The 122,306-nt window shown below is 39.8% G+C and overlaps 2 protein-coding genes across 4 annotated transcripts; one reads left to right on the top strand and one right to left on the bottom strand.

Annotated features, from left to right (window-relative positions):
• Positions 1 to 2,861: 2,861 nt before the first annotated feature.
• SNX24 (sorting nexin 24) lies at positions 2,862 to 107,853 on the top strand. Of its 3 annotated transcripts, XM_068168959.1 has the most exons (8): positions 2,934 to 3,019; positions 7,553 to 7,665; positions 56,727 to 56,810; positions 62,026 to 62,130; positions 98,727 to 98,821; positions 99,847 to 99,879; positions 100,713 to 100,777; positions 106,807 to 107,853. In XM_068168959.1, exons 3-8 carry the CDS (start codon positions 56,748 to 56,750, stop codon positions 106,875 to 106,877), a joined length of 432 nt encoding a protein of 143 aa, XP_068025060.1. In that variant the 5' UTR covers positions 2,934 to 3,019; positions 7,553 to 7,665; positions 56,727 to 56,747; the 3' UTR covers positions 106,878 to 107,853. The 3 variants fall into 3 exon arrangements, with proteins under 3 accessions (XP_068025057.1, XP_068025059.1, XP_068025060.1); XM_068168956.1 differs by lacking the exon at positions 7,553 to 7,665 and having other exon boundaries at positions 2,862 to 3,019; XM_068168958.1 differs by lacking the exons at positions 7,553 to 7,665; positions 106,807 to 107,853 and adding an exon at positions 104,552 to 106,798 and having other exon boundaries at positions 2,862 to 3,019.
• Positions 107,854 to 107,892: 39 nt separating this feature from the next.
• PPIC (peptidylprolyl isomerase C) lies at positions 107,893 to 119,186 on the bottom strand. Its single transcript, XM_068168955.1, has 5 exons — positions 119,064 to 119,186; positions 114,984 to 115,097; positions 114,420 to 114,513; positions 112,639 to 112,823; positions 107,893 to 109,577 (listed from the first exon to the last, which is right to left on the bottom strand). The coding sequence occupies exons 1-5, from the start codon at positions 119,169 to 119,171 to the stop codon at positions 109,449 to 109,451; spliced, it is 630 nt and encodes a 209-aa protein (XP_068025056.1). The 5' UTR covers positions 119,172 to 119,186; the 3' UTR covers positions 107,893 to 109,448.
• Between the last annotated feature and the right edge of the window lie 3,120 nt (positions 119,187 to 122,306).

Raw genomic sequence — 122,306 nt, 5'->3', positions numbered from 1 at the left:
GGCAACAAAAGATTTGAGATAAAACATCTGTAGTTTAGAGAAAACAATCTTTGGAAAATTGGGAAACAAATGGCCAACAAAGGGAAGAGTTATTTTTTGACTGGGGGGGGGGGAGGTTGGTTGCCTTTTTTGGTTTTTTTGTTGGGGTTTTTTTTAGGTAATTTGAACATTTGATTGTGCAAATGCCACATTTTTACTCAATTTGGCATTTTCCTTGATTGGACCTGATTCTAACTGGTGATGGTTCATAGCTTCTACAATCATGGAAGGTTAAGCTGGAGTATAATGACAGGTAAGAATTAAAACTCGAGTATGTTTATTAATTTATTTTGCATTCTGCATCAAGTAATCCAGGATACTGATGACTTTAACAAAAAAACAGCACTGAAGACCAATATTTACAGTTCCTACAGGACTTTTTGGGGCCTTCTTAGCAGATGAACTTGAAAGCAGCCTATGTAATTGTTACCAGTGGAGCTCACTGCTTTTACCATTTCAAGTTTACTAAAATGATTTTAATACACTGGTGTAAATCAAGGTACATTTAAAATGTATTCTCCTTGCTTTGTTGTTTGTGGGAATCATTGTATCATTTGTGCAATTTGCTTTCAAAACCAAAAATCCTGGATCATTTCCAGCACATGTTGATAGTATTTTATGAATTAATGTTTCTTAAATTTTTGTTTTGTTTCTGTGAGACAGAAAGACAATCTCTGGCCAGTCAGCCATATGGAGAAATCCTCTTTTTTCTTTAGATGTAATTTTAAAGATTAGTCAACTAATGATGATATATTGTGCAAATTAAGTATTTAACATTCCAAAAAGTATTGATGTATTTGAATTCAGTTCACCATGTAATCTTCCTTGTTCCTCTTCACTGCTGCATAGTCAAAAGTTCCATTATGTACTATTGAATTTGAAACCAGATTAATGTCTCAAACTTTTCTTTGTTAATAAGTTATGTGTCATGAGAGAGAAAAGTAGCTTTTTGAAATAACTGGTTATTAGATTGCAACTCTTCTACTGGTTTCTCATCAGTATAAATGCCTTATGGCACAAATGGAGTCATTAGAACTGTCCATTTTGCATTAGTGAAAGAACAGAAGTTTAAAGACTGGATTTTTAACCAGAATCTAACAATAGCAGTAGTGTGGTAATTGCTCTTGAGCATGCCCATATTTACCAGACTGATTAGACTATTACTCTATGCCTTACTTGTCCTTGGGATAGGATTATAATGTATTAATCAGACTATGCTTTGAGGGAACGCAGGATTCCTTACTCAATCCCTTCAGTCATCACTGAATGGTTGCCACAGGAAGAGCAAGTAGGGACTGGAAACCTGTTTGCTCTTGCCACCACTACCACAAACCAGCACTGGGAATTCCCTGCCTTGTTGCCAGCAGTTGAGGACACTGGCACAGGGAAAGAAATGAATACACAAGGACTATCTTGCTTTTATTTCAGGTAATTATTTATTACATGTGGTTATTACTTTCCTTTAACAAAGTGAAGTACTGTTAGTTTGTTTTAGTCTTCTTGGGTTTAATGAAAAGCCATCTATTTTGTACCGAATTCTTCAGGTCACAGGTCTTTGATTAGAGCAAAGTTATAATTAGCTGGTAGTAAAACAAAGATAAATGGAGGGGGGGGAAAGAGCTTGCAATGCTTTTCACCCTGATGTCTAAAAGGAAGCAAATAACTTTCCAAAGGATGTTTCAAAAAGCTGATTTTAGAAGCACTAAGAAAGCATAACCACAGATGTTAAAGTAATCATTTCTGTCCATTTTTGAGTTATGCTTATACTGCTTATGCAAAATCAAACCCTGAATACACATGAATTTATAATGGTAGCTGTTCTTTGAAAGATGAGAGATGGTGAAGTTGTATGTCTTAAGCATTTACCCTCTGAGGTTTTCTAGCATTCATAGAACCTTTTAAAGTATTGCCATCTAATACATCTGCAGTTTGTTGTCATTTTGCACTGCTTTGAAATGGTTTGGGGTTAGCCAATTTGTGTGAGGAGCGTTAATCTGTGCAGCAGCACTGCCAGCTAGATAACATGTAGCATTCTATCTTCTGTTTCTGCCTCCATTCCTTTTTTAAGTCATCAACACAGCTGCTTGTTTTGTGGAGTAATGAAGCTTCATTGTATTTCCCCAAGGAGTAGCAGTAATCTCTGCTTCTCTGAAATGGTTTGGTCTGACAGATAACGAAGCAAGGGGTAGCTTCTCAGGAATGGGCACAATATGGGCAACTTCCCCAAGGCATGAACTTTCCGGTTTTCCTTAATTTAATGTATCTCAGTTCACAACAGGCTTTATGACAGATACTGTATTTGTACAGCTATCGGGTGTTTGTTGACAAAGCAGGAAGTGGTTAGTGTTGTACATTCACCCCGGTTGGAAGTTTTATTCCCCGTTTTTCTGTGCTCCGAAGCGCGCTGCTGCCCTGGCACAGGCAGATGCTCTCAAAATTAATTTCTGAAAATACTGCGTTTTCAGGGAAACCTGCGCTTCTTCCTATCGCACACCCAACTCTCCAGAGCTTCCGTGACGGGGCACAGGGGCTCTGCTGACCGGCGGGCAATCCCGAACGCTCCTACCCCGGGGAACGGCGGCGTGGCCCGCAGGGGTGCCAGCCACCTCGTCCTTTCGTCCCGCAGCCACCGTTTCCTCACACACACTTAGAGAACGCGCCCAGCCCGCTCCTTCCTGGCGGCTTTTGCCAGGGTAGGGTGCCAGCCCCACACCGCTCTTGCGGACGCGCGCACCGTCACGCTCGGAAGAGCACCGGCTGGGTCGCTCGCCTAGCCCAGCCCAGCCCCGCCCCGCCCGACGTCACGTGCGCGGCGTCACGTGCTGGGTGCAGATGGCTGCGGCGGCGTCGCTCGCCGGGAGGCCTCAGCCCTGAGGGGGAATCGGCGTCCCAGGCGCAGCCCGGCCGGGCCCGCCCCGCTATGGAGGTGTACATCCCCTCCTTCCGCTACGAGGAGAGCGAGCTGGAGCGGGGCTACACGGTGAGGGGCCGTGGGGCGGGAGACCCCAGTTCCTCATGGGGGCAATGTATTGGGGGTGGCGGCGCGAGCGGTGTATGCGTCAGGGGTCAGGCCGCCATGCAGGTGCCGGCCCTGAGGGGACGGCGGTCTGGGGCTGCCGTGCGCTACCATGCCCAGACCTCCTCAGCGCCGGAGGAGTGGGCTAGGCTCGTCAAGCATCTCCTGCCCCACGCCAGCTTCGCTCGCTGGAGTAGTGACGACAGCGACTAACAGAGCATGCTATGGGCATAGTGAGAGGCCCCTTGGAGCCTGGCCCTGCTGAGAGGCACAGCTAGGTTGCGGGTCTGGACTTCCCAGCGGAGAAGTTGTATTAATTGCAGTGTAGGGCCGAACGTGATGAATGGCCTGAAGCTTCATAATGTCTTGCAGAACGAAAGACAGAGTGCGGTGAGAGAACTTGGAGAAGAGAGGTCTTACGGAGTCTTATTGCTGTGTACCAATAATGGAATGGAGGGAAGAGGGAGCCAGACTCTTCTCTTTGGTGCCCAGTGACAGAACAAGTAGCGGTAGTCACACATCCAAATACAGAGGGAACACCACTTAAATAGAAAAAAAACCAAAAAACAAAACCACAAATCATTTCATTCCCATTAGGGTGATCAAGCACTGGCATAAGTTTCCCAAAGGACTGTAGTCTCTGTCCTGAGAGGGTCTCAAAACCTGACTGGACATGGTCCTGGGTAGCCTACTGTATGTGACCTTGCTTGAGTAGAGGAGTTGGTTTACAGACTTTTCAGAGGTCCATTTCTACTTCATTGTTTTTTTCATCCCATGGAGCTGTTGTGCAATAATACTTTTCCACATGCTGCTAGGTGGAGACAGGAGATGCTCTGAACCAAATTAAAAGGCATTTAACAGAATGTTGGTGTTCAAAAATAACTTATTTTTTAAAATCTATTCATCACAGAATCATAGAATATCAGCTTAGAATGGATGTCAATGTTCAATGGATTGAACTTTTCTTGGGAAAACAGTGGTCCAGAACCCTGGCCAGCTGCCCATCCACTAGTTTTGAAGTGTTAAAGAAATGCTATGAGGAAAATCTAATGTTACAGAATTGTCTGAAGATTGATCCATGGAGGCAGAGTTGCATGAAGCAAGTGCATCTACTGGATGCTAATGTGTATTACTTGATATTCAGTATTGGCAAGTATTTACAAGCCTCATAAACCACTGTATATGTGCTAATATGGGGATGTAACAGCCTTAACATCACAGGCTCTTAGTTGAACTTAAATGCAAATCACCCTCTACAGCATGTCTGGTTGTAAAATATTCTGAGTGAGTGTGGTTACGATAGCACAAACTGGTGCCAGCATGTCCCAATTTGAGTGGGTTAGTTGAAGTAACAATGATTTCTAAGATGTGTGTTTCACACAAATAGATTTATTTTTTTTAATAACACTGTACATTTTTTATAATTTTTTATTTCTTGAAAAGTAATTATGTCAATCCTGGAATTATTTAATTAGTAATGTTAAGATATGTATACTTCAGAGAAATCAGAAATTAAATTGTATCTTTCTGGAAATGTTTCAAGAAAATAATCTTGAAAGTGAAGAATGTTTGATTATTACAGTGTTACTGATGATTGCAGACCTATTTCTCTCAAGCAAGTGGGGACTGCAGAGTGCAGAAGACTTTGTGATTAAGTAGATGTTTCACCAGTTCTGTGCTACCTGAATCTGATGAATTAAAAAAGTTGAGATAAGCAGAGGAAGTGACACTGAAATATTGAGTCTCTTTGAATTGTAACCTTCAAATTAAAGGGGATGGGTTCAGTCCTGGACTAGTGCAGTGTATCTGAGTGAAGTATGTTTTTCCCTATGAAATTATACTGGCAGTTCAGTTATTTTGCGTCATTAGTCTTATGTATAGTATTTACATTCAAAACAGTACCCCTCTGATGAGCACAACTGGTAAACTGGTAACAGTGGACAAGAAGACTGAGGTACTTAACTTCTTTGCCTCAGTCTTCACTTTCAGGCTCTCTTCCTACACTTCTGAGTTGATGGACTGCAAGATGGGGACTGGAGGAATGAAGTCCTTCCCACTTTAAGAAAAGCATGGGTTTGTGACCACTTGAGGAATCTATAGGCATATAAGTGTATTGGATCTGGGAAGATGCATCCCAGAGTCCTGAGAGAATTTACTGGTCTAGGCCACTCCATTGTATCTGAAAAGGCACTGCAATCAAGTGAAGGCCTCAATGACTGGAAAAAGGACAACATCATGCCCATTTTTACAAAAGGCAGAAAAAACAATTGTCCTGTCAGCTTCACCTCTGCGCTTGGCAAGATCATGGAGCAGATCCTCCTAGAAACTATGGAGGACACAGACGTCCTGCCTGAACAACCCAGTAGTCTTCTATAATGGTGTGACTACAGCAGTGGACATGAGGAGATGTATGAACATCATCTATTTGGACTTCTGTAAGGCCTTTGATATGGTCCACTATAGCATGCTTTTCTATAAATAGGAGAGATAAAGGTTTGATGGGTTGGACTGCTCGGTGGATAAAGAATTGGTTGGATGGTCACATGTAGCGGCTAGCAGTCAACAGCTCGATGTCCAAATGGGGATCAGTTGCAAGTAGTGTCACTCAGGGGTCTGTACTGGAGCCAGTGGTGTTTAATATCTTCATCAGTGACAGTGTGATTGAGTGCACCATCATGACTGCTGCAGTTAACACACCTGAGAGAGGGGATGCCATCCACAGGGACATGGACAAGCTTGAGGAATGGTTCCATGTGAATATCATGAGGTTCAAAAAGGCCAAGTACAACGTGCTGTAGCTGGCTTAGGGCAAGCACCAGTATCAATGCAAGCTGGGGGATGAAGGGGTTGAGAACAGCCCTGTGGAGAATGACTCTGGGGGGTACTAATGAATGAAAAGCTGGACACGAGCTGGCAATGTGCACTCGCAGCCCAAAACATCATCTATATCCTTGGCTGCATCAGAAGAAGCATAGTCAAGCAGGCTAAAGGAGGTGATTCTACCCATTGAGTCTGCTCAGGTGAGACTGCATCTGGAGTACTGTGCCCAGCTCTGGTGTCTTCAGCACATGAAAGAGTTGGACCAGTTGGAATGGGTCCTGAGAAGGGCCACAAAAATTATCTGAGGGCTGGAGCACCTCTCCTGTGATGACAGACTGAGAGAGTGAGGGTTGTTTACCCTGGAGAACAGTAGGATTTGGTGAGACATTTTTGTGGCCTTTCAGTACTTACAGGGGGCCTATAAGAAAGATAGGGACAGTCTTTTCTAGCATGGCTGGTTGTGATAGGAGAAGAGGGTAATGATTTTTAAACTGTAAGAGTGTAGATTCAGACCAGATGTAAGGAAAAAAATTTTTGCAATGAGATTAGTGAGACACTGAAGCAGATTGCCCAGAAAGGTGGTAAATTTCCTGACCCTGAAAACATTGAAGGTAAAGTTAGAGGGACTCTGAGCAGCCCAGTTTAATGAAAGTGTACCTGCTCAGTGCAGAGGGTTTGGAACTAGTCCTTTAAACAACCCTTGCAACTGAAACTGTGCCATGAATCTGGGTGCTACTTTACACAGTTGATCTTTTGCTGTTCTCTTTCCCAGGAGTGATACTTGGTTGGATTTTGGTTGGTTGATTGGTTTGTGGTTTGTTGTGGTTTTTTGTTTTTTTTTCTGTTTGAGTACCTGAAACAAGGATCTATCAGAGATGATGTGATTAATAGCAGAAAAGGACCATGGGTCTTGCAACTGATAGAAGATTTGTCACATGCTAGTTCCCCAGCAGCCCAATAATGCATCAGACAGTTACAGAGGGTGTCATCTGCCCTGTGACTGTCAGGGGCCATTGCTTAAAAATAAGGTTAAAGAAGGAGTTTTTGAGAAGTGTGGTAATATACATCTTTTCTGTGCTAGAAGCAGTGATGGTGGTGACCTTCTACATGAAATGAGAAGGAGACTCCTTCCTCTTTACAGTGGCACATCATGGGTACTGAAACACATTTTCCTGACATATTTGGGTTTCTGGTTCATCTGTAGGTGAACAGAACCCAGTTGGTTTTGGATTCAGCCTACCCCTTCATATTATCACTGCCTGAGAAGGAAAGTCACAACAAGAGTGTTTGTCCTTTTCTTTAAGGAAGTTCATTACCAACTTACTGGTTTGTTTTCAGCTTACTTTCCCTGAACCCTGTTGTTACAGACTAATTTCTAGGCAGAACTGGGAAAGTGGAATGGGCAGAGACCCATCAGCCACCAGCTAGCTGTTAGAATCAGGATTCAGTTCTGTGGAGAGTGTGGCAGTGACTTGCCACAGAAACTTCTCCGTAGCTTCAAAGGGAAGACTACACAGAAATTAATATAAATTATAGGGTGTTGACCACTGAAAGATCAGTTTAGGCAAAGAAAAGATGAGCCATTAAAAATGGTGAAAAAGTCTGTAATACAACACCTGAGACAGGGCTCCGTCAACATAGTAAATGTGAAATATGCTTCTTTCGGTCTTGTTTCAGGAGCTTGGCTTTATTGAAGCACTCTCTTTCTGATATAAAACCTGCAAAGACTTTTTTTCCATCACCACAACACCTTTCCCAACTAAAAAAAAAAAAAAACCAACAAAAAAAAGGTAAACTTGCACTTGATCCATTTTTGTTTGGAGTATACATACAAAGATGAAACACAGAATAAGAAAATGTCTGTTTTCCTTGTGAACAATTAGATTTCATTGTCAGTTTAAATTGATGACACTACCTTCCAAACTATTGAGCCTGTGCTAATAAATGCAACAGTTGTTCATAATTTGGCAGTGAATGACCTTTAAATGTAGACGCTTACTAAGGATGTCCCTAGAGAGCAATTCAACTTCGAAATGACACCCATGTGTTCTTGTTATCATTTAAATATGCTCCTTTCATCAATAACAGAATAATAAATACTAGTTAAATTTCTAATGTTGATTCAGATGCTAGGAAACTTACTGAATAAATTAGTGTACATTTGATTTATATTGACCAGAAAAATTTTACAGTGGTATATTGCAGGTCAAGGTGACACACATTTAAATGTGTTGTAGAGCAGAGGGCATACTTGACTGACACATGTGCTTAGTACGTTTTTAATTAACACTTCCAATACTACTCCCCAAATTGCTCCTGGAGTTGCAAATGTTGTGAAAGTAAGATATGGCATATAATTGTAAAGATCTATGGATTTTTCGGAAGTCTAAGGAGTTTACTGCCATAGAAGCAGTTAAGTTACTAGGCTATACTCTTGTTTATGGAAGTATAAAGCTACCGGAACCTTAAAGTTTGGTATAGTTTATTTATTTCTGCATACTTTACTGTTAATGTGAGTCGAAAGGGGGAATTGTTATATAAACTTCCATTTGAAGCCTAAGTATAAGCCACAACAGCAAGTGATGGGGGAATGTATATAAGTATTGTGGTTATAAAGCATGGAAGGATTAATCATGTGAATGGGCTATGTAAAGAAACTGTGGAACATTACTATTCTAATCCTTTTCCTGAGTCTCTGGGCTGTGTTAGTTTGGATGTTGCAAAAAATCTTAACAGGCATTATGTGTCTTGAGCATGCAGTCTGCCAGTATGAAGATTTCTTGCTTACCAGTCTGGCTTGTACTAGCTCACCATATGTTGCCACGTGTTACAAGTCCTACTGAAATCAATGACAGACCAGTTAATTCAGGTTTAAGGAAGTTAGACAGAAAAATTAGGTCTGTTACATCAATTAGACTTTTTAAGTTGTCTCAGTGTCTTCATAGAGAAATTTTTAATGTCCTGATTACTCCACAAGGGAGTCAGAGGAGGTCTGTAGGGACAGTTTTCTGTCCTGCATGAAAAGATGAAGGAGGATAAAAGACAATTTGACAGATGCCAATGATTCTGTGATGTCAGGAAAATGCTATTTTAACTATTGAGGTTTTTTTTTGGTTGCAATGAGGGGGCATGTATTAGTGGAAGATATAGACTTAATAATTTAGTCCAAAGATTGCTGCTGTTGAAAATACTGGGTTGTTTTTTTTATTCTTTTTGTTAATTTGTGTGTTTTTCAGTAGTGATGATTACATTTCTTCCATTCAGTCAGTTTTCCTATCGATAGACTTTAAGAAAGTAATAGGAAACTTATCGCTTGGTATGTAACAGGACCTTGAGGAATATCAGGGAAGACATGGAGGATTTTTAGTGCACGTAAAGGCAGCTAAGGCAGAAACTTGGAAGGAGGTAAAACCAAAATGAGAGTATGACTGAATGTATACATAACATTCAGTTAAAGCCATTTCCCTTTTTGTGTATTTCATCTGCTTCAGGGTATAGACAGAGTAGAGAGAAACATAGAGCTCCAGTGATCTCTAATTGTTGCACAATTACTCAATCCCTCCCTGATTCACAGTCGTGAAATCCTAGTGGAAAGGGCCACGTAAGTTTCCTCTGAGAAAGAAATCACTTTTGATGTATTCCTGAAGGGGCAGAAGTAGGATAAGCAGCAGCATGATTGCCCATGTCAATTTACCACCTGAAAGACCAAGAGTTGACACATACTGTCAGTAAACTGTAACTGTAAAACATCTGTTGCCCAGTTTTCTCCTAAGATCTACTGATTCACCGTGTAAATGAAAAATTACATTTTCAGAAAGATAGGAGGTAGCAAAGCATTTAAAACTGCATCACAATGATATGCTTGAGTTTCATTATATCTTTGAGAGATAGTAGTGGTAAAACTTCATAATAAGTTGATACTGCTGATTAAATGATTTCATCAAACGATTCGTGCTTAACCACTTCTGGTGTTTTCTGTCTGTACAGTATCAAGTCATGATATTTATAAAATCATGTCAAGAATAGTGTTAACTATCTATCTGTCTATCTATCTGTCTTTCTGTCTTCTTAACTTCCCTGGAGTAAGAACACACCAACTTCAAAATCCAACATGAATGAAACTGTAATAGACCTCTCCCTTTTTATGTAATGTCATGCCATTTATGAAGTTATCTTAGAATCTCAGTATATGATATTATTTATGTTAGGTGACTATGGAAGTCCTGAAGAAGCTGAAGATGTGTTTTTTGCCTATAGCAGTGATAGATTAATTTAGTATTGCAGGAGCAGTTTTAGAAAGGTGACTTTTTAATAACAAATTGTGGAATTTTTTTTAGAATAATTGGAAACTTTGAATGATAATTCTTCAAACCATTACAATTTAAAATTATCCATTGGAAAATACCACCAGATACCCATCTACTTAGAAGTTTTAATTTTTGCAGGCTTTGTAAACAGTGTTGTCTGTGCTGCTAATTTATATGCTCCTTGATCTTTGATGTCTCTTTCTAAGTTTCTTTGTGAAATTTTTATATAGAGGAATTAAAAAGATAACTTGTATGGAGTCTGAGTATATGTAGCGGGTTTCGTAATGATTATCTTTGAATTCACAAGAAATAGCAAATAAATTGAGGGCGCTTCATAGTGCAGATTTGTGACCTAATTTTGTTTATTACTTAATAGGCTACTGAGGACAAAGTTCAGTGAGATTCATCCTATCCCTGCCAAGGTGAGGAAGGCTCTTCCTGGTGCCCTGGCAGTGAGGAGAACCATAGAGAAGACAGGCTTGTGTGGCAGAGCACTTGATGGTAAAATATCAGTGCTGCACTAGGGTACATTTGTAATGCACCATGGGAGTGTGCTAATGGAGACTTTCCAGCTACTGCATTTTGAATACACTTACTGTAAGGAACCACTATTTCTCCCATTTACTATTACATGAGAACTTGTGTCAGCTTTTTGTTTTCAGTTTTCTGTAAGACTGAATATTTTGTGGCTTGGGGAAAGCTGAACCAGCATTTTGTAGAGCATTCTGGAAGGGAATTTTGGTGACAAAACGGAAGTGTTGTCAATCCTTTTGAAAATTGTGTTCTAATTTTAATGGGAAATGAAAAAAGAAGTATGTGTAGTCTATTAACAAACTATTTATTCTTAGATGTCCCGATGATAAAGATCTTGTAGGCAGAACACAGATGCTCTCTTTCTGTGAACAGTTTTTAGTATTATTATTTCAACTGTATATCATGTTACAAACATTTCACATTTCATAAACCAATAAACATTGTGTAATTGGTGCTTCTTTTTTCTTTGTTTTTTAATCTTTTTTTTTCTTTTATTCTTTTTTAAATAAAGTGTTCATAACATAATTGCAGTGCTTGGATACTTTTGGGCTTTGAAATAAGATGGGACACAAAATGCAGACCATGAGAAAGGAGCACTGTCTACCTCAATTCCACTAAACAAAATTTCCTCTTATTCTTCTGCTGATGCAGTGAGAGCTCCACCTCCTGTTCAAAACAACCTTAGGTTCTTAAAATGTATAAATAGGAAGACAGAGAAGATGCTTTTGGATGTTGAAGCTGCCACCAGTGTGGCTAAGAGTAAGTAGTTTATAAGAAATGACAACCAAACCTCCAATGCATCTTCCAGTTAGTGTGTTATTTATTTGTATGTCACAGTGTTTATGGGTCCCAGTGAAGTCCAGGGTCTCTAGGTGACAGTTGAATTGTGTACATGGTACACAGTTTTGAAAATCACTCTTGAAAGGCATTGCCTACACTTGGTAGAAGTTGTTTACCTGGTGAAATGTGATGTCTATCTAAAATTGTATTATTATTGTTTGATTACTCAATTCTTCAATATAGTGGAAATGGTATAAGCAGTTTTTAAAGTCTTTTTTCTTCTAGTCTTCCTTGAAAACCATGAGATAAGTGTTACTGATCTTCATTATTTTATTATTTATTTTCTTTGTCTCTCTTGTAATTGATTCACTTTTTTAAAGCAGATTCCCTTTTTATACCAGGGCAAAAGGTATTTGTGTGCTGCAGTATCTCCAAATTGGAAATTAATGAAATTTAAAGCTTTCCTATCATCTTTTACGTAAGGACAAACACTCTTGATTATGTGGTGAAACAATCAATTGTTCTGCTGCAAGTTTGTATTGATTACAACAAACTAGTTTTATGAAAAGTGACTGTATGTACTTCAGCTAACTACTTTTACTTCTGGCTTGCACAAGTCTGTTTCTTTACACATAGATTCCCTTTCATACTCTTTAATTAGCAAGCAAGTTCTTTTCCAGGATTAGGACTCCCTGGTCTTCCTTGTGTCTTCCTTGTAGTTAAGCTGTGATGGTGATTACAGTCTAACTTCCTTGTTCTTTTGAGATGTAGAAACATACGGACTGTGTCTTCAGACTGGTAGATTTATAGTAATGCCAGGAAATGTTACAAAAATATTTACTTTGTTTTGAAGATTTGAAGAAATGAATAGTCATGAAAAAAATGCAACCAAAATTTGGAGCTGAATGCTGTGCTCTTAGAAATCAGAAAATCTATTAGCCTGTTGCTTTTCTGATTGCTTTGAAATTCTGAGAAAAATTGTATTCCATGCTGACGTATGCTGCATGAAACTCCAAAACACTCCATTCATAAAAGCAGGTTAGAGAACATTTAAAAGCCAGATTTCAATTAAAAATACATTTTCCCTGTAAAAACCTAGCTCCCATTTTGACATTGTAGTGAGGGAGCGTAAAAGTTCAGTAAAAATCTAAAACATCTATTTTTGGTGTTGAATAGAAAGAAGCCTTTCCTTTTGCAGAGTGCTTAGAATGTGGATGTATGATTGATCAGAGTACAATATTTGCACTGTTTCTTCTGTATGTTTTAAAAATTCCTGTTTGACGCAGTAGATTCTGAAGTACAGGTGTGTGCTGGTTTGGGTTGTTTTTTTTCCCCTTTCCACATTTCTCTCAAGTTCTGCCATAAATTCTTAGTGCCAGTTGCTAAGAGGGAAAGGGTATTTTTAGATGTGTTTTAAAATGACTTGTTAAGAACTTGGTGGGAGCATTACTGAGAATAGGGATTGTCTCCTCTCAAAAATGATAATCCCTGTTGGCTTGAATTAGAGACTAAGTAAGAAAATTATTAAAGACCAGCACTTGCAGCTAAGACATCCTTTAAATTTTTCCTTTTAAATTGTGGTGTCTATTTGTTAATACATATATATGGGGAAAATAAAAGGAACACATTACTGGGAATCAGAAATAGGTTTAAGGTACTTGATAGAATACTTTGTTCTCCAAATGTATTTAGGAGTTTTTACTGAAACAAATTGTTCTGTAAACTAAGAAAATGCATGGGTTTTGTTGTTGTTTTGTTGTTTGTTTTTTTTCCTTCAGAGTGTGACTGTTAGGAATATCATTGCACTTTTTAAATTCACTGGCCAGGATATTACCATTAGCACAAAACTTACCTAACTGCCTTGGTGTTTAAATAATACATGTTGTGAAATGATACAGAAAATGCAGTTATTGTAGTTTTGGTCTGGAAGAGAACTTGCAACATGCTGCACATTCAAAACTATTTTTTGCTACTCTCACAAGTAAATTGTCAAAAATTGCTGATTTGAAAGGGGGTAAAAACCTGCTTATAGTAATCACAGATATAACTGTTATCTGTTACAGGCTAAGAACTTAATGCCCCATTTCTCAAATGAGTTTTTACAATAAGGAGATAGCTGTATCACACTCTTAAGTGAAAAGCTCATGAACTTGCCTGCATGGTTATTTCCAACCTCTACTCTTCTAACAAGCTCCCAAAGTTGTTGTTGCTTATAAAAGTGGAAAATGGACCTGATAAAAATGTTTAGTCTGCAGGGCTGTGTTTTATTTATCATATCACAAAAGAACAATGTTTTGTGCATCATGGTCAAAATAGAAGCGACCTTGCTTGTTCATGAGTGCTCAAAGCCTAGAGATAAGAGGCAAAATAATAGAGTACAAAAGAAAGAGTGTAGTGTAATTATTTGTGGCTTGTCAAGCGAAGCCCTCTCAGGCCCCAAGTGATTCAAATCTGGGAACTCTGCACAATTCTGTACACTAAGCGTAGCCAGCATCAGAGAAATCTCACCCAGCTTCTCCGACAGTACTGAAATTGCATCAGTTTGTCATGCACTGAGCATGCCAGCTTCACACAATATCATTTGCTTGCAAATGGGCCTGGCCCCAAAGCCCTGAGACACATTCTTTGGTATCTGACTCTTGGCCTGTGATTTGTCATGTCTCTAGTGCTATCGGCGTAAAGTAATTTTAATAGATTCTGATGGTTTGCTTGTGGAAGGTAAAGAATGCACTACAGATTGTGTCAGGTAGCTTTCTATGGCATGTAGCGTGGTAGAGGCCCTCATGATGGTGATAGCCAAACAAAGAGTATGGAGAAATGAGAACCCTATTTTGAGTGGTATTTAACACCCTTCTCAACACTCTACTGTAGACATCCTTGCTAACTCAGCAGGTTCAAGAACTTAGCAGCTCAAAAAAGCAGTGTTTTTCATGCTTAAGAGTTGTTTACAGATAAAATATATAACTAAAAATCAGTGGCTTTGTTTCTTCATATTCAAGAAAAGCATGCAAGATGTGTGAAAATACAAATTAATTTCCACTGCTCAACCTTTTTTTTCTCTTTCCTTTGTGTTTATCTCTGTGTGAATTGTTTGTACAAGTTAGTACTAATTTCTTTAGCAAGTATGTTGTTTAATGTGGTTTTTTTAAAGAAAGTTTGTACAATTTACAATGAAATCTGTCATGTATAAAATTATATAAATATGGTATGGAATATAGATTCCAGAAGAGTATCTTCAAAGATTTTAATTGAAATAGTTACTTGAAAATGATTGGATTTCTAAGTCTTTGTTTGGAATAGTTTTCTTTCTTCAATATGAAGTAAGTATATGAGGGTGTTTTTTTTTTTTGCTTTTTCTTGACACCATTGAGATGAGATTATTTTGCCATTGACATCTCTGATCTTTACATCATTTTTTTCAGCTGACTTCCTTAATTGATTACTACTTTGGTGTTGGAGCCTGCAGCATGGCTTTCCAGAATTCTGCTGACACAAATCGATTAATGTGAAAGTGTTAATGTTACTGATTTCATCTAAGAAACATTCAAAGCCATGTCAGTAATCTGTTCTTAAAAATGGCCAGTTCATTGAATCTTGTTATTTGGACCATGTTAGTTTGGGTTAACAAGGGTTTCTCTAGAGAACCAAAAAAGTACCGTTCCAGTGAATCCTGTGGGAAGAGCAGATTTTTATTCAGTTGTTATATATTACTATAGCATACATGCACATGCCTTAATATTTAACAGACTGGTTTAAAACATGTTGTTATTAATATTTATGGTATCTCTGAGGAATTTATAAAAATGCTTGAGCACAAACTATTTCTTTTTAGTTTTGCCTCAGGAATTACTGACAGCAGTGTAACTCTGAGCACCCCGCTAGCAAGTCTGTGCACTCCTGCTACTTGCTTTCTCACTGTAGCTTCCACATTTGCTTAGCAGCTTTGCATAGCTAAGCAAAATTTTAAAATAAGCCTGCATTTTTTTCATTTCCTGTTATAAATATATCCAGAAAAATACTGTTGTGTTATGCAATTCCTCAGTTTTGGGCTGTGATCAAAACTTGCTGTTCAGTCTTGCACATGACAAGAAAAGGTGGGAAGTTTCTTTTTATGCATGATGTAGACCAATTTTTACAAGTACGTTTTGCTTGTATTTCTTGGTGGAGTTTTTTGTAGGATGATTTTTTAAAACAATACAGATTCTTGCAGTGTGCCAGCTTATGCGTGTTTGTGCATCAGTAATAAAGCTTAATCTTACATCCTACTTAAAATATGTGGTTGGTTGTGGAAAGTGCAAGTTAAATCCCGTGAGCATGCTGTTAACACAAATATTGTTTGTACTGATGGCAATCTAAGTCCATTTCCACTAACCAAACATCCAAACCGACAAACTACTGTGGTCAGTGTAATCACCTGGGATTGACCAGGCGCATGACATAGATATCATACATACTCTCTGGGTTTGTACGTGTTTGGCTGCTGATACGCAGAGCACCGGCATGTGCCAACAATGGAAGAATTTATTGGATTGTATTGCAGAGATGAATTTGTGGGTTAATGATCTGGCTGATATTATAATAAGAGTCTCCTTATTTAAATTTGCCATCAACACCATGGTGGAGTGACTGTGGAATCACTCTGGAGAATAAGAATATATTAAAACTAATTTTTGTCAGTTGGAAGGATTATTAAAGACAAACAGGGTGCTAATGCAATAGAGAGTGGAGTCAGGTGCTGTATTTGTGGAAAAAATAATCAGTAGCACAACATATTAGGTAACAGATATTCCTGAAAGGATCTGGGGCTCACAATTCATGCAAGATGGCCATCTCACTGTTGTCATGCTGATGCAGAAAAAGCGAATGCATATTGAGGTTTCAGCAGGTGAATGTAAAAAAGAGGTCAATTATAAGAAGTGTATACTAAGCATGGAGTACTGTGTACAATTTCAGGTACTGCATTCAAGGAAATGTGAATGTGTGGGAAAGAATGTCCACAGGAGAAGGCAGTGTAGAAGGAAACATGATGTGTTATTCTGGTTTCTGTATCTCTGATCGGTATGAAGAATGAAATACACCATGGTCTGTTTAGATTGAAAAGAGTACACTGAGCAGGAACTTCATAACAGTCCTCAGTAACATAAAAGCTGCTGAAAAATAGGAGGCAGTCAGTCAGTGGATTGAAGATCATGTGTTTCTATGCTGTTCAATTTCCTGTTCTATCCACTAGAAGTATGAAAAACTATGAAATGGTGCTGAGTAATAAAGATTCTGCAGCATCAGAATGCCCTTCAGGAGTAGGTAGGGTATGGAAACTCCCCCTGTGTGAGACAGGTATTTCTGCCAAGAGCAGAGGTCTTTCAGTACTGGAAATACTATGCAGGAAAAACAATGTAAGCAAATTGTGTGAATATTCTGAGGCCCAGCTGACCCTCTCTCAGCAGTCTTCCTTGAGCTTCTTTTTGTGAGCCTTCCTTGACACTTGGCAATTGTACTTTGTATTATTTCAAACGTTTTACTTGTATCCATCCCCATGTCTCTTAAAACTTAGAGGTTCTGTGGCTTTCTAGAACCCTTAAAAATTCACCCAAAGTAGCTCTGTTCTCCTGAGAACTTTCGGAGTATCTCACACAGGAACAATTGTTAAAACAATGAAGAACTTTTCAATCTGTGTTTCTGCATGCAGGAGTAGAAACATAATTTGTTATCTTAATTGAGAGCCTTTTGCAAGTTCATCCTAGGAGGCAACAATTCTTTTCTGCTTCCAGCTCTAAATTTTGAGGTGGCAGCAGTGCTTGGAGTGGACTTGTCAAATCAATTTTTTTTTGTTTTCCTTTTTTTAAACACTGCTAATATTACTCAGTAAAATGTTTATGTTCAATATTTATCTTGGTTAGTATTTCAGAATTGGACCACTTGTATCTGTTTCCATAATTGTAAATATACACAGCAATGAAGGGAGCTACAGCACATTAGGAACAACATCTTCCTCTATAAGCCACTCAAGAAACTGCAAAAAAAACAGTGCCTCTGTTACCCACAGTACACTTCTTGGTGTGTATATTATCTGCCATAAAATGAAAGCTTTCTAAATGTTTAAATTGCTGGATGGGTAGCATATTAAAGCTAGATTGTGGCTTAGCCAACCCAGTCCAGATCTTCTCCTCATGTGTTGGTTAAAAAAGGAGATGGGTGCATTTTTGCAGGAGGAGAAGCCACGTGAAAGCTGTTGCCACAGTTAACACCTGAAGAGCATTCCACCATAATCCTCTCTCATCTGAAGGGGCATGAAGGTAAACTGTATGAGTTTGGAAAATCAGTTTTAAGGATTGCTAATGACTAACAGAACAAAGAGCACAAAGCAGTTTGTGCTACTTACTCCAAAATGTTTTCAGGAGTTGGTCAAAGAATTGTATTTTTTGAAAGAGTATTGCAGGGGGATTTATAGGATGTTACTGCCAAGTTACATGCTTCCATCTACAGAACTTAGTATCACCTAGTCTTGCGGTTGGTTTATGAGTTAGTCAAGCACATTCTTTTAACTTTGTGGAATGAGTGGCTGCTTGTCAGTGTGTGCTTCAGTGTTCACAAGATCAGTGTCATCTCCTTTTACTGTTTCCTGCATGTTCACTGGTAAGGCAGACCTTGACTCTGCCCCACTGCAGGAGCTTATGATGACTCTCTGCTACTCAAGTTCTTGTGTGCTTGTTCCTGTGTGGCTTCTTGTTGAGAACTTATGTGCTTTATTGTGTCACAGACCATGTACTCTGCCAGAAGTCACAGACAGAGCAAAGCAACACAATGGTAGTCTGCCATCTGCCATTTTAGTCCTTTTAGCCAGTAACAGAGGGACCTCGACCAACTGGACAGATGGGCAGAGTCCAATGGGATGTCATTCAACAAGTCCAAGTGCCAAGTGCTGCACTTTGGTTATGGCAATCCCATGCAGAGCTACAGGCTGGAGTCGGAGTGGCTGGAGAGCTCCCAAACAGAGAGGGACCTGGGGGTGCTGATCAACAGCCGCCTGAATATGAGCCAGCAGTGTGCCCAGGTGGCCAAGAGGGCCAATGGCATTCTGGCCTGCATTAGGAATAGTGTGGCCAGCAGGAGCAGGGAAGTCATTGTGCCCCTGTACTCTGCATTGGTTAGGCCGCACCTTGAGTACTGTGTTCAGTTCTGGGCCCCTCAGTTTAAGAAGGACATTGAAACACTTGAATGTGTCCAGAGAAGGGCAACAAGGCTGGTGAGAGGCCTTGAGCGCAAGCCCTATGAGGAGAGGCTGAGGGAGCTGGGATTGTTCAGTCTGGAGAAGAGGAGGCTCAGAGGTGACCTCATTGCCCTCTACAACTACCTGATGGGTGGTTGTGGCCAGGAGGGGGTTGGTCTCTTCTCCCAGGCAACCAGCACCAGAACAAGGGGACACAGTCTCAAGCTGCACCAGGGGAGGTTTAGACTCGAGGTGAGGAGGAACTTCTTCACCAAGTGAGTTGTTCGTTGTTGGAATGGGCTGCCCAGGGAAGTGGTAGAGTCACCGTCCCTGGAGGCGTTCAGGAGGGGATTGGACGTGGCACTTGGTGCCATGGTCTAGTCATGGGGTCTGTGTTGATAGGTTGGACTCGATGATCCTCGAGGTCCTTTCCAACCTAAGTTATACTGTGATATTGTGATACTGTGAACATGTATAGGTAGGTAGATAGATTCTTTATGTATGTAATTAATTTATTGCTCATGTTTAGTTGTAGTTCTTTGCCCTTAACACCAGAAAAATCACTGAAGTATCTTCTGCAGCTCCTGCAAGAGTACTACCTGAAATCATAAGGCTTGGTGCAAAATACTGGATGTACAACAGTATGGTGATATGCATCTATTGTGAACACTAAATATAAACTCTTGTATTTCACTGCTGTCCTTGGTGTTAGCAGGTTGTTTGATGCAAAATGATTTTAAAATCCCAAATTTGCCAGAATCTTTGTCACTAACAATGAGTATGACTACAGTGAAAAATAATTTCTTCCCCAGGACTCAGGCAGACAGTATGTGTATTTATTAATGTAGTGAGGTGAGGCTATGTTGGGCAGTGTGGTAAAAAGGTGACACAAGTCAACATTTACTCAGTCCTCAGTTAAGTGTCCATTTTTACCTCAACAGTTCTTAACTTCTAGTTTGTAGGTAGTAAAATGTAATTTCATTTACAGATCATGAGCAAGCTTGCTGAAGAGCACTGGGGACTACTTTATGACTATCCAGGGAAAGCAAGTTACTAGTCTGATGGCTGACATTGCTGTCAGCCTTTAGTGGGCATCAGTGCTGGATCACCCTAGCATTAGTAACAGGAGATTTAACTTTGATTTCTGACCAGCATCTTCATGGATGATTTTAAGCTGAGAGCTCAGTGCATGTGCAAACTGCCCAGCCACTAGTGGGGGTCAGAAGAGACAAAGTGACATAAGAACACACTTTGAGAAGGAGCTGTCTCTGGAAATCCTCAACTCAGCCATGCAGTCGCAGTGTAGCTTTCCACAGTGGTACAGAGATCAGGACTGAAACTAATATAGATAAAAATCTGTAGTTTGATCAGAGCAGGCTCCTGATGTTAGTAGTATATCTGACACTGAAGCTGGCTTGAAGCTTTGGCCTTGTAATACTTTCTAGTATCACAAACAGGAAATTTGGATTTCTAATACACTTAGTGCCCTTCTCTTGGTGTACATGGGCAGGGACAACTTTAGCTCACTGACAGGATATGGACAGCTTCTCTTGGGAATAAAATTCTTCCGTATGCCCTATTTAAATATCTCCTCTTACAGTTTAAAATCATTGCCCCTTCTTTTGTCACTACAGGCCTTGCTAAAAAGTCTCTCTCTGACTTTCTTATAGCCCACTTTAATTATTGAAAGGCCACAAAAAGATCTTGGAGTATTCTTCAGGCTGAACCACTCCAGCCTGTCTTCATGGGAGAGGTGCTGTCCCAGATAATTTTTGTGACCCTCTTCTGGACGTACTCCAACGTGTCAGAGAATCACAGAATAATAGGGGTTGGAAGGGACCTCTGGATATCATCTAGTCCAACTCCTATGCCAGAGCAGGTTTATCTAGAACAGGTTGCAGAGAATGGCATCCTGGTGGGTTTTGAATGACTGCAGAGATGGAGACTCCACCACCTCTCTGGGCAGTTTGTTTCAGTGCTTTGCCACCCTCAAAGTTTCTGCTCATGTTTAGATGGAACTTTACATGTTCAAGTTTGTTACCTTGATACAGTTTTTGATCAAATTGATAAGCTAGAAATATAAAATATGAATATGGGAAATATAAAAAAATACTTTTCTGAGCCAGTTTGATTCAGGTTCATTTGCCCAGTCAATGATAGGTTGATTACACACAACAGGATGCTAATAAACAGTAGAATAACAGTCTAATAACAGTAGAATAACAGAACTTGGAATACAGAGAAACAAACTGGAAACTTCTTATACACACAAAATAAACAGCAATGCTGCCCCGGGTGGCAAGAATGGACCACCTCGTGTTCACAACAGAGCTAACCAACAGGTAACAAGCTATAAACCTTAGAAATAACCAGGTAAATTAGTGTAAGTTACTCACAAACTGCTGAGCTGTTAACTACCAAAACCTTTGCTGAATGAAGCAATGCTCTGAGTTCATATTTGTAATCCAAAGGGCAGGAATAATCCAAAAGGTAGTATCCAAAATTAGAGGAAGTGAGAGAGCACACTGCTGTGGTGGAGACCTAAACACTATGCTGCTAGGACAAATGAAGCTAATTGCCCTGAAGGCAGGGGCAAATAGATGCTTGTCACCGCCTTGAATCCCATTGATGATCAGGGTGGGGAGGGGGTGGGGGGATGGAATGGGAAGGTAAGAAAGAAAAAGAACAAAGATGTGGGCTCTGAAATCTTCCCCTATAAATTCCCTTTTTGAAAGCTGAATGGCCCAATGGCACATTAGCTATTCAAATCCCACCAATCAGTTCAAAATGTCTGGCAGGCAAAACTGCACGCGCCTACTCAAATAGCCTCTGACACGTGCAGTTGCCTCTCTGAAATGTGAGGCTCAGGGTCCAGCTTCCACCTCCTCCAGGCAGCCTCAAAAGTACCTGCCTATTGGCTCCTTGATCTCAAACCTGGATGCTGCAAACGGGGAGGGAGGAGAAAGGGCAGTGGCTCAAACAGGTTTAGCCAGCTTGTGAATGCCTCGTCCAGGACATACTTCTTGTTCTGTCACTGGGCACTGCTGAAGAAAGACTGTCCCCATCTTCCTGACATCCACCCTGTAAGTATTTATAAGCATTGATAAGATCCCCTTTCAGTCTTCTCTAAAAGCCCTGAGGCCCCTAGCCTTTCTTTATAAGAGAGATGTTCTAGTTCCCTAATCATCTTCATAGCTCTTTGATGTACCCTCTCAAGCAGTTCCCTTGAACCAAGAAGCCCAAGGCTGGACATAGTACTCCAGATGCAGCCTCACCAGGGCAGATTAGAGGAGGAGGAGGAGAACCTCTCTTGACCTGCTTGAGACACATCCTTATGCACCCCTGGATGCCATTTGCCTTGGCCACAAAGGCACATTGCTGGCTCATAGTCATCCTGTTGTCTATCAGGACTCCCAGGTCTTTTTCCATGTCTTTCATGTGCTGAGGATCTTAGAGCTGGATGTAGTACCTCAGGTGGGGTTTCACCAGAGCGGAGGAGAGGGGGAGAATCACCTCTCTTGATTTCTTGGCCATGCTAATTTTGATGCAGCCCTGGATATGATTTTTCTTCTGGGCTGTGAGTGCACATTGCCAGTTCACATCATTTTTCATCCACCAGTACACCCAAATCCTTCTCCACAGGACTGCTCTCAATCCCTTTGTTCCCCAGCCTGTATTGTTTCTGGAGTTTGCCTCAAATGCAGATGCAGAACTTTGTATTTGGCCTTGTTGAACTTCATGAGGTTCACATGGGCCCACTCCTCAAGCCTATCAAGATACCTGTGGATGGTGTCTGTTCTCTCAAGTGAATCAGATGCACCACTCATCTTGGCATTTGGTTGAAGTTGAGAGCAGCCCTGCAGAAAAGGCCTTGAGGATACTGGTGGATGAGAAGCTGGGCATGAGCCAGCAGTGCACTCTTGCAGCCCAGAATGCAAATTGCATCCTGGGCTGCATTAAATGAAGTACAGCAAATAGATGGAGAGGTGATTCTGCCCCTCCTTTCTGCTCTAGTGAGACCTTAGCTGGAGTACTGCATTTTGCTCTGAGGCCCCCAACACGGGAGACATGGACCTGCTGAAGTGGGTCCAGGGAGGGGCCATGAAGATGACCAGAGGGCTGGAGCATCTCCCCTATGAAGACAAGCTGAAAGAATTGTAGCTGTTCAGCCTGGAGAGGAAGTGGCTCTGGAGAGTTTGTAACTACATTTCAGTGTCTGCCTGGGATCTACAGGGAGGCTGGGGAAGGACATTTTGGAAAGGTTTGTGGCTATAGGGTGAGGGGCACTGGCTTTAACCTGGAGAAGGCTAGATTTGGATTAGACATATGGAGGAAGTGGTAAAATACTGGAACAGGTTGCCCAGGGGTGTGGGTGAGGCTCTGTCCCTGGAGATATTCAAGATCAGACTTGAGGTGGCCCTTGGCAGGCTGGTCTAGTTGGAAGTGTCCCTGCTTACTGCAGTGGAGTGGGACAAGATGACCTGTGAAGCTTCCATCCAAACCAATGCAATCCATGGTTCAGCTCTGTACACCAGGCCTTTGCTTCAGGCCTGGCATCAAGTGTGAGCAGGACCAGCTGCAACAATGCTGGAATGCCTACTCAGTAAGTAGTGCCAAGATCTTGAGAAATTAATTTTTAATTATCTCATGAGACATTAAGCCCTAAGGGTTTGATTAAGTTGTACATGAACAGCATTATTTCTTGAATCCTCTGACTTGGGAATTCTTGACTTTTAACCTCAGGGTTCTTTTGTTCTTTGTTTTTGTTTTGGGTTTTGGTGGGGTTTTTTTGTTGTTTTAGTTTTTTGATGTAATAATGTCTAAATACATGTTTTTACAGTAGACATATTCCAATGCAAGGAATAGCAAAGTTCACTGTGTAGTTTGGAAAAGAAAAAAGCCAAATTGCAGGATTCCTAAATGTTTTATAGCATGTTATGTGGGTTTGGGTTTTTTTCTTCTACTCTCCATTGTGTAACATTGTAAATATTTAAATATAGCTTCCAAAAATAAAATATCTGGAAAATGTTGAACTTCTGTTGAATCTAGGGATTTGGTGTGCCAAGACAGAACTGGTTAAAGGGGTTTTTAAAATAACTTTTGGCTGTAGTTGTTTGCATCAGCTTTGACTAGTCAGCTTTGACTAGTGTTCAGAAGTGAGGGACGGGATGCTGGCAGGCTTGCTGCTGACACTGGGAAGCAACATGGTCCATATTCTGCCATTGGGTTCCAGCTACTCCTGAGCCACTGGGGACAAGGGATGTGCTTTGTAAGTTCCCAGTATGAGCACATATTGAGCAACACTGGTCTGACTTAGTTTAGACACATTGGAAATTTGTATTCACCACAGAATATTGTTTTTAGTTTGCAGGGATTTTGAAACAGAGGGAGGGATTTCTATTTCTATTGCATAAGCTTTCTAAGCAGAGGTTTCCTTCAGGAGTAGAAATAAACACTGCTTTCTCTTACTAGATTCTTGGAATCAGTCTTGGCTGAAATGAAGTCAGAAATGTTTAGGCAGTTTTCTGCATACTTTATGTTATAATCATATGTGTTACTAAAATGTTGAAAAGAAATGTGCTTAAAATTCACACAGCATAAGCTCTGAAGTTTTCTAGTTGTTGTTAATCCTAGTGTGTACTGATTTCACACATAAGTATATATGTCTTAATATATATATATTAGACATATATATGTAAAAAAAAAAAAAAAGAGAACATTCATCACTTCAAGTAAAACAGCCATACTCTTATTAATCTGTAACTCATGTTATATCATGAATGATTAAGTTAATGAAATAATGTATTAGGTGATAAAGCACATTACTGATTACCTGGCTTACTAGTTAGTTGCATGTTAAAGCAAACAAATAATTAGATACTTCTGTGGGCATGCTTTTTATGTATAAAAGATGAGCAAACACAGTCTGATTCATGGAGGTTTGTTGTAATTACTATTCATGTTTTAAAATGAAAGTACAGGAACTATACGTTTTTCTGATTTGAAACCTCTGTAGACTGAAGATTGTTTCTGTTGCATGTGTTTTATGAAAATTTTTTGAAAGAAATTGAAACATTTCTCAGTAATGTGGGTTTCAGATATATAGATTGTTCTATAGGCTAAGTGTTCTTTTCAAGCCATTCAATTATTTTATTAATTGTCATTAGAAAATGAATGAATGTTTAAAAGTCCGTGGGGCGATTCTGAAAGTTGAGTAAGTGTGTATGTTCTGTATCTGAGGATTGTCTGTGTAAGTTAGCTCAGGTTCACTCCCTGGAGTGGTGGTTTAGTTGGTTTGTATCTTTGCTGAGGAGCCTGGCAGACCAGTAGGGGTCACTCTATGCATTGAATTTAGGAAATGTGTAAGTTATTTTAATTACTTTTTAAATTGTGAGTGCTAGCACATTTGAAAGTCATCAATCCTAGAGAAGAAAAGTACTAATTATTTATTATATTATTTTGCTGTCGTTGAGTTGGGAGTATCTGTACAAAACATGCATAATAGTTAACACCACAAACTAACTTCAAAGCATGGATGCATCAGAGACTGAATGTCTAGTGATGCAGTTTCGGAAGGGTCTGATGTTGAGAGTCTTCACAGCTTACTGAAAGATTTAAGTGTTCTGAGAAGAAAGTTGTCCTGGTTGGAGCTGCTTTGTTTCCATAGCCTAACACACTAAGAGGCTGGAAAGTCTGGTGAGGCAGCCCAATGGGCCACATTCCATTACACTCAAAAGCTCCAAACTCTAAGGCCATTTTAACAAGTCTAGTGGAAAGATACCAAGAATGTACACATGTGTTAAATTAAATAGATGGCTGGTAATATCCTGCTCTTCTAAGTTGAGTGGTTAGTCTTGCAATTACTTGATAATCAGTGTGGTAACCTCAAACCAATACATAAGTTACATCATTTTCCAGTTTTTCTGTAATGGCAGTGTTGTAGTATGTCCTCACATCTCTTCTCCTCCTGCCCTCTGCTAAAATCTGTGTCTTAGGATTTGAATTATTTTCCACATAAGGTTGAAGAAAGATGAAAGGACATAAGTATTTTAATCCTATATGAAATGAGTTTAAGTTAAATATAACTGAATTTAAAAAAAAAAAAAAAAGTGAGATTTGTTGTTTCTAATACTTTCATTACTGAGATTCCTTAATGAGGGGTGCATTACACATAATCAGATGGAACTAGCAATACTGTTTGTCTTGATATCCTTGATATCTCTTCCATACTAGTGCTTTCTGTACCTGTGTCACTATGTACCACGGTTGTGCCATTAGGAGCTCACGTGTGGATCTGGAGCCTTTGGATTGAGTATTTTGAAGTATTTTGAAGCCATTGAGAATCTTTAGTGTAAGTAGTCTGTGGAGAAAGCCCTGCTTTCCAGGAAAAACAAAAAACACATGTACACCCACACATAAAAACCCCAACAACAACAACAACAACAAAAACCCACACCAGGAAAAAAACCACAAACCAACAACCAAAAATAACCACAAAAAAACCCCACTCCAGTCTGGTGCCCTAAATGACCTCCAGAACCTAGGAATTCAATTTCTGGTTTCAAGCAAGTCTGGTAGTTTGCATCAGAATATCATGGGGAACTATAAGAAGTCAGGTGAAACTGAAATACAGAGTAAAAGCATGTTTGTAATTCTCACAGTCACTGCTTCAGAGGCAGCCTGTAAGAATAAAGTGGTTAATTTTTGTAATACTGATACAACAGTGGGCAGGAGCAGAAAAAGATAACAGCAAGACAGTGGACAGCAGCACTGATGTTTTTTGGGCCTGCTGAGATTCACTTATTTTGATGAGCAGAATCTGAAAACTTGTGCTGATCACTTTTGCACACATTCCACTCTCACAGCAAGACCAAAGATATGCACAAGTGTATATCTTTCTCCCTTTTTTTTCAGTGAATTGGTTGGAATTCTAGTTATTCTAATTATTGGTAATTTCTGCATTATAATAAACAATGTTTTTGTTTCTTTATTTTTTTAAACATTGTCTCTTTACTAAGAGCTATATAGCATGGGAGAGAGGAAATGAAGAAACAGATGGTTTCATATGCTTATTAAAACTATGTAAGGTTTAACTTGTATTTCCACCTCTTCTGTTGATGATCATGTAGGAAAGTTCTGCAGTGGCTCAAGTTAATGCTATGTTGCTAACATGGTAGCAGTTGAGATTACTTGTTTCAGTTAGGTAACACTGATAGTTATAAAAGAATGTACTGCTTAGGATGGCCTATGTGTGATTTATGGTGATGGTAATGATAAATGAGTAGTGACACTTTGGAGATTATAGTTGTGAGTTTTTTAAAAGAGAATATTTGGTTAAAGCAAATTAATTTTGCAGTACTTACTGGTTGATTGTATTATTTTTGCAGTTTCTTCTGAAATAAAACCACAACCAACAACCACCATTCTGTGATAGATTGAAATAGTTTTCCAGGAGGTTTCAGGGAATTGATATGAATTAGGAATACGACAAAAAGTCAGTTTAGTGAACTACACTTTCAACAGCAGCTTGATGAACAAAATATTAGAGGGAAAAAAATCCTTTTGCTTCTTCATCTATAGCAGTGTAGATCTCCCCTGGCTGTTTTTATTCTTAAATGACAGATGTAGTAGTGTACTTTTTTTTTCTCCTCAAACTCCTTTTCAGGTGTACTCCACATTAAAAAAAAATAAAAATCAAAACTTAATGAAAGTAAAAATCAGTAAAAAAAAAAAAAAGTAAAGAAAAAAAGAAAAACAGTATGTAGGACCAAACAGTAACATAAATGAGTTGGTAACAATCCAGCCATCTAGACAGGATACAAAAGAGTTGCTACATCATACAATAGTAAATGTAGTGGGTTTGGAAGTTACTACTTGTATAGTGAACTTTGTACAGAACACAAATCAGTCGTTTTTCCAAGGAACAGAGTAAGAAGACTGAATCTGGAGGAGGGAGCAAAAAGACATGGAAGTGCACTGCAGAAGTTGTTATAGATCCTCTATATGGGAGGGAACCTTTGAGTGATATGCCTTCAATACAAAGATGAGCTCCTACTTGAAGGAGCTCTCTTAAACGATGCAAGGGAAAGATCTGGTTGTTTGGTGCAGTTGTAGGGTCTCATGCTTTCAGATTAAAGATAACTGACAAGTTACTGAAAGTCAGTAAACATAGTGTTTATAACTACGTGTATTTGGGATTTTTCAGGATTTCTTTAAAATAATACTAGGTTCTTGGTTTATGGTAAACATATGAGAGAGCAGCCTGTGGCACTAAAATCTGTACTTACCCACTAGCAAAGAAAGGTGCCTCTAACACAGTGAATCCAGATACTAGTTTTTCTTTTGACTTTGACTTCAACTCCATTGAGTTTAAACAGGAAAACAGAAAAGTCACTGCTTCTGCCTAGTGTGCCTATCTAGAAAGAAGTGATGATACTGCTACAGGCATGCTTTGAGCAATGACTTGGGCATTTCCCCAGTACATATATCTCTGTCATAAAGAGTCAGTTTCTGTTCTTTTGAAGTCAGATGCAGTGATGTAGGCTTTCTGTGAATTATTCACAGAGAAGAAAAAGTCTACTGTATCTTCTAAAACAGAAAGAAATACCTCTCATATATGTTTTCCTGTAATGAAATAAAGGAATGTGTTGGGCCCCATCCTGTTCAACATTTTCATTGAAGATCTGGACAAAGGGATTGAGTCCATCATCTGTAAATTTACAGATGACACCAAGTTGGGAGCAGGTGTTGATCTGTTAAAGGGCTGGGGGGCTCTGTGGATGGACCTTGAGAGGCTGGGCAGATGGGCACAGTCCAATGGCATGAGTGTCAGGTTCTACACATTGGCCACAAGAACCCCATGCAGCACTGCAGACTGGAGACAGAGTGGCTGGAGAACAGCCAGGCAGAGAGGGACCTGGAGGTACTGGTTGACAGTAGGCTGAATATGAGCCAGCAGTGTGCCCAGGTGGCCAAGAAGGCCAATGGCATCCTGGGCTGCATCAGGAATAGTGTGGCCAGCAGGAGCTGGGAGGTCATTGTGCCCCTATACTCAGCACTGGTTAGGCCACACTTTGAGTATTGTGTCCAGTTCTGGGCCCCTCAATTTAGGAAAGATGTTGAGTTGCTGGAACATGTCCTGAGAAGGGCAACAAAGCTGGTGGGGGGTTTGGAGCACAAGCCATGTGAGGAGCAGCTGAGGGAGATGGGGTTGCTTAACCTGGAGAAGTGGAGGCTCAGATGAGACCTTACTGCTCTCTACAACTACATGAAGGGAAGTTGTAGGCAGGTGGGGGTTGTCTCTTCTCTCTGCCAACCTGTGACAGAACAAGAGGACATGGTCTCAGTCTGCACCAGGGGAGTTTTAGGCTGGATGTTAGGAAGAAGTTCTTCATGGAAAGAGTAATTGGCTGTTGGAACAGCTGCCCAGGGAGGTAGTAGAGTCACCATCACTGGAAGTGTTTAAAATAAGACTGGATGAGGCACTTAGTGCCATGGTTTAGTTGATTGGATGGTGTTGGGTGATAGGTTGGACTTGATGATCTCAAAGGTCTTTTCCAACCTGGTTAATTCTGGGTTCTGAATATTAAAATAATGCCTCAACTGTGAATAAATAATTTAGATTGTTGCATGCTGCAGTTAGGATCTGCTTTAGGAAAATACAAGCTGAATCCTAAAGGAACCAAGTAGTAATATTGTCAGATATGAAAGGAATTTTATGTTGTCTAAAGACTGGAAAACTTATGTTTATTATAACTTACCTTCAAATTTTGCATGTCATTTATACATTCATATGTCAGCAGCCTGTGAGAGCTGCTGTTCAGTTACAGTGGAAATGTACATATGCCCTCTTGTTTTTCCTGAGAAAGCTTACTCCAGTCTATGTCCAGCAAAATTTGGGAATGATAATAATGAGTAGTGTATCTGATTTTCAGGGGTGGCTCAAAACAAATTAACTTCACTGAATAAAAATATATTTCTTGTGCTTTGGATAGATACTTTGCACTTCAAATATGGCAAATAGTTCTTGATCCAGGGTTAATATAAAAATAGGTTCACTTGGCTTTTTGGGTTTTTTTTTTGGTAATTGGTTATGAATTGCTGCCATCATCAGTATCAGTGTCAAGGCTTTGAGCCCAGATATTTTTGCATATCAGACAACTGAGATGAAGAGAATTTCCTGTTTTCTATATAAGCAAAGAAGTACAAGAACCAGACTTGGAAAGGACAAAATGTAATTTGTCTGCAACTTCTTGTCTAAAGATACTCTTGTTGATAATTCTCAGTTCTTATGAATAAAAGCTTATGTAGGGAAAGATTTTACGGCAGAATGCAGAACACTTCTTTGTCTTTGTTTTCATTGATTAAAAAAAAAAAGTCAAGACTAATGTAAGTTTCTTAAGTATACATAAAATAGCATCCTATCTGTACTATGCATTGTCTGGAGTACTTCCCTTCTCACTAACTTCAATAAGATTACAGAAAGTTGGCTTCTCAGATATTTGGCATCACATACGTTGAATGTGTGACTGTTTCTTTGTCTTCCACTTTCCTCTTAGATCTGTATGTATTAAATATGAATGCTTTTGTGTATATGCAAACACATGCCAACAGCTAACCATAGTGTCTGAGATGACAGTTTCAGTTAGATGTATACTTAGCTAGCTGTGGAAAAATGTTGAAGATGTATTTGAAAACCATTTGGTAAGATTATGTCCTTGGTTTCGTTTTTCTGAGTCATTGCAAATACTGCCTTCTGGGCTGAAATATTCCATCAGAAATAATTAATATACATTGAAATTCTTCTTAAGCTCCAGAGATATCAGTTCATCTACTTCTTAGGAAAAAGATGGAAAATAAATTCAATCTTGTAGCTGTTGTATTGCAATTTTGTTTGGTTTTGTGGATTTGGTTTGGTGTTTTTTAGAGCAGAAGTTTTATTTGAGTGGGATTTTATGAGGCTGAGAAAAGTAATCACTCTGTACCTGAAACTTGATTCAAACTTACACAGATGATCTCTGAAAAACACAGCTTACCACCAGAATTTTTTTCAGCCTGAAAGCAAATTTATGCTAGGATTTTTTGTCAGCAACTGCATTACAGGAATACTAAGAAAAGAACAAGATACTTCTAACAGTTACTCTTTTTGTCTGAAAGAAGTTTCAGTGATACAGCTGCACTGAAAACAGCAAGACTGCTGTCATCTTTTTCCTTCATTGTTCATAAGTCATATGTAGGATAGTCCATGTTGTTTCTACTTAGAAATAGCAGATGTAGTACTCTGCTTGTATAAAATGTTTGCTTGCACTTCTCTGTTATTTCTGAAGCTTGGATTTCAGTAGTTATATAGGACTTGGATGTAGTCAACCCCTGGTCTTGTGCTGCTTGTCTTAAGAGATAGCAAATGTCTTCTCTGAGATGTGAAGGTTTTTATCATTCCCCTTGAAATGAAAAACAATTTTCTGAGTATCTGAGGTGACCAGTAGTTTATTTTGAATCTGAAAAATATTGTCAGTTATAAATAGTTAACCTGAATGCAAGATTTAGCTTAGAAAGACTGAGCAACAACTACCCATTTTGAAGAGTGGCTTTGGACCATTGACATAATTCTCTTTCTGTTTTTTTTTATTTGAAGCAAAGATCTACCATTCCTGTTTCCTGTAAGATATGAAATGGAAAGCAGGTTCATCTGTGGTTTCTGCTGTGACCAATATACCTCTAGAAGTTTTGTGATTTTAAGTTAGTCAGGTACTTGTAACATGCTGGCTTTTTTGAATCATTGCATTTCACTTTGTCCTGAAACTACTTTTGAGTTTTCCAGTTAAATTGCTAATACAAACATAGATTCTGTAAGGAATACTTGTGTTCTGTAATTATATCTTTACAGGTTACTCCATGTCTTTCAACTGATACGGTTTTCTATTCAAGGTAATAGTGAGAAGAATGTAATAAAAATAAGAAAATTAATATTTTAGCTGCAGGACAGTTTGTATGGAGAGCCTCTGTCCAAGAACTCTCCAACATTTAAATCAATACAGTTTGAAAGACTTCGTGCAAGTTGATATAATAACCTCTGAAACAGTAATGATCAGTTATCACATCCATTGGGAAACTGTACCAGTCCCAAGCATAAAAATGGTCATTTAAAATGTCTTTACTAAGCAGCACAGAATTCTGCAGAACTAAATCTCAAGTAGATCTGGCTCCCTAAATGGTAATTCCATCTTTTTTTAAAAGGTCAGCTCAATTAGATTTTGGCAAGATTGAGTCTTCAGTGTCTCTTAGTATATTCATCAGGACACATTGGCTGGTAGTTTGCAATTGCTCATGAGCAAAACATATTAGTAATACATTGGTACCAGTGCAAATAGATTGTCCTCATCACCACATAGACAAAACACTCATGAGAACTGTGCAATTCTTTAAGCACTAGTGGCATGATATAATGAAGTTGTATTCCATTAGGCACTTGTGTACAAGGGAGCAGAATGTCATCACCTGAGTGTGGCTGTATTTCTGTGATACAACCTCATCTGTTCCATCAACTAGTTTTGCTCTGATCAATAAGCAGTTTTCTGTGGCCTTTCAGTACTGTCAGATGTCATTGAATGATGTAAATACACGTCAGAAACTAGAAACTTGACAGCTCACCTAGACTAAAGAGAGAAGTGTGGGAGGGGGTGTACTGCTGCGATGGACAGAAATGACAGCTGATGTCTGCTGTGTGTAAATGATTTGATATTGCTAGAGACAAGATTTTTCATTTTCCATAAGCATGCAACAAAATTACTATGGCTTTTACAAGTCAAATCGTTCAAAGAGACTGAAGAGAGAGGAAAAAAAAAAGGCTTTTTATATTACAGGACACCATACAATGTTTTGAATGGCCCACTTAGAAGTCATCTCTTGTTTTATTCTTGTCTTCTTTTAAAATGAAGGAAGGTTGAATAAATATTGAAAATGTTCTCCTAGGCAGCATACAATGGGAATTGTCTATTCATGCTAGCAATCTCTTTCAAAGCATCAGTATTTCACCACAGAATCAAAACCTGAACAGAGGTTTTGGTTGGCTGGGTTTTTTCCACTTGTGAAGTAGCTTAAAACACCTTTCAATATTGACAGTAGAGGAGTGAAGAAGATAATAGCTATATTCCATAGTAGAGAATTGTAGTTTAAATGTACAGTGTTGTTCTTGTTGAGATTTGGTTGTTGGGTTTTTTTGTGTTATACTTCATGATTCCAGTGAGGATCAACTGCCATAGCAGTTAATAGAAAGAGGAGAGAGCTTAGTACTGTTGAGTCTTTCACTTTGCTGTATTACAGAATCACAGAATTGCCAGGGATCCCTCAAGGATCATCTAATTCCAACCCCTGTGCCATGGGCAGGGGTATTTTCCACTAGATCAGGTTGCCCATAGCCACATCCAGCTTGGCCTTAGAAACTTCCAGGGATGGGGTTTCCACCACCTTCCTGGGCAACCTGTTCCAGTGTCTCACCACCCTTACAGTGAAGAATTTCTTCTTGAAATCTAATCTAAATCTATCCTTCAGCTTGGATACATTGCCCCTAGTCCTATCACTACCTGACTCCCTAAAAAGTCCCTTACCAACTTTCTTGTAGGCCCCTTTCAGATATTGGAAGGCCACAATAAGGTCTCCTTGTAGCTTTCTCTTCTCCAGACTGAACAACCCTAACTCCCTAAGTCTGTCCTCATAGGAGAGGAGCTCCAGCCCTCTGATCATCCTCATGGCCCTTCTCTGGACACATTCCAGCACATCCAGATCCTTCCTGGAATAGGGGCTCTAGAACTGGATGCAGTACTCCAGGTGGGGTCTTGTGATAGCAGTGTAGAGGAGAATTGCCTCTTTCAACCTGATGGCCACACTTCTCTTGAAGCAACTCAGGATACAGTTGGCTTTCTGAGCTGCAAGTGCACACTGGTGGCTCATGTTGAGCTTCTTATCTACCAGCACCCCCAAGTTTTTTCTTAAGGGCTGCTCTCAAGCCAGTCACTGCCCAGCGTATATCAGTGTCTGAGATTGCCCCAACCCAGATGCAGGACCCTACACTTAGTCTTGTTGCACCTCACGAGGTTGTCATGGGCCCATCTCTTCAGCCTGTCAAGGTCCCTCTGGATAGCATCCTTTCCCTCCAGCATGTCAGCTGCACCACACAGCTTGCTGTTGTCAGCAAACCTGCTGAGGGTGCACTCAATGCCACTGCCCATGTCACCAACAAAGATACTAAACAAGACTGGTCCCAGTACCTATCCCTGAGGGACTCCACTTGTCACTGGCCTCCACTTGGGCATGGACCCATTGACAGACACTCTTTGGGTGCAGCCATCAAACCAGTTCTTTATCCACCAAGTGGTCCATCCATCAAACCCATACTGCACCGGGATGTGGTGCAGGACAGTGTCAAAGACTTTGCTCAGATCCAGGTAAATGGTGGTGACTGCTCTCCCCTTGTCTATTGATGTTGTGACCTTGTCATGGAAGGCCACCAGGTTTGTCAGGCAGGATTTGCCCTTGGTAAAGCCATGCTGATTGTACCCAGTCACCTTTATTATTCTTCTGCCTCAGCAGTGCCTCCAGGAGGACCTGCTTCATGATCTTACCAGGCACAGAGATGAGACTGACTGGCTTGTAGTTCATCCTTCTTTCCCTTTTTGAAAATGTGGGTTATATTTCCCCTTTTCCAGTCAGTGGGGACTTCTTAGACTGCCATGTCTTTTGGAATATTATGGAGAGCAGTTTAGTGATCTCCTCTGCCAATTCCTTCAGTACCCATCCTGCGCTGCTTGTGTTGCTCGGGGCCCTTATGCTCAACTACCCTTAAGCAAGGCATTGACAAAAACCTTGGCAGCAAAGCTTCCAGTCTCTTTTCATGTCCTTCTCCTGCTGGATTGCCACAGTCTGTGGACTGATGTTAAATTTCTATGCTATATATGCTTTAAGAACCGTACTACTGAAGAATAAATCTTTATCACAGTATCACAGTATCACTTAGGTTGGAAAGGACCTCGAGGATCATCGAGTCCAACCTGACACCGCAGACCCCATGACTAGACCATGGCACCAAGTGCCACGTCCAATCTCCCCTTGCAAAAGCCCATAAATATAAGAATAATTATCCCTGTATTCCACTGAGTAATGTGTGTGCTTTGAGTCCTGTGTCCAGTTCTGGGCCCCTCAGTTTAGGAAAGATGTTGACTTGCTGGAATGTGTCCAGAGAAGGGCAACAAAGCTGGAGAGGGGTCTGTAGCACAAACCCTATGAGGAGAGGCTGAGGGAGCTGGCGTTGCTTAGCCTGGAGGAGGCTCACAGAGACCTTATTGCACTCTACAACTACCTGAAGAGAGGTTCTAGACAGGTGGGGGTTGGTCTTTTCTCCCAGACAACCAGCACCAGAACAAGAGGGCACGGTCTCAAGCTGTGCCACGGGAGGTTTAGGCTGGATGTTAGGAAGAACTTCTTCACAGAGATTGGCCATTGGAATGTGCTGCCCAGGCAGGTGGTGGAGTCACCATCCCTGGAGGTGTTTAGGAGGAGACTGGATGTGGTGCTTGGTGCCATGGGTTAGTTGATTAGATGGTGTTGGGTGATAGGTTGGACTTGATGATCTCAAAGGTCTTTCCAACCTGGTTATTTCTATTCTATTCTAATGTATCCCATTGGATCCCATGGACTTGTACACTCTCAAGTTCTTCAGATGGTCATTAACCTGATCTTCACTTACAATGGGCAGTTTCACCTTCTGGCCCCTGCCATTATCTTCTGTGATTTTTGGAGTGTGGCTGGAGCCCTTGCCAGTAAAAACTGAGGTAAAGAAGTTGTTGAGAACCTCAGACTTCTCCACAACACTTGTCACCAGTTGTCCCGTTTCTTTTCTGAGAAGGCCCACACCTTCCTTAGTCTTCTTTTACCATTAATGTACTTACAGAAACTTTTGTGATTCCCCCTTATCTCCCAGATAGATTTTATTTTAACTGAGCTTTAGCTTTTCTAAGCAGGTCTCTTGCTGCTTGGACAGCTTCCTATGTGCCCCCTATTCTAGCTGTCCTTTCTTCCACTCCTTGTACAGGTTTTTTTTGTGCGTGTCTTAGAACTCCTTGCTCATTCAAGCAGGTCTTCTAACATTCTTTCCTGCCCTTCTCTTTGTGGGTATACTTTGCTCCTGGGCACAGAGAAGGTGATCCTTGAATATCAGATGTCCTGGGCCCCTCTTCCCTGTGGGGCTTTGTCCCACAATACTTTGGCCAGCAGATCCTGAAGAAATCAAGGTCTGCATGCCTGAAGTCCTGGGTCTCAAGCTTGGAATACATACTCCTAGATGCCCTAAGGATCTCAAATGCCAGCACATTGTGGTCACTGCAGCCTCGTATTGGTCACCAGCCCTTCCCTGTTGGTGAGAATAAGGTCGAGCATAGCACCTTGTCTTGTTAGTTCCTGCACCATTTGGAGGAGAAAATTGTCATCTTATCTATTCCAGGAACATCATGGATAGCTGGTGCCCTGCTGTATTGTCCCTCCAGCAGATGTCAGGGTGATTGAAATCACCCATGAGGACCAGGACCAGAAGACACTTTTATCTGCTTATGTAGGACCTTGTCTGCTTGGTTCTCCTGGTCAGGTGGCTTGTAGCAGACCCCTATGTAACATTACCTTCCCCTATCTTCCCTTTAATCCTCACCCATATGCTCTCAACCATCTCATCATCCTTTCCGAGGTGGAGGCCCACAGATTCCAGCTGGTCACTGATACAGAGAGCAATACCTCCTCCCATCCTGCCCTGCTTGTCCTTCCTAAAGAGCTTGTACCCATCTATCCCTACATTCCAGTCATGGGACTCATCCCACCAAGTTTCAGTAATAGCCACTATGTCATAGCATCCTGGCAGTGCAGTGGCCCTTAATTCATCCTGTTTATTGCCCAAGCTGTGTGCGTTTGCATAGAGGCACTTAGCTGTACGGGCCATGCCACCCTCTTAGGCAAATCCCCTAGATTCCCTTGGGGTGTCTTGGTGCATTGTCCCTGGATTACATGTTTTACACTGTGAAACAGACTCTTGTTCCAATTTTGTCATAAAAAGTTTACAACATGAGTTCCAGGCCACAGTTTTCTGGGGGGAGAGGAAATTTCTGTAATGGATGGCTGGTGCCAAGTAAAAGTTTAAGCTACTTGAACAGGAACATCATATTTGGCTATTTGTCTTGAGGGTCGGTTTGATCCCTCTGATTCAAGCGTAGACATTTTTACCATGTTTGCCAGCACATAATATGAAGGAAAAAGTAAAAGTTGTAATTTTGAAGAAAAAGTAAATGCATTAGTAAAATAACTGTGTTTCTTTTAAAAAATCCATGGGTTTAGTATACTAAAGTATCACCTGCATGTATTGAGAGATCTGTACTTTAGCCTACTTGTAATAGTAGTCTCCCTGCTACCATGTTGTCCCCCACTCTGTTCTCTTAGCCACTGATGAAATACTGAAAAAATGTTTGTGTTGTGATGTGTCTATGTGTTTACAGGTGTGTAATGTGTCCTATCCAGCTGAGTCTTCACTATCTTAATAATATTGTAATGCTTTATTGCTCTCATCCATTACACTGAAGTGTAATTTGCATAAAGACAAGCTCCAGGATCTTCTTGTGGCCAGTGCTGATGTACTGAAAATTTGATCCTCACTAGTCACTCAACATGCTGCCCATATGTGCTGGGATGATGTGCCAGGACATGCCAGATGGAAGGCCTCATCTCAGAGAAGAGGTTGTGATTCTCACTGTCTTCTAGAGTCCTCAGCTTGGTCTCTCAAGTTACTGTCACCTCTACATCTCTAGTGGATTTTCCACTGGACTTTCAGCCAATACTTGTCCTGAGCTGGAAAACAGACCAGGTTTCTTGAGAGTGGCATAAATCTCTGTTAAGAATAGCCAAGCAAATTACATTTATTCCCTATTATGACAGGCACCAGATTTTTACCTCCACCTTTCTTTTCTGTGGTTAATTATTTGCTGTGACTTACCTTTGTGTCATATGCAAAGAATGGCTAAATGTTTATCTGCCACTATACATTTGTCAGGAGTACCATGGAAAGTAAGGTAGGTAATGCTAAGTCATTAATTTATGCTGTGATAGCATACTCAAATTAATTTGCTGCTTATAATGAAGTACTGTTATGAGAGGCTTTCAGAGAGCTATGAATAGGTTAATGTTTATTTTAAATGAGAAAATTATTTTGAGTTGATTCCTATTTTGACTTGTGAACTCATTCAGAGCTACTATTGTTACAGACGAGACACACTGTCACTCTTTCTGATATGTAAAACAACCAACATTGTTTTACAGCAGCATTAGGGTGTGTAGAACAATGGTTGCAAAACCAGAATGGGGTCAAGGTGTAGCTGTTAAGCTGGATTTTGTTACTGATTTCATTGTAGCCAAGATACTACCCACTTTGGGGGGTTTTTGAGGGGTTGGGGGAGGGAAGGAAGATGACTGAATTATAAGGTAGAGGAAACCACTACACACCTGGAAAATATTCTATCTGCAGTCTTGTGTTTCTGGATTGAATTTATCTTAAGAATTATTACCAAAATTCTCTAGAAGCAGGCAAGAAGCCCCTTCTGCACTTTAGTGTTTTCCTGTGCTTTATTATACTTAGATTTCAAACAATCTACTTTCACTTTTTTTTTTTTTCTGTACAAATTCACCTTAATTTTACTTTAAATACTTGGTTGCTAATACTGGGAAGTGAGATTCGCTATGTTATAGAAATGGAATGGAATGGAATGGAATGGAATGGAATGGAATGGAATGGAATGGAATGGAATGGAATGGAATGGAATGGAATAGAATAGAATAGAATAGAATAGAATAGAATAGAATAGAATAGAATAGAATAGAATAGAATAGAATAGAATAGAATAGAATAGACCAGGTTGGAAGAGACCTTCAAGATCATTGCATCCAACCCATCACTGAAAGAGTTGGGGCTGTTCAGTCTGGAGAAGAGAAGGCTCCAAGGTGACCTAATTGTGGCCTTCCAGTATCTGAAGGGGGCCTACAGGAAGGCTGGGGCGGGACTTCTCAGGATCGCAGGTAGTGATTGGACTAGGGGAATGGAATGAAGCTGGAGATGGGGAGATTCAGGCTGGATGTGAGGAGGAGGTTCTTCACCATGAGAGTGGTGAAACCCTGGAATGGGTTGTCCAGGGAGGTGGTTGAGGCCCTGTCCCTGGGGGTGTTTAAGACCAGGCTGGATGATGCTCTGGCCAGCCTGATCTAGTGTGGGGTGTCCCTGCCCATGGCAGGGGGGTTGGAACTAGATGATCCTTGTGGTCCCTTCCAACCCTGACTGATACTACTACTATGATAACCCACCTAAACGACTAAACCATGGCACCAAGCAGCCCATCAGGTCTCCTCCTGAACACCTCCAATGACGGCGACTCCACCACCTCCCCAGGCAGCCCATTCCAATGGGAAATCACTCTCTCTGTATAGAACTTCTTCCTAACATCCAGCCTAAACCTCTCTTGGCACAGCCTGAGACTGTGTCCTCTTGTTCTGGCACTGGCTGCCTGGGAGAAGAGACCAACATCCACTTGTCCAGTATAATCCTCAGAACACACTGAAAATCACCAAATGAAGTTAACATTCTACTTTCCATTTTTCACAATCCCACTATTGAAATTATAATTTTAAAAATTTGTTCTAGAGCTATTTCTGCAACAGTTCTGAAATAGAATTGCAATCCTAATTCACTTCACAGTAATATAAAGATTAAAACTCATTTGTGGTAACAGGGAGTTATGTGGTTGCCCCAAATATGTACTGATCACAGCAATTTTTCATACCATTCTGTTTTTTCTCTGTGTGAACTGTATATATTAAGATAAACAGCCAAATTTATTGGGTTTTTGTTGTCGTTGGTGGTGGTTTTTATTATTATTTACAGGTTTTGCAGTGTTTCTGTCACTTCAACTTCTTGATCCTTATTAAGACTTCAGAGATACAAACCAGTAGCTCAGTAATTGCTTTCTTGAATCTGCCTTTAATAATTACATTTAGTAAAGCTGTATTGAAAATTAGGAAGGCAGAGACTAATGGAAAACTAGATTTTTCACTGAATTAGAAAGCAAGACAATCCATATATTGACAACATTTCAAGTTGAAACAGATCAGGAAAACTGTTTTGGACTGTCTGTGCAAAGAGGCAAACACAGGCCTGATGTGCAGTGGCATCTGCATTTTATACAGGCAGAGAAACTATAAGAGATTTCATGTAAATAGGTGTCTTGAGAGGGGACAGTACAAATCTGATTTGGAAGCAAGTCACTTGAGGTTTTTTTCAGTCAGAGAACCTCTTTTTCTTTGCATTATCAGAAAGTCAAGAAAGTACAGCTTTTCACTGATTAAAATACCTTGAAATGGAAGGTGAAGGAAAGAGGAAGCAGGTTTTAAGTTCTTATTTTACACTGCATCGTAATCTTTAGAAGAATGTTTGCCAAGTTTGGTATGACAACACTGTGAGCCATCTTATATGCAGGGGCTGAGGAAAGAAAGTATCAGGTCATTGTATAGATACCAATGGGACTTTTCACCAAAAAAAAATTAAGGCATTAGAATTCCCTTTTTAAGGTCAAACAAAAACATGAAAGCTATTTTTGGATTTCTATTCCTGGTATGTTGAATATTTTAAATGCCTCTTACTACAAATAGGTTAGGTATTTGGGTGGGGTTTTTTTTATTTGGTGGGGGGTTTTGTCTGTTTGGTTGAGTTTGGTTTTGTTTGTTCTTTTTTTATTCACTAAGAACAATGTGTTCATGGTACTTTAGATTTTTTTTAACCAAAGAACTTTCAAATGTATACAGATCTTGCAGTGTAAGTAGATCATCTTGCAATAATGTATTGTCAGTTGGGTAGAAAAGTTTGTGCTTACAAGATTTCCATGTTAAAGCAGTTTCATTTAGTGCACTATCTCCATGTGTTTTCCATTTTCATGCAATAACTGACTTATTTTGTGATAAATATCATTCGGATATCTTTGTGTCTTCTGTAGTCTTTTGAGATTGGGCTTTGCTTTAGTTACCAGCTAAATAGGCCTGTGCCTAACAAAGATTATAATTATCTTCAATATTTTTGGAGACCCTTACTTTTACCCAGCAGTATAGTCCCACATGCATGCTACACTTTTAATAATAGCTTGTTTTGACTGCATAATGCTTTCTTTTGCTGCTTTTTATGACATACAGAACTGGAAATGTGTCTTACCTGACTCTTTGTGAGATTTGGGTCACTGTACATCAGTAGAGAATAGATCCTGTGATTTGATGGCACTGTGGACCAATTTCACTAAATATGGAAAAAGAGAGCTTTGCTTATACAAATTTATACCCTTTATTTGATACTCATTTTACTGTAAATTGTCCATTTTCAATATGTTTCATTGAACATAGGTTGATAGCTTGGGAGTTTCTGAGCATAGAAAAGCAATGGTCTTCTCTTACAAAGACCTTCATGTTAAATACTAATCTCATACAATAGAATTTAAATAGTAACTTTTGTCGTGTTATATACATGCATTAATCAGTATGTAGTCTTTAAGTGTGTAATTAATATGTGTTGGTAATCTGATAAACTTCATTAATTCATTTATTTTCATGAGATATGGAGAGTACCAGTTGCTGGTTAGCTTTTCGACTGTTGTTGAGGTAGTTGGCTGTACTGTTTGGTGTCAACAACAAAGACAATGCTATTAAATCACAATCAATCTGAGTAATGGTAGGCTGAACATGAGCCTTCAGTGTGCCCAGGCAGCCAAGAGGGCCAATGGCGTTCTGGCCTGTATCAGGAACAGTGTGGCCAGCAGGAGCAGGGAGGTCATTCTGCCCCTGTACACTGCACTGGTTAGGCCACACCTTGAGTACTGTGTCCAATTCTGGGCCCCTCAGTTTAGGAAGGATGTTGACGTGCTGGAACATGTCCAGAGAAGGGCAACAGAGTTGGTGAGGGGTTTAGAACACAAGCCCTGTGAGGAGAGGCTGAGGGAGCTGGGGTTGCTTTGCCTGGAGAGGAGACTCAGGGGTGACCTTATTGCTCTCTACAACTACCTGAATAGAGGTTGTAGACAGGCGGAGTTTGGTCTCTTCTCCCAGGCAACCAGCACCAGAAACAAGAGGACACAACCTGGTTTATTCTATATTCTGTATATTCTATATTCTAATTCTACTTTTGTTTGTAGAACCCATAAAAGCTAGTATTATCCATGTTTGGAATGGAAATAATGAATGCCTAAGAGAGAACTGCCAGGGTAACAGGAAATAGAGAACCACAAATGTGGAGGCATACTTGAGATTCCCTCTTGGCTCTCTGAAAGTCCCCTTTGAGCAAACCAGCATTATTTGTAATTTAGGAATGATTTTGTCAATTTTGAATAAATTGCTGTCTGATTTTCAGACTCACTTTCAGACATGACTTTTTGGGGTTTTTTTCTGTACCTGGTGTGAGAGATGAAAGGCTTTTAAGAAGAGAAAGATCATTAAGCTATTCTTGGGAAACAAACCTTGTGAAGTGCAGCTGAAGGGGCTGGGGCTTATTAGTTTGGGAAAAAAAGGGAGGTTGAGGGAAGACCTCATTGCTATCTGCAGCTACGTGAAAGGGCATTGTGGAGCACTGGGATGAACTGCCTGGGGAGGTCCTTGAGTCACCAACCCTGGGTGTGTTTAAAGGTCGTTTAGATGTGCTGCTTGGGAATATGGTTTAGGGGTGAACTTTGTAGAGTAGGGTTATTGGTTGGACTTTATGATCCCAAAAGTCTTTTCCAACCTGAATGTTTCTATGATTCTGTGATTCTGTAATGGGATTATCTATCATGTCCCATCTCACCCATCTTCTTCAAAGTATTCCACCAGGATCTTCACAGAAACAATAGGTTCAGGATGTCATTTGGTAAATCAGAATAAATTTAACTTCTCAAGGTAATTAATCCAAAAATCTGAAGGGTAAACTGCTGCTCCATAACACAAAAACTGTACAAATTTATGACAGGAAGTAATGAATGTAAACCTGGATCTTCTAACTGTCTTCCAAAAAACAAGCATGGAAAATAAATTGTTTTGTCTTTTTACTTTTCCCTTCTGACTTGGAAGGAGCTTTCATAGGATCGTAAAGTCATTTAGGTTGGCAGGGGCCCATAGAGGTCCAGGCACCCCCCACCCCACCCTTGTTCAAAGCAGGGCCAACATAGATCATATTGCGCAGGGTCTTGTCCTATCATGTTTTGACATTCTACACTAACTCTCTGGGCCCCGGCACCAGTGTTTATCTAATGTAGACTTTATAATGAAACTATTAAATAGACCAGATTTGGCACTAGACCTGGTGATAGTTTTATTTTTCTACAAAAATTGAGTGAGCTTTACATGCAGTAGTTTTCCATTAGCTCTTTTGTAAAAAAAAAAAAAAAAAAAAAAAAAAACGGAGATTTGATAGAAGGTGAGGTTTTTAGTGCAAAGAAAGATCCAGGAATAGTATTACATATTTTACAGTATTTATTTCTGATGGGTAGAATTTTGCAAGCTGTTTGTTTTGCAGACTGATGTGATGACATACTAGAGGAAGACTTTGTTTGAAACGAAGCATATTGCGTAATGTGTACATAAAGCAAAAACTGCACAAAAGCATACAAGTCCTAGCATTTTTTTCTGAAATGATTTTGTAGCTGTTATCTTCTCACTGTTAACTACAGTTAATGCTTCATATGTTCCTGTAAGACCATTACAAATCCTATCAGTCTTTACTATCAGAAATATTACATATGCATGTAGGGCATTACCATTTTATGTATAATTGATGGTCACCTTGTTGCAAAACTGGTGTGTAATATAGGACTAAGAAAACATCACTCTTTTAACATTCTATCAGCTTTTTACCTACACATTTTAATGAATTATTTCGTCTATTTTCTGTGGTATTAAAGAATAATTAGAGGAGTTTGTTCTTAAAAATCCTCCACTGGTTTCATTTGCTATGTGTTAGTAATTGCAGTGATTAGGAAGTTTTGAAGAAAAAATACCTTTTTTTTGCTTCTATGTGTTTGAAGAATACCTGAAGTATGAAGAGTATTTTTGCATTTACATATTGTCAACCTATGCCAAAATGTCTGACTGGTGCAAAACTCTGCAGTAGTTCATGGTTTGCAGGTTAATGTCTTTTTTGAGGCTTCTCCCATGAAGCAGAAGAGGAAAGAGATATTTTTCACTGAGAGTCTCTTTCCTCAGGTAGAAAAATCAATACTGCATTCTGTGGAATCTCTCTCCTATTTCCTCCTCCACCTCTTTAATATACGCTGGAAGGAGGAGTTGAGAAATGTTGGTTCTATGTGTAGAACAACAGTGGTCCCTGCAGCAGTACAACTTCTCATGTTAAATCAGCTAGGTGCTAGCACTGACAGTGTATGGAGGAGCTGACTTTAGAAGATATTTGAACTTGTGTGTGCACTTGCCAGTTTTGGTTTGGGGGTGGGTTTTGTTGTTGTTGTGTGTTTTGTTGGGCTTTGGGGTTTTCCCCTTTTTTGGTGGGGGGTGTTTGGTTTGGGGTTTTGTTTGTTGGTTGGTTGATTTTCTTTTTTGTTACTGCATCATGCCCAAGAGGGATACTCAAAGTAGGTTTTTCTAAGAAAAAGCATAAAATAAGTTGTTCAGCATAGCAGAAATACTGGGATTTTAGATCTAAAGTTTTCAGAGTGATCTGATGTTACCATTTGCCTTAATCTCAAGGCCATACTTTCTGTACATATGGTCTTCCAGCCTTCTTGAAAGTTTTTTTGTTCTTATATGCAAAGAGCTGCTAAGGACATTGCTGCTTGTTGATTTGTTTCCACACCACTGTCCATATTGTATGCTAAGCTAAATGCTTAGCAGCTCTTTGTTGATTTGTTTCCACACCACTGTCCATATTGCATGCTAAGCTAAGTGTGAACTCAATGGGGAAAACACTGACCACTGCAAGTAAGTAGGTGCAGGTACTCTGGGTCACCTTGCATGAAAATCCTAAATGACACTGTAATTACTTAATGCACAATGATTGTTTCTCAGTGGTTTCTCCATTTTCTGCTTTTTACTCCTAAGCAGGCAACTAGGAATAAAAGGATAGGAATATATCATTTATATTAGATACTACCCCAGTCATATAACTGGTGGATCTAGAGCTTTCAGGTCACCAGTATAGATCTCTGCACTAAAAGGCACTAGACTTTTTGTCATCCAGCTACCCCACCTGCAGCAGAGGGAGGGAGAAGGATACTGTGCATCACCAGCGGGTTTTTGCAGTGAGCACCTGCCATGGCATACATTTCTGATTCATACACAATGAAAACAAGTGTGCCCTCCATGGTTACAGCAGCGAGTGCTTCAGATTAAAAAGCCTTTCTCCTGCTCTTCCTTAGCCTGCTTATTTTGATGATAATGCATTCTGTTTCTTTCAGGTGTTGTTTCCCTGTTCCATAATGTAGATTCCTGTCCAGCGTATCTTTCTCAGAGAAAATTTAAAATGTCCTCTAATGGTTTTGTTTGTTTGTTGTTATTGTTGTTTTTCTCCCTAACATCATAGCAGCTTCTAACTGTACCAAGGTGTTCTGTAGACCTGAAATTTACCCTGACTTTGTGGAGATGCCGTAAGACTTCAGTTGGTACAGATACACTGTTAGAATAGAGCATCAGCAGTGCTGATGCCATTAGAAAACTGCATTATGCATATACTTTGTGCAAAGTTCTGTTAGGAGTCGACCTTTTTGCCAGGAGTTTATGGGCTAGCCAAATTTGACTGCCATCTGACTTCCTGGTTTTCTTGTTCACATCTTAAGGGAATTTGTATGGTTTGGATTGGTTTGAGTTGGATTTTGGATGCTTGATTAGTTTTTTTGGCATGGGTAAAGTAAAATATATTTGTCTTCAAATGTGTGTTTGAACTGTCTGAGCTGTAACTTTCTAAAAATATTTTCTATCTGAATCACCTACCTGTTATGGAAAATCTAAGCTCAAAGATTAAAGGTTGGCAAAACTGTAAGTAACTGAGAATAGCCTTGTAATGGAAAATATTAGATTATTTTAATTACTCCCAGCACTGCCATTAACTCCTGTAATATATTTTATTAAATTAACTCCGTCTTGGGTGCTCTTCAAATGTTATTGAGATGTTAATTAAAAATAGCAGTAGTGTGTGGACGAGCTGCAGCATGAAATAGGCTGGTGAAGAATCAACTCAGTCAAAGTGGATGTCCCTCCCAATAGACCTTCAGATTTCTTACCTGTTAAAAACATATGTGGGTAAAAGAGAAAGTAAGTAGGGACAGTGGCTGTACAGAAAGATAAGGAGTTACTTGCTGAGGCAGTTGCAGGTAAGATTGCACCTTAGGATAAGGTAAGTTGCATTTTTCTTTGCCCTGTAAATAAAGAAGTGGGACTCAACTGTAAATACACTGATGAATCAATGTATGTTGCAACTAAAAACCTTAATGTAAACTAAACAAAGTTTACGTTCCTTCTACAAGGTGGCACTGGAAACTCACAACAACATAACAAAACAAAAAAAAAAACCTACTTGAAGTTATTTATGGCAGTGTTTTGAGAGAATAAATTTTTTTCTGTTCAGTACTGAAGGTGAAGAACTGGGAAAATGCCAGCATTGCATGACGTTTGCATGGGAGAGTAAAGTGTTCACTAAGTTCTTAATAAGGCAGAGAGAAAAATTCCTCAGAGCAAGGAAGGCAATCATAGATCTGACAGCACCACATTGTATCTTTTATGACTTCTTATTGTTATTTTTTTCTTCATAGTACTCTTGAATTTGATTGAATTTAGGTGATTAAGACTATATTTAAACAAGGGACTTGATTGGTATCTGTGGGTGATGAACACCTAGATTTGTTATACATCCAGGAACAGGGGCATGAAATGTAACTCATATTTCAGGTAAAAATTAGTATATCAGTATTGGTTCCTCATAATGCTGTGTTTAGAAATCTTTCACTGCTGAAGTGTTCAAGCCAAGTTAGTTCTTTAGTAGTCTGTGCTTGGCTATGTCTCTAATTTCTTTTCTTCTTTAAGGAAAAGACAGTCACGGACTTTTAGACCAGTGAATTGTACTTATTGACTATGGGCTTTTAGTTAACAGTTTAGAAGAGTGGCACATTATTATCTTCAGTTCAAGCAACACTCAGCAATTAAACATTTAGCACAAATTTCAGTCATCCATTATCTGTCACTTTGTTTGTAGTATGCATGCTTTTATTTCCACATTTCCAGCATCAGATGCAATTTATAACTTTTTTTAAATCTTACTGAAATATGTTGAATACCTCATACTTTATCTGGCTGAATACATGTGCAGGCATGTAATTACTCAATGCTTGGCTCACTATCTTACAAATGATTGAGAGGCCAGCTGCAAATTAACGTAATTCTCACTGAATCGATGCTCATTGTCTTTGAAATGATAAATATTTAATTGTGCAACTGGTGCTCTCTGATAGGTTATTCAATCTTGTATTACAAAATTGCTAATAGGATAGTCTAATTACATATGTAGTGCTGGGTATCGGTTTGTAGTAGGATTTCTACTGCCTTTGAACCATATGTTGACATAATTGCACTGGGTGTAGTCTCCATAAGCAGTTTAAATGTTGCCTTTTCTCAGAGATAGGGTTTTGAGTCAAATTCTGTGCTGTCATAGCTCTTCCACTAATGCCAGTACAGTTCTGCTTGAAGTGTCTGTGATTCAGCTGCTTGCTGTGTTTTATGTGATAATTTATCAGGAAAGCAATACTTTTCTCTCTTTCTTACATTCTCCTCTTGTGTTCAAGTCAAATCTAAACTGTGTATTGCTCTTGAACTTCATACTCACCCTTTTGTGGGACATCTACATCTCACTGACTACAGCTTCTGCAGACATATCCAGGATAGAGCTAGGCTGGCACCCTTGGCACTGAACTTTTTCCATATTTTGCCATGAGTTTTGCTGCTTGTGCTGCTCACACTGCTGCTACTGTTAAGCTGTCAGCAGTACCTGAACTAGTTTAAATCTGGTTCAGGAATATCTGTGTTCGCTGTGGCCACCGAGCCGACTACAGCATAAACACTCTGTTGGTCACAGCATTCAGTATTTTGTTGATTCAGGGCACTGTTTGTAATAGCTTCGGTTGCATTTCCTTCAGAAGTTGAGCAGAATTTGTTGCTTCCATTCTCTCTAACTTCCTTGCACATGAAGAACTGTCTGGTTTTCTGCAGTTGGATGTATCAATAATTACATCCTTCTAATACGTTTCAGGGCTTGTCTCTGTCACAGCAGGTTCAGTCCATTTCTTTTCAGTACTGAAGGTGAACAACCAGGAAAATGCCAGCATTGCATGAAGTTTGCATGGAGATTAAAGTGTTCACTAAGTTCATAATAAAGCAAAAAGAAAATTTGAAACCTCAGGGCAAGGAAGGCAGTCATAGATCTGACAGCACCACATTGTATCTGTTATGACTTCTTATTGATCTTATTTCTTCATCCCCCTTTGAATTACCATTCAAAAGAGATTAATTGGCAAGGGAAACCATTGGTGAGCAGGATGGTGTTCTGTGATAGATGGATAGGATGACTTTTCAGAAACAAGAGCTGATGTTTGAAATAATGCTGTCAGATGCATGTAAGAATAACACAGATGGCACGCAATGGTGGAGGTAATTAAGTTTCCAGTTCGGAAGGCAGACCAATGCTAATTTAGTGACAGTTTGGATGAGTTGACTCCTTTAAAGAAAGTCCCTGAAAATATTGCATATTTCCTAACTGCTCAGCTTTGTTACTATTAGCACAACATCTGAATCCTCTGTTTCATGGCTGATGACAGGCTAATCCCAGTATCTAAATGTCATGTGTGAAGAATCTTTGCTAAGATGCACAGTCATGTAGAAAAGTAACCTTGCTGGACTACTTTGACTACTTTGCTGCTCTTCAAAAAAATTATGTGGACAAACTGCTTGGGTTGACTACTAAAGAGGAACAGAACCTTCTCAGATGTGTTACGGTAGTGACCCTAGTAAGAAAAAATGCAAGGTGGATGTACAATATTTCTTTCTGCTGGTATTTACTCACCCTGAGGAATGTGGACCTGATTTTACCAGCTTGTGTATTTTGTACCTTGACTAAATACTATTGTGTTTCATGCTCATATATGTTTAGTTAGTCACTCGCAGAGGAAAAGGCTAAATTCACTTAGCATGGTAGACATACCATTGAAAATGGGACAGTACAAAGCCAGCTCCTTTCAAGTGTATTGCTTATCACCCTGCTGTATACTTTATAAGTGTGTTTTTTGACACTATTTGGCATTTTTGTTTGTAACAAATCATCTGTGCTTTGGAGTTCTCAGTTGGTCCAAGTGTTCTCCAGACAGCAAATACAAGAGCAAACAAAATCTCTGGGAAAGCCTTTGTCCTATGTCTAGCTTTTTGTAAAAAAATTATTTGTTGCAGCTAGGTGGCTGCAGTGTAGAGGCACTTTAATTGTGGTTATGAGTTGCATCCTGCCTTGGGAAGTGAGATGACTTTATAGACTTTCCAAAGGATTTTGTGACAAAATACAAGAATGTGTATATATTTTTTTTATACATGTAGATTTAGCTTTCATCAAATTTGGAATTCCTTTGTGTCACCTAAATGTACTTTTTCCATCACTTGTTTTTTGGGGTTTTTTTTCAAGTTTTTCATCCCAAAGTACTATTTCTACTGGAAAGTTTATCTTTTCTTTGAAAAGGCCTATAGCTGTTATAGTAGTAGAAAACTTCCCATATGAGACATTGAGATGATCCAGATGGACAAGTAGAGTAGAGCAAGCTAATGTTTTGTCTGTGTAATTGTTGGCATTAGCATGTGTTAGGAACTCTTTCCTTTTGCAGTAAAAAATTAACTCATTTTTCTTTGATTTTATTTCTAAGAAAGTTAGCCAAATACTTGACTACAGTGACAAAGAGACTTAAAAAGGGTATCATCTGTGTAACCAAAAGCTAGTCAGATCTTGTAGCTTCTTGGTTTGGTTACAAATTAGATTTCCATAGTCAGTGTTTTGCTGGCAAGGGAGAGGTTTTTAGCTTGAAAAGCCAAGTAAGTTATTTTTCAGGAAATGACAGAGTAGTTCCTATGGGATTTTTAGGAACCATGTGTTTGGAAAAGATTGGTTTAAAAAGAGTTGAAAAAATCAGAAAACTACTTACTCTTATATATCAGCTACTCTTTCATTCAACAGTGACAGCTCTGTGGAAGCCTCCCTCGAGCTTCCCATGTTGTAGGAATTACAAAACTGTCTAACTTGGTTTCAGTATAAATGGTTTTACTAGCTTTTCCTCTAAAATCAAAGAAATATGACATACACTGTTCAAAGGCAATTTCCTGAGAATATCTCCAAGTCCTGTGCATGCCTTTTGTATGTAATTCCTCCCCAAACTGTGTCATTTTATAAGTGGAGGAGGCCCATTCTGGGGAGAAAGAAAAAGCAACCAACCAACCAAAACAAAAACTAAAACCAAAAGAGCATAGGAAAAGGAATATCCTTAATTATTATGTAGCTTTGGGAAAGACAATCTGCTTACTGAAAGGTTCTCAAAGAGACGGTAGTCTGGTTTAGGCAGATACTGGTACCAGTAACACATGTTACTTTAGAGACAGCTTTTTCAGCAAACAAAATTAATAAGGAGGCCTTTAAATTAGAAGCCAGATTAATAAGAGCACATGCTTCTGATTGTTCCTAGGTAGACATCTCTCTCTTTTTTTTTTTTTTTAGTAGTGAAAGTCTATATTGCAGTAACATGAGGTTTAACTGAAGGAGTCAGTGAAACAACATACTTATCCCCTCAGTGGGTTTATGTCAAAGTAGAAAATCTATTTATGTAACCAAAACAGTAAGGCTGCTTCTCCAGGCCGAGAGGGGTCAGGTAACTGCTTCACAAAGGCTGGAGCTGTTGGGAATGCTCTCTGGAAATCCTGCAGTGAATGTTTCACTTCACTGACATGGCCTTTCTCCTTCACAGACTCTGGACAAAGCAATGTCATGATTTCATAAAGTCAAGCCTTGATTTCCTTCATTAGTTAAACTATGTGTTTTTTTCTTAGGTCGTAACTTAATAGTCTGCATTATAATGGGGACTAAGTGAAACAGTCTGATTCCATATAATACACATGACAGTGCTTGGGGTGAAGGAAAGGGGCTGTTTGTGGTTGCAGCCCAACTTTTGACGTAACTTTAGATAAGATAAGCACATCTCATAATGGATAATACGGTGGATCTGAATCCCTTTGGGGCCCTTCAGCACAAGTGAAACAATTGTGTTGAGTAAAGCTATACAATGATGGCACAACAAGCAGTCTCCCTGGTAAGCCCAGAGGTGGAGATAGCTGTGGGCCCATTGTCTGCCTGTGAGGACCAGTGCTCCAAACATCACTGCTGGCTGAGCTGCAGCTCCTATTTTCTGTCTGTTTTCATGACAGTCATGGTTCTGCAAGTGTGAGGACTGCTGTTAGGAAGGAGGTATGACTCTCAGCTCTGTCCCTGTTAATTTCACACAACACCTTGCCCTGCCCCCAACACTGATTATGCTCATTTTCTGATAGCTAATCTTCTGCTTCTTTTCTGTTACTGCCTGTTTTTACTGCTACTTTTCTGTTACTTCTGTTACTACATCTTACACCATTCCTTCTTAGGACCCCTGTAAAATCAAATGGAGCAAACTGAGCCCTTGAGAGCTGTTCTTTCTTTTTTGTGCTTTAACTTGTTTCTCAATTCTGCATCAGGAAAGAAACCATTTCCTTATGGGAAGACCATGCAGGAGCTTGTGCAGGAGCTGCTCCCTTGGACTTCCCTGTACCCATGGCAGAACTGAATTTTGCAGCCCCTACTTCCAAAGGATGAAGTCAGAATAAGTTCATTTGTTTTCATTTTGGGGACAGCAAGATTCAGTTTTATCAAGACTGCTCTGAAGTTTGAGTTGGCTTTGAATATTGTCTTCATCTCCACTTCCACTGTGGAGAGCATTCAAAAGTATGGAGTATTGCCATGAGGTACTTAGAACCCTGAGATACCGGATTGCCACTGCAGCTAAATGCAGCTCTGGTTACTTTCACCACCTAGGTGCTGATACTGACTTCGTTCAATACTGTTTTCACCCAGATCATTTGGATGGGAATAGGTCTGAAGTCATCTCCTGATCCTTATTATATGCTGTGGTCTTGCTCTAGTCATAGCACAACTGAAACAGAAAATGTGCTGTTGTCTGAACAATAATGAAATACTAAATACATGGAAATCCTATGAGTGTTTCATGGACCGTGGCTGTCATTTCATTTGCTCTGGAATTCCTTTCATACAGCCATGACAGTGGGTTAGGGTTGAGTTTCTTGACGCTTTGAACGCATTAGCTGTTCCTCAGACAAAAGTCTGTCAAGCATACTGAAGCAACAAACGGGTTGCATTTATTTCTGTAATAGATTAAATAGAATTAGTCTTCTTAAGCTTGGTCTTGAGTGAGAAAAGCACAATGGTAGAATTTTGTGGGGTTTCTTGCCTGGTGCGTGTTAGACAGATGTATCTGTTCTTTGTAAATTTTTTCTGCTTCTATTTGTTTATTATTTCCTCATTCTGAACAAGGCTGTATATCTCTTTCTCAACTATAATTTTTCATAAACTTATATACTTTTAAATTATTTTAATGCATAAATATATACAATATGATAGTATTAGTTCACCATAAACTGTGTAGTTAACATTATTCTCACAAGTGAATAAAAAAGTACCATCTGTGTATTTCTCATGTAACAAGAATGCAATCTGAGAAACTTCTTCTGTCATAACACTTATGATACTAGTCTGTGATTTTTGTTATACTGATAATTCGGGGGGTTTTGAGAGAAAGTTACTAGAGCTGCATATTTTCATATCTAATTATTTGATAAAGGATGTCTTTTTGTATCCACTGTAAGCATTTGACATAGGTAAGAACTGATGGAAAATAGCATCAATGTTATTTACAATGCAGTTTGTGATGTGCACTTATAACACCAGGCATGCATGGTTCTTGTAAGTCTTATTGGTTACTATTTTATTCCATTCCTGCTTTCTGTCTTGGAAACGTACAGTGATACAATAACAATTCTTTACTGATATATAATACAATTTAGTTACTGTGTAGTATTGTCCATTTTCTGCACCCAAAAAAGAAATTTAAAGTGTTCTTCATGAAAACAGAAAAAGATATTAGACATTTGCTAACAACCAGAAATGGACAAATTCCAGAACATAGCAGAATTAGGCATACTTGGTAATGATAACAAATTAAGAAAACATTTTCCAAGATCTGAATATGATCCATAACATTGGAACAAAGTGGAGCAAAGATGAGAGACAAAAAGACTGTTCTTTACTTTAAAAATAATTTTTAAAACTATTTTGTAGTCAGACATGAAAGTTTATGCTGTCTTAGTAATAAAAAACCCAGGAATTCACAGGTTTGATGGTTATTAATTGCAGTGGCAGATCTGCAGTTCTGCTAGGCAAAAGATCAACATTATTCATACTGATATCCAATCCAAATGTGTTTGTCTCATGTATCATTTATGTGGCTTAAGTTCTGTTGGAACAATGCTTTTAATGGATAGTGATCTTCTGGCTTTGTGCAAGCATCCTCGATAGCCTTTGTGGTAGTAACCTAGAAAAGTGAACCATTTCTAATTTCAGACTACTTGTAAAGAGTTTTCTAAGTGGTGCTTTCTCATCTATGGTCCCTTCTGTCCTAGGCAGGATGAACTGCAAATCTTTCACGGCAGTATAATTTCTGGTATTTCAGTGACTATGGGAAAAGCATTTTACTTGTATTATTCAGTGATTAATTGTTGCATATTTCATTTAACTAACTGTCACTTATAAAAAACATATGTCTTTTCAGAGTTATCTGTTCATATAATATGAACATTTTTACAAGAAAAGTAATTTCCTTGCAGTGTTGCCTTTGTTCCCCCATAGTTCTTCTGTCTTTATTTTGGCACTTTCATCCGTGTTCACCAGTTTCCTTACATTGTTTTTCTGTCACAGCCTGCAATTGCTCAGTTAAATTTGTGTGAGATTTGTCTATTGCTATTTTGAATCCATGAAGAGATCCTATCTCTCTCGTAAGCTAATATATCTTTCTGTCTTTCACACAAAGCCATGTCATTACATGAAATAGTAGCACAGAAACTCGCTTCTGTGCTTTTATTTTGCTCTTGTGAATTGTGATCTGGTAAACAGTGAGGAGGCAAACCTTAAATTTGTTTTATCTAAATGAGGTCATTTCATAATATGAAGCTCGTAAGCACAATATGTGTTATTTCACGTATTTGCATTTCTACTTTGTAAGTTTCTTTGTAAATCAATTTATTATTTAGGTTTGCTTTAAATAAAAGCACTTCCAGATACAGGTGCTATAGAGATTAGATTAGAAATACTATTGGCAGGGATCTGTTTTAAAACAGTAATTTTCCGTGTCATGCACAGCAGATCTCTTGTCCAGTTTTCTAAATTTTAGATGGCTGCTAAAGCTAGATCCAAGGGGTCTGGATGCTGCCCTTCAGAGGTAAAATTTAAGCATCTATACTATAAGCAGTTCAGGGTGTAGAGGCAGCAGATTTATGGTTTTTAAAATGGCATCACTATGCATAGAAAGCAATAGGACTCCTGCCAAAGTAACTAGGAAATATGTTCTTTAGTGTCATGTTGTAACCAGTAATTATGAAACTGTAATTAAAAGTTTGCTGAGATTAAAAGAGAGGGTGAATAAATGCTGCATAATTTTTGATGCTCTGAAGCCATTTTTGTAATTCCTTAACCTGTAATGAAACATAGAACATAAAATAGATATGTACTTTGAAAAAAAGGTCCACAGAAGGAGTTATATTTCCTTTCTTCCCCACTATTCCAACTATTCACTTTATGAAATGACAGATTTATAGACTTCAATGGGAAAGATGTTTCTCCAAAGTTGTGCATGTATGACTGAAAATAGAGTGGAACTGCACAGGCCAAGCTATGATTAACAAGAAAGTTACCTGTCAGAGTAGTGCTTACAGCTGAGGCAAGGGCCCCTTAGACTTCTCCAAGTTGCCTGGCTAACCCTGTACCCAACAGAAGTGCTAAACTAACTGTGGTGCAGCATCTCTTAGCTGACGGAGATAAAAGTAGATGTTATGAGCTGCGCAAAATCTGTGGAGCTTTAATATCAATAATTAAAAACTGTTGCAATACCTTAACTAGTGACTTAGGGTCACTTCTAAACTAACTAGTTTCGTATTCTATTACCCAATCTTCCCACCAAGTTATCCTTGAAACTTTTGCCTTGCAGTGGCTTTCCTGTGCAGTCCAAAGCATTTTGTTCCTTGCATAAATATTTCTGTGTAAAATATAAGAAGTAAATAAAGTTTTCTTCTCATATAATTATGATAAGTCTCAGCTTAAAAACCAAAGCCAACATTGACTTTTTGTTGCATGTCAATCTTTTTTACAACTCCAAACTTAAACCATAGCCCTAACAGTGCCTTAGAGGACTTTTTTATGTGTAGAGGTAAGTTGTTTCATAGCCAATATCTATTCTCCCAAAACAGTTTAAATAGATGGTGGGGAGAGGAGGAGATTAATGCACCCAAGTAAGGTCACCTGCTCACAGTGATTAGGACACAGTCCTTTTCAAAAGGATGGAATATATCACAAATTGTTAGAACAATCTGAAATAATACTGGAAATGTAAACATCAGTGTGAAATGACTGCAGTCCCATCTGTCCGGCATTCGAACAAAGGCAAGTGCTTTTCAGCCTGGATTAAATAAAATACTCTCTGTCTCTAATGTGGTTTGGCTAGTGAAAACCATAGCATTTTGACCTGTTTGAAAGGCAGATTGTAGTGGACAGCAGAAAGCTTATCCAGTGTGGTTTCTGTATGTTTGCTCTGATCAGTGCTAGCTGGGTTATGTTGTGACAGAACCTCCTTTTTTTCTGCATTCAGGCATAAACCCTGTTTGCAAATTTTTTTCAAAGAACTTTTTGTTTGGCCTAAATCTGGAGTCTCAATGTAATCATCTGTCCTGATCACCATCTCTAATTGTTCTGGAAATAATTATTTCCAGCATTTTCTGAGCAAAACAGAAACTGAAGAACTGCAGGATAGATCAAGCACATTTTCCGTATTGCTTTTCTGCTACTTTGTTTCCATTTAACAGACTGTGTTTTCTTGAGTACTTCAAAATATTTCTCATCACTTTCCCTTGGAACTGACCTGGTGACCTGAGAATCAAGAAAATGTCGTGTTAGTGACTGCTAATTAGTGGATCCAGGGAGCTTCTTATCCTGGCCTTTCAACCTTCCAAAGGCAGCAACAAAAGCTGTCACATGTATCATACAAAGAAAACAAGCATTTGCCATGTTTGGTGGGGTTTTTTTGTTGTGGGTTGTTTTTTGGTAGGTTTTTTTTTTTCCCTAGGGTGTAGATAGCAGCAAAAGCTCAATAGAGACTACAGATGAATTTGTGGGTTAGGAGGATATTAACCTATGATATAGTGTTTGCATTTATTTCTTCATTTCCATGCATAACATACTGCATCTGTTAGCCAGTTCTTACTGAACATGTGTGAATGTGTTAGTATGCTGTATTGTAAAAGGGAAAAATAATGATTTTTTTTTTTGGGGGGGAGTGTCTTCTTACCTTCCTTTTCTAAAATTATTTTTTAACTACTTGAATTTTTTTCTGAAAGGGAAGATTTTAATACTTAGTTTTTCATGTATAGTATACAGTCCAAGATTCAGCAAAACCTCACATTAATCACTGTTGTACTTCTGCAGCTTGTGAGTCATCAAGGGTTTTTTGAGACCATCTACTGCAATGACTGGTAAAATGTGCAGGTGCAACCATGACACAGAACCGTTTGTGCAAGTAACATTAATCTCTTTATTATTTGTAATTTTCAGGTCTTTAAAATAGAGGTGCTTATGAGTGGAAGGAAACATTTTGTGGAGAAGAGGTATAGTGAATTCCATGCACTTCATAAAAAGGTAATGATATCTGTGTTTATAATATGTAACCTCGTTTTGCCTTAGTTTTGGTGTTTTCTCCTCTCTGTTACTGTACAAAGTTTATCTTAAATAGATCTTGTGATAGATGTCTCTGGAAATTAGTTCCTAACCAACTCAAATTCTTTATTTTTTGGAAGGAGGATGATGACTCTTTCTGATGTTACTGACTCTCCATCTCTTTTTTTTGTTATTTTTTACATGCTGTATTGCTAAAATGCTGTCTGTAGTATTTTTTTTCTTCTTGAAATATGGTAAAATAAGATAAATTCCTACAGCAAACAAATACAGTTGTAGGTTTTTTTGAATTAGGCAAATAATTTGTCGACTCTAGAAATTGTCTTGTTAACCTGCTGTATGTAGCGCTGAGGAAACAGCTTTTATACACCAGGATACTATATGTGAAAAAGACTGAGCAGACCACTTCACTCTGCTGCTCTTCATACAATGAATGCGATAGAAGGTATATGCTAAGCTTGTCTGCTGAATCACTTTGCTAATGTATAGAAGGGAACTTAGTACTCTAAAGATTAGTTATCCAGTAATTGTTCTTTAAATGGTTTTGATGGCTGTTAAGTATGAATTCTCCTCTCACAGCTGAACTGGCTGCTGCTACATGGTTGTGAAGCTGAAAGACAAACTTGCCCATGACACATTCAACTTATGCATCTAGATTATTGACAAATATACTTAAGAGAACTGGCCCTCCTCTTGTGCCCTGAGTAACACCACTGGTGATGGGTCTCCAGCCAGATTTAACCCCATTGACTACAACCCTTTCAGCTCTGCCCTTAAGCCTGTGCACCATGAGCCTGCCTATCCCACAGCTGGACAGCCTGTGCAGAAGAGTGCTATGACAGACAGTGTAAAAAGCTTTACTAAACCCAGAAGAACTATCTCCACCACCTTCCCTTCATCCACTAAACAGGTGACCTCATCATAGAAGGTTTACTTAAACAGGACTCCCCTTTTGTGAATCAATGTTGACTGTGCCTAATGATGGCATTATTCTTTAAATGCTTTTCAGTAGTTCCTCATATAATCTGCTCTGTAATTTCTCAAGGAGCTAAGGTTAGCCTAACAGGTCTGTAGTTCCCTAGTTATTCCCTCATGCTCTTTATATAGGCTGTACTAACATTGACTAGTTTTCAATCAGCAACCTCTCCAGACTCCCAAGATTTTTGGTAAGAAGATCAAGAGAGGTCCTGCTGTAATATCCTAACATCCACCTGCCCCTTCAGTACTCTGGAATGAATCCCATCAGGCTCCATGAACTTGTGAACATTCAGCTAATAAAGATGGTCCCTTACAATCTCCGTGGCACCAAATGGAAAGTCAGTGGTCTTAAACTTGTGGTCCCCCAACTCAAATGACCAGGCAGTGCAGGGTCTATCAGTATTATTAAAACTGAGGGGAGGGAAAAAGGACAGTGAATGCCTCAGCTGTTCATTCTTCCCTTTGTTGTCATCTAATTTTTCTGTAATGTCCCAGACTGCAAGATTACTTCACATGGAATGCCTGCAGACTCATTCTCAGATTTGTTTTCTTCTACACTGTTGCCTCTGCAATAATTCCTTTTGCAGAGATTTCTTCTTACAACCCCAGAGAACCAGAAAGAATGGTTCCTTTCTCTCTCCAGAAACAGCAGCAATATAAACAAACATGAAAACAGGTATTCTAACCAGACATTTTTCACCACTCTTCAGTTTGATTTATCTTACTCCTCATGTGCTCGCTCTCCATTTATATTATTCTCCAAAGGTGACTGTGACTTTTCCTTATGTGTTCTCTGTACAGATGCAAAGCACACAGCATGTATTAGCAGCAGTATACCTCTTTACTTTTTGAAGTTGCAGTAATATACCAGTAAACATGGTTGAACACCTTGTGCTCTGACCCATTCTTAGTGATTTCCGTGTAATAGGAATCCTGGAGAAAGCTTTCTCTGATATTACAGTATGTGTTTTCACTCCTCTCTGTTATGTGTTACAGCAGAAAATCTCAATACTCACTAAAGTGAGGTGTGTACTTGAACAGTTTTTACTGGATTAAAATACCATGAGCTTGTATCTCAATTGTTCTTTGTGAACAATTTGTTCACATCCCATGACTCTATTCATACTCAAGTCCAGACACCAGTTTACTTTCAGCATGCCAATAGGGTGTTTATTTTTTCTTCCTTTCTTCTCTTTTAATGAGAATGTTAGTTTCCCTCTAAATTGCTGTAAGTACCTGGCAATTGGAAAGGTGTCTTTAGACTTACTGCATATTCAAGGTGCCCTTAGTGCTGGAGATGTTTGAGGTGTGCAGGAGAAACGAAGTTTCTGTGAAGAACAACTGTAGTAGAAAAAGGGAATAGAGACTGAAGGGGAGATAGTGCCTTTTGCCAGAGAAGGGCATGCTCCGCTCACTGGAGGAAGGAAGGCTTCTTTCCTTATATGGGCCATTATTCATTCATCATTCTGACTAATTCATTACCCTGCCAATTTTTTCTAGCACCAAAATGATAGAAGGTGGAAGTGTTACAACTACTGCAGTGAAAGCTGCAAAAATCTTAAGTTCTATACATCTTATTTTGCAAGTTATTTATAATGTTAGAGTAGTTACTGTACTGCTTACTATTTTTTTGACATTGTAATAATTGTTCATTGCAATATATTATTGGATTGCTGTAAGCATAAGAAAGTGATCATTCATTCTTTGTGCATTGGTATAGCATATGCAATACCTGTGCTTGCACATTCAAGCAATTGTGGCTTGTATGCTTTTTATAACAGGGCTGAAGAGCACAAAAAGATTGTTAATCATCAGCTGAGGTACCACCACAGAGTATTTATCTTGTAAGCAGCTAGGCCTTGGTGGATGCTTATATTGTTTGAGATTTGTCTTCCCTCATCTGGAGCATTCTCCTCATTTGTTACTCGTCTGCAGGTGCTGTCATAGTTCACAGCAACTATGACCGTAGCTTCTTCAATATTCTCAACCAGTTTTGAGGAAAAAATTGAGGCTTATACTCTGACTTTGAATCAGCAGTAAAAGAACATGGGTTGGGGGATTTGTTTTGGTGAGTTGTTTTTCTCACTTCACATCTAATTGTATTTTAGTATTGTTAAGAAATAAAGAAGTTTCCAGAGCAATTGCGGTTCCCTTGCTGCAGCTTTGTTACTTGTGACTGTAGAGACATTGATATGTTGGCACTGCTTTTTCCTATAGTGACATCTCAGAAAGCTCAAAGATGAAATGTAAATTCTCAGTCTCCCATGGGTATGCATGTCAAAGTCAATTTTGAATTTCTTTCTTTGCATTCCTTGCCTCACATTTACTCAGAGGCAGTATCCAACAGAAAGAATGTCTAATTTCAACTTCTATTAAAATGTAGTGGAGTCTGTTACAGTTAATATCTTTGATCTGTAGTTTTGAGGAAAACTTTAATATTTTTTGGTTTTGGAAAAAGCTCCATGAGGAGAACATTTAGTGTTGTCAGAATGTGTGATTCTGTCTCTATATCTGTAAGTACTCCTATCATCATAAAATCATGTAGTTGTTTTGGTTGGAAAAGAGCCTTAAAATCAAGGAGTCTGACTGTCAACCCTGAAGTGCCATGTCTACACATTTTTTTACACCTTCAGGAATGTTGACTCTACCACCTTGCTGGACAACCTGTTCCAATGCTTGACCACTCTTTCAGGAAAGAAATTTTTCTTAATATCCAATCTAAACCTTCTCTCATGCATCTTGAGCCCATTTTATCTCAGTCTGTCATTATCTAGGGAGAAGAGGCCCAACACCTGCCTCACCACACTATTCTTTCAGTTAGTTGTAGGGAGCGATGAGATCTCCTATCGGCCTCCTCTTATCCAGGCTAAACAATCCCAGTTCCTTCACACACTCCTCAGCAGACTGTTCTCCAGACCCTTCAATACCTTCATTGCCGTTCTCTGGACACACTGCAGCACCTCAGTGTTCTTCTTGTAGTGAGGGGCCCAAAACTCTATTCGAGGTGCAGCCTCACCACTGCTGCATACCGAGGAACAATCACTTCTCTATTCCTGCTGGCCATGCTATTCGTGATGACGGCCAGGATGCTGTTGGCATTCTTGGCCACCTGAGCTCACTGCTGTCTCATATCCAGGCAGCTATTTACCAACACCCCTGGGTCCTTTTTTGCCAGGCAGCTATCCACCCACTCTGCCCCAAGCCTGTAGCATTGCATAGAATCATTCTGGCCCAAGTACTGGACCTGCCAATTTGCCATATTAAACCTATTGATCTAGCCTGGAAAAATTCCTCTGTAAAGCCCTCCTACCTTCAAGCAGATCGACAGTCCCACCCAACTTGGTGTCATCTGCTAACTTAGTGATGGTTTCCTCAATCCTCTCATCCAGATCATTGCTAAAGATACTGAAGAGAGCTGGCCTCAAAACTGAGCCCTGGGGATCACCATTAGTGACTGTCTGCCAGCTGGATTTAACTCTGTTCACTACAACTCTCTGGGCTTGGCCCACCAGCTTTTAACTCCACAAAGTGCCCACTCATCCCAGCCATCAATATGTATACAGATATACATTTCCATGTATATGTATATAAGCTTTCCTGTGGGAATCTTTAGAGGAGTAAGTTATAAAGCTGTCTTAGTAATACACTCAGTGGCATATCTCTCTGTTGAAGATATTAAACACAACTGTCAATCTGTTGGTGTGATTTGAGAGCAAGGATATTTTGCTTTCTTGATTGACAGCTCTCCAGAGAAATGGTTAGCTCTCCTCTCTATGCTTCTTCCACTTACTCATAGTTACCTTAATCTGGAGTCACAAATTGTTGCAGTGTTTTGTCACAGCAATTAGCAAGGTAATATCAGTGTACATTGTGGTGACATTGTGTGGTATCATCCCATTGTGACTAACAAGGAACTCATGTAGTTGGTGCAGTTTTGTTCTAAGGCTGTTAGTCACAATAAATAGCAGGGATCTTCTTCACTGTCCCAGGCAACTAGAGAAGGAGATTTTTAAACTACAACCTGCATGTATGACTTCTGTTATATACTTCAGTGAACTGATGGTGAATAACTTCATTGCCGTGCTCTTTTCCTTTATGCGTAGTTGTTTTACCTGCACTGCCTCATGCCTCAAATGAACATATTAACTTTAAAGGATTGCTATTATACTTTGTATATGTATGCATATCTTCCTATTTGCAGCTCAAAAAGTTCATAAGAACTCCAGAGATCCCTTCAAAGCACGTGAGAAACTGGGTTCCTAAGGTCCTGGAGCAACGACGGCAAGGCTTGGAGTTGTACTTGCAGGTGAGTCTGCTGTCAGCACTGTGAAAGTAGAAGCAGCATGCATTTCAGAGTGGTAGATTACAAAGTATTTGAAGGTATGAAGTAGAGTGTTTTTACTGATAGGCAATTTTAGAGGCAGGAAATAAGCTGGATTCTTACCAGCAGGGGTGATTTCTGTTCATTTAGCAACATTAGCAGCTGAACATCCAGAGTGTTTTGCATGTTTTTCCCTTGTTCTGGCAAAAGCTGTTGACTGACTTTGGTGAACCTTAGTACCTATTTTTCTGTGCCTAACATAGGGAAAATTAATGGCATTCTTTCCAAATTTGTTCCAACCATACCTATCAAAAACGTTGCAGAGGACATAGGAAAAGGCTTTTTTAAATTCACCTCTATTTAGACAGACTAGGGGAGTATCAGCTTGTCCAATTCATCCCTCTGTTGCACATGCCTGTATCTGTATTGTATCTAGTCGAAGTAAGCACCTGTCATCTCATATTTATCTCAGTAGGTTTGCTTTTCAAGTTCCTGATTACCTATTTGGGTCCTGATTCTGGTACAGACCATAAAAGGAGTCTTCAGGAATGATTCAGACATACAGACATCAATATGAACTGATAAATCCTGGCCTTTTTTAATACACAAAATTTCTACTCTCCCCACAACTGCTTTAAAAGTGTCCTGTGGTGTAGTTCCACAGCCATATCTCTAATGACAAAGATAGAAGATAAAGGTGTTACTCTAGACATGTTCCCAGTTCAGTCTACCTTTATCTGTACTGATGCAAGTGCTGTTTTATTGAAGGGAATCACAGAAATTACCAGAGTCAAAAGCAAATTGTTTGGGGAAGAAGGCAAGAGTGAGAATATTATATCTTTACTCATATCAGAGTAGTAAAAATAGTAAAAACTTCAAAGTTCTGATTTATATCTTCAAGACCCATCTGGATTAATTCCTGTGCAACCTGCACTAGATCCTATGTTCCTGGGAGGGGGATTGGACTAGATGATCTCTGGAGGTCCCTTCCAGCCCCTATCATCCTGTGATCCACAGTTGCAGCACTACAGCTGGAAGAACGGTGTACTGCAACAGAATGGACAGTGAGCTGCATTCATGAAAAAACAGATAGTAACCTGTGCTGCTTAGGAACCTCCCTGATTCTCAGGAAGGTTTGTAAAAGTACAATTATTGTCTGACGTGAGACAGTATTACTTCTGCCATTAAATTTTTTAAAAATTTGGAGATCATAGGAAAACACAGCTCAGATTTTTGTTCTGAGACACTGGGCACATTTCAGGCAACACAGTGTAATTCTGTTTTTAATGTTTTTAATCTGTAACTCATATTGTTAAATTAAAAAAAATAATAATAATAATTCTTTTTCTTCTTGCTCTGTCATATTTGTAGCATCTTTAGCATCTAAAATTACATTTGTTTTGTGGGTGAACAAACATGGCTATTGGAGATCTTGGCTTTGAAAACAAGTGGGACCTTCTTGGTTTTAATGGCTATCTGCATGGCTTGCTCTGTCTGTGTGTTTTTTCTCTTGGAGCCATTTGCTGTGAATTTTTAATTATTTTTAGTATTTTTTTTTTTTAAATGCAGCTGTTCTTTGGAAAATATTGATGCTAAGGCATATATGCCAATTTCTCTTAGGAGGTTAATTTTGTTAAAAAGATAGAGGGGTAAAATGGGTAGCTCTGTTTAATTACTGGTAAACTTTAAAAGAACATCTCCCCCTACTGGAAAAGATAGTCAACTCTTGTTCTTGTGCAGTTGCACATTTTCCCCTCTTCGTATCACCACAGGCTGTCTTAGGAACATGTAGGCTGAAAGGGACTGGTGGACATCATCTGATTAAAATACGACATGCCTATCCATACTAACATGCTAAATTAGTAACAGAAGTTCTTAGTATTCTTGTCAATGTCAATTATTTCAGTTTCTGCTAAGAAAAAGCAGAACAAATCATCTGTGAAATTTTAATTTTTAGAATAATGAGAACCTGATTTTAGACAATCAGAAGTTTGTATTATGGGACCTCAGTTATCACAAGTTTGTTAATAATGAAAATCATTTTCAAGGGGCAGTGTAAGAATGTGTTACAATTTTGAAATACATAAATAGTTTTAATCTTAACACGATATATATAAAGTATTGCAAACCTATTTACAGGTGATGCTAATAAGAGTTAATCTGCAAGAGTGGTTTGCCTACTACCATCACTGCTCAGTGGTGGTATCTGTAGCAGTCTGTGTGTGCAGGTAGTACACTCTTACAGAGTCACAGAATCATACAATCAATAAGGTTGGAAAAGACCTCAGAGGTCCTCAAGTCCAACCTGTCACCCAACACCTCATGACTACTAAACCATGGCTTCAAGTGCCACATCCAATCCCTTTTCGAATGCCTCCAGGGACAGTGACTCCACCACCTCCCTGGGCAGCCCATTCCAATGGCAAATAACACCTTCTGTGAAGAACTTTCTCCTCACCTGGAGCCTAAACTTCCCCTGGCACAGCTTGAGACTGTGTCCTCATGTTCTAGTGCTGGGAGAAGGGACCAACTCCTACCTACCTACAAACACACTTAAGGTAGTTGTAGAAAGCAAGAAAGTCTCCCCTGAGCCTCCTCTTCTCCAGGCTAAACAAGCCCAGCTCCCTCAGCCTCTCCCCATAGGGCTTGTGCCCAAGGCCTCTCATCAGCCTTGTTGCCCTTCTCTAGACACATTCAAATGTCTCAATATCCTTCTTAAATTGAGGTGCCCAGAACTGGACACAGTACTCAAGGTGTGGCTTGACCACTGCTGAGTACAGGGGGAGAATGACTTCCCTGCTCCTGCTGGCCACACTATTTCTGATGCAGGCCTAGATGCCATTGGCCTTCTTAGCTGCCTGGGCATGCTGCTGGCTCATGTTCAGCCTACTATCAATCGGTTCCCCCAGGTCCCTCTCTGTTTGGCAGCTCTCCAGCCACTCCCACCCCAGCCTGTAGCTCTGCATGGGGTTGTTGTGACCAAAGTGCAGCACCCGGCACTTCAACTTGTTGAATGCCATCCCACTGGATTCTGCCCATCTGTCCAGCTGGTCAAGGTCCCTCTGCAGAGCCCTTCTGCCCTCTAACAGATCAACATCTGCTTCCAATTTGCTGTTGTCTGCAAATTTACTGATGACTGACTCAATCCCCTCACCCGGATCATCAATGAAGATACTGGTTAGGATGGGGCCCAGCACTGATCCCTTGGGGATGCCACTGGTGACTGGCCGCCAGCTGGATGTGGCACCATTCACCACCACTCTCTGGGCTTGGCCCTCCAGCCAGTTCCTAACCCAGCACAGAGTGCTGCTGTCTGAGCCACAGGCTGACAGCTTAGACAGCAGTTTGCTGTGGAGAACAGTGTCAAAGGCCTTGCTGAAGTCCAGGTAGACTACATCCACAGCCTTCCCCTCATCCACCAGGCAGGTCACCTGATCATAGAAGGAGATCAGGTTGGTCAGGCAGGATCTGCCCTTCCTAAATCCATGCTGGCTGGGCCTGATCACTTGGCCATCCTTCAGGTGCGCAGTGATTGCCCCCAAGATGATCTGCTCCATAATTTTTCCTGGCACTGAGGTCAGGCTGACTGGCCTGTAGCATGCAGGTCCCTCCATCCAACCCTTCTTGTGGATGGGGACCACATCGGCCAGTTTCCAGTCATCTGGGACCTCTCCAGTGAGCCAGGACTGGTGGAAAATGATGGAGAGCGGCTTGGCAAGCTCATCTGCCAGCTCTGTCAGCTCCCTAGTATGGATCCCATCCACTCCCGTGGACTTGTGAGTATCCAGGTGGCTCAGCAAGTCCCGAACTAATTCTTCATGGATTTCAGGGGCACTACACTGCTCCCTGACCCCATCTACCAGTTCAGGAGGCCAGTTACCCTGGAGTCCTCCTGCCTTACTGCTGATATTTAGTACCTCAGCCTTTTCCTCATCTTTAGTTGCAATGTTCCCCTCCAGGTTCAATAAAGAGTGGAGGTTCTTCTTTCCTCTCTTTTTAGCATTAATATATTTATAAAAATGCCTTTTACTGTCCTTTACAGAAGTGGCCAGCTTGCATTCTAACTGGGCTTTTGCATCTCTGATTTTTCTCCTACATGACTTAACAACATCCTTAAACATATCACAAGTTGCCTCCTCCACTTTCCAAAGGTGATACAGCCTCTTTTTTTCCCTTAATTCCTTCAAGATCTGCTTGCCCATCCAGGCCTGGTTGCCTTCCCCACCGGCTCATCTTTTGGATGAGCCCACTGGCATTGGGAACTGCCAGTTCCTGTGCCTTCAAGAGCTCCTGTTTGAAGTAGGTCCAACTCTCCTGGACCCCTTTGTTCTTAAGGGCTGCTGCCCAGGGTACTCTCTGAATAAGTTGCTTAAACAAGCTGAAGCCTGCCCTCTTTAAGTCCAAAGTGAGGGGTCTGTTACTGTTCTTCCCTATTTCCCTGCATACTGAATACTCCACTATCTCATGGTCGCTGCACCCTAGACAGCCTCCCACCGTCACATCTCCCACCAGCCCTTCTCTATTTGAGAACAGCAGGTCAAGCAGAGCCTGTCCCCTGGTAGGCTCACTTAACAGCTGCATCAAGAAGCTTTCTTCCATACATTCTAAGAACCTTCTGGACTGCCTCCTCTCTGCTGAGTTAAGTTCCCAGGAGATGTCTGGCAGGTTAAAGTCACCCACAAGGAAAAGATCTGATGATCTTGAGACAGCCTCTAGTTGCTTATAGAATATTTCATCTGCCTCCTCATCCTGGTTGGGTGGTCTGTAACAGACTCCAATCAGGATGTCAGTTTTGTTAGCCCTCCCTCTGATTTTAACCCACAGGCACTTGATCCTTTCATCCTCAACCTCAAGTTCTGTGGTATCAAGAGATTCCCTAATATACAGGGCCACCCCTCCTCCTCTTCTCTCTCTCCTGTCTCTCCTAAAGAGCCTGTAAACCCCCAGTGCAGTACTCCAATCATGTGAATCATCCCACAATGTTTCTGTAATGGCAATTATATCATAGTTTTCCTGGTGGACCGAGACTTCCAGTTCCTCTTATTTGTTACCCATACTGTGTTTGTTGGTGTACATGCACTTCAGATGGGCTGCTGATTTCTCAGTTAGCCCTAGTTTGTGTCCCTCTCTCTTCTCTCTGGAGAGACTGGTTTCCTCACCTACCCCCTTCAGACCTAGTTTAAAGCCCTCCCAATGACCCCTTCCAACTCCAGTGCTAGAGCCCTCTTGCCCTTTCTAGATAAATTCACCCCATCTAGGTCCAGCAGGTCAAGTGCAGAAAAAGTTGCCCCTTGATCAAATAACCCAAAATTCTGCTGCTGGCATCATCCCTTGAGATAATTGTTGATGGCATGGGTTCTCCTGTTCCTTTCAGTGTACACCCCTGCTACTGAGGGAACTGAGCAGAACACCACTTGAGCTCCTGCCCCATCAATCAATTGTCCTAGGGCCTTGAATTCCTTTTTGATTGTCCTGGTGCCCTCCTTGCCAATCTGATCACTGCCAGTTTGGATTACCAGCAATGGGTAATAGTCAGAGGGCTGGATTAGCTTTGGTAGTCTCCTGGTGATGTCCCATACCTAGACTCCAGGTAAGCAGCAGACTTCCCTGTGGAATGGGTCAGGATGACGTATAGGACCCTCTGTTCCCCTCAGGAGAGAGTCTCCAACAACAATTGCCCTCCTCTTTTTCTTTATGGCACTAGTCCTGATGGATGGTGGGGACTGATTTGCTTTAGGCATCCCCTCAGATGGTTCCTCTTCAGCCTTCTCATCTACATTGCCCTCAGCCTGCATGGCCTCTTACTTTTTATGCAAGGACAATGGGGGATGGGAAGAGGGCTGGGATGGATTCCCCATGCTTCTCCTAACAGGGACCTGTACCCATCCCCCCCTGTTTCTGGGGACACCTCCTTCAAAAGGGGAGGTCTGCAAACCTCCTCCCAGATATCTAACTCCCTTTCGCATTCCCTGAGAGTCCTGAGCCTTGTAACTTCATCCTTTAGCTCACCCACTTCATCCTTAAGCTCAGCCACTAGATTGAGGAGAAAATTCACCTGGTCACACCTGACACAGGTGTTATCTCCTTCACTCTCCATTCCAAGTGCCAGGCTCCAGCACTCTCTACAGCTAGCAGCCTTATTAGTATCCACTTTCAGCTATTATTCATCAGATGGCTTATTTTTCTTTTGTTTTCTAAATCTTTTTTCCTTGTTACAATAGACTGATTTTCATGGAATTGTGAAAGAATGATATATCTGTATGATTTTCAAGTGACTTTCATATTTTGCAAGTTTGAGGGAAATTTACAACTTCCACGTTTACAACTGTGTAACAATTGACTAGTAAGCACAAGTAAGCCCTTGTGGATACTGTGAATAATTAACTGACTGAGAAAAGAAGGGTTATGTTTAATTTATTAAAGAAGAAACAGATGCAAAGATAAGTGAATCTTAGAGCGTGGCCCCAAACATTCAAGCAAATTAGTGTGACAAAATATTGCACCTCTGCTAGCCTGTGGTAACTGTCTGTGTGAATAACCTTAACCTACAGCACACAGGGCTTAAGCTAAGCTGGTTTAGTCTTAACTAAGTAAGGAAATATCTGTTACTGACAGTGGAAGAAACTAAACCAGCTTTAATTACCTTGTAGTGGCTATCAAGTCAGAGTTGCCATAAACCAATTAATGTGTGATATGAATTGTGACTTAATAGTTACTTATTTGTATATCTGAGCTTGGAGCTTGTAATACAGCAGAAGTGAGAATTCAAGTGGTTTTAATTTAAAATGTTTAAAATAAATCATTGGATTACACTATTGCTGACAAAAATCTCTCTGGTAATAGTATTAGATTGCAGCAAGATTTGAACTTGGCTATGAGTTGTTTATGGTTACAAAAGGTCTTCTCTTGGCACATTCCCTGAAGAGTTTGTTCTTGAGAAAAAGTAGAAGATGCACATTTGAGGTAGCTGATTGTGCAGGAAGCCTGCAGTTTGAGAATGGCTGCCTACTGGACCTACATTGAGAGCTTGTGACTCCTGATAGAATGGCTGTGAGCCTGGAGAAATAAGTTTTCTTCAGAGAGTCAGAAGGTGAAGGTAAATGTTGAAGGTGACAGGGCAGACTGCTAATCAGCACTGTAGCTTCTGAGTAGAGGTTGCTTGGGTTTTTTTAATCCACTGTATACTCTTGGGCTGACTCTTTATCACAAAGCAATACAGAAACATATTCTGCTCTGTAAATGTATTTAAAGGACATACAGATCAATTTAAATGCTCCCTCCTGTACAGATATTTTTGTGTATGAGTTTGGAAGGTCATCTTGTGGATGGATCAACTGAACAGGTAGTTGAGGTTTGTCACCATCTAAGGTGAAAGGGCAAAAACCCCACAGGACATAATTTGGATTGCCCCCTCTCCCCCTCTCTCTTCCCCCTCAGGGGAAAGATAGGCAGAGGAAGTAAAGGGTAAACAAAAGGGCTTGTATGGAATTGGAAGTTAAGAAAGTAATTTTAACAGATAATAAAAGGAATTAAAGGAAAAGGGATGTACAAAGAAGTTGGGGGAAGGGATATATATGTATACATACAGAGATATACAAAACCCAATCTTGGACAGCAATGGATTTCCCCACCACACGTGGATGCAGGCCCAACCACACCGAGGGTTACAACAGCCAGCAAACACCTCCCCACCAGACCAGAAGGCAAAAGGAAAGAAAGCCCAATGGACCTTCTTGTCCCCTTAAATAGAGGATAGGCAGGAAAGGGGAGGGAATAACATGATCTGATCACCCCACCGGAGTCCTAGGGTTCACCTTCCCACCTGTTAACCCTTAAACCACAACAGGGTTTTATTGTGGACACTGAGGACACTATTTAGATTCCTACACTGAGAGGCCTTACCTCTTTGTTATGAAAGCATTTGTTATCAAAGCAGCTTCATTGTCAATTGCATCAGTATTTGTTGCAAATAGATTTGATATTATGTATTTCTGGAGGAGCAGTTTTTATGGAGCTTATTTCCAGTGAATTGGCAATGGATAGAGAAGAATTTGATCTTGCCACCTGCTCTCTACTGATTTGGAGTTAGGTCATCTCCTTGTCCCAGCAAGCTGACACTGGATGTTATTGCCATCCAGTCTTTCTGCCCCAGGGACTTGCCCTTTGACAGGTCTGCCTTTTAAAGTTCAATGGAATAGATATTTTCTAACCCCCTTGGGCAGAAGAAGTCTTATCATTTGCTGATATCATCAGTTCAACAAGATAACAGGCATCATTAACAAAATTCGCTGTGAAGTGGCACCCACATCTCAGCATAAGGACTCTGTAGCTGCTGCTAGTCCTCACTGAAATTATTTGGTTGTAGAGAAGAGTGATTTTAGAGGAGACCTCTATTTTTATGAGCTTCAGGATACTAACTTGTTTCTTGTGGTCTGGATGACCTGAAGAAATTCTTCTTGTGACTGGCAAGACACTTAATGTAAAACAGAAAGCTGTAAACCTTCTGAACTGCTCTGTATGTATATAGAGTCTGTATCTACATACATCTCTAACCAGAGTTAATACGTAGAGCTAATATTTCTCTCTCAGCTGAGGTCAAGAAAACATACTTGCCTTTCATTTACTCTTGAACTTTTTACAAAGAGAACAGTCCTGATTCCTGGAGATAAGATTGGTTAAAGTGCTGCTTGGCTGTGAGACTTGAAGACTTGATGAACTTCAACATTCCAGCAATTTCAAGAATCCAAATCCTCAAAATGAATTATGGAGTTTATGAAAGTGGGCTAGAGATTTGTTTTCCATTTAAGAAAACAATCTGGAGATTTGAGAAGCACTTTGACCTATATTTCAGTATTCCTCAAAATGCAGTTCTATTTAAAAATGTTTTAACTACCAGTTGTTCCTGGAAAAGATAAATAAAACCATATCTGTTATGATACTGCTTTTAAGAAAGTAGAATCAAATCCTGTACTACTTAGCTATCTTAGTTTCCAGGGTGGAGTTAGAAAAACTCGATGAATGAATAACAATATGTAGTTGCTTTGTGAGTAATTTCATCAGAAATAAAAAGGAGAAAACCACCCACTGCAATATTGCATGTTTTTATCTTTCTTCTATTCTGTTTTGTTTGTTGTTTCTTTTTTTCAGGGGGGAAGGAGGGGGGGGGGGGGCAGGGAGGGGAGCTGAGGGGAATAGTTCCACAGCAACTATCAAAAAGTAAAGACAAATGAGCTGTTAGTGACTACAAAAGGAAAACTACCTTACAGAAAATTTGGCCCAAGATGTTGTTTGTTCATGGGCCATGATGATTTTCTTTCATTGCTTGAATAAGTATTTATACTAAATTCCTTATGAAATAAATAAATAAATAAATAAATAAATAAATAAATACATAAATTTATTTTTTCCTGCCTGCACGGCAGGTACAAACAAATCGATAAATCTGGGTGGAAGGATTAAATAACCTTCCATAGCCCAGAAAAACAAACAAACAACAACAACAAAAAACCCTCCTGCTAATTTTAGTCATCTATCCAAATTGTATTCTAAAGCTTCTGGACTATCTTCTTCTACATTGATCTAGCTGTTGTTTAATAAAAGTTTTAGATTCAACTGAAAACTTTCAAAAAACGAAAGGAACTTTTTGTTCATTTGGAAATTGTAGCAGAGCATTTCAGAGTTAATACAATGCTTCATATTGCAAATTATGATAAGAATCTTCTGCTTTCTTTGATTGCCAGTAGTCATTGCTGCTTTTTTATGTCATTCTAGAGAGTGAGATAATTTGATTTCTTGTAAGTTTTTAATCTAATTGTGAACAAAAAGAGTTTTCCATCACCTAGTGGTACATTTCATTAGCTCTTCACTGCTTGACTGATTCAGTTTCTGTTGGACTCTTGCTATCCTAACAAGAGGAATGCAAAATCAGTCATTTATAACCTTATCCATCCTCAAGAAGACTAGAGAGATATCTGCTCTAAGGAAAACCATCCAGACTACTGTTGTCAGTCTGCAAGTACTCTACACTGTGCACTGGGTAAAGCTTTGCCTTTCAGTAGCCCAATACTGCTCACCTGTAACTGTAGCTGAAATACTGCTCCAGAGCTGTTGTAGATAGAGTAGGATCAGAAAGAAGGGAAAACAGACCTTTGATGATGCACAGGATTTTTCACTGTTTTCTCTTCTCTCTGTAAGTGGAGGAAAAAAATGTCCCATGGTAGTATATAAAAGTCAGCCTGAGTGTTGCTAGGTAGAAAAAAAGCTAGTATTTCATATAAAGACAGGAAGATCTTGTCTTGTACGTTGGTTGAAGCTGACATAGTTCTCTAGGATCAGAAGCAATCTGTAAGTGTTTTCTAAATGGAACAGTTCTTGATGTTCCATTATCCATTAAAGAAGGGGGGGAAATGTAATACCTGTATGGGTGGACATTTTTGAGCCAGTGTTGTTGAAGCTGTTTAGAAATAACTGAAATCTGTGTATGTGATATGTGCAATTTTATGAGACTTTGCTCTTGCTTAGTAAATCTAAATCGAATTGCTTACTATTTAATTCTGGAAGTGTAATGGCAAAATGATCTTAGAAGTATTCAATGGTGGTTCCACTATTCAAATTTCATTTCTGTGCAGTTCACATTTGTCACATTTATCCACTCTGTCAATGTTAATGTTCACTACAATTGTTCTTCCTTTATATTCCCAGAAACTCATTCTATATCAAGCATGTAGTTATTCCTGTATACCTGTGTGTCTTTGCCAAAGGGTATTGTGGATGCAGAATTTTAAACTGGTTCAAGGGAAGACTGGAGAAGTTCACAGAAGAGCACTTTCTGTCAGGCAGAGAAGGTTCTCAAACTGGAAGGTTTCAAGGCTGCTACAGTGTGGAAGGAAATCATCTCATACATTAGTCTTACTTATTTATACTCCTCCTTGCTATCCCTTCATAATAATTTTGGAGATAGGATACATTGCTAAAAGGACCTTTGGTCTGAACCATCATGGCCTTTCTTATGTAGTCCTTAAAGTAAGGACTTGTGTTTCACCTTGTTATTAGATTTGATTAAACATTAATATGTTTTCATGAACTGAGCCCTGTATGTACCATAAGCACTAGTCTTAAAAGAAAAGAGATTGAATCATATGGTTGAGAAGACATGGTTGTGTCATACTGATCTGACGAAGAGATGTGCAGGTCAGATGCTACTGTGTGAAGCTGCTTGTAAAAGCTAATGCTTTTTAAGACCACATGCTTTACACATGGAAAGTTATTGGAAGTATATTTAAAAGCTGAACTCATTGGGAAAAAAAGTTAAGCTATAAAACTTTTGTGCAAAATGAGGGCCTATTTTTGTTCTTCTCTGCTTTATTCTGTGCATATCTGACCTGTGGGGTTTTTCCCACTAGACTTCTGTTTAACTGTTCCCCATATCTGACCAGGAGCTGGACAGATACCACTTTGGCTTCCTTGTGTCGTTCGTTATCCACAACAAAGATTTCTGCAGGGACAATCCTTCCCTTTGTCCTGTGTACACATTGACTGTTGGGATCTATTTCTAAGTAATTTAAGACTAAATTGGCTTATTTGCAAAATAATAAAAAAAAATTCCCATCAAGTCCAGAACAGATGCTTATCTTCCAGACTGCTGTTTCTGGAAACCAGTTTTGTTTTACATGCAGGTGAATACATTGGAAAAAAATTAGTCTGGCATTAGAAAGTTGCAAGTAAAAGTTGGGTTCAGTGAAATAAGATTTAACTGCTGTTTTGCTGGAAAGTCTACTGAATCATCCACATCTATTAATCACATTGAAAATTCTCTCCATTATCCAAAATTATTCAGTGTCTTCCTTCTCTAACTCCATTTAGTCTGCAGTAATCAAGGTTGAACTGTACCTGTAAGGAGCTTTAAAAGCAATGGTATGATAAGTATAAAAAGACAAAATGTTCTTTGTCCTCATTAAAGATTGTGAGCAGAGTGTTAAATAATATTAATGGCTGGGATTGTCAGTACTTAACAGTACTTTCCTGGTACAAGTGATTTTATTGATCGATACAGTCTCAATGTAGCAGGGCAGATTATTCTACTGATTTTATCGAAGCCTTAACTAAGTTTGTTAGTGCACCACATATCTTTAAATAGATCTAGATGATGATGTAGATTAAGAAAAGCAGACCACCATCCATCTTTTTTTGATCGGTTAATAACTTAAATCCATCATTGCTGCAACCAGCTTTTTAAAGATTCTCTTGTGCATACGTTTCTTTGGCGATACAGATACATAGCTGGTTTCAGATGGCTGTGGATTTTAAAGAAGTGTGCTTGACACATGCAGGATGGTGTATTTATTAAGAGGAGGCAGAAGGCAAGAGAAAACAGGAGAGCAAAATAATTCTATAGATAATTTAAAGGAGAGCCATTTGTTAAGAGTGTCAGTTTGCAGAAGTGTTTCCCACAGAAATATTCCAAGCATTTTTCAAGTATGCTTAGCAAAATTACCTGATTTATATTTTAAGAGTTACATTCTCTGTTTTTCAAGTAGTGCTGTATTGTGTTTTGTGATTCATAATTTTTCCTTCATCTTCAGAAATCTTTTTGGGTTTGCTGTATAGGATTGTGATGCATGAACCTCACTCTCATTTCACTCTTACATCTTAGAGCTGATCAAAATAAATTTTACTCAGTTAAAAGCAGAAATTATGTTAGAAGTCATGACAGATTTAGAAACCATGTCTAAGTGCTCATTCTCTTTTTGTTATACTCTATATAACAATGCTAATATATCACATTCTTTCACCCAAGTGAAGACGAACACCAAACTACTAATTGTGACTTTCTATAGAGGGAGAAATGGCCTCTGTCACGACCAGGATATGCTGAGAATAACTGTAAGGTATTTTAAGAGGAAGAAGAAAAAAATTTATGTTCACAGCCTGTTAAAGAACTAGGGACATTAAAACTCAAGCACTGGCACACTGCTACAGTCACTATAGTCTGCTGACAACCAACTGTTCTACTGGCCATCATTCCTTCTAGAGCAATACAGAGTGTGAGATCTTACTTCATTTAGCCATGACGAAAGGAAAAATGATCATTTTCCTTATTCTGAAGACAATTCCTCCTTTGACTTGGAGTAATTTCATTTACTTTTCCCTTAGTAAATATTTAATAGATTTGCTTGAGCTTCTTTAAGGGCAGAAAAAAATTTAGTCCATTATAGTAAAGGAAGGAAGGGGAGAGCTGTAATTCCTGCAAATAGTCTTTATTATCACCACTTCTGTATGGTAGAATGACTCAGTTTCTCCTGTGTTTTTAGTCAATTTACAGCATTTAAAAAACATTTTCATTTCCTACTCCTTGTTGTTTTAAATCATTGCCTTTATTCAATCCAATCCAATAGTGTTCTTTTGCCAACACTCTTTGTGTGACTGAAAACTAACTGTTAATATTTCTTATGCATTTATTAGCTGCACATGAGGACTGGGGAAAAAAAAGTTCATGAAGAAGTGAGTAGTTCTGTCTTTGTAGCAGGATTTTAATTTGTACATAAGACACAGGCCATGTTTGGAGATGAGAGGAAGAAAATGAAATATTGAGTATTCACTGAATAACTGAATACCATCCATTCTGTGCTTCGTGTCAAGAACTGATTGAGGGAAGGCGGGTAAAAATATTACTACATATGTAAGCAATATTAAATAAATCCTTACATTCAAAGAAGCTGAATTAAAATTTGATTGCTAAGCTTAACCTGACAATTCTTCACTTTGAAGTGTGCCATCTCACATTGTGTCATTTAGCACTGATCATTCTGCAGGAGGGGGGGGGGGGGGGAAGAAAAACAACAGAAAAAAATAACACCAAACCAACGAAACCCAGTGGAAAAAAGTGGAACTCATCACAGGATTTTAACAGAAAGATAGTTGATTAAATAAGCAGTGATTTTGGAGCTTCTGTTTTGGACATGTTGCACAGAGAGGACACAGGAACAGAAAAAAAATCTTTGTAAGAAGGGCTGCTTAAGCAAGAAATAAGAGCTCCATCAGTAGCTAAGAGAGGTGAACAAAGAAGATGACTAGTTTTCCTCAGACAGATTGTGTGAAGGTGCTTAGTAAGCCTTCTCCATTTGTCCTTCAGTATATTGGACTTTACTGCATTAGATATAATTAACTTGTGTGTGTTCCCTTTTCTTGGCTTTTATGCAATCTTGTGAGCCTCTGTTCTGAAGGGTATGTTGAGGGATTTCAGAGTGAACTAAGGGGAGAAGGTCCTGTGCTCATGGGTAGCCTAGGAGAATAATGAACGCTTGTTATCTTCTGCTAACGTCTATCTCCACACACGTCAACATTGCTTCCCTTTATTTTTCATTTTACCTGCTTTCTGTTTCTGTAATCCAAATGTACAGACTTAGTTAAGTTAAAAATCTTGGTTTACTGAAACTGTTGATTGTAGAGTATCTTAACTGAGACAATTTCGAATTTAAGTGCATGCATATTTACAAGCAAGTATGCATTACTGAATGATGCCTAAATTTATAATTCTGATACAGTTTTTTTTCTGTTGACTTTAAAAATGTGGACATTAAAATAAGAAGCTTCCATACAGTTTCTTATGTAAATACTATGAATTATATATGGGAAGAACTTCAAGAATTATTGATAGAAAAAAAATTTATTTGTGATACAGTTTCTTCTTTTTAATTTCTCATAACTAATGTCTTTGTCTAATATACCTTTTCTTCTGCATGTGAAAAAAGTTTGCAGAAACAAAGAATGAAGTAGAAGTAGAACCTTTAATTTCATTAGGCACATTGTAACTGGTAAAGATTAATGTATATATCTCTTGCTAATTCTTTTCAATTACTCAGTTTATATAAATTCCCAAACCTTGTTAATTATGCTGAAGTCAAGTGGTAATTTTTAACAGTATTTCCACAGCAGGGGAATTTTCCTGGTCTAACCTTGGCCTCCTGTAGAAACTCTCAGCAGATTAGGCTTTCTGACTCTAGTCCATTCATTTTCAGTACAAGCCTAATTGCTGCCGACTGCCTGCCACAGGTACCCTGGTTATCGTACATTTAAGGGATGCAGGTTCTTCTGAGAACAAATAAGGAAAGATTAATTGTTTGTTTTGTTTCATCCCAAGAGAAATGTGGGAGCTTAATCAAGAAAAATAATTTCTTCTGTTGATTTGGCTTATTTGTGGAAAGGGATAATTGTATAAAGGCAGGCATAGAGCTATGCATTCTGAAAGAAATTTTGCTATTTACCTACTTTGGAGGCAAAGATACAACAAAATTAATGTAACACAGCATTGGAATTGATGGGAATGGTTCACATTTCTCATAGTAAGTAATTTGGCTGCTGGACTTTTATTTGAACCAATATTGCTAGGTGGTATTGTCATTTGTTTTGTCTGCTTCTTTGGATATCTAATCAAGGAGACAATAGTAGGGGGAAAAACGCTTTTCCAAATTGTCCTTAATTGCTAGAGCACAAAGCGAGCTAAATGCTCTGGTATTTCCAATTAAAGAACTTGTTTCCAGCAAGCACCATTAAATCTATCTTTCCCAATCTGATAAATAAGCTATCAAAGAGTGGAACAGATTAATTGAGAGCAGTTAGTTCAAAGCTTAGTATAACAGCCAGAGTAAGCCAACGTTATCAATGAATGCAAATTTCACATAAAGCAGTAAGAAGCACTGGTGCAATGAAATAGAGTTGAGAGTAACCACTAAGCACAAAGGAAAATTTTATCTGTGGCACAGAAATTAGTCTTGTTTGTTTCTCCTTGTAACGAAAGCACTAAAAGCTGTTTGTTTTCAAGACCTGTTACATGAACGTCAAATCGTATTTGACACCTTTCTTATGTAGGTTTCTCCTTCAATGTGCTGCAGGAAATAACAGACGTGGGGAAATCACACATCCTACAATTCACAGCCAGTCACAGGATTTACTCCAGTTGCTTCTAAAACTCAAGAAAGTCCTGTTTATACTACAACGTTTGTGTTTGTTACTGTTTAGTAGGGTAGCCTCTATGTGTGGTTTGCTTAACATTAATAAACAGTAAACCCTGTGTTTGGCAGACACTGAAGACACATTGTATTCTGATTCATTTTTAATACAGGTAGGTCTCCCTAATGATACATATGTAGACGTTTATGAAGGGTGTTTCTTTCTTTTATCTGTCTGTGCATGCCAAATGGTATTGACCCATACAGTGTATGTATCATTATGCATGTGGATCCTCTGGATATTTCTATTAATGACAAACCACAGGAAAACCACCTGGCTGTTCCCTTTAAGTGTCAGCATTTTGCCTGTTGATAATGAATACATCAGCATGAGGAGAAATCTTCTGTCACCTTAAATATTGAAATACATTTATAGGCTTTCAGTATTAGTATATTCAAAGAAAGTATTGCATGTTGGTTCAGTTGTTGTATATATAAGGCTTTGGAGTAATGTGCGCCATCAAGGAGGCAGGAGGGGGAACACATAATTTGTAACACACCATGCAAACAAATTTCTAAGACAGTGTTTACAGAACTACCCTGACTAGTTCAGCTGTATCATTGCTGTGGATATTGACATAATTTATGTAAACTGATTGCACAAATATACCAACTGTCACAGCTTTTTAAACTGCTCTCTCTGAACAGTTTATGTGGTGCATCCCTGGCCTTTACACCAGCAATGTGGCTGGAGTCTGCTTTTGTAGAATTACAGTTTTAAAATGGTAGGATAAAAATCTTATTTCTTATGCTGTTGCAACCTACTGGGTATGTCTATTCTAGGAAAATGAAAAGGTCAGTGTTAACTTTCCCAATAAAATGTTCTGAGAAAATGTCATTCCAGTTATGTGTATCTGACTGGGGGAGTTCATCCTCCATTTTTTGAGTGTCTTATTTTTTATTTCTAGAATATCATCATTGGTAGGGAAATACAGCATTCATAACTGTGATAGCATGGTGTCATATCAGCTCAAGAACTGATGATAACAAATATGCTGCAACAGATGTAGTACTTTGAGCACAGGTCATTTACCATACTTTTTCTTTTTATCTTTACTGGCAAATCACTATGAGATAACAGTTGTATTCCAAGTAACTGTGGCTTTCTGATTAGCTTCCCTGCAATGCTGGCTTCTGGAAAATGTACAGAATGTGCCCAAGAAATCATGAGGGCATTAGACAAGTGAAACTTCTCCTAGTTTCTCCAGATGTGAAAGCACCCAGATCTCCAAGTGCACTTTTCAGCATGCCAGCTCTCACACCGGCTACAGTGGGGGAAGGTTCCTTATGCAACATTTCAAAAGCCCTTGGTAAAAAGAGATTACAGAGGAGAAAAAGACCATGAACAGGATTCACAGCAGTCTTACAGCCACCGGCATAAATGCTGCTGTCTCTACGTTATGCCATCAGATGTTTTTCTCTGCATTTGAGCTCAGTCAAGGCCATGAAGTGATACATCCTAATAGTTTTGAAAAGCATTATTTGTGTAACTTCAGAGTTGGGAAGCACTTTGCTTTTTTAATGGCATTGTATTTATATGCCATGTAACAGTGCTCTACTTGCTTTATTGGTGGATTTTTTTAAATAAATAATCAAATTCATGCAAGTTTAATCATGTAGCCTTAATTAGTTATCCAACTTTAAATGGCAGAATGATGAGGACATGTACTGCAAGAGCAAGTTGCCATCAGATATTGGGATTTTTTTTTAGTATCAAACCCAAAAATTAGTGGATGTTGTGAAGAATTAGTGCTCTAATGATGCAGGAGGGTGTTGACAACTGTGGTACAATGCAGATAATTAGAAACAGTATTATTAATGTAAACGTACAGCAATAGCCAGGCGTAGCATCTCAAAAGGAATAGCCAGGCTTAGCATCTCAAAAGGAATTGAATGTGACCAAAAATACATTTAAAAAAAAAAAATTCTCTAGCTTGGGCAATTATTTTTGCCCAATTGTACAAAATAGTGTCATTCACTTAGAAATTCAAAGGGACTGCACCACTGGACTGTTGATTGATGCTGAGCTACAGGTCAGGCGGAGAAGCTGGGCTTGTTAATGTATGGGTGAAAACATTTAAAATATTTTCCCTGTAGAATATCAACAAGTTGCAACCAGTATGTTGCCATTGTTATATCTATAGCAAATTCTCTCAACATCCTAAATCACTCTGCATCTTCCCACTTTTTCTCATTTGGGGTTTTTTCGTCTTAAAATTTTGTCCATTTGACTACTTTATTCAGTCTACATCTTAGTCGTAGTGTTGTCTCCTGATGATGTGTTGAAGGTCACCTCTCTGTCCAGTCAACAGAGAATACAAGGGTTTTTCTAGACTTTAGTTCCACTATAAGTGGTTTATGAACCTTTATACTAATATCCATACCCACTCTGACTTCAGAGGACCCCTTCTCCAGATTTACTTGAACTGATGGCATAATCTCTTTTATTTGCATATCATGGAGTCTAGAGTCTGATCAAGCTCTCCATACTCCGGTATTATACTACTGTCTTTTCATTGAAGCAGCAAGAAAGGTAACTTAAGCCAGCAGTTTAACCTGAGCTTCAAATGCTAAGGCTCACTTACAGGGTAAACCACAGCTCTTGGCAACAGAAGAATCACTGCGAATGAAGGGAGCAACTGCCTTTGCAAATTCTTCCTGCATAAGAAAGCCAGAGTATTTGTGCCAAAAATTAATAATAGAGCTAAAGAAGAATGCTGTCCAAAAACTCCAGAATATATGATTGATTAATTTACTTATGATTCTCAGTTTCAACCTCATTTGTGGACTTTACGGGCCAAAAGAAGTAGCTTTCTGGTTGCTGAGTAAGGAACATCAAACAGTAGCTAAGTGTGAAGAAAACAAAACCCCAAACTGTGATCTTTATAGAGAGCAGCTTGGAATTCTTGCAGTATTTTAATATTATTATGATTTTCAACACATATCCAGGTAGCTGTGTTCTGTTAGGGAACTAACTTGCAATCTTGTTTCTCCTTCCTGAAGAATTTGTTCCTCATTCAGTAACAAGAATTTGGAGAGTTTTTCAGAACATAATCTGCAGGATTGCTATGCTGTGAAAAATGCCGACTTCCAAGAGGTGCCGCATGTCTGCCATCAACACAGAAGTAAATAAGCATTTGATGACCAAGTTGGGATGGGCTCTTTTCAGAAATAATTGCACTGTTCCTCACCTTTATCATGGACTCCCTTGATAGTGAGTTTTGGGAGGGACAAGTGTCAAGGAAGAGACCCATAATGAAGTACCTGTGATTGAGCAAGGATTACATTGCTCTGTTAATTCTGTAAAAACTTGTCAGTTTGCCACCCAAATAAATGCCTAGAGTGCGTAAAACATGGAGCAGAGTGACCTCTAGAAGAAAAATCAATGGCAATTCATATTTCATATGTCTATAATTGCTTGTGAGATCATGCCAGCAGTTTGTTTATGGAACAGCTTGTTCAGTTGTTTCCTGACTTTTTCTTCTTTTCAGTGGTGGTTCCTCTTAATGGACTGTGAATCACACCCAGATACAGCAATAGACAGGTGTTACAGTGGTGATTTTTTATTATTGTTTTCACATTACTGTCTTCAGAATTGCTGCACCGTGGTCTGTTTGAACCAATACAGTAATGTATAGTCAAAGTAAATCATGTTTGTAACTGTTTCTTTGGATGACTCCTGAAGCTGTTTTTCACCTTCTTTTTAGTGGACAAGGCTTTATCCTCTGTGAAATTACCCATTAGCTAATATTTTAACTGTCAAACTAAATCCATGCTGTGGCTTTCATTTTTAAGCAATTTGTCAGAGAGGCAAGGAATTCTCACAGTCCGCTAATTTAAAGACAGGATTTTGAAGATATCTTTTCCCCACCCTGCTTTGCTTTGCTTTGTTTTTTCATTTTTTTTAAGATGCTGTTGTAAGATTTGTATCCCCACTGAGGACCGAGATGTCATAGGGATAGAGAAAATGCCGCTCACTTTATGGATTACTGTTAGGTCAACAAAACTTTGGCAGCATTGATTAACTTGACAGTGAGTACAGCAGTACATTTATCACTTATGGCTGTGCTGTAGAAAATCTAATAAGAGGCAAACAATTCCCTTTAGAGCAGTAACAGGTTCACTGTGGCTAACGGTGCATGCACTGGAAATTTCTGACTTTAAATTATACCCTTGCTGCTAGTTGGGTCATTGACTCAAAGCTACTGCACTTTCACTGTTATGTTCTGTATTATTAATTTGATCAAAATTGTTCAAGCTTCTGTAAATGTGATCAAACCAAGTATTGGAGTTCATATAAACTCATAAGCATTTTTTAAGAAGGCATGCAGAAGGAGCTTTGTAACATAGAAGAGGCAGCTGCCTGTTACAGCTACAAATATTTGGGGTTTTATAAGATTATAAAATAAAAACTTCTAACGCTGTCTTACAAATCTGCCTCTAACTCACAGATTTAAATAACCTAAACCCCAAATTGGATGGTCAGAGGGACTTTTATCATATGTGTAAATGTGTGTTTTGTTGATTACTGGTCCATATGTTAAAAATTCTATACAGGCTGATTTAAAGATACGTGCTTCCAGTTGTCCTGGTTTTGTAAGAACTATGAGAATTAAACAATTAGCAAGAGATTTGCTGGGTTTCCTGCATCTAAGTGCTGGTGCTTGACTGCAAGTTAGTGTTGGGTTCTAAGCTGGTCCTTAAATTACTTTTTATTCAGTATTGCTTGGTTTCACTTTAAGAGATATTTTCTGGTAATCCATGACCAGTACAGTGTGAAGTGTCTGTACAGAAAACCAGTAATTTTTTAGTCCTTTTTTTTTTAAGTCTTGTAATTGCTATTTTTTTTAAACAGAAGCATCTCATAATGTCCTCTTTTACAGAAGCTTTTCTTCAGTTCAGATAACCAGAAGTCTATAAAAGCCTCATACCTTAGTAACTGTGTTTCTAGGTACAAGCATGAAAGCAGTGAAGAAGATAAAGTATTACATGCAGATCAGAACATACCAGGTGCAACTAAATTTGTGGGTTCTTCTTTGTGATATAATCTGCAAGTTGCTGTTCAAACGAGAGAGTGGTTAATTACTTTTTGATATATATTAGGATCTATGGCTCACAAGAGAAGAGAACCTTTGTGTGTAGCAACTGCTAAGTATTTTGTGTTATTTACAAAACCATTTAAATTTCAGGTTTTATTCTACAACGTCTGTAAAAATGATGTTGTTTTCTTTGTTGGGAGAAAAGTACACTACTTGAATCAATTGTTAGGAGGCTTAATGTAATAAGGCAGTTTGTGGTCTGACTAAAATAAACACACTGCAAAATAAATTCCCATAGCAGTTTGTTTTTAACAGAAAAACTGAGTTCGCCTGAAACATAAATACATTGAAAACCAAGACTTAATAAGGTAGAGCAGCTTTAGAATGAGACAGAGTAGGCTGCTGCCCAAAGTATATCTTGCAATGACTACAATTTAACCAAATATCTCTGTAAATGATAGTATAGCTCCATCTACCTCGTAACAACAGATTCTTTGCAACAAATGCTGAAGTGAACTTATGTTAAGTACCCTTTGCTTGGTGAGAGGAAAAAAGGCAATTAAAATAGGACTCACTGATTCATTCTCCTTTATTTTTTTTTCACATTGCAGACTAAAAGTTCTGCTTCTCACTTTCTTGCTGCATTTTAGAGGCAACGAGACACATTTCCATACTTTTCCTGGGTTCATACAATAAAGGAGTTACCCTACTGCCTGCCTTACTGAACAGAGACCTGATATTGATTAACTATCACACTGACATCAGAACTACTCTTAGGATTCAATTTTTTTGTTGTTTTGCATATTTTATTGATCAAAAGTGGTAAATGAGCATCAAGCGTGCAAGAAGACGATGAATTGTTTACTTGCATAAAATAACCTTTCAATAAGGGAAGATGCATTGCTCACACTTTTGGTGCTGTTCTGCTGCCCGAAGCAGATGGCATTCAGCTGCTATTGATTTGCTCCTATAGTTACCGAGCAGCATGTAACAAGGCATGCTCATTTCTCTGAAAGAGAGGTGAGTTTTTTTGCCAGAGTGGTGAGAGTGAAAAACGAAGGACAGGGGGGTTAGGAGATTGTTATGGGCTTGTATTTTTTGCAAAACAGGGAAGACCTTGCAACTTATGTTAGCATCTCTGTGCAAACAAAAAGCAGGTTCATGTTCTTGCAGAGAAAACAAGTTATTTTGTGTAGTTCTAGCACTTCTGCTAACGTTAGTTCCCACTGTAGATCAAATTGGAGAGCAAGCAAGTACATAATACTGTAAAGAGCATCTGGAATTTAGCATTGCAGACTCAGAGTTGCTGAGGTTTTTCTATTATTTATGCAAGTTTTTTTTCCATATTTTTATAAAGCTGTCGACTCCTTAGCAAGACAAAATCATACTGTAATATTCTGGGTTTGACTCTGCAAAAAGTTCATTTCACTGATGAGTAAATAATTTAATAATTTGATGTTGGATCTCTGCTGTAATGGGGGTGGGAGGAAGAGGGACAAAGAACTTTCCCTGACAGTTAACTTTTCAGGGTATTTAATACAGAATTTTGGCACGAACAAGATCTATAACTGTTTGACAGATTTTAGTGCAATATAGGTATGTGACAGAAGAATATTTCAGTAAATAAGGCATAGGAATGGTTATTGTAAGAGAAAACCATTTCAGATTATTTAATGTGTTAGTTCTGGAAGAGTAGTATGTATCATGGGTGGTACTGAGAAGTGAGGTACAGTGCTTGATCAATCTATTTTAACATAGAAATAACCTATCTGCCAAGATCCACAGGTGTGGTAATATGAGACTTAAGAAACCCAGCCTCTTGACAAGACCAGACCAGTAAACCATTTTGATGATGCAAACACTCCACAAAAATTATAATTTCATGCAAATGTCCTGCAAAAATCTAGAAATCATCTCAGGATGTTTTCCTCATCTGCATTGTTTCCACAAGGTACTGTAACTAGGATGCTATTTGGTTCCACACCGTACTTTGTCTCCCTGACTTTAGTCTTTGTCCACCTGCCTGTTTTGCTGTGACTCTTACTGCTGAAGTACTTACAGCTGATTTTTGAGCAGTCTTGAGCATCCTTCTGCCATGATGATGTTTGGGAAAGTAAAATAATTTATCCCATTATGACTGCCCTGCTGTCCTCTATGTCATCTATATTGTCTTCCTTTCTGATAAAAACAGTCCATGAAATATGACCCTTGGCAAAAATATTCTTACAGCATAGTTAGTAGCTAGTTATTTACCAAGGACTTAATTTAAACATGCACATTAATGTTTGTTAAAAAAGTGTCCTACTTTATCTGTGACATTGATTCCTACTTGCCTGTGTAATTCATTAAATGCTGTCTAAGCTTTTCTAATGCCCATATGGTCAGAGTCAGTACATCTCAACTGTTTGTTACACTGCTTCTGTAGCATAAGTAGGCAAGAAGAGATTATTTGAGTCTTTGGCTTTAACTTCTTGGATTCAATCCAGAGTAGATTTCTCAAGGAGAAAATAGATTATTTTGTATAATGGCTAATGCTGTCAGCACAGTATTTAATGCATTCTTCCAAGCTCATTGGGTCTTGCTGTTCTGTGGAGCTAGGAAAATGTTATAAACGTTACCATTATTACAAAGAGAAATTAATGTAATGGCACCTTGAGAAGTGCATGTTTTTAAACAAAGTTCTGTTACAGTGTTTCTGCAAGAAAGCCTGTTGCTTTCACAGAGTAAAACAAGTGCATTGATACTATTGTTCTATTCCTTTGGTATCTGTTTGTACTAATTCTCTTTTTCCTGGGCACCCCCCATGTCCCTCTCATCTTTTGAGTTTCTTGGTTCTTACTTTGTGCTTCAAAAAACAACAGCAACAACAAAAAACAAATATTTTTACCTTGCTTTTGCTGCTAAAGGTAAGCAGCTGTCTTGCAGATGCAACATATATTTTCTTATTAAGCTGACTAAAATTTAGTGTAATTTTCAGGATTACACTTACTAAGTTCCTTGCAATTATTCTTGCAACACGGGAAAATAGCCTAGAGTCTTTATTCAGCATTTTGTGCTGAAAGGTCTACTAGCACTCAAAACTGAAGAAAAACAAAACAAACAAAAACCAACGTCAACAAAAAAAAATTTTAAAACTCCAACAACAAAAAAACAGCTCCTCACCATATAAATCTAAATATATTTGGTCAGCAAAGTTACCCCTTCCTTACTTCAACAAAAATGACACAATGCATTCATTAACCCCAGGTGCAGTGAATTCCCTGTGCTTTCTCCATTCTCTTGTTTGGACTTTGGAGTGGGTACCTGCTGCTTAGTCTAATTAGTTTCAAAGGGAATGTCGAGTCATTTCTCAAGAGTTTACTCTGACCCAAAACCTCTGACAAGAAAATATCAGGGAGACAAAGTAAGTTATTGTGGAGTTGAATAGCATTTTTGTTACAGCACCTTGTGGAAACGATGTAGATGAGGAAATAATCCTCAGATGATTTCTAGATTTTTTTGATACAATTTTGCATGGAATTATCATTCTTGTGGCATGCAAGACTTATTTTCATAGCTAATGTCCTCAGGCTTCATTAACCACCTAGCACTTGCCTTATCCCCACAAAAACAGCAAAATGGGTTAGAGCTGTGGGATCTTTCTTATGAAGCTAAAATGAAGTGAAAACACTATTTGAAGAGTATTTTTCAATATTTCAGCATTTTTCTAGCTTTTTTCATTCTTTTGAAGCTGTGTTGTTTGACCAAAAACACGTAATTGAACAACAAAACAAAATAAATTCAACATCCAATCCATCATCTGTGTCTTAAAACAGTCTGTGACATTATCCAAAGAGCAGGGTTTTTTTTGGGGGGTGTAGGAAAAGCTGGTCATGCTGCAGACCTGCTCCTCAGTTCCTCTGACTGCTGAACTAGTATTCTGTTGCATCTAGCCCTGAAGAATGGAGTAGAACTTATTTCTTTAATCACTGACATTTCTTCAGGTTTTCTCATAGCTTTCCTCTTTAGGAAGGGCTATTTACAAGCATAGTTGTATTTGTTTTGGCCAAGCTGGAGATAATTGTCCCCAGATCATCTGTGTAATGCTGTGTTTTGCAGTGCTGTAGCTGGATGTTGATAACACACTAGTGTTTTAAAGGCTGCTCTGAGCTGAGCACCCAGACTGTACTTTTCCAACATTCCCTCACTCCAAGAGTATGCTGAGAGGTGGGCAAGATCTAGGGAGGGGACACAGCTGGGCCAGCTGCCCCCAGTGGGTATTCCATGCCATATGACACCAGCTCAGATATAAAAGCTAAGTGAAAGAAAGAGGCGTGGAGACATTCGTTGATGGCATCTGTCCTCCAGAGCAACTACTATGCATATTGGAGCCCCAAAGCAAACTCCTGGCCAAGCTGTCAGTTCGTGGCTTGGACAGGAGCACTCTGTGCTGGGTTAGGAACTGGCTGGAGGGCCAAGCCCAGAGAGTCATGGTGAATGGTGCCACATGCAGCTGGCAACCAGTCACTGGTGGTGTCCCCCAGGAATCAGTGCTGGGCCACATGCTCTTTAATATCTTTATGGATGATCTGGATAAGGGGATTGAATCCATCATCAATAAGATTGCAGATGACAGCAAGTTGGGAGCAGGTGTTGATCTGTTAGAGGGAAGAAGAGCTCTGCAGAGGGACCTCAACAGGCTGGACTGATGGGCAGAGTCCAATGGCATGAGATTTAACATATCTAAGTGTCGGGTTCTACACATTGGCCACAAAAACCCCATGCAGCACTATTGGCTGGAGAGCAGCCAGGCAGAAAGGGACCTGGGGGTACTGGTTGATAGTATGTTGAACATGAGCCTGCAGTGTGTCCAGGTGGCCAAGAAGGCCAATGGCATCCTGGCCTGTATCAGGAACAGTGTGGCCAGCAGGAGCAGGGAAGTCATTGTGCCCCTATACTCAGCACTGGTTAGGCCACACCTTGAATACTGTGTCCAGTTCTGGGCCCCTCAGTTTAGGAAAGATGTTCAGTTGCTGGAACGTGTCGAGAGAAGGGCAACAAAGCTGGTGAGGGGTTTGGAGCACAAGCCCTATGAGGAGAGGCTGAGGGAGCTGGAGTTGCTTAACCTGGAGAAGAGGAGACTCAGGGGAGACCTTACTGCTCTCTACAACTACCTGAAGGGAGGTTGTAGCCAGGTGGGGGCTGGTCTCTTCTTCCAGGCAATCAGCACCAGGGGAGGTTTAAGCTGGGTGTTAGGAAGAAGTTCTTCATAGAAGGACTTATTGGCCATTGGAATGGGCCGCTCAGGGAGGTGTTGGAGTCACCATCGCTGGAGGCATTTAGGAGGAGATTTGATGGGGTGCTTGGTGCCATGGTTTAGTTGATCAGATAGTGTTGGATGATAGGTTGGACTTGATGATCTCGAAGTTCTCTTCCAACCTGGTTAATTCTAATTCTATTCTATTCTATTCCATTCTATTCTAGTCTAGTCTAGTCTAGTCTAGTCTAGTCTAGTCTAGTCTATTCTAGTCTAGTCTATTCTATTCTATTCTATTCTATGCTATTGCTATTGCTATTCTATGCTATTCTGTGCTCCTTCCCAGGAGTGAACAAAACAACACCTGGTTTGATGGAAAGTAGAAAATAACATCTTTGTTTGCTTTTGCTTTTGCTTCTGCACACAGCCTTCTTACTTTGTGTTATTAAAATTCCTTTTACCTTATTACTGTCTTTTGTTATATTTCCCCCTGTCCATCTAAGAGGGGAGGGATAGAGGGGCTTTGGTGGGCATTGACCCCCAGCCAGGGCCAAGCCACCACAACAATAAAGACAAAGTATAGCAGTGCAGAAATCATAGGATCATAGATTCATTAAGGTTGAAAAAGACCCTTTGGGATCATCAAGACCCTGCTCTACAAGGTTTACCCCTAAACCATATCCCCAAGCACCACATCAAAGCAACCTTTAAACACATCCAAGGTTCGTGACTCAACCACCTCCCTGGGCAGCTCATTCCAATGCCTGACCACGCTTTCCATAAAAAAATTTTTCCTCATGTCCAGTCTAAACCTACCCTGTTGCAGTTTGAGGCTGTCCCTCGTGTTGTATTGCTAATTAACTTGTGAGAAGAGATGAGCACCAACCTCTCTACAGCGTCCTTTCAGGACAAAATAGTAAACATGATTTTTTTTTTTTTTCAAATTCCTCTCTGAAATGAAACATAATAACAACAGGGAAAAAATATTTTTATTTATGTTAATATGTCTAGAAAATAAGCATGCAATTGCAAAGACTGCAGCTATTCTGCAGCCAGAACTGTATTCTCTGTCAAGCAGCATTTTTGATTAAATGTGAATTAGTTTCATATACTTCACAGTGTATCTACATAAAACTTTTAGTGAATTGAAATAACAGCCCTTTCACCTCTAGTTTACATTCAGGAATGCATTTTCTCTTAGATAGTTTGTAATCAATACAGGCAAAACAAGGCAAACAGTATTTGGTTCCACATGATGTTTTCTCTTAAAATATTTGTTATCTTTGGTTTGTCCTAATATTCTCTGGCTTTGCAGATCTTTAAGTATAATGTGCATATTTCTAAAATAAAACAGGGCTGACAGCAAGAAAGAAGTGTTGGATTATCATCCCTGCATCAGCCCTTCATCTTCATTGTCTGCAAATGGGGATGCTGGCTGCCCACTGGGTCAGCCTGCAGCTCAGTCCTCTGCCACAGTAGTCATTCACGTAGGATCCGCAAAGTAGAATAGAGCTCCCATGTCCCCACAGCGTATCTCCATTCTTGCTAATGCCGAGAGAGGGGCTGTTTGCGCACAAAAATCTTTCACTGTGGGGTTTTGCTGATGAGAACTGGCAGGTGGAAGCAGCTCCTTTCAGCTCCTTGAATGGCACAAAGGATGAGTGAAGTGGAGAAAGAAGAGAGTGAGTTGGCTATTTCCAGCCATGCTCCATCGTCCTTCTCTAGGGGAGTCACCTGCTGCTGTGGAGTAGTACAGTTTACCTTATAACTCTGTTGGCATAGCATAAAATCATAGTTGGAGTAGATAGTGCCTGAACAGCAGGTACATGAGAGAGAGATCAGAGAGAACAAGATTTGACAATTCCTCCTTAATACACTCTCCATTTCTATGCATTTTGAGTTCAATGAATTCCTCTTCTATCAATCTGTTCAGTGTCTCCTTAAACACATAGAAATTTTCAGCACCTGCAGTGTCTTCTGGTCCATGATTCAAATGCCTATTCCATTTTTCTAAAGCCCCTCATTTTTTGAATAATAATATGTATTTATTATTGTTGTTGTTTCTATTTGTTTCTTTATTCCTTTACTAACAATTTCTAATAAACTTTTGATTTGCTTTTTTAAATTGTTGCAGGATAGCAAGCTAATCTTTTGAAGTATGTGTTGTAGCCACCAGCATGCCTCTCCCCTAATCAGGCTAAACCCCCATCGTTGTTTGTTGTTTTTTCTCCTAACTTTTCTTTCAGTACTTGTTACTACTTACTTATCTTTGTAAGGATTGTGGCTGCTGAGTTCTCCTCGAAGCCTTTGGTGGGGGTCTTTGACAAAGCCTTTTGGAAATGAAAATAGGCTATATCAACAGTGCCATTTGTATCTGTTCTTGTTGGCCCTTTCAGGGGTCACAGTAAGTTTTGAAGCAGGATCTCCTTTCACAGCAGCCCTATGATTCTTTTCTTCTTTATTGTAGTTGTTACTAACTTCCCTGGTATAGGCATACTAGTTTATAAATCCTCAGTTATCTCATAGTACTCAGTCCTGCTGACTATTTTTACTGTAACAAGCGTACCAAAAGTATATCTTGAGGGTTCAGAGCTTAATGATGATGTCTTGATGATGGCTGTTCATAGTTTGGACAGGTGCACTCTTTGATGGGTAAAAATTTGTCTGGATGGCTGGGCTCAGAGAGTCATGGTGAGTGGAGTTAAATACAGTTGGCAGCCAGTCAGTAGTGGTGTTCCCCAGGGTTCAGTTTTGGGGCCAGTTCTCTTTAAGATCTTTATCAATGATCTGGATGAGAGGATCAAGGGAACCCTCACTAAGCTGGCAGTCAAGACCAATTAGGAAGGAGTGTTAATTTGCTTGAGTGTAGGAAAGCTCTACAAAGGGATCTGGATAGGCTGGATCAAAGTGCCAAGAGCAGTTGTATGTGGTTTAAAAAGGCCAAGTTCCACGTCCTGAACTTTGGTCACAGCAATCCCATGCAATGCTACAGGCTTGGGGTGGAGTGGCTGGAGAGCTGCCATGCAGGAGACGATCTGGGAGCATTGGTCAAAAGCTGCCCTAATATGAGGAAGCAATGTGCTCAGGTGTCCAACAGAATTCTCTATCAGGAATAGTGTGGCCAGTCATAATAGGGAAATGATCATGCCCCTGTACTCATCAGAGGCTAGACCTTGAATACTGTGTTCACTTTTGGGCCCCTTACTACAAGAAGGACTTTGAATTGATGGAATGTGTCCAGAGAAGGGCCACAAAACTGGTGAAGGGTCTAGAGAACAAGTCTTCTGAGGAGCATGTGGGGGAGCTGGGGTTGTTTAGCCTGGAGAAAAGGAGGATGAGGGGAGACCTCATTACTCGCTACAGCTACATGAAAGGACAGTGTAGCAGGGTGGTTGTTAGTCTCACCTTCCTAGCAACAAGAGATAGGACAAGAAGAAATTACCTCAAGTTGCAAAGGGGGAGGTTTAGATTGGGTGTTAGGAAAAATTTCTTCAGCAAAAATTTTGTGAAGCACTAGAAGCTGCCTAGGGAAGTGGTTCAGTCACCACATCTGGAAGTATTTTAAAATGTGTGTAGATTGGTGCTTAGGGACGTGGTTCAGTGCTGGACTTGGCAGTGCTAGGTTTAGGGTTGAACTTGGTGTTCTTAAAGGTCTTTTCCAACTTAAATGATTTGATGACCCTGTGATTCCAAGAAAGGGTTATGAAAGGAGAAGGAGAAGGAGAAGGAGAAGGAGAAGGAGAAGGAGAAGGAGAAGGAGAAGGAGAAGGAGAAGGAGAAGGAGAAGGAGAAGGAGAAGGAGAAGGAGAAAGAAGGAGAAGGAGTCAGAAATGTGCATTGAACCCCAATATTGAGAGAGCAGTCTTAGGATTAGATCTACTGGGTGATATCTGCATTCTTGTATAAGGTATTCCTGCACCTGTTTATCAGCAGCATTATTGACATAGTTGTAATTACTTATTAATTACCCATTGTCTTAGTGGTCTGATGACTTTAAACTACTTCAATTCATCCATTTAAATATGTACATCTATTTTGGTGTCTGTCATTAATGGATCTGCTTATGCTGTGTACTACTTTTTCCTGTTTCTTACTTTTAAAAGCCTCTCTTGTTTCTACTAACTTTTTTAAATATCATTAACTTGTTTCGCCCTTCAGCTTCTTTTCCTTTTGCTCTGTTGATTTCTTCATTTCTCATCCAGCTTTGTCTTAACCTCCAATCCTTTGAGCAGTGTCTTAGTAAATTATATTGACTGCTTCCTTTCATTTTTATTTTTCAAAGGAAGTGTGGCTTGTTGAACTCCATTTTTAATCTTTCAAGGGCTAGTCTCTGATTTTGCTGCAGAGAGATTCACTGTTTGCTCCCACTAGTTTAGGTTCCCAGTTTAAAAAAAATAAAAATTTAAAAATCAATATTGTATTTTTCACATCAAAGAGGTTATATTTATACGCTTAGCCTCAAGTCAATCGGCCCTGCACTTCGCAGTTAAATATTAGTTGGAACTGTAAATGTATAATTAACTACCTTTCTAGCTAAAGTATTTCACTAACTTAAAACTTATTTGGTAGTGTTTTTAAATCAAAATTAGTGAAGTGCTTTAAGTTAGATAAGACTTCAGTAGAAATGCTGGTACTTTCTAGGCACTGTCATGAGTTTCTGCATACAATTTCCGAGTGATGATCCAGCAGTGTTTTAACCCACCTGTTTAATTTATCCTGTGTGTTGCATGAGAATGCTATGGTAGATGGATTTGTCACTCAGGAGACATCTGGTGAGTTTTGAGCTCACTGGTAGTATAACAAATTGATCTGAAAATCAGTGCAGTTATTTTTCTACTGTTCTCCAGTCTTGAGGTTCAGTGGTGCAATTCTCTGTGTTTTGGGTTTGGTTTTATTTTTTCCACTTATGTGACCTTATATTGACCTTCAAGTAGTAGCTTCTAGATCTTTGCTAGAAGTTTTTTGGCATATAACTACAGTCAGTATCTTGTTCCTTTCAAGCTCCACTGTTTAGATGGCATGCTTACTGTTGACTTCCTTTTGATAGGCACATGGGAAGTGTTAGCTAGCTGGTACTTCGTATGGAGCATCACTTCTGTGTTGTTCTCTGTGTGTTTGCATTCTTACTGTCTCTTCTATGTCCTTTATGCAGAGTTCAAAGTATGTTTGATAGCCTCCTCCTGTTCTTACAAAAGTGCCCCATCAATGAATGTTTCTAGTAGTAATGAAAAGTGGAGAATCCTTACTACAACAATTTAAGTGACATCTTATTTAGAAATAATTCTTATTGACACTCTATAGCAACATCCTCAACAAAGAAGGAAGTGAGATTCTTCATGAGTAATATGAAACATTATTGTCTGTGCTATTACTTGGGAAAAACAAAAAGGAAAGCTTGCTCTTAGAAGTCTGATTCCTTCATCTACTTGGTTTTTAGTTAATGTGTTCTTTTGGTAACCTTTTTATCATTTCATGGGACTGTGTAAAGCAGTTCAGGAAAAGCAGGTTAACAGAAGAATATAGACTCTAAAGTGTGCTAAAAGATGTGGGTTTTGGTCCCAGTGGAGACTGACACTCCAGCCTACTTACTGTAGCTGGAATGTATTGATTTTCTTCTCCCCCATTTTAGCTGTGCCACAGAATTAGGTATTGTGAAGCATCCTTCCTTGTGAAGAGAGGAAAATCTGTCATGAACTTTATCACCCTAACAGTACAGCATTTCAAACTAAACCCGATTGAATGGAAAAGTCTGTGAGGACTCTTCAAAACCTTGTAACTCAGCTCTCCACTTTCATTTCCCCCCCTCCAGGAGCTGTTCCAGCAGCCTTTGAAAGTGTGGTAAATGATTGTAAGAAATTAAATTTTACATATTTTTTTTTTCATTAACAACAACAACAGCAATAAAATCTAATAAAAAATCTGTGAAAACAATGCATTCCTCTGGCATGATCTTCTAAGGTTAGCAAAGTAGTATTGTTCAGGTTTTCAGCAAGATGTTCAGTTACTGTTATAATTGGCTGATGAGTAGGTTTGGACCTAACTAGAATGCCAGTGTTCGATTTCACAGTGTCCTCTGTGAAGGTATGTCACCATTTACCCTGGCTTTAGTGACAATTTTCTAAGAAGGAAACTCGTGGGAAATCATTATGCTGTTTATATGTCTCCCCTGTTGGAGAGCATTATCCTGTGATATTTTAGCACTGTTTTCCACTGCATGATGGCATCTAGCTAAGGTTAAGGCAGAACAAGTCCCTTTGCAATTTTGTGACTATATTTTACTTGCTGAAGGAGAAAAGATAACCAACAATTAAGTATTTCAGATGTCACTGAAAGAACATGTGCAACTAATCAATGACATCCGTAGGGAGCATGATTTTATGAAACTGATACGGTAGAAAAATAGGGATTTTTTTGTGTGTGTGTGTGTGATTTGTGTTACATAATAATAATTGCACCCTTTCAATGAAAAAAAAACCTAACAAAACAACAACAACCCACAACATTTCTGCTGATGTAAACATCACACTTTCCCTTGTGGTTTGTTTGGGTTTTTTCGTGAAGCGTGGAGCAGTTCATTAAAGTTTGACAGTAACAGATAAACACCTTTTACGATTTTCTAAGAAAATACAGTGCTTATACTCTTTAGTTCAGCTGAAATCAATGAGTTTGAAAAATATATTTCTTGACTCACTTCCCAAATCATTTGCCAGAGTTTGTGTTATGTGTTTCAGTTTGTTTTTTTGGTTTGGTTTGGTTTTGGTTTGGTTGGTTGGTTTTGGTTTTGGTTTTGGTTTTTAATTTATTTTAGGAAGGAAATACACATACTTCGCCCCCTGCCTTAAATCAGTCGATGTAGCATTCCGGGGCCCACATCTGAATTTCATTGCTATGATCTTGGTACAATTTGGATGTATTAGATTTTCACATTTCTAACCAACTAATGTGAGGTTTTATTTATTTGAAAAACCTGTATCTTTAACTGTCTGAGTGCAGAGGAAACGAGGTAGTGGCCATGCTTACAAGGCATTGTCATATATTCACTTCAACAACAACCACAGCTGAGCACAATACATCACAAATTATAGACAGTGGTTCAGAGACTTTACCTACTGGTTCCTTTTTTTCTCAGCTATTAATTAGAATTCGCAAAATAGGTGTTTCTTCCAAATTTTTAGTCAGAAGTCAAAAATCTGTCATGCTACAGGTCATTCCAGGTAACAGTTTCTGACTTAAGCATGTTGTTTTGAACAACTTAAATAGGAAGCTTGGAATGCTTACATTTTTCTCTGGCTATCTACTTTGGGTCGCCATCAAAGGTGAGAAATGCAACTAGATGGGCATACCTAATCCAGTGTGACTCTGGGGTTTATGTGTGGCTCCTAGCTGTTGCTGTTTGGGTTTTTCTCTCTTTTGGTTTGGTTTTGTCTATGGATCTGTCACGACCCCACTGGTAGGTTGCATCTCTGCCTTGATGTCCTGACGAATCATGAGCCCACCGAGCTAAGAATATCTCACCTCGCTGTTTCCAGTCGAGATCAAGATCAGAGTCCGTGTCTACTTGAGAACCTCTTGCAGCTAGATCTGCCTGGTGGTTGTGTTGCTGTTCCTCAGTAGCTTTGCTCTTAGGAATGTGGGCATCAATGTGTCTCACCTTCACTGGAACTCTCTCAATTCAATCAGCAATGTCCTACCACAGGTCAGCTGCCCAAATAGGTTTTCCTTTTCTCTGCCAACCATTCTTTTTCCAGTCCTTTAGCCAACCCCACAGATCATTGGCTACTATCCATGAGTCGGTGTAGAGATAAAGCTTTGGCCATCACTCACGTTCAGCTACATCAAGAGCTAGCTGGACAGCTAGCTGGGTTGTACTCTGGCCCTTTTTTGTATCAAAACCAGTGAAGTCAAATCAATATAATTAACTTGTACCTTCATTTATTTTTCAAGTCCTTAAAACACATGTCACATGACATCATTGAAAAATCTTTTATTCAATGCAGTCATTCCTCCTTGGAATTTCTGGAAATGACAACATTCTCAGTCAACTTAGGTGACATCCAAAATATTGTACAGTGCAAAACTGCCTCTGGTTCTCTGCAAATTCTACATTTTCAGATTTATTGATCACTGAAGCAGAGCTGTTGGCAGTTAACAATCTACATGGATGAACACATTAAAACCGCTGATATTTGCTCACAACTTTTTGTGAAATATATTTGGTCAGGACAGGGTTTGCAGGTCTTGGGTTGGCTTGATGCATGTTGTGAAAACAACAGAAAAAATAAAGATAATGAGATATTAATCTGGAGTGAGTTGAAGAGGAAAACAAATGGGCTTGTGAGAGCTGTCAGGAGTTTTCCTTTCATACAGTGATGTATCCTTCTCTTTTTTCCTGGCAATCACTGTTCTTTTCAGCAGCCTCAGCAGGCAGCTTAACTTTTGGAAGAAGGCTGTCAGAATATGTAAGTATGAGGTGGCATGTAAGCATTACACATCTTTATACAACTTTTTGCAGTTGTTTGTTGCATATAATTAGTAAGATGTTTTTATTTGAGCAAATCATGCACATTGATATTCAATTCACACACCCTCTGAATATGCATCCACCTCCAGCCCTCCTTCTGTGCATATCCTGAATGTAGAACAGGATAAATTTTGCAGTAGCAGAGTGCTGATCTAGCAGAATGCAAATGAAGTGGCATTTTTTAATGCAGCATCTTCATATAGAGGTGAACTGAAAGGCTTAACACTTGCTAACATTTCAGACCTATGCTTTTGTTGCATCCATTAAAATCTAGAGCAGAAAACTTCCAAAGTTGTATTTTTCTGCTGTTTGGGTGGTTTTATTTCAGATTTATTAGCTGTTGAAGAAATGTGGACTCTGAATTCAGATTTGTAAACATAACAAAAAAAAGAAGCATTTCTGAAATGTCTTTGTTTTCAAATATGTTTCTCTCTTTAAGTCTAAGTACCTATTCTATAATTTTTACACTTGGTTTTCATTACATCAGTAATCAAATAATTTGCTATAAAATCTGCTTTAAAATCTAGATGACCTCTAGTTGTCTTTTCCAACCTAATCTTGGGGGGGGGGGGGGGTTGTGATCCTGTTATCCCATACATGCATTGTGTCAACCTAGTGATTCTGCAACATAAAAGAATGCACATCCAGGAACAAGTTACCTCCTGAATGTAAGCAAAGAAATGTTACTTGCTATCACCAGACTTGTTTCTTCTCTGGGTTTGTTCCAACACAGGATGTGAAAATTGACAGGATGAATTTAGATAGCTTTACTTGTACAAGTTGTTTTATATAAAAATCCAGTGAAGTTGTTCACTCTGGATCAGGCCTTTCTGAAGGAAAGGTGTTTAGGGGAAGAGCTTGAAGCTTTCATTTGCGTGTGAGAGTGTACAACAGTTTGGACAGTAAATAAATAGGGGCTTGATCTTTCCAGTGAGACATTAGTTGAATTTATCAACTGTTTGGTTTGCCTTGTGAAAATGAAAGATCAACAATTATTTTTGGTCTGTTTCTCTGAAATTGTCAGAGATCTGTTTTTTCCCTGAAAACTCATTCTTTCATTATGAACATGCACGTAAGCATCTCACTCATTTCCTACATATTCTTAAATGTACTTCTAACAAATGTACTGAAAATTTTTAATAATCTCATCAATGGAAAAACAAAGGAGGATGGAGTACAGTCATTATGTCATTGCTGTGGAAGAATGTGGAAGGTCTAGCCAGCATGTCTTTGGCCAGAGTTTTGCCATTAGGAGTCACGGCACAGATATAAGGAGTACATTGTAAGCTGATCTGTCAAGCCAAAGAGTGTCCCTTGTTAGCCAAAGAATGCATTAATAAAATTGCAACAGTGGAGACATCCTTTTCACACTGATGTGCCAGACAAGAGCCTTCTGCGAGGTGAATGTGAAAGCACTGAGCTGTAGCTGCTTTATTTTATGTTTTAAAGAAACAGAATTTTATTCACAAATTAGTATGCCAATAACTTAGCTCCAGAATCAGACATCTCTGCTTGAGAGGTATCTTGCTTGGCACCAGTGATGGAAGGCAAAAAAGAATGTGGTAGCATCACCTGAATGTATTTATTTGTGATTCATTAAGATCTGTGGGGTTTGAGTTGAAATTAAGCATTCCAAAATAGGTGTAAAAAAAAAAAAATAAAGAAGAACTAAAAAGCATTGCAAACAGGAAATGTTTTGCTAGCTGATAAAACATATGAAATATCTCAAACAGAAAAAAAAAAGGGATTTTGTTTTGTTTGGGTTTTGTTTTTTTCAGACAATCATTTTAGAAAATGAAGAGCTCCCTAAAATATTTCTTGATTTCCTGAACGTTCGCCATGTACCTACTTTGCCAAAAGCAGAAAGCTGTGGGTAAGTTCTCATTTATTGAAAAAAGTACATGGAGGCCAAAAGGCCTGTATCCACACAGTGCTGATGCAATTCCCTTGACTTAAAATGGTCTTGCTGCCAACTCTAACACTATAAAATAAATGAGCATTAGGTTCATGGTAAGTATGTTTATACATCCCCAAAAGGTGATAAAATAAATCCAGCCTGTTCAAAGACTCAAAAGTAGTGAGGTCTAATGTAGTATTCCTGGAAAACAAAGGAGAATTTAGATGAGAAAAAAAAATAGGATTTTCAAATAGGTCTTGAAGTATCTCCTGAAATGTAAGATATTCATAAACACTCACTAAAGTTCCACGGAAAGCCTTTGCCTGTATTACAGTGTCAGAGTGTCTGCACAAAACAGAAGTTCATTCTGTCATCATTTTATGATCTCCTTTCTGATGACATCTATCCCAATGGCCCCATTGCCCTTCCCCGGGAAGAGTTCTTGATTAGGATGGGGGAAGAAAATCTTAATATGATAAGAGTAATAACTACAGAAATACCCAAAACAGTGTACCTGGAAGCTCTGTTAACATCTGGAGCTTTAAGCTTTGCAGGAAGAATAATTTCTTCTGTTGCGCAAGATGACATAGTTGATAATCCAACTGCGTAACCAGAACTTGCCTCCCAGAATGTTACACAACTCTCTTGCACTTTGAAGGAAGCTGTGGGGATCTGAAGTGGATAGAAGCTGAAGAAAGTGGAGATATTTTTGAGGCTGTCTTGCACTCAGAGGTGTCTATAGGCCAGAATGGTCTCTAGAGTGAATCAGAAGCAGAGAGACTTGCAGTTTTCACTTGTAGTTGACATCAGTCAATACCCACAGTGAGACTGTACTAGATAGATAGATAGGTAGGTAAGTAGGTAGATAGATAGACAGACAGATAGATATGCCTCTGAATGTGGTGCAATAAAATGGATCATGTTATTTCCAAGGAGTGCTGTTGTGAAATGATACAATCTCCCTTTGTTGTAACTAAAGTTTCCTCTCACTTTTCTTGCAGCTCTTTTGATGAAACAGAATCTGAAGAATCAAGGTGAGAGCTTGATTCCTGTTCTTTCTAGGAAACCAGATTAATAAACTACTTAAATTTGTTGGTGTTTACTGTATTTGTTCCTTGCAATTCACAAAATAGCAGTAGTGTAGGATTAAAATTAGATGTGTTTTTTTTTAAATACTATGGCTCTTTTCCTCAGCTGTGCTAGATCCATTTAATGCAGTGGCAGCTGAGCATTGTGACTCTTGCTTTACTGGCTGGAAATATTCTTGGAAATGTTTTTACCCATTGAGGTCTATTTTTCATAGCAAGAAGATTTAGCAGAATGAATTACAAGTTTGGGTACTCCCCGGTACACTGATAGAGCTTTGTATGTGTCTGGTTGTTCTGCTTGGCATGTTTACGTACAGAGCAGAGCAAAGAGGACTTGCTCTGGCTGGGGTTCTCTGACCAGGGTGGAAAACAGCCCTGTGATGAGCATGCAAGGACTTTTTCTCCATGGGTGTGGAGTACAGCAACTGCTTTGAAAGATGGGAAAGTGTGGTGAAATTTTGAATATATCAAGTGGCCTAAAGAGCCTGTAGACCCATGGAACCTGGTTGTGAGTGTTCTTGTATTCAGAATCACACCAAATACTAGGCAGCAGAGCAGGATCAGGACCTCTCAAAGCCAGCTGCAAGCTGTGTGTCTGAGGAGAGGTGAGTTTTGCTCCCAGGAGATGGAATCTGTCCTTTTTGGGCAATGATAGTGTACAGAAAACACATTGGCGTGGCTCCTGCACAGTTCAGCTATCTCATTTTATCAAAGCTAGTTTGTAGAATATTCTGTTTGTTGTCCCTTGATACTGACATCCCTGTTCTTGACCTTTCCAGCAAACTGTCCCACCAGCCTGTGCTGCTGTTCCTAAGGGATCCATATGTCTTGCCTAAAGCCAACGGTAATCAAACCTGTCATCTGTTAACAGTGCTTTACTGATCTGACCCTGCACCACATAAACCACATTATTATTAATACAAGCCTAGTCAAATGACACTGGTCCAAAATCTAATAACCTGCCAATAAAAAAATATTTCTTGTTAAAAAAAATATTAAAACACTAAGTAGGGTGGGAGGAATTTTCTCCCCCAGTTGTTCACTCAGACAAACCTTCTGGGAATTGAGATGGAAAGATGAACAACATCACTTTTCTTTTCTTATTGTTGACCTTTTGGGCTGTTTTGCCTGAAGGATTTGAACTTAGAGGCCCAGTCCCTTCTAAGTGCTTTTTCCCTAAACACCAGTCGATCTACTGCAAGCATGTTTGTACTTCCATTTGGATTATTACTATTTCTTATCATTTATAAGCTCTAGAGGTTATAAATGGGGGGGAAAAAGGAATGCATACTTCAAGTATAATTGATGTGTTTCATAGGACATTTACGTTAGCCTTCATCCCTTAATACATGTTTCAAAAGAGTGTTTGAAATAGCTTCTTTTAAACCCTTTTTCTTTTTTCTTCCTTTTTTTTCTTTTATAGAAGTTATTTGCATTCTTAATTAGAGAACTTACCCTCTGTCTTAAGTGTGTGCACAAAAGAAAAACATTATTTTTAGTAGTGTGTCCCTCCTAGTTTTGTCATGTTACTTGTTTGAACTGTTATTTCCACTAAATTTTGTATTAAACATATAATATGCTCTTAAGAGAGAATTTTCTTTCAGAGCTGGAGATTAAAAGATATCTAGATAGATAGATAGATAGATATAGATATTTATATAAAATTTGATTTTACAAAATATTGTGTTGAAATCAAAAGTCAGATTCTTGAGCTGCCTCGAAAATCAATAATTGTTTAAGAGTAAATTTAGGAAAGAATGCTTGAAATGTCTTATCCAATGAAGTGTAGTGCCTTGAGATTTTCTCAAGATATATTTGAATACCTGAAGGGAGAGTGCCAAGAATACAAAGCCAGGCTCTTTTTAGTGATGCCCAGAACAAGAACATCAGGAAATACACTGTCACTGTGAGAGTGACTGAGCCCTGGCACAGGTTTCTCAGCATGGTGGTTGAGCCCCCACCATTGAGGATATGGAGAAGCCATCTGGACATGGTCCTAGGTAACTGGCTCTAGGTGTCCTTGCTTGAGCAGAGTGTTGGACCAGATGATGACCAGTTCTCTCTTCCAGCTCCAAACACACTGTGATTCTGTTGCTTTTTCAAGCTGTTATTCACAGCCACAGAGAATAGGCTCATGTATTTTGAGAGGGTTAAATAGTCTCTCTTGAAGACCATGTCCACTGTAGCCAGCACAGTGGCCCAACGGTATTAACTTTATGGAGTCTTACTCAACTTACAGTTCTAGAGAGAAGTAGTGAGTGCAGAAGTCATCCTGGTTGACCAAGGTCCATATGAAAAGATACAATACAGGTTTATTTGGATTTACTTTGACTTAGGTCATGTGGACTAAATGCCTGTTTGAGGCTGGAGTGCAAAACACAATGTCAATGAACCTAAGCACAGTAAGGAAAGATAGCCACTTCATAAGGTCACTCCTGACCCAAGTGACAATAGTAATGCAGAAGGATCCACAGAGTTACCTCTGTCTGATCTGCAACTGGTGCAGATGCTGCCTATACTAATATTTGGAGTAAGCCACATTGCATGTCTTAATCATGCTGTTTAATGCTCCTTTTAATTGCAAAATTGGATTCCTCAAGGGCAGGGTGTAAATTATGAACATCATTTAATTCCATACCATTCCTGAGAGAGAAAATAGATTTCATATACAGTTACCCTGAAAAATGAAAACAGTGCTTAATGTTTCCAGCTCATATGCAAGGTTTTGCTTTAAGATCTCTCAACATTTTGCAGTTCTGTGATGGTATTAATCTTCCTTCTCTCTGTGTGAGGCTAAGCTCCCTTCTCTTGAAATCATTAGGAACTTCATAATGAATTTTGTTACTCTTTTAAGTGGCACTTCACTTGAATTAAGATAAAAGCCTTTTCTAATGCATGACATTTAAGTATTAAGTAAGCTTCATTGATGACATCTGAAACAAAAGGACATTCTAGGCTCTTGACAACTCTTCTTTTGGCCTTGAGAAAATATTTAGAATTGCCTATGGCAGGTGAAGATTCTTTGTTTTCAAAGACCTTAAAACATCAAACTCACTTTCAAGTTATTCTTTAACTTAGAATGTTAAAGAAAGGAAGAAGACTAAGTTTTAAGTCTAGAGGCTCTACTAGTTGACTCAATTTAGTTAGACTCTTACAGTTACTAGAGAAAATACAGATAAACCTATTCCAATGCCTCACCACTGTTTCTATAAAGATTTTTTTCCTGATATACAATGTAAACCTTCACTGGTGCAACTTCTGGCCATTGCCTCTCATCCTATCACCTGATAATAGAAAGAAAAGACTGACTCCCATCTCACTACAATCTCCTTTCTGGTAGTCATGGAGAGCAACGAGATCTCCCTTCAGCTTCCTCTTCTTCAGTCTAACAGTCTCAGTCCCCTTAGCAATGTTCTCCAGACACATCATTGACTTTATTGCCCTTCCCTGTACACACTCCAGCATCTCTGTGTCTTCCTTCTACTGGGGGCCCCAAAACTGAGCACAGTATTCGAGATGTGGCCTCACCAGGGCCAAGTACAGGAGCACAATCACTTCCCTACTCCTGCTGGTCACACTATTCCTGATACATGCCAGGGTGCCGCTGGCCTTCTTGGCCACCTGGGCACACTGATGGCTGATGTTCAGATAGCTGTCAACCTATACCCCCCCAGGTCCTTTTCTGCTAGGCAACTTTCCATCCACTATCCCCCAAGCCTGTAGCACTGCATGGGGTTGTTACGACCCAAGTACAGAACCTGCCATGTGGCTTTTTTAAACCTCATACAATTATTTCAGCCAATCAACTTAGCCTTTCCAGATTCCTTTGCAGAGCCTTCGTACTCTCAAACAGATCAATACTCCCACCCAGTTTGGTGGCATCTGCAAATTTACTGAGGTGCACTCAACTCCCTTGTCCAGATCATTGATAAAGATAATAAAGAGAACTGGCCCAAACACTAAGCCCTGGGGACCACCACTCTTTACTGGCCATCAGATGGATTTAACTCTATTCACTACCACTCTGAGTCCAGTATTCCAGCCATTTTTTTACCCAGCAAAGCATCCACCAATCCAAGCCATGAGCAGCTAGTTTTTCCAGGAGGATGCTGTGGGAGACAGTGTCAAATGTTTTACTAAAGTCCAGGTAAACAACTTCTACAGCCTTTCCTTCATCCACTAAGTGGGTCACCTTGTCATAGAAAAGGTCAGGTTCAATAAGCAGGAGCTGCCCTTCTTGAACCCATGACTGGGCCTGAGCATCTGGTTGTCCTGCACATGCTGCATAATGGCACTCCAGATGATCTGCTCCATGACCTTCCCTGGCACCAAGGTCAGGTTGGTAGGTCTGTTGTTCCCTGAGTCCTCCTTCTGTCTCTTCTTGTAGATGGGTTTCCCGTTTGCCAATCTCCAGTCAGCTGTGACCTCCCCACTAAGCCAGGACTGCAGTAAACGATGGAAATGTCTTGGGGAGCACTTCTGCCAGCTCCCTCAGTACACTTTGGTGACTGCCATCTGGTCCTATAGGCTTGCATATGTCTAAGTGGTGCAGCAGGTCACTAATCATCTCCTCTTGGACTATGGGGTCTTCATTCTGCTCCCCATCCCTATCTTCCAGTTCACATGGCTCAGTATCCAGCAAACAACTGGTCTTACTGCTAAAGTCTGAGGCAAAAGAAGTAGTAAGTACCTTATAGTTTTCCTCATCCTTGACCACTATGTTCCGCCCTGCCTCCAACAAGGAAGATTTTCCTTAGCCCTCCTTTGGTTGCTACATATTTGTAGAAGTTATTTCCCGTTCTCTTTAACAGACAAATGTTTGGATCAGAAGCGGAGTTAAGCCTCTCCTGGATAGAGCAATGCCTATGTTAACATCTTCCCATAAGAAAGGAAATTGTGCATGTTTAGCTTTTTAATGAAATAGTTGTTTCTGGAATATATTACTCAGCATTTACCCATATACACTCCCACCCCCTTTCAATGTACTGTTACTTGCTAGTATTCTAACAACTGGATTTTAAGCATTGTTGAGTTGCAAGACAACTTCCCCAAACTAAGATTCACACTTGCAAACCTCATTTGATTTTCAGTATCATTTTGTCATGCTGCATCCAATGCAGTCTGAGTGCATGAGCATGATGCTTTTTTGTGTAAGGGGCCCACTTCTTACAGGAGGGTGGGGAAAAATTGCATACTATGTTAAAATGCCCCTCATATTAGAAGCTCAACATGCAATCCCAGAGTTCCTGTTATTTGCCTGAAAACTCTTCAGATGATTCTCTGAGTATTGTTCTGATGATTCTTCAAGTATCACAGGTCTGCAAGACTGTGCCTTGGTGTATTTGTATTTAAGCTTGAATGTTTCTTAAGCAGCAAAGAATTACAGTAAATCTGATGCTGAAAATTTGTATTTTTTTTAAATCAATACTCATTTTCTTACATATTTCTAGTATGCTATAGAAGAACCAGTAAAAAAAAAAAAAAAAGAAAGAAAAAAAAGGTTTCTGGAACAGCAGTATTTAATTTAGAAAGCATCAGATTGCTCCTACAAGTGTGCTTTTAACATCAATGACAACAGCATAGGGCTATTCTACCATGGTGCTTTGGGATAACTGAGCTTGCAGAACTTGAGGATTAAAAATCTTAACCAATAATTAATAATGGTGACTTACTGTGAGAAGCTGGGAAGAATTATGAATGCATTTTTTATGCCAAAGTTTGCAGTTCCTTAAAACATCCTAAAATATCTCTGTAACATCTTTAATACGCTGAAACCACCTTACTGTTAATACTTGTGAGAGAATACCTTTAAGCTAGTAAGGACATTTTTTTTTTTCCTCACCAAGGCCAAATCTGCTTTTTTATCCAGTCTTTACCTCCAAAATTATTTCAGCAGTAGTACTGAGGACATAACCTCATTTCCCCACACACATACTGTGATCTAAGTTACCAGGTATATAATGATTGTTGTAAAAGTTGCATCTCCCCTTTCTGAATATCCTGTAGGCTGATAGGTGGAGTAAAGATGTGATTAATGAGGACAGTTCTGTATCAGAAATAGTCTGTGTTTCTAGGCAAATCTATTTCCTAGTCTACTCACTATTTTAAGTTGTAAGATGTTATCAGAAATTTCTGATTTCTTAATGCCCACTGGTGTAAGAAAACTCATTAAAAAACATAGAGGTTAATGCATTTGAGAAATATTTTCACTTCAGTCATGTATGTCCTGCTACTCCTCTGTGTGATTCTGCTACTGTGTTCAAGGTAATTCTTTCATGCCAAATTTCAAACAAAAATTAAGTGCCAGCTTCCTCCACATCTGTAGTTTTTTCCTTCAGATATTATAGGATGACTTTTTTGTAACATGTGACATTTTATGCTGATTGGGCAGCCTGAAATTTTCCTGCCTCAAATAAGCATCTCTGATCGTACAGGCATCCCTCAAGCCTTCTCAGTCTGAACGTTGCTGTAAACCACAATGGAAAAACGGCTTTGAAGTATTCCCAGTAGCAGTCTTGGAATTTCTTCAAGTATATTGAGATTTTGTTAGAAATTGAATTGCCAGTGTAATCCATCTTCCTTGTGAGAAAAGATTCAGATAAAGAGCTGGAGCCTAGCAGCATTAAGTATTAGAACATCCCTTTAAATCAATAAGCTACAAATCTGGCAGTGCATTCAAGCAATGCCCACTGCTACACTAAAGTGGCTTTAGTGCTGAAACAGCATTACTAATAGCACATCCCCCGACGTGGAGAGCAGTTGAGTGATGCAGTAACCCAAATTATACAAGGCCTTACCTAGTTAACCTTCACAAAAACATTTATATTGTACTGACACAGATAAGAAAGGAAGTTTTTTCTCTTTTTTTTTCAGATGACTTTCCAAATGTAGTTATAGAAGGCATTCTACATGGAATATTCTACCCTCATTTACTGCTTAGGTAGAAGTGATGCACGGCTAGAAGAAACTGAAGCAAGTTTCCAAGTAATTTTTAGTGGAATTAACAGGAACAAAATTCTGTGATGTGAAAATTCCGCTCAGAAGCAAGAGGTACAAGCCTCAGTTTAGGTTCAAGCATTATACCTTTTAAAATAAAATCAATGTCACTACACTTGCTTTTAAAAAAAACTATGGAAACAACAGTACTGAAGTTATTTATACCTTTTATGTATTGACATGCTGTATTTAACACTAAAAGCCATACACTGAATTACACTAACCTTCAGCAGAGAATCTTGCCTGTTGGAAAAAGACCTTTAAGATCATCAAGTCCAACTGTCTTCTAACTCTACCAAGCCTGGTGCTAAACCTTTGAATAAAATTGAATGCTTTACTAATTATTTCTGTGATTTCTATCATACATTACACTAAGCGTTTTTGCACCAGGATGTTTTTCCCAGTGCATTACCCATTGCTGGCAGTGGATGGATTAAAAGTGCTGGCACTGAAGAGTGTGTCAGAAATTGCCAAAACAATAAAACTTACAGCAAGAAGAAATTGAAAGCCACTTATTTTATTAATTTTTCTTAAATTATTTTGAATCTGCTCCTTAATACCAGGTGGAAAAGAGCTGGTGCAGGTGTATGGAGAGTTTTCATTGGAAAGCATGCTTCCACATTTTGAAATACAGCTTTCTCAGGAAACTCTCTAGAGTTCAGTTGAAATTATTTTGTCTACCAGATTTAACATGGCATTTCTGCATCTCCGCATCAACTTGCAAACTGTATTCCATATCTTAAGTAACAGAGCAGAGTGCTCTGTGGTAAGCTAAAGCAAGAATATGATTAAGTAGTAAAATAATGAAACTAAAACTGATACATGAATAAATATACACACATATACAGGTATTTGTTCAGATTTAACTGGAAGTTTGTATGTGTGCAACTGGACATGAGAAAATAAATTACTAGAACCTAAAAGCACTGCTTCAGTGTATTTTTGGTGTGTTTCAAACATGACATTTGTCTGAGCTGGTGACATCAGAGATGGATCTTACTGCTTGCTCCACAAGACGCATGAGATAATACCTAGGTGTCTGCTCATTTAAAACTCTCAGCACCATGCTGTCTGACCATGCTAGGCTTAGAAAGGTTTATCTCATGGGGAAAACATTCAGTGTAATTGAAGAGCCATTAAGTAGCAAACTGAATCAGGGTAAAATAGAAGTCAGATTGCCTAGTATTAGGCAAATTTAGAGGCCTGCCTGACAAGGTCTCATATGGCTCCATTTTGAAGATGGTAACATTTTCACAGGTCTCTGAAAATAAAAGTGTCCATATTTACCCTGGGGAGAGAAACCAGGACTGTGAATGGTGAATCAGTAGAAGCACCCCTGAAAATACAAATGATATGTCAGGAGGAACCAAGGCAAATACCTCCCTACAGCATTTTCCCTTTTCCCTGGTGTAATATTACTCTGTTACTCAGATTCTGGATATCTCATAGAAGCTCCAGGACAGCCCTTAGAAAACACATCACTCCAGGAATCAGTGGTGTGCTGCCTACTGCATGGGCAGAAGCATCCTTTATCAGAGCTCAGCATTGCTCTTTGATCTAGAGTTGTAAACCACTGGAAACTCAAGAGAAAAAATCCACATCTCTTTCCTGTGGAGCACTATGTAACTCATTATAGCACCCAACAAACACAGCTGTCTGTAAGTGATACCTGATGTTGACCTTGTTGAAAAGCTATCCAGTTAAGCTGTCATCTTAAGGGTTATTTGAGCAGCATTACAAAAAATAATGAACCTAAACTCGCATCTCTGACATACAGCAAAACTGCAAGAAAAAGCACTTGAGCTTTAGCACAAGTAACATTACCTAGGTGTTAGAAAATTCACCTTTCTGTAAAACAAGCATTCTTCTGTTTTAATCCATTTCTAATGGTGATCTTATTTAACAGGATTGTATGCGACCTCTGTAGTATTTTGAACGACAGCAGAAACTGTAACCTTGTCAGGTATTTGCCATCCCTGCTAGCTTTACAAACTCATCTGGAAAGCAGCGCCCCCTGCTTATTTTGCAGAATCAACTGAGGTTGATTCTCTGGGATGGGGAGGAATAAAAAAACCCTCTTCATTTAAGTATTTCTTTGAAATCAAAGTTTATTCAAAACACTTCTGTATTTTACTTTTTTCTTTTTTTTCATTTTTAAAAATGCTGAATGTGTTACAGAAAACAGTCTTTTCAGTTGAAAAGGCAGAAACAAATACTGCAAAATTTTCCACAGAGGACCAAATTACTGCATTTCAAACCTTGAAACAGTGAAGTACTGGATTTTTTTGTTAAGACTTTCCATAAGATCTAGCATTTAGTGGGATGTTTTGAATTTCAAGGAGTGATAGTTCCAACAAGTTGTTAAAGAAATGGTTATATCATACAGGTATTTGGCAAATGATACATACTGCAAGTATATCCTCATATGTTTTGAAGAGAAATGTCAATGGATCGTTGAGACCGGTTGAAAACAGGCCTTAAGGAAAAGTGATTTTTAGTTTCCATTCTGACTGCTGGCCTCACCAGTCACCTACTTCGACTACAAAAGGTTCTTTAACAGTTATTTTGCCACTGTTCACAATCACACAGTCTTGAAGGGGTCGGTCATGTTCGTCTGTCTGCTGGAGTTCTATCGAGTGCACCACTGACTGTTAAAAAAAAAGAAGAAAAGAGTGAGTTCAAAGTAGCCAAGGAAACTCCAGTGGCTCAAAGTCTGGTACCAGATAAACAACTAAGTGCCCCAACCATTACTATTTTTTAAGCAGTTTCTGAAAAAAAAACCTTTATTGTGCTGAGTTCCTGTATATGTTTGGGGTTTTTTTCCCCACACTTACTGCTGTACTACTTGGCAACCACACACACAGCTAACAGAAAGGCATGGAAGTCTGTTAGGCCTTCTGCAAAACACTTGCAGCCAAGACAACTATTATGAAGGGTTCTGGCTAAGTGGGGATGTCCCAGCTGACTGGAGGTTGGCAAATGTGACATCCATCTACAAGAAGAGCTGGAAGGAGGACCTGCAGAGCTACAGACCTGTCAGTCTGACCTCAGTGCCAGGGACAGTCATGGGGCAGATCATCCTGAGTGCCACTGTACAGCATGTGCAGGTCCACCATGTGATCAGGCCCAGTCAGCATGGGTTCATGAAGGGCAAGTCCTGCACAATGAACCTGATCTCCTTTTATGACAAGGTAACCCACTTAGTGGATGGGAGAAAGGCTGTGGATGTTTTTCATCTGGACTTTAGTAAAGCCTTTGACACTGTCTCCCACAGTATCCTCACAGAGAAACTGGCTATTCATGGGCTGGATGGGTGGGTGCTTTTCTGTGTGAAAAACCAGCTGGGCCTAAAAAGTGGTGCTGAATGGAATTAAACCCAGCTGACAGTTGGTCACAAGTGGTGCTCCCCAGGGCTCAGTGCTGGGGCCAGTTCTTTTTAGTATCTTTATCAGTGGTCTGGATGAGGGAATCAAGGGCACCCTTAGTAAGATTACAGATGCCACAAAGCTGGGAGTATTGATCTGCTTGAGGGTGGGAACACTGCAGAGGACCTCGACAGGCTGGACTGATGGGCTGAGACCAACTGTATGAGATTCAACAAGGTAAAGTGTTGGGTCCTGCACCTGGGTCAAAACAACTGCATGCAGTGCTACAGGCTTGGAGGACAGTTGCTGGAAAGCTGCCTGGCAGAGAAAGACCTGGATCTGCAGGTTGATAGCCATCTGAACATAAGCCAGCAGTGTGCTCAAGTGGCCAAGAAGGCCAACAGCATCCTGGTCTGCATCAACAACAGTGTGACCAGACAGGACCAGGGAAGTGATTCCCTCTGTACTCAGCACTGATGAAGCCACACCTTGAGTACTGCATTCAGTTTTGGGGCCTTCACTACAAGAAAGACATTGAGGTGCTGGAATGCATCCAGAAAAGGACAATGAAGCTGGTGAAGCATGTGGAGAACAGGTGTTTTGAGAAACAGCTGAGGGAACTGGGGTTGTATAGTCTGGATAAAAAGATGCTGAGGGAAGACCTTATTACTCTCTACAACTGCCCAAAGGAGTCAGTCTCTACTCCCTAGTAACAAGTGACAGGACATGAAGAAATAGCCTCAGTTTCAGCAGGGGAGCAACTGAAAAATCTTAAAGATTCTGGAATTCAACTACCCTTGCCTACAAGTTTTCTGAACACCTCCAGGGAAGGTAATTTCTCCACCTCTCTGGGCAGCCCATTCCAATGCCTGACTGCTCTTCCCGTAATTTTTTCTACTATCCAACCTAAACCTTCCCTGGCACAACCTGAGGCTATTTTCTCTCATCCTACTGCTAGTTTCTTCAGAGAAGAGACTAACACTCATCTCACTACAACCTCCTTTCAGGCACTTGTAAAGAGCAATGAGGTCTCCCATCAGGCTCCTGTTCTCCTGACTAAACAATCCCAGTTCCCTTAGCTGCTCCTCATAAGGCCTTTTCTCTAGTATTAGAAGAAACTTACTCACTGAAAGATTTATCAAGCACTAGAATAGGCTCCTCAGGGAAGTGGCTTAATCCCCATCCCTGGAAGTGTACAAAAGATGCAGAGATGTGGTGCTAAGGGACATGTTTTAGCACCAAACTTGGTAAAATCAGGTAATTGTCAGCGTTAATAATTTTAAAGGTCTTTTCCAACCAAAATGATTTTACGATTCTGTGATTCTAACCGGAAATATCCTTTCTGCTGATCAGCCCTGCACATACATGGTCCATCTGCTGCCTATGAGCAGAAAAGTGAATCCAGACATTATACAAGATAAGCAGTAACTATTTTTCTACATCATAACCATGCTTCAAGAGACCTGATGACTGCTTTTACCTTTAGCACAGCATACACACAGAGTTTAGCGTGGCACCATGGCCGACAGACAGGAGGTAAACTACCAACCTCATGCTAGGCACTAATCAAAGCAGTATTTTTAATGAAGAAAATTCAGTTTGGAATACTGGCTACTTGTCTTTTGGTATTTGTCCACTAACCCTCTCCTCCAAAAGTTTCAGCTACTGCTGAATTCAATATGAACATGGGAGTGGGAGGCAAGTGTTCCAGAGAGGTTTTCAAACTCTAAAGAAGTGGTCAGTGCAGTACTTCATGTCTCCACCATTCATTTCAGAAGACAGATTAAATGGAATAATTTAAAAGGAAAACTAAAAGTATAATCAGTTGGTAGTACCTTTTTTAAGCTTCTATTTGGCCTTTGATTAGTTTTGCAGATGTGGACAGATTGAGGGGATTACATAATCTTTTCCTTATTGGAGAGACATGTGTTTGTGTATTTCACATGCTTCTAAAAACCCTAACAGTGAAAGTGTTACCCATAACGAGCACACACTAGAAAATTAGATGTTAGCTTGCAGAAATACAATTATTTCATGGCTTACAATGTTAGTGAAAGGAGGACCATTTGTAATCTGCAATGGTGTCAGTGTTGATTTCAGTGGCTAGTGGTCTGAAACAACAGCTGTGAAAGGCAAAGGCATAATTTAAGTTTCCATTTCTGCAGTCACAATTGGCTGTTTCAGTTCTAAATCATCCAGCTCCAGGCTCCTCACAACCATTTTCTACCATGTACATATTAGATAAACACTCAATTGTTTTGACCCTCAATGGTTTAAGTTAAGCTAAAACAGATACAAGATGGCAGAATTAGTCCATGTTTTCTCACCACTGTTTTTAACTTACCATTCCATCAAGAACTTTGCCAAATACTACATGTTTTCCATCTAACCAGGAAGGCTTTGTCACACTGATGAAGAACTGAGATCCATTGGTGTCTGGGCCAGAATTAGCCATGCTAACCCATCCTATTCCATAATGTTTGAGCTTGAAGTTCTCATCTGGAAACCTCTCTCCATAGATGCTTCTTCCTAAGACACAAAATAAGAAAGCAAACTTTTAAAAAAATTAGAAAATAAACCAAACCTGCTTTTGTTTAAAACATGGGGAAAATAAAGTGTACATTCTGGACTTCAAGATTCATTGTTTGAGTAAGCACAGGAATGTCACTGTTCAATTGCCAGTGATTCTGTAACTAAAAGCATTTTCAGGGTAAAGAAAAAAATAATAAGCTAAACCACCACATATCATGAGAAAATACTTTAAAGCTGATGATGTTTTATCCTTCAAATTTAACAAGCAGAGTACCTCCACAGATCCTCCTTACATACACCACTGAACAACAGTATACTTCACTCTGTTCAACAAATTTAAATTGCTTAATTATAACCACTAAAAATAAGGTTGCCATGTTTTGTGACAATTTTAGTCTTGTTTTACAGCTTATCCTCCTAAATAAAAATTGCTTTAGACATGTTTAGAAATATGTGAAGACAAATAGTAGCCTAAAAGACTCACTGTGGATTTGTTCCGTCGTTACATACAGATTTTGATGTTTTGCAAAGAGTTCGGAGAAAGAACATTTGAGACATGTTTCAGCCACCATTACTTTGAAAAGAGAAGGCTGTCTCATTATTTGTCATTATTGCCTAGCACATCAGGGACACTGCTCCCAACACTGCCAGACACTATCCCAATAAGCAGTACTAGCTGCCAAACAAACATTGCCTACCTTTAATGCTAACACTGTGCCTTTGATGTTTTAGCCTTCCAAATTGTTCACTGAAAGGAAAAGGAATGTGTGTTTTCCATTCTGTTCCAGCAGGGAAATCACTAACATTGTACACAGACAGTTGAAATCGAAGCACCTGAAGAATGTGCGTGCAAAGGAAGAGAAGAAATCAGAAGCCAGAATGCATGCAATGCAAGGGATTGCCCTCATTGGCCAGAGCATCTTCTAAAGACTCAGGAGGGAGAAGTGGTACACATAGCCAGAATTCATACCACTAGCAAGTTTATGCTTTAAAGTTTAGTAAAAGAAAAAAGCGGAGAAGGTGTGACCCTCATTTTCTAATTTCTATACCTCTGTTTTGAAATTCCCTCCATAGCACATTTCAGAAGGTTCCACAGAACAGAGAGGGCACCCTATTCCTTCCCTGCCTGCCTTCCCTCTATGTGCTCTCACTGCTTCATCACAGATTAGTTCTCTGCTGGATGACTTGAACTGGTTCACGTACACATGCAAGCAATGACTGCCTCAGGGAGGAAGTGCTGTCAAAAAGCCAGAGCAGGGGAAGGATGAAGACATCCATCTTTTGGAGACAGCATGTTGTACGAGCAACTTGGCCGGTCGCATAGCTCCAGCCCACCATGCAAAGCCATGCTTCTTGAACAGGGACAAGACATGGACAGAAGAAAGGCTATCTGCAAAAACTGAGGACAAAGAAAGCTCTAGACATAATCAGGTAACACAAATATTTGCAGCTTATGTTCTAAGATGCTTGCAAAAGTACTACATGTTCTAAACCAATTATTTTATTTTATTTTTCTGATATGCTGGTTTGCCCATCATTTCAGAAGGCATCTGACAAAAGGAAAGGGAACCTGGAAGATACTAAGCATGTTACCTCCTGATCCATCTCCGGCTGTAAAGTCTCCTCCTTGAATCATGAAGTCTTTGATCACACGATGAAATTTACTTCCTTTGTATCCATATCCTCTCTAAGAGAATGAAATAATTCTTTACATTAATGTAACATCCCAGTCTATGGAAATATGCCTGTGGTGAACGGCCAGATTTGACAGAATATACCAGCACTGGAGACAGATACTGGCAAGAAGCAGATGCTCATGAATGCAGCTGGGCTACACTACCCCCGAGACGGTATTATTCAGATGATTAAAGCCATGATCTTTGTTTGACTGGTATCTGACCATGGTACTTCTAAATGCTAGATATGCACGGCAGCAATGACGTGAGGTGGTGATATCCAACCATCTTATAACTGCCTCTTGTGAAACCAAGCCCCAAGAACTTGAGAAGCCACACCACTGCACAGCCTTGGGGATGGCACTCTTGTCCAAGATCCACTGCATTAAGATTTTTCAATTCAGAATTCAAACAGAATTAAACCAGTATTTACTTCCCAATCCAAGCCAGAGTATACAGTGGAAGAAAACTGCAAACGTACTTCTCCAGTTGCCAGTACAATGAAGTTTTCCACAGTCTTTGGGACAACTTTTCCAAACAATCCAATTACAATTCTGCCAACATCTTTGTCTCCAATCTTCACATCAAAGAACACCTGAACATTGTTTTGTAAGAGAACAAAGGTGATACAAACATGAGCACAACAAAAAGGTCAAGCTTTGAAAGCACAAGGTGATAAGAAACTGCTTCTGACTGGTCAATATTAATAATATCCTTCAGTTACTGAGGGTGCTGTTAAAAATAATTTCAGAGCTACAGAAATCGGGTTATGTAGAAAACAGTTTGAGAACAGGTAACTATACATTTTGATTCTTAGTGCTCTAAAAGGCTCAGTTAGACTGCTGTATCACAAGTTTGAAGGTAGACATTCAGTATTCCTAAGGTTGGAAGGGACCTCAAAGATCATCGAGTCCAACCTGTCACCACAGACCTCACCACTAGAGTAGGGAAGACACTACTGCCCACTGCAGGGCTTGAACTCACGACCTTCCCATTAAGGGTCTTATGTGCTACCAACTGAGATTTTTCCCAGACACAAGTCTTTAAAACTGTAAGGAAAAGATGAATAAGTTAGGAAGAACAACAGTGCTATTCCAGTGTGGTGAACAGGAACAGGGAATTGCCACTCCCTACAAACGATAGTTTGCTATCCACTCATAATCTTCACTGCTTTAGGCATTAGTATGTGTATGATTTAGGTTATATTTCATTAAACTTGACCAATAATCGGAAGAAAATCCTAGAGCTCAAGTAAGGAGTCACTCTCCTGAACATGAATTCAAACCTTCCAGAGAAATAACCAGTCTACATTAATCAGCTGATTGCCTAAAAGATTCAATGTAGATGTTGCTAAAAAGCAACTTCAAAAAGGCAAATAAAGCATTTTAATATAGTTCAGACTACATGAATGTGTATTTGAACGTGCAAAAATGTTCCAAGAATTACTGAAAATAGGAACAGCTGTCAGGAAATGAGGCATTTTGAAGTTCTAAAAAAGTTACATAAAGGCTATTACGACTTCTAGGAAACAGCAATATGTATTCCTATGATGTGGTATTTGCTGTTCCTTGTGGCACTCAACCAAGTATTATTTGTCTGCAACGCTAAGAAATTAGTCCAATAATGATAAAAAATTACCACAGTCTCTCCAATGTGAATGCCTCTTTCACACTCTCCTACTAAACGTTTCTACTGTTTCTTGATCCTTCATGTGGTTTTGACTGTTGAACTTTTGGCTAATGCTATAAAAGCCCTATAAAGAAAATAAAATTCCTTTTGATACACCTCATTCATTTTCTTGGCACTAAATAATACACTTCTTAGATGTATGGCTCCCAAGGTATTAACAGCACACTTTCACTAACTTCTTAACATTTTTATAAACACAACTCTAAATTTTGCCGCCAGGGCTATCTAGGTAAGGGGTATTCCCTGCCTGCCTATTCTAACTGCATTCTATTTTGCCTGGAAGACTGCCTGAAATACATAAGCATATATGAAAAATACAGCCAAGGCTACCAAGACAGCAGTAACATCAAACACTTTCACAGGGCACATGAGACAACTTCATTACAAACACTAAACCTAACCCTGCCTGAAGGCTTCATTCAAGCAGAGCTGCTCACCTAAGTAGCTAATCTAGTACTTCCAAAAAGCGTATCTTTGGCTTATCGTGCATTTGGGAACACCTGTCCTCCTGCTAGCACTCCACATACCTATGCTACACGCTTAGGGATTTTTAGACAGTTCTGTGCCTCCTAATTCTGCCACACATAACACATCCATGTGTATTTCTGGCCACAAAATCAAATGTGGAAATATTTGGTAGCCCTGAATGCCATTTTTACACAGAGAAGCCACGTTTATTTAAGCATATTTCCTCATGCTCTCAGAGAAGTCAAAAAGCCTGTAGACATTAGTGAGCTCATCAGCTCAGCAAACTCAAATCTCAGTAAACATCTGGCCAGATACTTTGCCAAAAACTCTTGAAGAACACTATGCATTTTCAGTCTTATTAATATAACTATTTCATCTTATTTAAAACTTGTAGTAAATATTTCAAGATTGAAATGAAAAGTGTGCACCAATAATGGTTAGTTCTCATGAACATATTCATACATGATTTATCCAAGATGGTGTGTATCAAAATGAACAAAACAGCCAAGAGTATTCAATTATTTGGGGCAGGGGAGGAGGGAGGAAGTTGACTGTGAAAGAAAGATCTCATGCTTCCTAGAGACTAGCTAGCATAATGCCAAGTGAATTCCTGATAAATGCAAAATACTGTATGTGGAAGAGGACTGTACAGCCAAAACTAGGGGTCCTAAATCAGCTGCCAGTCGGAAAAGACATCTGGAGTCACCCTGAGCAGCCTGATGAAAAGTTTGGCTCTTGTGCTGTGAAGGTCAGAGAATGAAAACGAACATTAGAAATAATTAAAAACAGATAAAGACAGGCCATGGGCATACGCATGCCATGGTATACATCTGCACTGCACATTCATACTCAGTGCTACACATTATTCTGGTTTCTCTACTGAAGAATGATAAAACCAAACTAAAAAAACATAGGAAAAAGGGCAACACAAATGCTCAGAACTCTGGAATATCTTCTGCATGAAGAAAGACTAAATTACATTATGCAAGCTGTAAGAGCTTGTGTGATTTCATAACATCTGTAAAATTATGACTGGCTTGGGCAAGGGAAGTCAGCAGCTGCAATTCTCATTGTCTCACAACCTAAGAATCAGAAAAAGGCACAAAATGAAATCCCAGGCTAAAGGTCTGAAGAAGAAAAGTACTTTATGCTCAGTTACAACTGAAATATATTGCTAGAACATGATTTGGCAACCAAAGTGTAAGAGATTTACAGCCCTAAAAAAAAAAAAAAAAATCAAATTCATGGACTAGAAGTTCATGATAATGAAATCATAGACAGCTGTTGATAATGGTGGCAATGAAATTCAGAGACAAAGGCACTAGCTGTGACTTAGGAAGCTGTGGCCATGCCAGGGGAAGTAGCTCTGCCCCTGCTTTGTCCTGCTGGAGGCATCCTTCACCAACACCACCACTCGCTTTTGAGTGTAGGTTGACAAGACACTTCAAAGGCAGAAAAATATAAACTCTATCCAAAACAGGAGTTGGTATCCCACCTCCTGCACCAGTAAAAATGTATTGAGAAAAAATGCCAGTGTGCTGTGATAACTGAATGCATTCCCATCCCGATGCCAGGCACCATGGCCCACAGGTATGACTCTTGGGCAGTGCCATCTCTAATTACCACATATGCCCACGGCGAAGCCCCAGTCCTACCACAAAGGAGACAGATGTGCAACACTGAGCCACTCTTGAGTCCTGCTCCACAGCTTCGCTGCCAGCACAGTTCTAACGCACACCAAGTGCCCAAGTCTGTCATGGGCTGCAACGAGGTAACACAAACCAAGGATGAAGTAAAGACAGCATCGCACCACCAGGAGTTTCAGCTATGAAGGGGGAAGCAAAAAGTAAACACGGCACAACTGAGCCCCAGAGTGGTGAAAATCCCACTGCTCAGAGCAGCGGGGTCACAACCACACAGCCGTCAACTGTTTCCAGCATCACAGAGACCGCAGGAACAAGGATGCAATTACGGATTTTAAAGTTACTCTTTCTGTATGCCAGAGGCAGGCTTAGCTAACTGGAGATCTGAAGTGTGCCAGCACCTACAGACAGAGGGCATGACGAAAAAGATTCAGCAAACTACCCCGAGACATGTATAAAACGGGAAAGTTAGGGCACCTGTCCAAGCCCTCCCCAAAGCCGACCCCGCTGGGGCCTTCTGCCCGGAATCCAGCCCAGGAAGGCGCGGAACAGCTTTGCACCATAAAATGGGGGCAAAAAGCAGCTAGGCGGCTTCTTCCCCCTCAGTAACCGCCATCAACAGGCGCAGAGCTGGCAGGATAAACACTCCCGTTGGGGACCCGCTAAAGAGACGCCGCGGCCCCCTCACGACCGACCGATCCCGACTCGCCTCACGCCGGCGGCCGGCCTTTAAAGTCGCCCCGGCCGCAGGCGACAGTCACCTTGGCTGTGACGCTGGGTCCTCTCTTCTTGAAGCCCTCAGCCGCCGGGGCCAGGAAGCAAAGGCAAACGACTGCACCCACAACCGCCGCCGGCCCCCCGCGGGCCATGGCGCTGAAGCGAGGGCGCTGAGGCAAAAGCGCTGCGGCGCCTGCGCCCGCCGTCGGGCGCCTCCTCCCGCCGTCGGGCGCCTCCTCCCGTGCCGTGTGGCGGGGGGGCCAGCGGGGTAGTGGTTACACGGTCATAGCTGGTCCCGCTTAGGTCCGGTGTTGCGGAGCCACGCGGGGAGGGAAGGAAGGAGGGAGGAGGAGGCGGTGGCGGTAGTGGCAGTGGGAAGCCTGACTGGGCTGAGATGGGCGCTTCGGAGGGCTGCGGTGACTGCCGCTTGCTTTCACGCTAGTGGGTTTTCCCGCTCCTTGCGGGGGAGGAGGAGGGCTGCCATAGTGAGCCTTTTACCCCTGGCTGGATTTCGGGTGATGACGGGGTGGGGTGTCACTGTGCACGTTCTTTGTGGAGTGGTGTCAGGATGCTGTGTGGTCTCAGGAGCTCAGCCTCGCCAAACGGGAGCTGGAGTTGGCTGTAAGGGGGTGCGCATCACTGCTTTTGACTTAAGCAATGCATGTTCGCGGGAGGGTTCCTTAAAGATCCCTCAAGTGGGTGAAGGAGCCAAAATAGCAGGTGCTCGGGGGGGTTGAAAGAAGATTGTTAGTCTGTCGTTTTTTGCATATGTAATGTGCTGAGTAGAAATACGAACCTGTAAGGCACTGGTCAAACTTGAAGTTTCCCTTGTGTTGGCAGCAGAGGTGGACTGTTTGGCACCCATGTCAGCACCCCAGGCTTTGAACACTGAGAAGCTGTGCCAAACAGGTTCATCAAATGTAAATGGCTTTCCCAAATCATTGCCTACTAAGACAGGGAAGATATATCCTAGTGTACCAAATCACTTTGCCTTTGGCAGTGACCTGTTGCCTTCTCTGCTATGAAATCCTTTACAGCATCCCAAGTGGTATTCACAGGATCATAGGTTTTTAGGAGTTGAAATGGACCTCTGGAGATCTTCGGCTCCAACCCCCCTGCCAGAGCAGGACTTTGTAATCTAGTGCAAGTCACACAGGAACACATCCAGATGGGTTTAAAAGGTCTCAAGGAGACTCCACAACCTCTCTGGGGAGCATTTCCAGTGCTCCATGACCCTTACAGTAAAGAAGTTCTTCCTCATGTTGAGGTGGGACTTCCTGTGCTGTAGTTTATATCTATTGTCCCTCATCCTATCAGGGTGCAAGTGAGAAGAGGTTGTCCTTTCCTTCTTGACACACAGCTCTCAGACTAAAAAGCCAGTCCCTTCATTCTTCACAGACAGCTCTCTCCAGACTAAAAAGCCACGGATCTTTCATCTTTCTTCATAAGGCACATGCTCCAGTCCCTTAATCATCCTTGTAGCCCTCCATTGGATTCCTTGAAATAGATCCATGTCCCTCTTGAGCTGGGGAGCCCAGAACTGGATGCAGTATTCTAAGTGGGGCCTCACTAGGGCAGACTAGAGGGGGAGGTGCTACAGTTCCTTGAAAAGGTACAAATTGTGTCTTGCTGTGAAATTCATGGCCTTTCAAGTGACAGCATATGAAAACAAAATTAGATAACTGCTACACTGTAAGCAGGAGGTTGGCAGTGGCTTATGTAAACACTCAGGATTAAACTCAGCAGCTCTGTGTTGCTGGGTACGTGGCGTAGCACCTATGCAAAGAGTTTGGTGCTGATTTCACAACCAGCCCACAGCTTGAGCGGTGTGCCTGAGGAAGAGTAAGCGATGAACTGCCACATGTACACTGTCATTGCACCTGAGCCTCTCAGCTTGAGACTGGGTCTCAGCAAATAGTAGAGACAATAGTTACACAGTCATAGAATCATTCAGGTTGGGAAACGCCCCACAGATCATCAAGTCCAACCCTCAACCTAACACTGCTAAATCCACAGCTGAACTATGTCATTAAGCAATACATCTACATGTCTCATAAATACCTCCCTGAGCAACCTGTTCCAATGCTTGGCAACACTTTTGGTGAAGATTTTTTCCTAGAGTCCATCTAAACCTCCCCTTTTGCAATTTGAGGCCATTTCTTCTTGTTCTATCACTTGTTAGTAGGGAGAAGAGACCAACACCCATCTCACTGCAAGCTCCTTTCAGGTAGTTGTAGAGAGCAAAAAGGTCTCCCCTCAGCCTCCATTTCTCCAGACTAAACTCCAGTTCCTTCAGCTGTTCCTCTTTCTAGACCCCTCACAATCTTCACTGTCCTTCTTTAGACGTGATCCAGCACTTCATAGAATCATAGAATGGTAGGGGTTGGAAAGGAGCTCTGGAGATCATACAGGCTACCTTCCCTGCCAAAGCAGGATCACCTAGGGCAGGTGGCAGAGAAATGCATCCAGACTGGTCTTGATGGTCTTTAGAAAGGGAGAATCCATAACCTCCTTGGGCAGCCTGTTCCAGTGTTCTGCTACCCTTACAGTAAAGAAGGTTTTCCTCGTGTTGAGGTGGAACTTCCTGTGTTCTAGTTTGCATGCATTGCACCTTGTCCTATCACAGAACATGACTGAAAAATAGACTGTACCTTCTTCTTGACACCCACACTTCAGATATTTGTAAACATTAATAGGGTCCCCGCTCAGTCTTCTGTTTTCCAGACTAAACTGCTCCACGTATCTCAGCCTCTCCTCATATGACAGATGTTTGAGTTCCTTAATCATCTTTCTAGTCCTACTCTCTGGTATAGACCTCTTGAACTGGGGAGCCTTGAACTGGACACAATACTCCAGATGTGGTCTCACCAGAGCAGAACAGAGGAGGAGGAGAAATCCCCTTAACCTGCTAGCCACATTATTTTCCAATGCCTTCCTTGCAGCGAGGAGCTAAGAACTGTTCAAGGTGCAGCCTCACTACTCACTTGCTGAGTACAAGGGACCAGACTACTTCTGACACAAGCTGAGCGGCCACTTGCCTTCTTGGCCACCTGGACACACTGCTGGCTTAGCTCTCTCAGCCAGCACCCCCAGATCCTTTCCAGTCACTGTTCCCCAACTCTGTAGTGTTGCCTTGAGTTGTTGTGGCCCAAGTGCAGGGTCCAGCACTTAACCTTGTTCAGTCTCATGCCACTGTCCTTGGCCCTTTGATCCAGCCTGTCCATGTGCATTTGCAAAGACTTCCTACCCTCGAGCAGATCAATACTCTCACCCAACTTAGTACCATT

Source organism: Melanerpes formicivorus, unplaced genomic scaffold (assembly GCF_026170545.1).
Source record: "Melanerpes formicivorus ecotype bairdi unplaced genomic scaffold, bMelFor1.0.p_v2 SCAF_161, whole genome shotgun sequence".
Lineage (NCBI taxonomy): Eukaryota > Metazoa > Chordata > Aves > Piciformes > Picidae > Melanerpes > Melanerpes formicivorus.
Note: the sequence above shows the minus strand (reverse complement) of the source record. Positions and strands in the feature narration are given on the sequence as shown.

What these genes read in the sequence shown, in the direction of transcription:
- SNX24 (XM_068168956.1), top strand. Translation starts at nt 2,960, where the DNA reads ATGGAGGTGTACATCCCCTCCTTCCGCTACGAGGAGAGCGAGCTGGAG. An exon ending in AGCTGGAGCGGGGCTACACG is followed by an intron (nt 3,020 to 56,726) that starts GTGAGGGGCCGT and finishes TGTAATTTTCAG; the next exon opens with GTCTTTAAAATAGAGGTGCT. An exon ending in TGTCTTGCCTAAAGCCAACG is followed by an intron (nt 100,778 to 106,806) that starts GTAATCAAACCT and finishes TTTTTTTTTCAG; the next exon opens with ATGACTTTCCAAATGTAGTT.
- PPIC (XM_068168955.1), bottom strand. Translation starts at nt 119,171, where the DNA reads ATGGCCCGCGGGGGGCCGGCGGCGGTTGTGGGTGCAGTCGTTTGCCTT. An exon ending in GACCCAGCGTCACAGCCAAG is followed by an intron (nt 115,098 to 119,063) that starts GTGACTGTCGCC and finishes AACAATGTTCAG; the next exon opens with GTGTTCTTTGATGTGAAGAT. An exon ending in TTGTACTGGCAACTGGAGAA is followed by an intron (nt 114,514 to 114,983) that starts GTACGTTTGCAG and finishes TCATTCTCTTAG; the next exon opens with AGAGGATATGGATACAAAGG.